Source organism: Thalassophryne amazonica, chromosome 9 (assembly GCF_902500255.1).
Source record: "Thalassophryne amazonica chromosome 9, fThaAma1.1, whole genome shotgun sequence".
NCBI classification, from domain to species: domain Eukaryota; kingdom Metazoa; phylum Chordata; class Actinopteri; order Batrachoidiformes; family Batrachoididae; genus Thalassophryne; species Thalassophryne amazonica.
The window spans coordinates 56853985-56980986 of NC_047111.1; the positions used below are offsets into that span (position 1 = coordinate 56853985).

Below are 127002 nucleotides of genomic sequence, written 5' to 3' on the forward strand. Positions count from 1 at the left end.
AGAGTTTTCCCTGCCATCACCCAAAGGCGCAGGGAGGCAACCCTCTCATCTACCGGGGTAAACTCCAACATAGTGGTGCTCAGCCAGGGACTTGTGAGTATCCCCACACACGCCCTGCGCCTCACACCCTGGGCAATTCGATAGAAGAATAAGGTCCAACCTCTATCAAGGAGAGTGGTTCCGGAACTGAGGCTGTACGTGAAGGCGAGGCCCACTAGATGTAACGGGTTGCATGCCATCTCCCTCCCCACAGCGAGGTGACGTTCCATGCCCTCAGAGCTAGCTTCTGCCGCCCAAGTCTGGTCTGTCAAGGCCCTTGACTTTCACTGCCAGCACGGGACAGAGCACCCGACCCCAGCAGTTCCCCCTGTGGGTGGTATGATTCATTTCTTATATTTGATGCATCATGGTCCTGCAGTAAAGAAAAAGTAAGTCTGATATCAGCTCTAAAGCCTGTTGGTGTCGGTGCTTATTTCCAGATTCCATAGTGTCAACCAGATGAGAGTCCACGACTCCCCCTAGATGGGACCCCAGTCCAATGCAGTTTTCTTCCCCAGCCAAGGCCAGTACCCATTTACAACTGTACTGAGACAATGTAGCTTAAGTGTCTTGTCCAAGGACACAGACAGGTAGCATGAGCAGGATTCAAACCCAGGTCTAAATATTGGCAGGCCAGCTCCTTATCCACTCTCTAAGATGCAAGTCACTCTAAGATGCAAGTTTGAAACTTGTGACTGATGCTAAAAGCAGCACTTGTGTCTTTGATTCACTGCCAACTAAAGTGCTCACTATACTGAGTATTATTAATCTGCTGCTTATGGCTAGTGCTGTTCCTGCTTTTTTATAAATCTGCAATGATTAAACCTCTTCTTTAGAAATTTAACCTTGTTCCTGGATTATTGTCGAATTATAGAGACCCATGTTGAATTTATGTTTCTTTTTGATAACACTTGAAAATGTAGTAGCAACTTGTGCACAATCTAGTTATTAATAATCTCTTCAAACCATTACATTTAAGAATGATCACTCCATGGAGACAGCATTTATGAAAGTGGCTAAAGCTCTTCTGATTGCTATGGACTAGGATGCTGATGAACCTTCATGCAGACTTTGATACTGTTGAGCACTACCTATTGTTACATATTTCTGTGCAGGTTCTCTCGTGGTTGATATAGTTATCCAACCAACTGCAATGTGTCTTGTAAGAACATTACCTCCAAATCCTTTGTAATGAAATATGGGGTACCCCATGGTTCTGTTTTAGGTTAGGTCTGTTGTTCTTACTTTACACAGCACCTAGTAGTTGGATGCTATGAAGCTATGGAATTACTTTTCACTGGATTTGGTCTTTACAGATACCTTCTTCCTCCATGACAACTGTTATTATTATTACGATTATTATTACTATTATTATTTTCTAACTTCTTAGTTTAAGACATTTTAAGTCATAAAGTTCTGTAAATTTGGTGTCCTAACATCCTAATGAATCATCTAAGATGTCTTTGTTGCAATATTTGAGCTGAGTGAAATTCTCCTCCGATTTAATGTTGTATGCTAACGGTGTTAGCACTCTTAGTAGCTATCAGTAGCTTCAACCATTAGGTCCACTTAATGTATGATTACTGAGAAAACAAAGGCAAACAAAGTTTAATGTCCATGACAAAGTGAAACGTTAGGAGAACCACTGTGCAGTCAGCAAAAATATGATTTAATAAACACCCAAACCCAGGTTAGGTGGCTTGGACCATAGACTGCTCGGACTCTAAGCGAGGGGTGTATTCAAGTGTTTTTTTTTTTTTTGTCACACACATAGAAACCCACGCTCCACATGAGCGTCATTCTAGCTGTTCCAGGTCTAAACCAGTGGTTGAAATCCAGCTCATGCCCCCTGTCACAAAAAGTGCCCAATTTTTGTGACATGGTTTTTTTTTTTATTTTGCTATTTAGAATCTTCCCCTTCTCCTAACTCTAACGATAACCATAGCGTTAGTGTCTACCCTTCCAGTGCTAACCACTAAGCCACAGTGCATTTTGTGCCTCCATCACAAAATTAATTTGTTCCTGACAGGGTTTTTCTCAATATTGTCAATATATGTATTATCAAATATTAATGTCTTCACTTTGATGTACTCTCTGTAATCATGTCTTTGATTCTGTTCTCTATTTTTCATATATACGTATATGCATGTGTGAAAGTTCATGTACCATTATTCCTTTAAATAATTACTTAGTGTCAAAAGCAATCATATACGCTGAATGGTTCAAATGATCATTAAGACTGTCAAACGAGACGTTGTGTCTTTCCATTGTTTTGTGATATTGTCACTCCTATATGCTGTATGTAACGATAGTCAATAAAAAGGAGAGGCAAATGGGCGGGACCTTTAGGACGGACGACAGTTCTTTCTGAAGGAGCTTCTCGTTGGTCCTCTCCTGTACAGGACAAAGAAATTCAGTGTCTCTTGCGTGATCATTTCTGTGTGAGTAGTTGTTCTTTTCAGGTCCAACTCTGAACAACTCTGACATCTTGGTCCTTCGAGCCGGATGCCAACAGACTGGAAACTCGTCAGCCCGTGACGGAGAACACCCGTGGAGTCTGCGGCCACAGAGCGGGAACCAGTTCCTGCAGACCCCTTTCTGGGGGACGGGTCTCCTCCCTAATGGGTCGACACTTACCGGGGTGAAGGCATACGGACTGCAGCAGTGGTGACAGAGTGTGATCACGGGTGAGACTGTTTTTCTTTATGTGCACGTGTGCGTGTGTGGCTGGGACCACCGCAGAGGAAAAAACCCCATAATATCTTTCTTGGTTCGTCTCTTGGTTTAAACACTGGTTTAAACAAATTTAACACTTTACAGCCAGGCTAAGGCCTGGCTGTAAAGCGTTAAATTTTACTCTCTGAGAAAAGTCAGGTGGCGCAGTGGTTAAAGACCATCTGTTACGGAGCCGCGTGCTCGCGCTGCATTCCCGCTGTGTCAGACACCTGATGTGGCTGTTGGCTCTAGATCCAGCAGCGGTAACAATTGGCAATTAATAAAGCAAGAGACAACCGAAGACCACTTTCATGTCCGGAACAGCGCGTAAAAAACTGTACAGTATTAGGTCGGTGAAACCTTTGGTGGGCGAACCGTAAAATTCTGATATATATTATATAAATATATTATATCAATTCTGATATAAAAACCGGTTGGAGCAGAAGCGTGATAACAGCGGAGCTAAAACATGATAACAGCTGAAGCGCAGCGGTGTGAATGTGTTTGTGTGAATGTGTGTGTTTTTATGACTGAGGACGTACGCAACTGAATCACGGGGGCCTGTCACCAGTTTTAACCCACTGGCAGAAACGAAGCCCTGTCTGTGAAGTAGGTTGTAAGCATTCTATATGCACCACACCTGTTTGTGAGCCTACGAGTCTGGAAAGAAGCCTTAAGCAAGGTCACCCACCTCTCAGAGGTCGAAGTGGTGACACTTTTCAGCCTGATCGGTGACCAAACAGTGAAAAATAAAAAAAAGAACAACAGCCTGTTCGTTTAGATCTCCCTATGAGATAACCCCACGAACAGCTAAAATGGGTAACCGCTGTTGTTCTCACAGCCAACATGACACACAGTCAAATGATGTTAGGTACATGGAGACAAAAGATCCAGCATCACCTGAACACTTAAAAATGTGGAGAGAGACAGTTAATTTCTCGGGAAAATTACAGTTAAATTCCACAACAAAGTCGTTTGACACCATAAAAGAGAACACCAGTGATTTTACAAAAAGGCAAGAGAGATGTGGAGTGAAAAATACACCAGACCATGCTTTTGTACCAAACACAGCAGTTCTTAAACCTGCTGGAGCAGTGATAATGATGTGTGAGAAACAAGTGTATTTTGTAGGAAAGGGCAAAGGTCAGCGCTGCAGAGCGGATAGAGGTAAAGCCTGTGAGTGTGAGATAAAGAGAAATTTGACATGTTGGAAGTGTGGAAAGAAGGGACACTTTGCGCGTGAATGTACACACTCGCAAAGATAAGGGGTTCTCTGTTTTCAACATGAATTTTGTTTATGTACATAAGGTTGCAGAACTTTTTTTTTTCTAGCAGATTATAGTTGTCACTTATTCCTTACTTTTGTTCTGTTGTCGCTATATATACAGATTGTGTGTAATTATTGTGAATTGTTTTAGATAAAACTGTCAAGGTCACAGTTGTTGGCGCTCCAACATTTTAAAGTGTGGAGTTAAGAAACTGAGAAATAAGTGCACATTAATCAATTTTGTACATGTATATGAGTGTGAGTTGGAGTCCAGGGTAAAAGATAGAGTTTTTTGAGGGAGAATTCTTAAATAGATGTGTTGATGAAATAAAACTTTTCAGCTTGGTTTGATGATAACTCAAAGACAATAAATACTATCATCTTCCTACTTTCCATATTGAATGATCATGTAACTGGGATGAAGTGGTTAAAATATGGTTGATTCTTGTACACTGGATAAGGTGTAAAAGTTGATTAGTTTCGTCTACTTAACAGATTTTAAGCAAAGCTGATCAAGATTATATTCCATTAATGATTGGTTTATTGTTGTGTGATATATTTTTTGTGTGTTGTTGGTTTGAAATTTGTGTGAGGTGATTCTTTTCTGTCTGGGAAAAAAAAAGAGAAGAAAATTCAGATTGACTGCTTCAATTGAACATTGCAGTATTTGGCTAATCTTGCCTCAGTAATCATGAATGAGCTACTGTGGAACTGACCACTTAAATCAATGAGTTCCAGCGGGTATTCATAAACTCGTCTGGAAACAGGCTCATCTAGGCAATAAGGATTTTGGGTTATAAAACATTTCTATGAATCAGTTCCACAGTATACATATTAAATACTGCTAAAAGACTGAAAAATTTTGATTGACTGATCCACTAATTTATGATGGCACATAACAGACAGAAGGGAGCAGTGGTTGTGGTAGATTCTCTGAGGATTATTAAAAACTGATTGTGAGACTGTGATTGCATACCCGGTTCTTGACCTCCGGGTCCCAAACAACCTGACAGAAGGTTGGTGAAAGAAAAAAAAAAGTCTCCTATCAGTTCAATGTACTTAATAATTCCGTTGAGGTCTACGGGTCTACATGTGTGTATAATATGTTGTGTGTAATGTAACACAGGTCTTCTTTGGACCTGTGGACGTTTTTTGGGGTTTTTATTTAAGAAGAATTGGGTTATTTTGCTTGTTTGTTGTAGCAGTTGTGGTATTCTGTTCTTGGTCTGGGGTGTTGGAAGAGGAGCGTGTACACACAGCTGCTGAGGGAAGCTCTAAATGCTCACTTCCCTCCTCCTCCTCCTGCTCCTCTCCCCACCGCTCCACACCCCCACAACTTGAGGGAGGATTTGAGAAACACTGCAGCAATGTTTTGTTGTGCTTTAACACATGAAATACAGGGGTTTTACATGTAATTGATACTAGTGTTTTAAAAGTGTTTGTTACTGTTACACTTAGAGAGATGTTTATTTGGTGTAATCAATTCCAGCTTTATTGTTGTTTTGTATTACATTGCATTGACGTTACCAAATACATTCAGTGTTCTATTTCTTGAAGCGTGATTTGTTTTGGGAACAAAGTGTAATTTATCACTCTGGCCGAAGAGCAGAGCAGAAGGTCGTACAGTGTGTGAACAGTAAAACTGGGCTGATTATTGTAACATGTAGAGCTCCTGTTAGACACATTAATGTTGGCGAGGATGAATTGACAGCAATGTAGAAGCAACAAATAATGAGAACGCAATATTTTGAACATCCTGTGTTTTGATTGAACTGATGTGAACTCTTAAGTAATGCAACTAACCCCTGCTGCAAATCAAACAAGAAGCCGCAGGCTTTCATAAAGCATTGATGACCAATGAAATGCTTATTAATTATTTTTTGATACATGCAGATTAAGTTAGGCTTTAAAGGATAGAGATTGTTGGACAACTTTTCACTTTATTATTGTCCATTCTGACCCATAGTTAATGCAAACCAAGTATTGTTTGTGTATCCGATTCTGTCATGATTTTTATTCTATTTATTGTTGGTGTTTAAGCATTGATTAATCCAACAGATCCACTCTGGGATTAATAGAATAGAATAATCTATTCTGGGATAAATTGCTAAAAGATACTTGAATTCACTTTCAATGATCCTGTATGTTTAATGTTCTGTGCAATTAAAACTGTTTTGACATGACACCTCTTAATGGGTGTTCCCCCACCCCTTGGAACCCCTGCCCAGTATGGAAGGCTGCGAGCCCATGACGGGTAAGATCCCATCTTAAACCCTGGGACAACCTAAGGCAGGCCCAGTCACAATTACTCCACCTTGTCTCTGTGACGCTCTGACTCACTAGGACATGGGGGGATGGCACTGGGGTACTATGCTGGGGTCAAATTTGCCCGTATGCCTACATGGTAAGGCGGTGTATTGATCCAATTGGAGTATTGGGTCATTGTCAGGAACTGAATTGTCATATTAAGATCGGCCTGCACGTATTAATCGATGTTAATCAATGCTTATCATTCATCCAGTCAATCAATTTTGAAATGGTTGGACTGGTTAATTATCATTTTGTGACATTTGGATTTCAGGCATATGCAAAGCATTACTGCGGAGCATGTTTAATCTGTGCGAAGCACAATTCACAGGGTAATGAGAGACCAAAACGAGGGAAATTTCCAACACCTCAATACCCGTTTCAAATGGATTTTATTGAATGAACCAATGTGAAGGGAAAAAAATATTGCCTAGTATTGATTGAAGCATATAGCAAATGGGTAGAGGTGTTCCCTGTTAGACATCCAGATGCTCTAACAGTGGCGAAGATACTTTGTAGAGACATAATTCCAAGATATGGACTACCCGAAACAATGTACAGTGATAATGGCACTCATTTTGTAAATAAGATCACCCAACATTTGACAGAACATTTGAAAATAAATGCAAAAACACATTGTGCTTACCATCCTCAAAGTGCAGGTTTAGTGGAAAGAACAAATGGGACAATTTAAAGTAAGCTCAGAAAATGTATGGAGGAAACAGGAAAAAACTGGGTTTATTGTTTAGATTTAGTGAAACTGTACATGCATATAACACCCAGCTCAGAGACTGGCCTTACGCCATTTGAAATTTTGTATGGCAGGCCCTACAGAATACCAGATTTACAGAAGATAGCTGGGCCTGATAGTGAGGAGGAGGAATTAGTTGATTACATGAGACGAGTATTGTCCCATAAGAATGTTATACATTCTAACACGATACCAGACGCTCCTGTTTCTGTGCAGGACCCTGAGGGTCAGATCCAGATTGGTGACTGGGTGCTGATAAAGACTATTAAGAGGAAGAACTGGTCATCTCCAAGGTGGGAAGGTCCATTCCAAGTGCTGCTAACCACCCCCACTGCCGTAAAAATTGCAGAAAGGTCATCTTGGGTGCATCTATCCCACTGTAAAAGACAAAGATACCTGAAAGATCCCGAACAAGACAAGGGGAGCGACGTGTAACAGTGACGGCTGATGACCTATAGGCCCAGTAACGGCTGGAAGCGCGTCACAACAGAGACAGAGAGTGACCAGGAGTGAACAAAGACAAAGACCAGAGGTTGAAGCAGGTGCCAGGGTCCCGAAGCAGATGAGTAACCAGTTGTGACCAAGGGAAGGCCTGTCAACTTGAACCAGGATAAGAAGCAGACGTACTACAAGCTTGAAATAAGAGCACTGACGTGACCAGACCAGGAGAAAAGAAGCAGACGAAACTGCATCTTTGAGAATGGGAGACAATCCTGTTCTATTCCTGTGCACCTGTGTTTAAAGAAAATGTCAAGAACAGGGCACAGGACAGAGTACATGACACATTATTTTAATTCCACTTGCAACATGCTTTACACATACTGATGACAGTACAGATTTATGCACTACAGCTGAAGGGAACTAACATAAAAAGAGTTCCAGATTCCCTCAGTCCCTTACTGAACAGAACTGAGACTGTGAACTGTCACCTTCAGCCCCTAAGCCCAGACAAATTGAACCTTTTGAACTGTCACCAAAGAAAGAAGACATCTTCAAGACCAGAACCGTTGTCTCTCTCTCTGTCCCTAGGGAAAAAAAAAGAGAAAACCTCATGACAGGGGGAGTGAGAGAGGCATAGCAACAGGTTGTTCAAAATACTGTTTTAGCTATGGAGAGCTTTGCTGCCAGAGCAGGCTGCAAATTACGCACCCTGATGATGATTTTGACAATTATTGCTGTGATTGTGGCATTTACTGTGTGGTGGTATGAAAAAATATATGAACCACGTTACAATTCAGACCAGAAAGAAGTGATACATTTATTCAAATTTGGTGACAAGCATCTTTACTAACTATTTGCATGTGCCTTCTCAAAAACAGCAGAAAAACTTTGCAATAACAGATTATTGTACAATGCAACCTGCTTAATGATGCTTAATGATTAATTATGATTAATAAACACATAGAGTTTGTGTCGTTTGTGGAGTTCCTCAGGGTTCTGTGTAGGCACCAAAGTTATAAGTTATGCATATTGTATATCAATGATTTATGTAAAGTCTCAGATCTGTTTAGAGCGAATTTGCAGATGATACAAACTTATTTTGTTCAGGAGATAATTAGTAACGATTATTTGATGATCTGGGATCGAAGATGATACAGTTGAAGAGTTGGTTCAATTCGATATGAACAAACTGTCACTAAGTTGGTCTAAAAAACTAAAATAATGTTATTTGGAAACTATAAAAAGGATGAACAAATACAGTTAAACATACAGGGAGTAAATGTAGAACCTGTCAGAGAGAACAAGTCGTTAGGAGTGGACATCGATGTCAGGATCAACTAGACAGCACATATCCAACATAGTCAAGAGAAAGCACTACATACTCTGTGTTGCACACTGATTGCGCCTTACTTGACTTATGGTGCTGAAGTATAGGGCAATAACTACAACACTGCAGTACAACCATTATTCAACCTTAGAGACAGAAAAAAAAAAAAAAACGAAAGAGGATTAAGAATAATTCATAATGCAGGTTATCGGGATCATACCAATCCACTGTTTATTAATCAAAGATTTTGAAACTCAATGACATGATTTAATTGAAGACTGTTTGATTGACAAAGAAATGGTGTTCTACGGGTATGTATCTGATGGAAAACAATGAATTGACTTACTACGTGTTATGATTGTTGTATGATTCCTCTTGCTTGATCAATGGCTCAGCGGATGATTTCCACCACAGTTGATGGCTTATTGCTGGACCATTACTATGTTGCGTTATTGCTATCGGAGACTGAATTATGTCACCCCGTCCCGACAGGGAAAACTGGTGGTTAAGTACACTGTTTGTAAGTTTTTGATATTTCTACAATGATAATGTTAGGCGTGTAGATATTAAATTCGATAAACAGGGGGGAAGAATGACAGGGTTTTTCTCTATATTGTCAATATATGTATTATCAAATATTAATGTCTTCACTTTGATGTACTCTCTGTAATCATGTCTTTGATTCTGTTCTCTATTTTTCATATATACATATGCATGTGTGAAAGTTCATGTACCATTATTCTTTTAAATAATTACTTAGTGTCAAAAGCAATCATATACGCTGAATGGTTCAAGTGATCATTAAGACTGTCAAACGAGAAAAGTGAGCAGATGATCTTTGACCATTCAATGTGCAGATTGTTTTGCCAGAATGTCAGACTGGTTGGCTAGGGTCATGTTTGGCTAATCGCAGATGTGTACTTTTGATTAATGGTTCAGCCTTGAAGAAGAGCATTGTAACTGGAACACAGTTCAAGGGCTGGACATTGTTATGGAAAGCTTAGGAGACTGAGGGCTCAAAAGCCATAACAGTTTTCATATCAATGTGAAACCAGACTTTGTGTCTTTCCATTGTTTTGTGATATTGTCACCCCTATATGCTGTATGTAACGATATTCAATAAAAAGGAGAGGCAAATGGGCGGGACTTTGTTCTTTCTGAAGGAGCTTCTCGTTGGTCCTCTCCTGTACAGGACAAAGCAATTCAGTGTCTCTTGCGTGATCATTTCTGTGTGAGTAGTTGTTCTTTTCAGGTCCAACTCTGAACAACTCTGACAGTTCCCTGTCTCGAAAAGTGCCCATTTTCTACCCCCGGTGTCGCCAACTGAAACGGTCACCCTAAAAATCTGTCCCCCCGATGACGCGGTTCACGGATTAACACCTTGTTTCTGCTTCAAACTGCACACCAGTCATCATCTATCTCAGCGACAGATATCTGAAGCTTTTGTACAACACCCATTTCCAGATAAATTCAGCATTATTTCATCATAAAAGGCGACGGAAGTGATCAGAGCACCGTGGCTAAACGAACTGCTAGCTGATGCATTCACTGCGCATCGGTCATTTCGAAACGTCACGGAATTTCATGGAGTTTCTGTGTAAAACGAACTCGTTTCTGCTTAAAACTGACTTTAGAATGATTTAAGAGGTGTTACCTTTATCATCTGATGGTTAATAATCCCATTAATCCATTTGATTGCTTTGGGTGAAGTGACTCCATTTCAGACGTGCTGCTGTGGTCTCAAATGATGCATGCACAAATGCAAAAGGCGGACCGATTTTTAGGGGGGACCGTTCAGTCTATTTTTCACTTTATACATCAATTGAACAGTCTAGAGTGAAATCATAAAGTTTTAATATCTTTGCTTTAATGAACAATGGATTGGCATGATCGCGATACCCTGCATTGTGAATTATTCTTAATGCTCTTTTTAGAAGGATGAATAATGGTTGCACTGTAGTTTTGTAGTTATTGCCCCAGACTTCAGCACAGTACATCAAGTAAGGTGCAATCAATGCACAATACAGAGTGTGTAGTGATTTGCCATCAAGAATGTGCTTTGCCTTATTTAATACTGCAATACGTTTGGATGTTTTCTTTTGAATATGTTGAATATGAGCTTTCCAGTTAATTCTACGAGTATCATCAATATCATCATCGTATCATCAATAATCACATAATCACATAATTTTTGGTGAACAGACCAAAAATAGGCCGATGGAAGGCACCTCTGGGTTACTCCCACAGAGACTAGAAACAAAAATCTTACTTTTTGATTTTTAGCTTTAAAAGACATTTTTGTTGCAGCTAAACCAAAGGGATTACCTGCAGGCTGCACAATTCTACAATTTCTGGATACAGAGACCATGCCCAGAGTACACAAACATAAAACACAACATCATTAAATAAAATTTTATAACTGTAATCATAAATGTCTTGTTCCTGTCAGTAACGACCTATTCCTCATTTTCAGTCTGTTCTTGTAGGGTTTTTTTGTGTGTGTGACATTCATTTTTAAGGTATTGCTATAAAAACAGAATGCAAAAAATGGTCAGCCAGTCTACAAAGTGTAAATAATAGTTAGAAAAAAAGACACATTTATTTGCAAGGAGTCACTTTATAATAATATAAACAAAAAAGTCAAGAGTGGAAAGAGATAAATATGAGTCTTAACTCAGTGCACCCACATTTATAACATATTGTCAGAGTTTAGTCCAGTTTCATTGTCAAGATTCAAATCAAGCGGAAAAGTACAGTGAATTTATGTGAACACGTCAGCAGTAAAGTCAAACAGTATAAGTACTGTATGAGTACTGTACATTATGTGTTTCTATTCTGTCTTTCAGGAAAACATGAATATTGAGGTGGCGGCACACACTTCCTAGTACACAGAACAGAGGACATCAAGTACCACTTAGGACTCAGACAATGTGTGTTTGATTCTTGTTGAAACCTTAATTTTTTTTATGTTTGGTTGTCTTTCAAACAGAAGACAATGTACATTTAGCCTATTTTGGACAACTGAGTTCTATATTTCTGATACAATACTACAGGACTTACTTTTTCATGGAACAGCTTGTACAGTGGGATACCGATAGGTAGACCTCGGTTTGATATATATAAAATGGGCTGTTTATAATATTATTTTATTAATTTTTTTCAAAGAAATATTGACTGATAACAGAGGTAATAAAAATTTGATCAATAAGACCAGATAAAGTATTTCTAGTTAGAATAATAATATTATTAACAATAGTAATAATAATTTCAATAATTAGGGTACTTTAATAATCTGTAGTATAATCATAAGTTACATTTTTTGAACAATTAAAATTATTAAAATGATTTATCAAAATGGTCTCAAGGATAACAAGAAAAAGTGTCAGTGCTTGTTTCCAGGAAGGTCCCAACAACACAAATAAAGCCAAAATAACCATTTACCAGGAAATATTCAAACATTGTTCAGTTATCAAGAGGGGGACTATAAGTTAAGAGGAAAATTCAATTTCAAAGCACGTGGTTCACACGACTCAGAGACATTTTGTTTCTTATTATGCGGAATGAAATTATGGAACAATATGAAGGTGGGAGTAAAGCAGTGTACAAACATAAACCAATTTAAAATGAAGTGGAAGGATATGATTCTCATGATGTACAGGCATAAGGTGAAGATTTGGTAATCATCAGGTGTTTACAGCAGTTATTGTTTATTTATACAATGGGTTAATTAATATTTATTCTGCACCATTATCTTTCTCTTTTTTGGTAAATAATATGTAATATGTAGAAATGTACACATCCTATTTTAGATAGTATTACATGTGCAAGGTCAGATATTGTACGTGGGATCATCACAAATCAACCGACAGTCGGTAAGTCCTCGAGTCTCTGCATTGATCCACAGCAGGCTGTGGCTCATAACCATCTACCTGTCAGTCCGATGAAGGCCAGTCATCACTTTCCTGTCCTTGGCCAGTTCCTAAAAGTCCTCCTGAGAAATCCAAAGGCATTCACAAGCCAGCAATCTGTAGGGAGACAACCAGGGGGCAGCATCGCCAGGTGCCCAAACCACCTCAGCTGGCTGCTTTCGGTGGGGAAAGAGCAGTGGCTCTACTCCGAGTTCCTCCTGGATATGTGAACTGTAAGCCCTGAACAACCTATGGAGGAACCTCATTTCTGTCACTTGGATCTACATAATAATAACGATAATAATAATAATATCAGGCAATAACAGCAGCATCAAATCAGACTGTGTGATCAGAGCGATGACCTGTATGCAGACGTGACAGTGTGTTCGTTCCTCTTCAGGTGTGTGCAGACATTTGTCTGGACAGAAGGTACTCAAGTCCAGTTTGCACATCCATCACTGGAAGTGATGCAGCAGCAGCAGCCTTCTGCTTTAAGACGCCCTCCCCGGACCCGAGAAGTGGCCCAATCGCCCTCCTTCACAGTCACCTGATTCATGTACTGCCATTTTACGCACAAATTTGACAGAAAAAAAAAAAAAAAAAAAGGAAGGGAATTAGCCTATCGGGAACCTCAACACAGACACCCACCCTTTTTGTGAGATTAGGAGTCGGATCGAATCCAGGCGGCGGAGGCTCCTCCTGTGGATGACAGAGGTGTCTGCGCTCGAAGCCCTGGAGGAGCAGAAGAGATCTCCAAAAGAGGACTATGTTATTTTTTTTAATCGTTTTCGACAAATGAGGCTTAAGTCACAGGGAATGCCGCATAGATTTGATTACGATCAGCGGTAGTGTTTGGATTTGCTCCTTATTTGCTCTTTCAGGGATTCGCACTTGTCTTATTCATCCGCTTTTATTATCTCCCGAAAACCCTTTTTTTTGGGTCTTTTTTTTCTTTTATATCGCCGCCTCTCATCATGAAACGCTTCTCCGGATGTGACCGTCTCATGTTTTATGTGGCCGCCGCATGAATTCTCCCACTGGATCCGCGCACGCCGCCGTCCTCCCGCGCCTCCCGCTGCTCCTCAGACGGCCGATCCTCGCAGAGGGCACACTACCCTCCCTGCCGCTGAAGACATTTCGATCGTCCTCCCCGGGTCCCACATCACCCCGCCTGCCTCCTCGTCCTCCTCCTGCTCCTGCGTAACATGTCGGGACAGACTCTGACGGACCGGATCGCCGCCGCTCAGCACAGCATGACCGGTTCTGCTATCAGCAAAGCCGTGTGCAAGGCCACGACGCACGAAGTCAGCGGACCCAAGAAGAAACACCTTGACTGTAGGTTCCTGCACCCTACAGCTGTCCTCACAAAGGCATGTGTTCCCCCCCCCCCCCCCCCCCCCCCCCCCCCCCCTCCATCCTGCAGCCACTGTAGTGTCACTGCATTCCATGAGATTTACGCACAAAGCGCACGGTGCACAATACGGCAAGCATTGCGTTCGAATGCGTGATAAACAGCGGTTTACTACCCGTGCACGCCATTCAGGAGAAACAGGCCACCCTGGTTTATGGGCTCATCATGTTGCTTTGCATTTTAGGCCTGTCCATTTATGGACACCACATTTCCTGATCATGTCTCCACTCACTGTAACATCCGGGGCTGTTATTGCCATTTATGACTGCAAATGTAAAACGAAGCATTCCTGCACATAGTGTCAGTGCACAAGCTCCATCCATCTCTACATTGTGCTAAAAACAGCTGCAGCAATTTGTCCATTCGTATTTGAGTGTTGTTATTCTGCGTGTCACAGCGTGTTAGAGCTGAGAGTAAATCACCAACTCACAGTCCAAACTGTCAGCTTCTATTTGAAGGTGACTACACCTGGATCACGTGCACAGTGACTTTCTGTGTCTGGCCCCCCAATTTTTAAAGGCTGACCAGTAATTGGACTGAAGGTTGCTGACAGCCAGGTGTACTATTCTCCCATTATTTCAATGACAAGTCAGCAGACTGTTTGATTTTATTTATTTATCAAAATGGTCTCAAGGATAACAAGCAAAAGTGTCAGCGCTTGTTTACAGGAAGGTCCCAAATATTATAGTGTACACACAAAACTAGCTTCTTATTTCTTTTAACTCTTTCTGTTTTTGTTCAGCATTGCCAAAGTGGATCTGATACAGAACCAAATGTTGATTCAGCAGATGTACAAGGAGAAACAGTGAGCCTTGAATCAGTGACCTTCTGATTTGGGGGCGTGGGTATTAACCACTATAAAACAAATCCTTAAACACCATTAGGGATGAATCTTCGGGATTTTATCTGTATCAGTGTTAATACCAGTATACCTGACTGTGTCTTTGGCTTTGAACAAGACACATCACCTGAATTATCAATTTCAGTTTCAATTTTATTTGTTAAGAGGGACAACATACATTAATGAACATTTTCTTTTTAAAAGAAATAAAAATAAAAATGTAAATGTACACAATTGCAGCCATAGGCTGATTTCCATTGTCAGTCCCCCTGCCAGATAGTACAGTCAAATTCCTAAAATAGTAAAACAAAAAACACATAATAAAATCATTAAAAAAAACACATAAAATCATATTAAACACAGTGTAATCAACAACGCTGCTACAACACAGATTGCATCACATTCCCAGCTGTTCACGCAATGTCCAAGTTTCTACTAACTGTCAACACAGCTGTAAATAGGTATGAGCCTCGCCTGGGGAAGTAACCTGCTTTTGACTGGGGTCCCATCCAGGGACACTCCTTAATCTCTCATCAGCCGTTAAAATTTTTACCGAAAACCGTCTGAATTTCTCGAATGGTGTCCACTTGGATGTGCCTTACAGTTTCTGAAAAAATTTTGATCAAGCAAAGCGCCAGTCTCTCAGGAAGTTCTCAGACAAAGGAATTCCGACGGGAGGGGTGGACCAGTGCTCACTCAAAGCCTGCCCACAGGCGAATGACGCAACCGACAGGCGTGAAAAAACTCACGCATGCGCACGAGGGTTCAAGCTTGTCTGATGTAATCGCACGTGATTCAAATCCATATAGTTTTTGAAAAAAATAAAAAGGTCGGTTTCTTTTCTAATAGACCTCGTACATTAATCTATTGATTCGTCATATTGTCACAAAAAGTGCAACATTTTCATCGTGGCAGCACGAATTCATTCTAATTCATTCCATGATGGCTGCACGTAATTAAAAGTGCAGTTGTTATGGTTAGGGTTGGGGGAAGGAGTAGGGTTAGTAATAATGAGATAAAAAAAAAATCACGAAAATTTAAATCATTTCATGACGGGAGGACGGGAAAAAAAAAAATGTGACACTGGGCTGTATACAACCCCTGGCAAAAATTATGGAATCACCAGCCTTGGAGGATGTTCATTCAGTTGTTTAATTTTGTAGAAAAACAGCAGATCACAGGCATGACACAAAACTAAAGTCATTTCAAATGGCAACTTTCTGGCTTTAAGAAACACTATAGGAAATCAAGAAAAAAAGATTGTGGCAGTCAGTAACGGTTACTTTTTTAGACCAAGCAGAGGAAAAAAATATGGAATCACTCAATTCTGAGGAAAAAATTATGGAATCACCCTGTAAATTTTCATCCCCCAAACTAACACCTGCATCATATCAGATCTGCTCGTTAGTCTGCATCTAAAAAGGAGTGATCACACCTTGGAGAGCTGTTGCACCAAGTGGACTGACATGAATCATGGCTCCAACACGAGAGATGTCAATTGAAACAAAGGAGAGGATTATCAAACTCTTAAAAGAGGGTAAATCATCATGCAATGTTGCAAAAGATGTTGGTTGTTCACAGTCAGCTGTGTCTAAACTCTGGACCAAATACAAACAACATGGGAAGGTTGTTAAAGGCAAACATACTGGTAGACCAAGGAAGACATCAAAGCGTCAAGACAGAAAACTTAAAGCAATATGTCTCAAAAATCGAAAAATGCACAACAAAACAAATGAGGAACGAATGGGAGGAAACTGGAGTCAACGTCTGTGACCGAACTGTAAGAAACCGCCTAAAGGAAATGGGATTTACATACAGAAAAGCTAAACAAAAGCCATCATTAACACCTAAACAGAAAAAAACAAGGTTACAATGGGCTAAGGAAAAGCAATCGTGGACTGTGGATGACTGGATGAAAGTCATATTCAGTGATGAATCTCGAATCTGCATTGGGCAAGATGATGATGCTGGAACTTTTGTTTGGTGCCGTTCCAATGACATTTATAAAGATGACTGCCTGAAGAGAACATGTAAATTTCCACAGTCATTGATGATATGGGGCTGCATGTCAGGTAAAGGCACTGGGGAGATGGCTGTCATTACATCATCAATAAATGCACAAGTTTACGTTGATATTTTGGACACTTTTCTTATCCCATCAATTGAAAGGATGTTTGGGGATGATGAAATCATTTTTCAAGATGATAATGCATCTTGCCATAGAGCAAAAACTGTGAAAACATTCCTTGCAAAAAGACACATAGGGTCAATGTCAATGAGCAGATCTGATTTGATGCAGGTGTTAGTTTGGGGGATGAAAATTTACAGGGTGATTCCATAATTTATTCCTCAGAATTGAGTGATTCCATATTTTTTCCTCTGCTTGGTCCAAAAAAGTAACTGTTACTGACTGCCACAATCTTTTTTTCTTGATTTCTTATAGTGTTTCTTAAAGCCAGAAAGTTGCCATTTGAAATGACTTTAGTTTTGTGTCATGTCTGTGATCTGCTTTTTTTTCTACAAAATTAAACAACTGAATGAACATCATCCGAGGCCAGTGATTCCATAATTTTTGCCAGGGGTTGTAGCATGTGAGACATGCCAGAAATGTCAAATACATTGCTAAAATGACTTACATTGAAAGCATGGAATATAATACAGAGCAAAGTATCAATAGAAGCCTTTGTCCTGCCGCTTACTTTTATATTGGTTCTGACCAATCAGGAACCAGTTGAAGCTCAATACCAGATCTCAGTATCAAAGCTCACTCAACCTAAAATAAAATAACAGAGCAGGTGATTCAGTGGCAAAGGACCTTCACAACTAAAGGTCCTTTTCCTCCCATTTACAGCAAAATGGACAAGGATGACATAGACAGATAGCCTCAGTCAGCTGACCCTGGAATTGAACCACTGCTCTGAAGATGTGGACGTCTTTCTCCCTGCTCTACCTGTATATAATGAGCTTCACCTTCACCACGTGTGTTCCATTGTTCAGCCAGCACTTGATTTGCTGAAAAAAACATGACGGAGCTGATCTGGTATGGGTAGATCTGGCACAAATAGAAAATGTGCAGTACGCTGGGCCGCAAGGACCAGTAACGGGAAGCACTGCTCTAGAGTATGCAGATCATTGGAATTAGGAGTTAGGATAACAACATGTTAACCTGCTTTCAATACCCGGTCATGCTACCTGTCTTTGAGTTCGAGAAAACACTTCATCTGTATTGTTCCAGTTCACCCAACTGTAAATGGGTACCAGCCTTACCTGGAGAGGTCCCACCCAGTCGGACTGGCCTTCCATCCAGGGGGAGTCATGCTACTGTAACTGGCGATATGCACAGACACCACTGGGCCTATGTAGGACATGTTCTTCCTCATGTTAAGAATGCTTTGTGAGCATGGAGACTGGAAGAGGCCATTATTTATTGGTCAAAAGTCTTTATTTTCCAGAGGTCCTGGCTTCAGTTAGTAAAAGTAAAAATTGTATAACATGTTTGGTCCATTTCCCCACTAAACTGGCTGATTCTAATTACTTCAACTCTTCAAGCAGGTAGCTGAGCTAATAAGTGAAAATGACCTGTTTTAGGTGCACATGTAGAAGCAATACATAACAGGACGTTTACTCACAGAAGCCAGGGTTACCCACCTCTGTTATTTTCTACCTCATTATCTGAAGAAACAACATTTCTTTTAGTTTTAACCTGTTATAAATGAGGGAGCACACACAGAAAATGTCATAGCGCCTACACTCTTCATGCAGTGTAAATTAAAGTCCATTATTTGTTTGACACAGTAATCAGCTGTGAAGCTTCTTCAATAGCCAAATATATGTGGATCAATGTGTGTAAAGCATTCCTGACATGGAGATTTAACTGGTGATTATTAGGTGAGGTGGCTTTCCTACTGCTGTATAATGGCTTGAGATGATCGATAAAGAGCACAGGTAATCAATGGTGCTGCCAGTCAGACACACAGGTAGCCAGTTCACTAAATCAAAAAGTCAGATGGATACACGGCCAGTCAGAGCTGGCTAATCAGAAAAGGCAGCCAGGCAGGTAGCCAGCCAGCCAGCCTGAGGCATTCAGCTTCCTCCACAGTCAGACAATAATGTTGGCAGCGGATTAGTGAAATATGTGGAAAATCATTGGTGGACTCGTACTACAAACAGATCCAAAGTAGACCCACGCCTTTAGCCCTGATGTCACACACACTATAATATTCAGTGGAGATATTCAATTATCTCAAGTTCTAGTTTCATACCGCCCATTAAATACATGCTAATTTAGGAATTTTTGTCATCATCCTGATCTTTGACTCTTTGATTCTTAGAATTTTATCCAAGATATTTAAATATAAAAATACCCCAATTACCGTCAGTTTGGCAGGTCTAGTGATGATAAATGAAGTATACCAGGATAAATGTAATCAAACTGACTCAATGAATGTACTGATGGTAGCACTTGAGAAGCTGAGTGAGGAATTGGAGTGTCTGGGTTTGTGGTAGTCCTGGATTAGGATTTAGATTCAAGATTTCAATGACATCCTGTACTTGGCCAGGAGAACTCTGTCTATGTGTGATGAAAGTGTTAAACTTGTACAGACATTCACTTATCTTGGCAGCAACATTCATATCTTTGTGTTCTTAGTTTTTGAGATCAAAGCTCACCCAGGAAGACCTTATGGAGCCATGAAGCTGCTGGACGGAGGTGTTTGGAGATGCTGATACATTTGCAGGAGAGTCAAGGGCCAATTCTTTAGGATGCTGGGGCTTCATGAATTACAGTATGGTTATGAGATTTGGACACATAGCTAGTGACCTAAGGTGATGACTGGATGTCTTTGGTACTAGGTCTCTTTGGGGCATCTTGGGAACTGCTGGAACGACTATGACTTATGAGAAGTATCACTTACATTGTTAGGGAATGTCAGCTATGGCATTTTGATCATGTAGTGAGTTTCTGTGGTCACAATCCAAAATGCAGTGTTGAGGACCCCAGCAACTTGAAAAGGTCAAATGGACTCCCACATTTCACCTGGCTATGGCAGATAGATGGTTACGTTCAAGAGTTGGGGATGGACTGTTTGTCTGCCTGGGTGGTTTCCATCCAGTACCAAGTGATTCCATAGTGTAGTGGATGCTACAGTGCATGGCACTAGCACATGCTCCCTGACCTGACCAGAACAAAGGCAGAGCCTTTTTATGTTAATGTTGGAGTAGCGATTTACTCTTTGGTCAGTAGCCTTTTAGGTTAATGCAATGGAGCACTCTCTTAAAGACAGATGATGTCACATTTCTATCTGATGCCTTCCTGTTCTTCATCAGTACCTTAGTTGTGATCCTTGGGTTCTGTTGATCCTTTCATACATCCCTGGGTGTTAATTTTGAGGTTCTCCTTCAAAGATGTAAAGTCTGTATGGTCCCAAAGGTCTTAAATATTTGTATAACTGGCTGCAGAGTTGCACTGATATCTTCTATACCTTGTACAGTTATATGTAAAAGTTTGGGCACCCCTCATGATTTCCTTGATTTTCCTTTAGAAATCATTGGATATTTGGATCAGCAATTTCAATTAAATATATCATATAGCAGACAAACACAGTGATATTTGAGAAGTGAAATGAAGTTTATAGGATTTATAGAAAGGCTGCAACAATTCTTTAAACAAAATTAGGCAGGTGCATAAATTTGGGCACCCCAACAGAAAAAATACATCAATATTTAGTAGAGCCTCCTTTTGCAGAAATAACAGCCTCTAAACGCTTCCTATAGGTTCCAATGAGAGTCTGGATTCTGATTGAAGGTACACTCAACAAAAATATAAATGCAACACTTTTGGTTTTGCTCCCATTTTGTATGAGATGAACTCAAAGATCTAAAACTTTTCCACATACACAATATCACCATTTCCCTCAAATATTGTTCAAAAACCAGTCTAAATCTGTGATAGTGAGCACTTCTCCTTTGCTGAGATAATCCATCCCACCTCACAGGTGTGCCATATCAAGATGCTGATTAGACACCATGATTAGTGCACAGGTGTGCCTTAGACTGCCCCAATAAAAGGCCACTCTGAAAGGTGCAGTTTTATCACACAGCACAATGCCACAGATGTCGCAAGATTTGAGGGAGCGTGCAATTGGCATGCTGACAGCAGGAATGTCAACCAGAGCTGTTGCTCGTGTATTGAATGTTCATTTCTCTACCATAAGCCGTCTCCAAAGGCGTTTCAGAGAATTTGGCAGTACATCCAACCAGCCTCACAACCGCAGACCACGTGTAACCACACCAGCCCAGGACCTCCACATCCAGCATGTTCACCTCCAAGATCGTCTGAGACCAGCCACTCGGACAGCTGCTGAAACAATTGGTTGCATAACCAAGAATGTCTGCACAAACTGTCAGAAACCGTCTCAGGGAAGCTCATCTGCATGCTCGTCATCCTCATCGGGGTCTCGACCTGACTCCAGTTCGTCGTCGTAACCGACTTGAGTGGGCAAATGCTCACATTCGCTGGCATTTGGCACGTTGGAGAGGTGTTCTCTTCACGGATGATGCGAAGGAGATGTGTTGCACTGCATGAGGCAAATGGTGGTCACACCAGATACTGACTGGTATCCCCCCCAATAAAACAAACTGCACCTTTCAGAGTGGCCTTTTATTGTGGGCAGTCTAAGGCACACCTGTGCACTAATCATGGTGTCTAATCAGCATCTTGATATGGCACACCTGTGAGGTGGGATGGATTATCTCAGCGAAGGAGAAGTGCTCACTATCACAGATTTCGACTGGTTTGTGAACAATATTTGAGGGAAATGGTGATATTGTGTATGTGGAAAAAGTTTTAGATCTTTGAGTTTGTCTCATACAAAATGGGAGCAAAACCAAAAGTGTTGCGTTTATATTTTTGTTGAGTATATTTTGGACCATTCTTCTTTACAAAACATCTCAGGTTTGTTGGTTTCTGAGCATGGACAGCCCACTTAAAATCACACCACAGATTTTCAAAAATACTCAGGTCTTGTACTTGTTCCTCTGCATGGATGCCTTAGTAGATTTTGAGCAGTGTTTAGGGTCGTTGTCTTGTTGAATGATCTAGCCCCGGTGCAACTTCAACTTTGTCACTGATTCATGAACATTGTTCTCAAGAATCTGCTGACATTGGCTGGAATCCATGTGACCCTCAACTTTAACAAGATTCCATGAACCTGCACTGGCCACACAGCCACACAGCATGATGGAATCACCTCCAAATATTACTGTAGGTAGCAAGTGTTTTTCTTGGAATGCTGTGTTCTTTTTCCACCATGCATACCGCCCCTTGTTATGTCCAAATAACTCAGTTTTAGCTTCATCAGTCCACAGCACCTTATTCCAAAATGACGGTGGCTTGTCCAAATGTGCTTTAGCATACCTCAAGTGACTCTGTTTGTGGCGTGTATGCAGAAAAGGCTTCCTCTGCATTGCAGGATCATACAGCATCTCTTTGTGCAAAGTGCATTGTATAGTTGAACGATGCACAGAGATGCTATCTGCAGCAAGATCATGTTGTAGGTCTTTGGAGCAGGTCTGTGGGTTGACTATGACTGTTCTCACCATCCTTCGCTTCATCTTATCTGAGACTTTTCTTGGCCTGCCACTTCGGGCCTTAACTAGTATTGTGCCTGCGGTCTTTCATTTCCTCTATGTTCCTCACAGTCAAAACTGACAGCTGAAATCTCTGAGATAGGTTGTTGTATCCTTCCCCTAAACCATGATGTTGAACCATCTTTGTTTTCTGGTCATTTGAGAGTTGTTTAGATGCTCCCATGTTGCCACCCATTAGAAGAAATGTAAAGAGGAGAAACATTTGCAAATGGCCACCTTAAATACCCTTTTCCATGATTGGGTTCACCTGTGTAAGGAGGTCAAGGGTCATTGAGCTTACCAAACCAATTTTGTGTTCCAGTAATTAGTGCTTAAATGTATTCAAATCAAAAAAATGACAAGGGTGCCCACATTTATGCACCTGCTTAATTTTGTTGAAATAATTCTTGCATACTTTCTGTAAATACTAGAAACGTCATTTCACTTCTCAAATATCAGTGTGTTCATCTGCTATATCGTCACCTTCCTAAAATAATGGCCTAAGTCATTTTTTCCAAAAGTAATTTTTTTTTTTTTTTGCCTAAATCATCTCTCTATGATGCTGGCCACCTGTGGTAAAATCGCTTAAATCTTCAGTTGAGGAGATCATGCAATTCCACCCCAGTTGTATAGTGGTCTATCTCAAGCGTGTGACTTAGGCTGTATTATTTTGCCTAAGTCAAAAGAGTATGTGACTTAGGCAATTTTAGAAGCTTTTCAAAATGGTGACTGCTTCAGGAAAAAGAAACTCTACTCAGCCACTGAAGCTCTTGTGTTTTCCTTTGTGTTTTCTCAAAAACATGAAAACATGACTTAGGCCACTATTTTAGGACGGTGATGATATGATACATATATTTAACTGAAATTTCTGATCCAGACAACCAATGATTTATAAAGGAAAATCATGAAAATTATCAGGGGTGCCAAAACGTTTGCATACAACTGTATCTTTTGGCTCCTGACTCGAGGAACCTGACTGATAGGGGATCTGATTTGATTCTTTTGTTTTTTCCTCCTCTCATGCTCTTAAATGTAAGAAGACAATGGCTCTTCAGCTTAGCCATTAAATGCAGCTAGATGTGCCCAAATTAACTCTGAATTACATCACTTATTCAAACAGATGCTTCTATTGGTTTCTAGAATACTCCATGCTGTTTAAACAGGCACTAAACTACTGTATGTAAACCTTCAACCCACTGAAAATCTGATATTGTGAAAGAAACTGAAATAAATATGTATTTTAATTTGTGGTGGTCTCTGAAAAGGTCCAGACTCAGGTTTGTAGAGCAGTGCACCTCCTGTGTTGAAGCACTTTTATGATTTTTGGATTGCAGCTATAATTGCCAAGATTTTATGCGTTATGTCGATCCGATGGGATTTCAGTCCAATATCAGTGTAAAGAGCTGTTTTAGACGTACTGTGTCTCCATTCTGAAGTCTGTAAAAATGGAAGGATGGTTTTACCATAACTGCCAAATAAAATATTCAGATAACAAGCTCTGTTAAAGAGTGCCAGAGTTAGTACATCAAGGGTACATTTCTAGTTTATTATTTTGCTTTGTACGGAAGCAATGATTTTATAAGGTTATGGTGCTTCTACGTGATTGAGAATTTCCAGACATGATTAAATGTCATCTCCAAGTGTTTCATCACACAGCAATGGACTAGACTAGTTACTCTAACCGTAGAACTGAATCTACGGTTAATGACAGTAATGTGATCTCACATGATTATTCAGTAGCAATACATGACAAACAAGGCAGATCTAGTACACCATAGGTTTCACCTCTTCCATGTTTTCAGTGCCTTCAAGGACTCAACCCTCACAAATATAGCGGTATTTCACAAAAGTGTCAAATGTGTAGACCTATTCACTTTTCTCAACAGTGACATTCATGTCTCTGGGTCCTTGGCCTTTGAGATTGAACAATTCCTGAGAAGAGATAATGGAGTCATGAGATATTTAAAGTCTTTAGGGTCATGGTGATTCCTGTCTTATTGTATAATTGTAAAATTTAAATGCTCGCCAGATGTCTTGGGAGCCAGGTCTCTTTAGGGCATAGGTGTCAAACTGATTCCAGAAAGGCCCAAGAGGGTGCAGGTTTTCTTTGTAACGACCAACTCCACCAGGTGATTTTGTTGATGAACTCATTCCATCTGCTTAAAGTGATGTTAATAGGTATTAAAGGCACTGCGCTGCGGTGGTTTGAATCATATTTGTCTAATAGATTACAATTTGTTCATGTAAATGGGGAATCTTCTTCACAGACTAAAGTTAATTATGGAGTTCCACAAGGTTCTGTGCTAGGACCAATTTTATTCACTTTATACATGCTTCCCTTAGGCAGTATTATTAGACGGTATTGCTTAAATTTTCATTGTTACACAGATGATACCCAGCTTTATCTATCCATGAAGCCAGAGGACACACACCAATTAGCTAAACTGCAGGATTGTCTTACAGACATAAAGACATGGATGACCTCTAATTTCCTGCTTTTAAACTCAGATAAAACTGAAGTTATTGTACTTGGCCCCACAAATCTTAGAAACATGGTGTCTAACCAGATCCTTACTCTGGATGGCATTACCCTGACCTCTAGTAATACTGTGAGAAATCTTGGAGTCATTTTTGATCAGGATATGTCATTCAAGCGCATATTAAACAAATATGTAGGACTGCTTTTTTGCATTTACGCAATATCTCTAAAATCAGAAAGGTCTTGTCTCAGAGTGATGCGAAAAACTAATTCATGCATTTATTTCCTCTAGGCTGGACTATTGTAATTCATTATTATCAGGTTGTCCTAAAAGTTCCCTAAAAAGCCTTCAGTTAATTCAAAATGCTGCAGCTAGAGTACTGACGGGGACTAGAAGGAGAGAGCATATCTCACCCATATTGGCCTCTATTCATTGGCTTCCTGTTAATTCTAGAATAGAATTTAAAATTCTTCTTCTTACTTATAAGGTTTTGAATAATCAGGTCCCATCTTATCTTAGGGACCTCGTAGTACCATATCACCCCAATAGAGCGCTTCGCTCTCAGACTGCAGGGTTTGGAGAGACGGCATCCATCCCACTTTAGATGGAGCAGCTCTCATTTCTAGAAATCTGGCCAATTTTCTTGGATCCTCCAAACTGTGACTGTCTAGCGTTGGGACCAGGAGGCAGAGCTGTGGTCTTATACACCTCTCTGCAGCTTCTCTCCCCCTGCCATCCCCTCATTTACCCCATCCCGTAGAGACGGTGCCTGCTTCCAGACCACCAATAACCAGCAAAAATCTATTTAAGCAAAAAAATTCAAAAGAAAAAAATAATATAGCACCTTCAACTGCACCACAGACTAAAACAGTTAAATGTGGTCTATTAAACATTAGGTCTCTCTCTTCTAAGTCCCTGTTGGTAAATGATATAATAATTGATCAACGTATTGATTATTCTGCCTAACAGAAACTGGTACAGCAGGATGAATATGTTAGTTTAAATGAGTCAACACCCCGAGTCACACTAACTGTCAGAATGCTCGTAGTACGGGCCGGGGCGGAGGATTAGCAGCAATCTTCCATTCCAGCTTATTAATTAATCAAAAACCTAGACAGAGCTTTAATTCATTTGAAAGCTTGTCTCTTAGTCTTTTCCATCCAAATTGGAAGTCCCAAAACCAGTTTTATTTGTTATTATCTATCGTCCACCTGGTCGTTACTGTGAGTTTCTCTGTGAATTTTCAGACCTTCTGTCTGACTTAGTGCTTAGCTCAGATAAGATACTTATAGTGGGCGATTTTAACATCCACACAGATGCTGAGAATGACAGCCTCACACTGCATTTAATCTATTATTAGACTCTATTGGCTTTGCTCAAAAAGTAAATGAGTCCACCCACCACTTTAATCATATCTTAGATCTTGTTTTGACTTATGGTATGGAAATAGAAGACTTAACAGTATTCCCTGAAAACTCCCTTCTGTCTGATCATTTTTTAATAACATTTACATTTACCCTGATGGACTACCCTGCAGTGGGGAATAAGTTTCATTACACTAGAAGTCTTTCAGAAAGCGCTGTAACTAGGTTTAAGGATATGATTCCTTCTTTATGTTCTCTATTGTCATATACCAACACAGAGCAGAGTAGCTACCTAAACTCTGTAAGGGAGTTAGAGTATCTCGTCAGTAGTTTTACATCCTCATTGAAGACAACTTTGGATGCTGTCGCTCCTCTGAAAAAGACAGCTTTAAATCAGAAGTGTCTGACTCCGTGGTATAACTCACAAACTCGTAGCTTAAGCAGATAACCCGTAAGTTGGAGAGGAAATGGCGTCTCACTAATTTAGAAGATCTTCACTTAGCCTGGAAAAAGAGTTTGTTGCTCTATAAAAAAGCCCTCCGTAAAGCTAGGACATCTTTCTACTCATCACTAATTGAAGAAAATAAGAACAACCCAGGTTTCTTTTCAGCACTGTAGCCAGGCTGACAAAGAGTCAGAGCTCTATTGAGCTGAGTATTCCATTAACTTTAACTAGTAATGACTTCCTGACTTCTTTGCTAACAAAATTTTGACTATTAGCGAAAAAATTACTCATACCCATCCCAAAGATGTATCGTTATCTTTGGCTGCTTTCAGTGATGCCGGTATTGGTTAGACTCTTTCTCTCCGATTGTTCTGTCTGAGTTATTTTCATTAGTTACTTCATCCAAACCATCAACATGTTTATTAGAACCCCATGCCTGCCAGGCTGCTCAAGGAAAGTCCTACCATTATTTAATGCTTCAATCTTAATATGATCACTATCTTTGTTAGTTGGCTATGTACCACAGGCTTTTAAGGTGGCAGTAATTAAACCTTACTTAAAAAGCCATCACTTGACCCAGCTATTTTAGCTATTATAGGCCAATCTCCAACCTTCCTTTTCTCTCAAAGATTCTTGAGGAGGGTAGTTGTAAAACAGCTAACTGATCACCTGCAGAGGAAATGGTCTATTTGAAGAGGTTCAGTCAGGTTTTAGAATTCATCATAGTACAGAAACAGCATTAGTGAAGGTTACAAATGATCTTCTTATGGCTTCGGACAGTGGACTTATCTCTGTGCTTGTTCTGTTGGACCTCAGTGCTGCTTTGATACTGTTGACCATAAAATTTATTACAGAGATTAGAGCATGTCATAGGTATTAAAGGCACTGCGCTGCGGTGGTTTGAATCATATTGTCTAATAGATTACAGTTTTGTTCATGTAAATGGGAATCTTCTTCACAGACTAAAGTTAATTATGGAGTTCCACAAGGTTCTGTGCTAGGACCAATTTATTCACTTTATACATGCTTCCTTAGGCAGTATTATTAGACGGTATTGCTTAAATTTTCATTGTTACGCAGATGATACCCAGCTTTATCTATCCATGAAGCCAGAGGACACACACCAATTAGCTAAACTGCAGGATTGTCTTACAGACATAAAGACATGGATGACCTCTAATTTCCTGCTTTTAAGCTCAGATAAAACTGAAGTTATTGTACTTGGCCCCACAAATCTTAGAAGCATGGTGTCTAACCAGATCTTTACTCTGGATGGCATTTCCCTGACCTCTAGTAATACTGTGAGAAATCTTGGAGTCATTTTTGATCAGGATATGTCATTCAAAGCGCATATTAAACAAATATGTAGGACTGCCTTTTTGCATTTACGCAATATCTCTAAAATCAGAAAGGTCTTGTCTAAGAGTGATGCTGAAAAACTAATTCATGCATTTATTTCCTCTAGGCTGGACTATTGTAATTCTTTATTATCAGGTTGTCCTAAAAGTTCCCTAAAAAGCCTTCAGTTAATTCAAAATGCTGCAGCTAGAGTACTGACGGGGACTAGCAGGAGAGAGCATATCTCACCCGTGTTGGCCTCTCTTCATTGGCTTCCTGTTAATTCTAGAATAGAATTTAAAATTCTTCTTCTTACTTATAAGGTTTTGAATAATCAGGTCCCATCTTATCTTAGGGACCTCGTAGTACCATATCACCCTAATAGAGCGCTTCGCTCTCAGACTGCAGGCTTACTTGTAGTTCCTAGGGTTTGTAAGAGTAGAATGGGAGGCAGAGCCTTCAGCTTTCAGGCTCCTCTCCTGTGGAACCAGCTCCCAATTCAGATCAGGGAGACAGATACCCTCTCTACTTTTAAGATTAGGCTTAAAACTTCCTTTTCGCTAAGGCTTATAGTTAGGGCTGGATCGGGTGACCCTGGACTATCCCTTGGTTATGCTGCTTTAGACGTAGACTGTGGGGGGGTCCCATGATGCACTGTTTCTTTCTCTTTTTGCTCTGTATGCATCACTCCGCATTTAATCATTGGTGATCGATCTCTGCCCCCCTCCACAGCATGTCTTTTTCCTGGTTCTTTCCCTCAGCCCCAACCAGTCTCAGCAGAAGACTGCCCCTCCCTGAGCCTGGTTCTGCTGGAGGTTTCTTCCTGTTAAGAGGGAGTTTTTCCTTCCCACTGTTGCCAAGTGCTTGCTCACAGGGGGTCGTTTTGACCGTTGGGGGTTTTCATAATTATTGTATGGCCTTGCCTTACAATATAAAGCGCCTTGGGGCAACTGTTTGTTGTGATTTGGCGCTATATAAAAAAAAAGTTGATTGATTGAAGTTGATTGATTACTTATAGTTCCTAGGGTTTGTAAGAGTAGAATGGGAGGCAGAGCCTTCAGCTTTCAGGCTCCTCTCCTGTGGAACCAGCTCCCAATTCAGATCAGGGAGACAGACACCCTCTCTACTTTTAAGATTAGGCTTAAAACTTTCCTTTTTGCTAAAGCTTATAGTTAGGGCTGGATCAGGTGACCCTGAACCATCCCTTAGTTATGCTGCTATAGACGTAGACTGCTGGGGGGTTCCCGTGATGCACTGTTTCTTTCTCTTTTTGCTCTGTATGCACCACTCTGCATTTAATCATTAGTGATTGATCTCTGCTCCCCTCCACAGCATGTCTTTTTCCTGGTTCTCTCCCTCAGCCCCAACCAGTCCCAGCAGAAGACTGCTCCTCCCTGAGCCTGGTTCTGCTGGAGGTTTCTTCCTGTTAAAAGGGAGTTTTTCCTTCCCACTGTAGCCAAGTGCTTGCTCACAGGGGGTCGTTTTGTCCGTTGGGTTTTACATAATTATTGTATGGCCTTGCCTTACAATATAAAGCGCCTTGGGGCAGCTGTTTGTTGTGATTTGGTGCTATATAAAAAAATTGATTGATTGATTGATTGATGTTAATCAGCTTCAATTTAAGGGGATTAACAAAAATATGGCATTGACTATTTTGGAATTATGGGCAATTGTATATATGGTGCCTCCATTTCAAAGAAGCCAGTTGGTTAAAGTTAATCAAACAAATAATGACTTTCATGACAGGCTACACTAGAGGAGTGTCTGCAGCTGTGGCTTCTCTTCTTTATCAAGAACACAGTATAACACAGTGTACATCCTCCTGGTATCTATTGATCCAGCCAGACTTTTAAGGATGGGGAAGAAAGTGGAAAGGAGGTGAGTTTGTGTTTAGAGGGTCAGTGATTAAAATATCCAGATGGTCCCAAATGACACTACTGGGACAAGTGGATTATCAATCAATCAATCAACTTTTTTCTTGTATAGCGCCAAATCACAACAAACAGTTGCCCCAAGGCGCCCCAAAGGGGATTCTCCTGAACCAGCTGTCCCGAGAATGTGATAGGTGACATCTGTGAGCACAGCAAGTCCAGAGTCCAGGTTTTATTTACCAGCCTGGTGAAACACCATAATCAAAAAGTGACGCATACCTGCGATGTGTGTTTTAAGGTAATGGAAGTGTGCATTTTCTCTCAGCAGGAGTGAGAAACAACACATCTGACAAAATCAACAGGCAGAGGTGGCTCCAGAGGTTTTTCCTTGGAGGGGTGATGAGGGAGGCATCTTTATTTAGTGGTGGGGTGACAGAATTTTTGTAAATGTACAAATGTGCATTAGTACTAAATACAAAGACTGTTTCATAACGATACCAGTCACCGCTCTGAAAGGACAAAAATGCAACTTTGGAAAAATTGAGAAACCACACAGGTAGGAGAGTACGACACGTAGATAAACTGCATAGCTAACGACAAGTGACAACCAGGAAAGATACTGCTCTCCTGCAGATGGTACGACTCTCATCTCTTTCTGAATGTTGGACTTTTGTCCTCCAGTTTCTCAGGTTTACTATGTTTTGGTTCTCAGACACAGTTGGTTGACAAGGAACTATCCATTTTTAAATACTCTACTCAAGACACAAAAACAGCTTCTTTCCGTCCACGGCTAGACTTAAATAAATAATGCCAGAGACCCCCATTTACCCTGCTCCCCCCCATTCCCACAAAGTACAGACTGATCATGCCTGTACTGTTCATCTGCCCCATTCCACGATATCTATTTGACAGTAAACTTAGCTTTGCCCATTTGTCTATTTGAGTCCTTTTAGGGCTGCAACTATCGATTATTTTAGTAATCGAGTATTCTATCGATGATTAATTGAGTAATCGGATAAAAAGTACTTTTGCGTTTTTAAACAACATCAATAGTTCAGGCCTCTCCCTAAGCAATGGCACAATGTCGCTGTGCCAAAGTCTTGACATTTTGCTGAAATGGTGATGGGATGTGGCTTTCTGTTCTGTTCCCCCCCCCCCCCCCCAACTTGTAAAATTTAACCATTTTGAGTTGTTTTTTTTTTTTTTTTTAATTCTTCTTATTATTTTTAAAGACTGGTGGACTGGGTCCCTACGTGATTTTTTTTTTCCGTTTCTCTGCGATTCAGCAGGTGCATTTCAGCTGGAGGTTGAACATGCAAGCCTCACAGTCACTGTTTTTTTTAAAATAGTGTGTTTGTGAAGCATTGTATGTTGCTCAAAAAAGCAAAAATTAAAAAGCGAAACACTCAGTGCGAATATGAACAAAACAGACAGCCGCCGGCTTTGACTGTGGGTACCCAGCCGTCGGGTCAATAGTCACTCACCACCGCGAGCAGACCGTGTGGTTTTTAAAAATAGACAAATACACTGCTTCACTTTAAATGCGCAGTAAGTTTATTTTAGATGATCAGTCTGGACCCTCTTTCCCTTAAAAGGCTTTATTTTACTCTGTGTCGCATTGGAAAGCAGTAGCTTTAAGGGCTGTTATTAGCTGTTACACAGCCTGAGCGCATGCTCTAGTCTCCTTCTGTTGTTTTTCTGGGGATGTAACAGCACCCCACACAGGCCTGGCATGTGTACTACAATGTTAAATGAAGCTTGGAGGCACAGAATTTGCCTTGATCATTTTTTGTAATTGAATTATTCGTGTTATTCAACTTATTTGAGTAATTGTTTCAGCCCTAACTCCTTTACTTCTTGCAGAAGTATTTTTTTCCTTTTTTTGGTTGGTTTATGGCACTTACTACGTCTTGCAGAAGTATTTTCTTTTATTGTTGTTTATGCACCAGTGGCACCAGATCAAATTCCTTGTATGTGAAAACTTACTTGGCAGTAAATTCAATTCTGATTCTGATTCCAAAGCAAAGCAAAAAATGAGAAAGTAAGCACATCTTGGGTTATATGAGCAGCACGAATTCACTCACTTGATCTCAGATCACTGTAGAAACAATATTTCATGAGTGTTATTGAAATCCGGGACATTATAAGACTGAATCCCTGAGAGAATCTGACGCTAATTGTGTTGGACTTTGAATGACAAATATCAATTTTGTGGAGGGGTTACTGAAATTCATGGGGGGCTTTAGCCTCAACAATCCCATACGTACAGTCAGCCATGAAAACATTATTAAGGAGCATAAATCAAATGGTGGTTTCAGATCAAGTAGGCCTTCAGCAAATTCTGTTTCGATCAGGACGAAAGAATGACAGATACACATGGCCAGTGATTCTGGATCATCTCACCTAATCTGAGAACTTTGAGAAGACATTTCTGTAACTTTTTAAATAAACTGTTATTGACCCATCTTTGCCAGTCACACTGAAAAGAGATTTGCTCTGCCAATGCACCAAAAGCTACGCATGATAACTCAAGTACAACGCCGTTTGTTCATCCCGAGCAGGTCCATGCAGGTCTCACCAGTGGCTCTATCCTTCTAGTTTTTGAGTGCAGTGTCATGACCATGGGCACAATTTGGTGGGGATAGGGGGGACATGCTCCCCCCACCTTTTCAACCGGGGGGGACAGAATATGGTATGTCCCCCCCACCTTCTGACATATATGTGTGTACTTGAAACATGCTATGTCAGTCTTATGTGTAAACCATGTCAGTCTTATATGCAAAACTATGTCAGAATAGTATCTTTGTTTCTGCAAATTTGTATTTTTAGCAGCAGCATTGACTTTATACAACACCTGTTTCTTGTTTGTCACATTTGGAATTTTCTGGGACTGCATTTGCCCAGTTCCCCCAGAGGAGCTGGGGGAGGTGTGTGTGGATCGGGAGGTCTGGGCGGCTTTCCTTGTGCTGCTGCCCCCGTGACCCGACTCCGGATAAAGCGGAAGAAAATGGATGGATGGATGGATGCATTTGCCCAGATTTGAAACCAAAAATAGTTGCCTCTAGGGACTAGTGGCTACACATAAGTATCAATGGACCATATGCTAATTTACTAAATTCTGAAAGTTAGAAAAGGAAATCAGAAAAGCTATCTGGGACCTCAGAAAGCCCATCTGCAATTATTGCTTGATCTCCAAAATCAGTCTGTGCAAGCGAAATTATGTTCAGTATGAGTGTTGTCATTAGCGCCACTTTGAAAATTAAATTCATGATAAGTAATTTATCCTAAACTTATGATCTGTTGTTTTTTCAAACTTATGCAAAAAGAAATCTTGAGGAAAAAAAATACAGTATGCAATAGTTAATAATTATTAAGAGCTTGTTCTTTCATATTTATGAATACATTTTACCACATTGCAGTTGTTTTTTTAATGAGAACTCAACCTATCATTCTTTTTTTAGTTCTACACATGTGGTGATACCTTATTTACACCAGGATGTTATTAAATCAATGCTGGCTATTCTTAGAATAAAGTACTTATATCCACAGATTCAAATTGTATAAGTCAAATGGTGTCCACTTTATGGTTTTCTGAAAACATTAAAATTACTGTTCTGGATGCTCAGAATGCATCTGAGCTTATCTAGAAACCGTTGGCTTCTGGGGGCCTAAAGCTGCCCCCAGACCCCCGGCCTATGGCCTTCGGCCCTGTGGGCCTCGCACTTTGTCCCCCCCAATTTCTACTTCTAAATTGCGCCTTTGGTCATGACCTTGATCGACTTGTTGACATAAATATCCAACGTTGATTATTTACCCCACATAGCACACGATATGCATGGCAGACACAGGCACAGGATTTCATTTGGCTGAGATAGCACGGAGTAGCTATCTACACCCAATGCATCAAACGTCAAATTTGAATCAGGACAAATGACCCTCTACCCTGGAAGCAGCACTAAATACTTTTATTCAGCATATGATTTCTTTGACTTTCTGTCATGGCTGTAATAGCAGCATACTATGTTTGCAGAAGGCACAGAATGTGCTGAGAATAATTACGGGCACTTTGGTCCTTGGAGGCTGTGATGCTGTGTGCTTCATTCAGATTAACTCAAAGAAGACATCACTGGAGAGATGATGTTCTACCAAACGAAAAAAGGGAAAAGACAACCGGAGGTGTTACTTAAACTCACAGAAGACCTGATGGGATAGAAATGAAAAAAAAAAAACACCCAGAACATCCAAATACAGCCCCACCTATATGATGCTTTATCTTGCAATACACTAATTCATTACATTATCAGCAATGAATTAAATATCATACGAGGGATGTCAATAAAGTATAGGTCCTTTTTATTTTTTTCAAAAACTATATGGATTTCATTCATATGTTTTTACGTCAGACATGCTTGAACCCTCGTGCGCATGCGTGAGTTTTTCCACGTCTGTCGGTGACGTCATTCGCCTGTGAGCACTCCTTGTGGGAGGAGTCGTCCAGCCCCTCGTCGGAATTCCTTTGTCTGAAAAGTTGCTGAGAGACTGGCGCTTTGTTTGATCAAAATTTTTTCTAAACCTGTGAGACACATCGAAGTGGACACGGTTCGAAAAATTAAGCTGGTTTTCAGTGAAAATTTTAACGGCTGATGAGAGATTTTGAGGTGATACTGTCGCTTTAAGGACTTCCCACGGTGCAAGACGTCGCGCTGCGCTCTCAGGCGGCGTCATCAGCCTGTTTCAAGCTGAAAACCTCCACATTTCAGGCTCTATTGATCCAGGACGTCGTGAGAGAACAGAGAAGTTTCAGAAGAAGTCGGTTTCAGCATTTTATCCGGATATTCGACTGTTAACGGAGATTTTTTTAATGAAAGACGTGCGGACGGGTCCACGCGTCGGGATGCAGCCGACGCGGTGCGGTGGCACAGGAAAAACACCTCCGTGTTGATAACCATTTGTAAAATCCAGGCGGCTTTTGATGGCTTTCAGTGGAGTGAGTATATGAGAAATTGTTTAACAGCTGGACATGTTCCAACTTGTCCTTAAGGCTTCCAACAGAGGTGTTTTTCCTGTGGCGGAGCATCGCGGCAGCTGCGAGCCGACGCTGCAATCCATCCGCACGTCTTTCATTAAAAAATCTCCTTTAACAGTGGACTATCCGGATAAATGCTGAAACCGACTTCTTCTGAAACTTCTCTGTTCTCTCACGACGTCCTGGATCAATAGAGCCTGAAATGTGGAGGTTTTCAGCTTGAAACAGGCCGACGATGGCGCCTGAGAGCGCTGCACGACGTCTCGCACCGTGGGAAGTCCTTAAAGCGACAGTATCACCTCAAAATCTCTCATCAGCCGTTAAAATTTTCACTGAAAACCAGCTTAATTTTTCGAACCGTGTCCACTTCGATGTGTCTCACAGGTTTAGAAAAAATTTTGATCAAACAAAGCGCCAGTCTCTCAGCAACTTCTCAGACAAAGGAATTCCGACGAGGGGCTGGATGACTCCTCCCACAAGGAGTGCTCACAGGCGAATGACGTCACCGACAGGCGTGGAAAAACTCATGCATGCGCACGAGGGTTCAAGCATGTCTGACGTAAAAACATATGAATGAAATCCATATAGTTTTTGAAAAAAATAAAAAGGACCTATACTTTATTGACAGACCTCGTATTGTGCATGTTGGTGCAAGCAGTTTGTTCTCTTACTTCCCAAACAGAATATCCCCAGTTCGATTCCCCCTGTGCCCCATTATCCTTGTACAGCTGGAGTTGCACTAGAAAAGTCAAATCTGCATGTGGATTCCACACCAGACCTCCTGTGGTGATCCAGAGCAAACTGGAAGAAGACTGATGAAATCTCCTTGAATGGGATTGTACAGTAAATGACATTTAGTTTAAAAACAGCACATTAAAGTTAATTAAACAGAAAAACACAAAGCCCAAGTCCATGGAGTCCTGGTGCTTCCAGTGTGGCTGTGAGACTTGGTTGGCAACTAACCAGTGCCTGAAGATAAAGTCTCTGGTACTAGGTACTAAGACTGGTACTAGGTCTCTTTGGAGGATCCTTGGGTACTGTTGGAATGTCTCCATATGAAACAGTTACTGAGGGCAGTGGATCCCAAACTTTATTCCTTGGAGCTCCCCTCTTCGTAACCAGGAAAGTCTGAGCCCCCCCAAGCCGGTATTAATTATCTCACACACACACACGCACACACACACACTGCAAAACAATAAAGTCATAAATTTCAGGTTGTTTGTTTGTTTTTGGCATCTTTTTGGTACATCCAAAGAAAAAATATGTTTTCACTTACCTTTGATTGGCCAGGAAGTGAATTATTGTGACATTATGTAATATATGCAGCTCTAATAGGGCAGCGCGATCTCGTTTGAACCCCTGCGTGATACTGCTGGATTTGACCACTTCCGGGGACAGCCTGCCATTGTGCAACATAAACACAGCATCACTTTACACTGTAAGATGGTGTACTGTTTTGTTTTTGGCTGCCATCACCGAAGCAGTCGCAAAAACTGCAGGTTTTTTCGGTTCTCAGCGGAGAAGGGAAGACGAGGCAAATGGGAGACATCGTTTCGGTAAGTTTTAGCTTAAACACTTTGACAGAGTAGTTGCGTTCTCTCACCTGCACAACCGCCTCGACATGTTCGAGCTCCGGGTCATAAACAAACACCAACACGTCGGCTTTCCACCACTTCATCACTTTTTCTTTGCATTTTCACTTTGTTTGCATGTAATTTGTCCAAAAACTCAAAGAAAGTGCCGTGTTTCTGATGGGGACATATGAGGGCTGTCCCCGGATGAAGGGTTATTGTGTCATATGCATCATGTTTTAGTGCCCGCCCTCAAATGAGACTGTGCTACCCAATTTTGACAACCTCAAACCCTCTGATCTTTGGGAACTTAGGGAGCCTAGGATGAAGAGTATCACTTGCACTGGGAGGGAACATTAGCTACCTTTTTCAATAATGTCTAGGTATAATCCAGCATGCAGGTGCCTCAGTGTTGAGGTCTCCAGCAGCTGGAGAAGACTACAGGGATCATCTGCCTGTGACAGACAGAAGGATGTTTTTAAGAGGAGGGGATGGACCAGTGGTCTGCCTGGGTGGTACCATCTCGGTTTGTGTTGTGGTGATGCAGCAATGTGTGAAACCAGTGCATGATGCCTGACCTGACCTTGGTGGCAATTGGTGATGGGACAAGGAAGGACACATTACATTTTAATGTAGATCCAGGCATTATTTCTTCCTTTCTGTCAACTACGAGTGATTTGGCTTTTTTTTCCCATTGAGTTTTGTGGCATTTCACTGGCTTCTTTCTTGGCCCATTCCCCACTCTTCAACCAAGTTTCACAAAACTCAGTTCTTGTGTTTTTGAGTCATCCCTGTGACAAACCAACAGATACAAGAGAAAACATAACCTACTTTTTGAGGTAAGAATGAATGGAACTCCATAAAAAATATGGCTGAGGACTGGAAATGATTTTGGGTTTAATATGGTTGAAGGGCCTGTTACAGCTTGGGAGATGTATGCGCTCTACTGAGTGGGCCTCCAGTATTCATCATTTGTCTTTTGTGTCACATTGCTATGAAAGACTTCTTTGTATGCCCAGATTCTGTCACACATTGTTTGTTATTTCGTCTAGACCTGATCCACTGCACCAATGAGATGAACGTCAGCATTCCCCACCTGGCAGACACGCTGCTGGAACGCACCTCCAGCAATAGCTGGATTGTGGTTTTCAAAGCGCTCATCACCACACACCACCTCATGATGTACGGCAACGAGGTGAGCCCAACACACCACCTTATCTGTGCAATGCCAGAGAGACAGCGGGCAGTGCTTTCTCATGATTTAAACAAACCAGTACCTCCACAAACTGACAGGGGAGGGCAGAGGTTGAGGTTGTTAATGCCCCTGTCAGACGATATACCGTGTATCCGGAAAGTATTCACAGCGCTTCACTTTTCCCACATTTTATGTTCCAGCCTTATTCCAAAATGGAGTAAATTCATTTTTTTCCCCTCAAGATTCTACTCACAACACCCCATAATGACAAGGTTTTTTTTTGTTTTTTTTTTGCAAATTTATTAAAAACAAAGAAAACTAGAAGGGTGGAAATGAGAGTGGGGACTTTGAATGTTGGTAGTATGACTGGTAAAGGGAGAGAGCTGGCTGATATGATGGAGAGGAGAAAGGTAGACATATTGTGTGTGCAAGAGACCAAGTGGAAGGGAAGTAAGAGCAGGAGCATTGGCGATGGGTACAAGTTGTTGTACCATGGTGAGGACAGAAAGAGAAATGGTGTTGGGGTCATTTTAAAGGAAGAGTATGTTAAAAGTGTGTTGGAGGTTAAGCGAGTGTCTGACAGGGTGATGAGTGTGAAGTTGGAAATTGAAGGGGTGATGATGAATATCATCAGTGCATATGCCCCACAGGTAGGTTGTGAGATGAAGGAGAAAGAAGATTTCTGGAGTGTGTTAGATGAGGTGGTGGAGAGTGTGCCCAAGCATGAAAGAGTGGTGATAGGAGCAGACTTCAATGGGCATGTTGGTGAAGGGAACAGAGGTGATGAGGAAGTAATGGGTAGATATGGTATCAAGGATAGGAATGGGGAAGGACAGATGGTAGTTGATTTTGCAAAAAGGATGGAAATGGCTGTGGTGAATACCTACTTTAAGAAAAAGGAGGAGCACAGGGTAACATATAAAAGTGGAGGAAGGTGCACACAGGTGGACTACATTCTTTATAGGCGATGCAAGCTAAAAGAAATCACAGACTGTAAGGTGGTAGCAGGAGAGAGTGTCACTAGACAGCATAGGATGGTTGTTTGTAGGATGACTTTAGAGGTAAAGAAGAAGAAGAGAGTGAGAGCTCAACAAAGGATCAGATGGTGGAAGCTGAAGGAGGAAGACTGTTGTGTGAAATTTAGCGAGCAGGTGAGAGAAGCACTAGTTGGAGGGGAAGCAATTTTGGACAATTGGAAGAGTACTGCAGATGTGGTGAGGGAGACAGCTAGGGCAGTACTGGGTATGACATCTGGACAGTGGAAGGAAGACAAGGAGACTTGGTGGTGGAATGAAGAGGTCCAGGAAAGCATAAGGAGAAAGAGGTTGGTGAAAAAGTTTTGGGATAGTTGGAGAGATGAAGAAAGTAGACAGGAGTACAAGGAGATGCGGCGTAAGGCGAGAAGAGAAGTGGCAAAAGCAAAGGAAAAGGCATATTGCGAGCTGTACAAGAAGTTGAATAGTAAGGAAGGAGAAAAGGACTTGTACCGATTGGCCAGACAAAGGGACAGAGCTGGAAAGGATGTGCAGCAGGTTAGGGTGGTAAAAGATGCACATGGTAATGTGCTGACAAGTGAGGAGTGTGTGCTGAGAAGGTGGAGGGAATATTTCGAAGAGTTGATGAATAAAGAAAATGAGCGAGAGAAAAGGCTGGATGATGTGATGAGAGTAAATCAGGAAGTAAAAGAGATTAGCAAGGAAGAAGTGAGGGCTGCTATGAAGAGGATGAAGAGTGGAAAGGCAGTTGGTCCAGATGACATTCCAATGGAGGCATGGAAATGTCTAGGAGAGATAGCAGTAGAGTTTCTAACCAGATTGTTTAATAAAATCTTGGAAAGTGAGAGGATGCCTGAGGAGTGGAGACGAAGTGTGCTGGTTCCTATTTTCAAGAACAAGGGTGATGTGCAGAGCTGCAGTAACTACAGAGGCATAAAGCTGATCAGCCACAGCATGAAGTTATGGGAAAGAGTAGTAGAAGCTAGGCTTAGAAAACAGGTGAAGATCTGTGAGCAGCAATATGGTTTCATGCCAAGAAAGAGCACTACAGATGCAATGTTTGCTCTAAGAATACTGTTGGAAAAGTACAGAGAAGGACAGAAATAGTTACATTGTGTGTTTGTGGACTTAGAAAAAGCTTATGATAGGGTGCCAAGAGAAGAGTTGTGGCATTGTATGAGGAAGTCTGGAGTGGCAGAGAAGTATGTTAGGGTAGTACAGGACATGTACAAGAATAGTGTGACAGCGGTGAGATGCGCAGTCGGAATGACAGACTCATTCAAGGTGGAGGTAGGATTACACCAAGGATCAGCTCTGAGTCCTTTCTTGTTTGCAGTGGTGATGGACAGGTTGACAGATGAGATCAGACAGGAGTCCCCATGGACTATAATATTTGCAGATGACATTGTGATCTGTAGTGAGAGTAGAGAGCAAGTTGAGTCTAGTCTGGAGAAGTGGAGATATGCTTTGGAGAGAAGGGGAATGAAAGTCAGTAGAAGCAAGACTGAGTACATGTGTGTGAATGAGAGGGAGCCCAGTGGAATAGTGCAGTCACAAGGAGTAGAAGTGGTGAAAGTAGATGAGTTTAAATATTTGGGGTCAACTGTTCAAAGTAATGGAGAGTGTGGTAGAGAGGTGAAGAAGAGAGTGCAGGCAGGGTGGAGTGGGTGGAGAAAGGTGGCAGGAGTGATTTGTGACCGAAGAATATCAGCAAGAATGAAGGGGAAAGTTTACAAAACAGTAGTGAGACCAGCTATGTTGTATGGTTTAGAGACAGTGGCACTAACAAAAAGACAGGAGGCAGAGCTGGAGGTGGCAGAGCTGAAGATGTTGAGATTCTCTTTGGGAGTGACAAGAATGGACAAGATTAGGAATGAACATTTCAGAGGGACAGCTCAGGTGGGACGGTTTGGAGACAAAGTCAGAGAGGCGAGATTGAGATGGTTTGGACATGTGCAGAGGAGGGACCCAGGGTATATAGGGAGAAGGATGCTGAGGATGGAGCCACCAGGCAGGAGGAGAAGAGGGAGACCAAAGAGGAGGTTCATGGATGTGCTGAGAGAGGACATGCAGGTGGTTGGTGTGACAGAGGAAGATACAGAGGACAGGGTGAGATGGAAACGATTGATCTGCTGTGGCGACCCCTAACGGGAACAGCCGAAAGACAAAGAAGAAGATTAAAATAAAAACAACTAAGAAATCACGTCGACGTAGGTATTCACACCCTTTTATCAATACTTTGTTGATGCACCTTTTGCAACAATTACAGCCTCAAGTCTCCTTGAATATGATGCTGCCAAGCTCGGTGCACCTATCTGGGGGCAGTTTTGCCCATTCCTCTTTGCAGCACCTCTCAAACAGGTGGATGCAAGAGAAAGGTTCTGGAAGGTTCTCATCTATCCACAGAGGAAAGCTGGAATTTTGACAGAGTGACCATCGGGTCGTTGGTCACCTACTGGACTAAGGCCCTTCTCCCCCGGGTGGAAGAGTCTTGGTGGATACAAACTTCTGCCATTTGCTACCTACAGTAAAATTTGGAGGTGATTCCATTATGCTTTGGGGCTGTGTGGCCAGTGCAGGTACTGGGAATATTGAAGCAAAGTTGAAGCAAAGTTGAAGTTACGCCGGGGCTGGATCTTTCAACAAGACAACAACCCTAAACACTGCTCAAAATCTACTAAAGCATCCATGCAGAGGAACAAGTACAACATCCTGGAATGGCCATCTCAGTCCCCAGACCTGAATATTATTGAAAAGCTGTCGTGTGATTTTAAGCGGGCTGTCCATGCTCGGAAACCAACAAACCTGAGATGTTTTGTAAAGAAGAATGGTCCAAAATACCTTCAACCAGAATTCAGACTCTCATTGGAAGCTATAGGAAGCGTTGTTTCTGCAAAATGAGGATCTACTAAATATTGATGTATTTTTTCTGTTGGGGTGCCCAATTTTATGCACCTGCCTAATTTTGTTTAAAGAATTGTTGCACACTTTCTGTAAATCCTGTAAATTTCATGCTCCTGTCATGAAAAATTAGTCAAATATTTGTGACGGGTTCTTTTTAACTAACTATTACTAACCCTACTCCTTCCCCCAACCCTAACCATAACCACCCCCGATCCCCCCGCTTCACTTTTAATTTTGTGCAGCCATCACGGAATGAATTAGAATGCATTTGTGCTGCCGTGATGAAAATGAGGCGCTTTTCGTCACAATATCACAAACCAATAAATTAATGTATATTTCGTGTTGCTGAATCATGACTTGCCGTGAGACCAGGTTGATAAACTTCATTTCACTTCTCAAATATCACTGTGTTTGTTTGTTATATAATATATTTAACTGACATTTCTGATCCAAACAACCAATGTTTTATAAAGGAAAATCATGGAAATCATCAGGGGTGCCCAACCTTTTACATACCACTGTGTGCCATTTGGTCAGAGCTTGTCTGGTTACCAGGGACTGATAAATGGTGATATCAACGTCCATTGTTCACTGTTGTTACCTTACTCACTCACTCATCTTCAACCGCTTACTCCAATTAAGGGTCGCGGGGGGCTGGAGTCTATCCCAGCAGTCACAAAACGCAAGGCGGGGTTCACTCTGGACAGAACGCCAGTCTGTCACAGGGCCACATATAGACAAACCCGCAGGCACACCTAAGGACAATTTTAAAGCATCCATTTCACCTAACCTGCATATCACTGGATGTGGGAGGAAGCCGGAGCACCCGTGCTGCCCCTGTTGTCACCCCATAGCCCTAATGTCTCCAAAAATTTTAGTCCTATCAACTGTTTCTTCTGTTTCGTTCATCCTTTACCCAAAATACATAAGCTGACCACATGGCAAATGTCAGCTCCCCCCAGTTTCTCCATGATTGGCGTTACACACGCACATACGTACACAGAGGCCACTTGGCTTTTAATATATAGATTACACAAATTCTACAATGTAGGTCTGGTTCTGGATCCTGTTGATCTTGTTGGAGGGCCTAGACATAGTGATACTCTTCCCGGTGTTAAAATATATAGATAAATTATGCTCAATGCATTTATTCCTGATCTGTGCTCATAATTCTATGGGTGCTTTAATCTTGTGTGACTCACAATCACTCAAGCTTCAAATGTCACATGTAAACTATGTTATTAAAGCTGAGGTTATGTTCGGTGAGTATTAAGATGAAACGTAACCAGATGCACACCACTACAGGATGCAATGAAGGATGACTACGTTTAATCCCTAAAAAACAGACATTTTTCATGTGCAGGTTCATCAGTATAAGGTCTGCCTGCATACACAACCATGAGAAAGAGAGGCAGATGTGTGCATTTGACAATCAGCGAGCCAGCGTTATTGATCTGTAAACAGACTGACATTTTCCTCTCGAGGTCATTACACAGCTACGGTAATTTCTCAGCGAGTGCTGCAGTGAATTTCTTTCAAGCTGCGTGTGCTTTCAATGGTGATGAAGCAACCTGTTGACATTCCACTGACCAGTGTCACAAGTCATATCATTGCAGTGTTCACACTGAGAGCAGCAGCCAAAACATCAAAAGTGCTCAGTGATGAAACGAACAAGCGATTACGGTCGTCACTCTGACCCTCCTAACGATGTTATCACCAGCTTGACAGCTACTTAATGACGTGATTTTTTCACTTATTAGAGTTTGGAAAATCTCAGTTTCCTCCAGTGGATGTGCACATAGCAAAACATTTTCTGTTTTGGAGCCCAGCAGCATAAGTTGTAGGCAGTAGGGGGAACCGTTCTGGTAATGCGCTAACTGCTAATTAGTGATGGTAACTTTTTAGCTAACTTTGAAAACCATTAGCAGACCAATTATCTTCTGCTAAATGTAGTTCCACTTACTGCAAGGCTGCTAAGATTTTTTTAAAGAATGTTTTAATGGGCAGTAATGTTTGCTAGCCCTAAAGTCATAGATTTGTTCCTGTTGGAGCTTATACACGGGACAAATTAGTGGACATTACCTGCCTATGCAAACTATGAAGATGCATGACATTAGGCCCAGTCAAGTGCCTCTTCTGCTCTCAGGATGTCTTGATAGTAGTGTAGACACATTGGGCCTCATGTATCAACGTGCATACGGCGATATTTGAGCATATATGGGGTGTACGCCAAAAGGGCTGCGCTACTTGGCATTTATCAATGTGGTCGTTGGCGTACGCTGTGCTGAAAATATACACCAGGTCGAGAGGTGGTGTAAATTATACGCCAAAATGAACCAGCTCTGGAATCCACATAAAAATGAAACTGATCAACATGATAAACAGTGCCATTATACAATCATCAATGCATATGTTACATAAATAACACTTTCCTGATTATACTACATAATAATCAATACAAATCCCGCTTTTGCGGGATTGCTGGTCTATCGAGCACGATCCGTGGCCACAGCGCTGACTGCAAAGAAAGCGCTGCTCGCCTTTTTCTCCACAACCTGGAGCCAGAGCAGCGCTGAGCTTAACTTTATGTGGTGTGATCGTTTTAGACTATGGAATTGATAATTACAACTGTAGTGTTGTCATTCCCTTCGCCCGTGCTGCAATCAGGTTTTGTCGTCTCCATTCGTTTGTTACAATAAAATAAATAAAGAAATACATTTTAAAAATAAAGAAATCTGACAAATTAGGCGTGTCTTATTAATTGAGCGAGCAAATATCCACATGTCAAGAATTATTGACATGTGAAAAGAGAATACAGTGGTCCCTCACGATAACGCGGTTCACCTTTCGTGGCCTCGTCGTTTCGCGGAGTTTTTAGTCCAATTTTGCATTCCGTTTTTTTTTTTTTTTTTTTACAGTGTTCTGTGTTCTGCATATCTGTTTATAAGAATCTTCTCGCCCAGAAGAAAAAAGACCGCCAACAACTACTCTTAACTGTGTTTGTCACTCGGAAACAGACACCTGCAGCCAGGTGTGACTCAGTGGAAAAAGGCGCGGCGTCAGGACGCGGAGGCGCGATCTGTGAAATACTGATCAGTCACTATTAATAATTTCTTATGTGTCCAACCTCGTACGTTGATCGTTAAAATTAAATTAGTTAGTTCTAAAAGCCATCATAATTATTTATAGGAAAACGTTCTATTTTTATTTCTCAAACAAATGTTTGGGCCTGAAAACAGTTTGGTCTTATTTCTCTACTAAGGTTTGAACTTTGAGAGTGTTTACACACGAGAGAAAAGTGAGAAAATGTTCATGCCTGATTGAGAAAGTGTATAAAGTGGTTTTACAGGGTTTTTACAGCTTTAAAACGTCTATAATAATTGTAAAAAAAATAACATTGACTACGTCGCAGTTTCGAGTATTACGGGCTATTTTTAGAACGTAACTCCCACTGTAACACTTTTTTGATTATACTACAAAACAATTGATACAACGGCCGCTTTTGACGCTCTATTGGCACGCGTCGTGATTGGTGGAGTTCTTTTTCTTTGCCATCTTCCTGGCTTCCATGTCGTAAAATGAGGGTGTGTCTGAAGCGGAGTCTGAATATTTATGGGCGTGTTTATTATAATTACGATTGTTTTCACCCGCCGCATTTATCAAGGTCACGTCAGGCGTACGCTGGAAATGGGCAGGTGCGCACTGCTTGATACATGTCACGGCAACTTTGGTGTACTTCAAATTTACACCATAAATTTACGCAACGTTGATACATGAGGCCCATTAAGCTTGTGGTGTGTATGGTAGCAGGCATATCTTTGTGGTCATATACCAGGAGTAGGCCTTTCCATAGTTTTCCAAATGGTTCTGTTAATTCTAGGTGATGATATGATGATGTTGGGCAAGTTGTTCCAGGTGTCTGAGGTTCTAACTGAAAGGTAAGCTAGTACAGATTGGTCCTCGCCCTGATTTTCATGACTTTCAAATGGTGTCCTCTTGTGTTTGGTCCAAGAGTTTGATGAAATCACACACTTCAGTCATATTTGGCAAACAGAATCTTGTACATTTCATTCATGTCTCCACGGAGCCTATGGACTGCTAACAAAGGATTTTTCTATTTCAATTTATATAGCACCAAATCACAACAAAGTTTCCTCAAGGTGCTTCACACAAGTAAGGTCGAACCTTACCAACCCCTAGAACAAGCACACAGGTGACAGTGGTAAGGAAAAACTCCCTCTGATAATACTGAGGAAGAAACCTCAAGCAGACCAGACTCAGAGGGGTGACCCACTGCTTAGGTCATTCTAACAGTTACAATGTTTTTACAAAGTTTCGCAGAGCTGAGAAACAGAAAACAGGAAATCAAAACATCTGCTTTATCAGCTTCAGGCATGGGATCTCATGTAAGTCCATGCAGCCTTGCTGAAGTAACTTTGTGGAACATTAAGTATACCCCTTTAGAAATCATATGTAAAAATACTATAATAGTGTATCAAAACATGGTGTGAATTAAAGTGTGTTTACTGGGAGCATTATCTGATGGGGTTGGTCTATTAAAATATGCTCCCTTAAAAATCACATGTAAATATATATGAGTACCAAAACAAGCTCCCCATGCACTGACAATAAGCACAGCCTTGTTTCAAATTGAAATAAATAAAACTTACATTTCAAATTAAAACTTTATGGCCTATGGGCTTTAAAACTGGAAAAGGTACCCATAAGTATTACTCACCTTTTTGGATAGGATAGCATGAATTGATGGACTCCACTGTCGATTATTTCTGCCGTAGCACTTTTCAACAAGCAGCACAAATCTTGAGAACACCAGCTAACAATGGCAAAGCAGACTGTTGACACCCACTCCATGAATATTCTACAGATCTAAATCAAACCTCTTTTTTTTGAAGGAACACTTTATTATACACCTGTAAAAGTGTGACTTTGCTCAATATGCACCAGTAAAACATACAGTGTAATACAGTAGTGTTCAGAATAATAGTAGTGCTATGTGACTAAAAACATTAATCCAGGTTTTGAGTATATTTCTTATTGTTACATGGGAAACAAGGTACCAGTAGATTCAGTAGATTCTCACAAATCCAACAAGACCAAGCATTCATGATATGCACACTCTTAAGGCTATGAAATTGGGCTATTAGTAAAAAATTGGAGAAAAGGGGGTGTTCACAATAATAGTAGTGTGGCATTCAGTCAATGAGTTTCTCAATTTTGTGGAACAAACAGGTGTGAATCAGGTGTCCCCTATTTAAGGATGAAGCCAGCACCCGTTGAACATGCTTTTCTCTTTGAAAGTCTGAGGTAAATGGGACGTTAAAGACATTGCTCAGAAGAACAGTGTAGTTTGATTAAAAAGTTGATTGGAGAGGGGAAAACTTATACGCAGGTGCAAAAAATTATAGGCTGTTCATCTACAATGATCTCCAATGCTTTAAAATGGACAAAAAACCAGATGCGTGGAAGAAAACAGAAAACAACCATCAAAATGGATAGAAGAATAACCAGAATGGCAAAGGCTCACCCATTGATCAGCTCCAGGATGATCAAAGACAGTCTGGAGTTACGTGTAAGTGCTGTGACAGTTAGAAGACACTTGTGTGAAGCTAATTTATTTGCAAGAATCCCCCGCAAAGTCACTCTGTTAAATAAAAGACATGTGCAGAAGAGGTTACAATTTGCCAAAGAACACATCAACTGGCCTAAAGAGAAATGGTGGAATATTTTGTGGACTGATGAGAGTAAAATTGTTCTTTTTGGCTCCAAGGGCCACAGACAGTTTGTGAGACGGCCCCCAAACTCTGAATTCAAGCCACAGTTCACAGTGAAGACAGTGAAGCATGGTGGTGCAAGCATCATGATATGGGCATGTTTCTCCTACTATGGTGTTGGGCCTATATATCGCATACCAAGTATCATGGATCAGTTTGGATATGTGAAAATACTTGAAGAGGTCATGTTGCCTTATGCTGAAGAGGACATGCCCTTGAAATGGGTGTTTCAACAAGACAATGACCCCAAGCACACTAGTAAATGAGCAAAATCTTGGTTCCAAACCAACAAAATTAATGCCTCGCAGATGTGAAGAAATCATGAAAAACTGTGGTTATACAACTAAATACTAGTTTAGTGATTCACAGGATTGCTAAAAAAGCAGTTTGAACATAATAGTTTTGAGTTTGTAGCGTCAACAGCAGATGCTACTATTATTGTGAACACCCCCTTTTCTACTTTTTTTTTTACTAATAGCCCAATTTCATAGCCTTAAGAGTGTGCATATCATGAATGCACACTCTACTGAATCTACCGGTACCTTGTTTCCCATGTAACAATAAGAAATATACTCAAAATTTGGATTAATCTTTTTAGTCACATAGCACTACTATTACTCTGAACACTACTGTATGTGACACAAACATACGTATTTGCTACAATAAAGCTGAAAAGGTAGCTGTTGTCACAGACTAGAAGAAAGCAGAAAATGATGTGGCTCAAATTGAGTATGCAGCTGCTGAACAACACTTATAAATGTCACAGTAACCGTCCACACCTGAGTGTCTGTATGTGGTGTAACAGCAACATTATGCAGGAAACCAACCGTGTCATATACCAAATGTAATCTGGATTTCTTCTTCATCATCAAGTTGGACGGGGTCAGTTGTAATTAAACTAGAGCATTTACAGCTATGCTGTTTTGAGTATATTTTTCCATGAAAAAGTTCCAGAATAAAATGTTCAGTAAAAAACGTTTTTGTAATTGGCACAAAACTAAATCTGCTATTAAATCAGCCAAATTAGCTAATGTTCATCCAAGCTAAAGTTGTTTTGTTTAGCAAGAACTCAACCTGAAATTTATCCATCCATCAATTTTTTATACCCGCTTACACCAATTAAGTGTCACAGGGGGCTAAAGCCTGTCCCAGCAGTCACAGAGCATAAGGCAGGGTACATCCTGGACAGGATGCCAGTCTATCGCAGGGCCTATGGAATTTATGTTATTGTATACAAATTTATTAATTTTAAACCAGTGCCCCTTCACACATAACACAAAGTTGGGTGACAGAGGCAGAAACTGTCTGAAAAAGCCCCCCCCAAAAAAACGATTTGGCGAACCGAAAAAAAATTTGCAGCCTCTGTCAGGAGGACCACACGGTCAGAGAGGCGTGAACGATCCCGCAGCAAGGTGATACCATATTGCTGTCACACAGCAGCGACAGCAATTGCATGATGGAAAAATGTACATAAATAAAAAAAAATGTGTTAAGGACAAAATAATGAGATAGCATTGAACATTATAAGAATGATGAATGTGCTGTTTAAAAGTAAGACAATCATGTTACTGGTATTGATGTGTAATTGATGCCTGATGACTTGATGGTCTGTGTTCGAAATTATGAAACAAATGGATTTTGTTTTGGCTGTTAAAATATTTAATTCCTGTTAGAGCAGAAAATACAAAAATTATTGTCCTGTTCCTTCATTTTCATGAACCATGGCCATGGATGTAAACAAGGAATTAATGAACTGACATGAATGACTTGATGCGCTCATATCATGAACACATCAGCCGGCTCCGCATGTCCAGCTGAAGGACACCGCATCATGTGGACAATCACTCACGTGGTGGATGTGACATTTGTCTTGCCAGCTGTTCACAAGATCAGATGTATATTTTCACATGTGGCAGCCTGGCTGATGGTGTCCATTGTGCACTGAGGCGCTGGTAAACACATTGCAAATGTGATATGTGTTTTTATCTATTACCATGTGAGGAGAGCATGCCAATACATGCGCATCGCATTGGCGTGTTGAGAAGTGGTGATGTTCATGGCACCATATGTGTTCACCAGCAGTGTATAGCGATTACACAGTAGTCAGGTGCAGCTCTGACTGCATGCTCTTCCCCTGTGCGTGCTGCAACATGGTTGGGAGCCGATCCAAAGGTGATCTAGTTTGTTTTTATTTTTCCCCATGTCATCAACATTAGCAGACACGTGTGCACCATCATGCCTTGCACATGGGTGATTGGAGACGTGTTATGTGGGCCGCTGAAGAGGAGGTACTGCTGGCCCACCACCACCAGAGGGCGCCCTGCTTGGAGTGCGGGCTCCAAGCACGAGAGGGCGCCAGACCCAGAAGAAGTGACAGCTGTCATTCATCCCCTGCACCAGCTGTCACTCGTTCATCATCATCATCACCATCATAAAAGCCGGACTGCAACTCCACCTCCTCGCCGAGAAATCGACTACTACTGAAGAGGTAATTTCTCTGCTGACTGACACTTTGTGTGTAATAACCTGAACTTCTGTTGCAGCCGTTTTCCTGGAGTGTTGCCTTGTCTGGGGGATTGGCGTTTGGTGTGACAGTGACGGCTTCGCCTCACACCCCAACCCAGATAAGTGGTTAACCAGGAGCTGCACGAGTGTGTGATTGGAGGTGGAGGTGCTCCCTCCTAACTGTGTATGGACTGTGGATTACTGAGTGTGCGGACTCACACTCATTCATCTTATCTCTGCTTTCTGCCAGCAGTACCAGGGTCGACAGCCGAAGACAGAGGCCACCTGGGGACTCGGGACTTGGCGGCTCCGGTGTTCTTCAGACCGTTGGTGGTGGAAGCCGTGTGGGACGCGGCTTCTCTCTCGTCGGGGGTCTTCTATCTTCGAGCCTGCCCACACGTCACCTGGTGTTAATTGACTGTGCAAATTTCTGTGAATTTAGTTGTGTATTATCACAACATTAAATTGTTACTTTTTGGCTTACTCATTGTCCGTTCATTTGCTCCCCCTGTTGTGGGTCCGTGCTACGACACCTTCCCAACAACATGTGACAATATGTGTTCCCTGCCACTGAAAAACATCCCCACAGCATGATGCTGCCACCACCATGCTTCACTGTAGGGATGGTGGCTGGTTTCCTCCAAACATGACGCCTGGTGTCCATGATTTGGCATGAATGCCAGGCGTTAAAGATCTCTCTGGAGACATCTGAAAATGGCTGTGCACTGACACTCCCCATCCAACCTGATGGAGCTTGAGAGCAGAGCTTTCAAGTTGAGATACGCTCAAGGAGTTATTTTCCCCCGAAACTTGTCTTGCAGGTCATGTGGGAGAATGTCATGCATTAGCATGAGAGGAAGACAGCATGTTGAGTCTCACACCAAATGCATGAGACCTGACAGGACCTCTTTAAATGCATGAGTTGACAAGTCTGTGAGAGGTGCTGCAAAGAGGAAAGAACAAAACTGCCCAAAAATACGTGCACCAAGCTTGTGGCATCATATTCAAGAAGACTTGAGGCTGTAATTGCTTCCAAAGGTGCATCAACAAAGTGCTGCACAAAGGGTGTGAATACTTATGTACGTTTGATTTCTTAGTGTTTTTATTTTTAATAAATTTGCAACAACAAAAAATCATGTTGTCGTTATGGGGTGTTGTGAGTAGAATTTTGAGAGAAAAAATGAATTTCATCCATTTTGGAATAAGGCTGTAACATAAGAAAATGTGGAAACAGTGAAGCACTGTGGATACTTTCTGGGCGTATCGTACATGACTCTAAGACCAATCACGATTTACTAGGCCTTTTTTGGTTGTGTGGTTAAGTGACTGACAGAGATGTTCTCTCTGGCTGTAAGATAAATAAATACATTCTACAAGTGTGTACAAGTGAACTGCCTGTGATATACACACAGAGGTGTCAAATCCAGCTTCGGAAAGTAAAAGTCCAGCGACATATTTGTTCCATCTTCCCAGTAAACCAGTTGATTGTAATTAGTTCAGCTCTTCAGGCAGGTGGATGAGCTAATTATTGAGATCACCTGTTTTAGGTGCACAGGTAGAAGCAACACATGGGAGGGTTTTTACTTTCTGAAGCCAGATTTGACACCTCTGTATACACATTGCCAAAGTGTTTGTGTTGATGTCACTTGATATTGTCAGGCAGCTGAATCAGAAGCCACTAACTCTTTCCTTTGCTCTTTTTTCCCCATCAGAGATTGATGCAGTACCTTGCCTCCAGAAACACACTCTTCAACCTCAACAACTTTCTAGATAAGGCTGCACTACAAGGTGATTTACTACCATTTGCCTGTCTGTAAACTCAGCAGTGCAGTATATCCCACAAAACGACTCTATGTCTGTGTTTGCCTGGATTTGTAACACTATCATTAAAGCTTATATTAGATTTAGAGGAAAGCAGTCCGGAAAGCAGTCGGATCAGGTCTGGAAAAAGGCACTGATGCCATGAGTCTTTGCATCCACCAAACCATAAAACTGCCCCCAGGTCCTGGATAGCAACCACCCAACATGGCTATCCACTTGGTGAATTCCAGTCACTTGGGTCCTTAACACTGAGTCACCTGCTTGCTGGATCATGTGCAGAGAAATGCAACACATGGCCAAAATGTTGGCGTTCCCTCTAAATGCACGTGATATTCTTTATCTGAGTCTCACTAAGTAACTCCTCATGTCACATGATGTTGTTCCAGCACATCCCAGGGATCCCCTAAAGAGACCTTATACCAAAGGCACTCACTCATCACATTAAGCCTGGTTCACACGGCAAGATAATTAGGGCGATATCGGACGCGATCTTCCCTTTCCAACAATCTTAAGGACGCCCTGACAATCATGATGACGCTAAAGATAATCTTATCAGATATTTCTGCTGTGTGTGGTGTGTTAAGAGTGCTCTGATCTGCTTGGAAGGACGTCAGGAGCGCTCCGATCGCAAATCAAGGATATTCAACATGTTGGATTTTTTTGGTCCGATATCGCAGTGTGTGTGGTGTCCTCCGACCACAAACGAGCACGCAACCTGCTGAATGTGATGTGTAGCCAGTCAGAAAGTGAGGTGACGGACGTACGGAGCGGAAAATAAAATCAAAACAGCTGTTCTGACTTACCAGAAAGTCTGGTGATCGCACTGTCTCCACTCTTTAAAGAACGCCTTTTCTTTTGTATTGTTTCTTTCCCTCTGTTTTAAATAGTCCACAAAGTATCTTCATTTGTTTGCTCTGAAGTCACATTTAATCTCGAGAGATTTTGCAAGATTTCCTGTCTGACCTGGGAATGTTCGTGTGTGAAATCTGTTTGTGTGTGGTGTTGTTTTCCTTACCGTGTGGCTGAACACCACACACTGTACGACCAACACTGTTAGATCTATGATTTTTTTATCTCCAGGTGTGTGGTCTCTCAGATTTTGGAAACCTACAGACAATTTTAAAATCCTGTCATGTGAACCAGGCTTTAGATCAGTGGTTAGTGTCCAAGTCTCATCATTCTCCTGCAAACCTATCTGCATCGCCAAACAGTACTTCTCCGCCCATGGATCCTATGACTCCATAAACTCTTCCCAGGTGTCTCTTGACCTCAAAGACCAATGACTCAGAGACACTCCTGTCACTGCAGAGGTCAGTAAATGGCAGAGGTCAGTAAATGTGTCTACAAGTTCAACATCTTTACCACAGACAGATATATTCCTGATGGCTGTGTCCAGGAAATCATAGAAAACCTGGATATTAGTGTTGCAATTCTCAAGTGTTGCAGTCGGGGCATTCGGTGATACTGCAAAGATCACCGCATCGTCTGCAAACCTTTCCTTTTCGACAGCAGCACTGAAGCCATTTAACATGCTTAAAGCAACATTGTCCAAGAGCCAGTAAACACATTGTTGAACCTTAAATGCCAAATCTGGGTAAATTTCACTTAGTTAAATGGTCTCCTGATGTTAGGGTAAGTGTGTGCAATGCTGCTACCTTCTGTTCCACTCACGTGTTCTCGAGGTAATGTTCATGATTCTTCCACGATAAACACATTGTTGAACCTTAAATGCCAAATCTGGGTAAATTTCACTTAGTTAAATGGTCTCCTGATGTTAGGGTAAGTGTGTGCAATGCTGCTACCTTCTGTTCCACTCACGTGTTCTCGAGGTAATGTTCATGATTCTTCCACGACCTTATGTTGTTTTTTTTTGTTGTTGTTGTTTTTGTTTTTGTTGGTTTGTTTGTGGTGATGCATATTTTGGCAAAATTTTACTCAGGTTTACTCTAGTGGTCTTCACGGAAGGTCCTTGGTTCTGATGAGTGGTTCTCATTGGTTTCTCCTGTCTCTCCCGCACTTCTCTGCTCTGGGTGTGAAATGTTTAGTTATTCCTCGGCCTCCTTTAGCAGTAATGGTACTTGTAATAAGTGTAGCTTATTTGTAGCTTTGGAGGCCAGGCTGGGTGAATTGGAGACTCGGCTCCGCACCTTGGAAAATCCTACAGCTAGCCAGGCCCCTGTAGTCGGTGTGGACCAAGGTAGCTTAGCCGCCGTTAGCTGCTCCCCAGTGGATCCCGAGCAACCGGGAAAGCAGGCCAGCTGGGTGACTGTGAGGAGGAAGCGTAGCCCTAAACAGAAGCCCCGTGTACACCACGAACCCGTTCACATTTCTAACCGTTTTTCCCCACTCGGCAACACACCTGCCGAGGAACAAACTCTGGTTATTAGCAACTCTGTTTTGAGAAATGTGAAGTTAGCGACACCAGCAACCATAGTCAATTGTCTTCTGGGGGCCAGAGCAGGCGACATTGAAGGAAATTTGAAACTGCTGGCTAAGGCTAAGCGTAAATTTGGTAAGATTGTAATTCACGTCGGCAGTAATGACACCCGGTTAAGCCAATCGGAGGTCACTAAAATTAACATTGAATCGGTGTGTAACTTTGCAAAAACAATGTCGGACTCTGTAGTTTTCTCTGGGACCCTCCCCAATCGGACCGGGAGTGACATATTTAGCCACATGTTCTCCTTGAATTGCTGGCTGTCTGAGTGGTGTCCAAAAAATGAGGTGGGCTTCATAGATAATTGGCAAAGCTTCTGGGGAAAACCTGGTCTTGTTAGGAGAGACGGCATCCATCCCACTTTGGATGGAGCAGCTCTCATTTCTAGAAATCTGGCCAATTATATTAAACCCTCCAAACTGTGACTACCCAGGGTTGGGACCAGGAAGTAGAGTTGTAGTCTTACACACCTCTCTGCAGCTTCTCTCCCCCTGCCATCCCCCCAATACCCCATCCCCGTAGAGACGGTGCCTGCTCCCAGACCACCAACAAGCAGTAAAAATCTATTTAAGCATAAAAATTCAAAAAGAAAAAATAATATAGCACCTTCAACTGCACCACAGACTAAAACAGTTAAATGTGGTCTATTAAACATTAGGTCTCTCTCTTCTAAGTCCCTGTTAGTAAATGATATAATAATTGATCAACATATTGATTTATTCTGCCTTACAGAAACCTGGTTACAGCAGGATGAATATGTTAGTTCAGTGATTTTCAACCTTTTTTGAGCCGCGGCACCCTTTTTATATTTACAAAATCCTGCGGCACACCACCAACCAAAATAATATTATAATTCTGTTACCTCTGGTTTTGCGCAAAACCCAATTATCGCAATAGAAAATCGATACAGAAAACACCGCATTTCAAAAATCCTCAAGCATTTTGCGCTCTGATCTCAAGTTGGGCTGTCACGATTAGGAATTTCTGGAGACGATTAATTGTCAGACAGATAATTGCGATTGACGAATATATTGTCTATTTTTTTCCCCCCTTCTTTATATTCTACTATTGTAGTATAATTACACAACTCTGGAAGAACGTTTGGCTTCTGTGAGTGGAGAAACTGGGAATAGTGCAACATTTTTATTTTTATCTTCATTTTACATACAGTCCCAACTTTTTCTGAATTGTGGTTGTTTCTGTCGCATTTCTGAAATTGTTTCTCCTCATCAGTCACGTTTTGTGCTTAAACACTGCATTAAGCCCATATTGAACAAATAAATACCTTTGGAAAGTAACAGCTGTTAAAGTTCAGAGTTCTCACCTGCTTTTTGTGATCTGTGCATCTGAACATCACCACAGCTTCTCCATGTCAGGGTTTTTTTTTTTTTTTTGTGGCTCAGTTCATTCATATATTCTCATTTTTTAAATATGTTTTTAAAGATATTTGACCGTTTATTTCATCTCATGATCTCATAAATTCAGCATACGACGTGCACATGGTGTGAACAGGACGGTAACGGCAGAATTACACCTTTAGAGAAAGTTCAGAGAGAAGTAAAAGCAGCTTCATGTTTTGGTTTTGTTAACATGTTTACTCGGGTTAAAATCCTCTCTCTGGTCCGCGCTCGCTGCGCACTGATGGTTCTCAGACTGTAAAGTGTCACTCCTGCATTCAGGAATCTCCCTCATGCACCCCCTCCCTCGCAGTCTGCAGCCTGTTGACTCCGTGCACGCGCACACACACACAGACACACACCGACAGCTCCGCATTTTAGACGGCTTTTGAAGAAGACGGCCACTGTTTTAATCGGCCGTCTTATCCAAACGGCAGGACGGATCGCTCTTCAGCCTCCATGTTATTGTCCCGCCTTAAGACGAGAGCGAGGCTGCAGCACAATGACGTCAGATTCTGAGTTGTTTTATGCTTTGTGGATAAAATATTTAATTCACGGTAATCGCGAATATGAAAAATAATCGCGATTGACGAATATTGTAAGAATTGTGACAGCCCTAATCTCAAGTGTTTTTTTTAGACGTGTCGACACTTTTATTCACAATAATCTGCCACTCTAATATTCACGGAGCGCAGAGGCTGCCTTCAGCGAACCCAGTTGTGAGCGAGAAGGCCCAAGTCTGACCACGGTGACATCAACGGAGGTCAGGCCGCCTTCCCCGCACACCTCCACAACCAACGCGGTTTTTCCTTCCACAGAGGAGCCATGCTCCGTGAGCAGCTGAGATTCACGCTGTAGTCAACAACCCATAACCATGGAGACGCACAACGCTATGTGCACAAGTATGTCTATTATACTATAGTACAGCACTTTGCTGCCATCTACTGGAATAAAAGAGCATTACATAATCTGCCACACTATTACAGCACATACACCCGATAATGGTGATATTTGATAATTGCCCACGGCACCCCTGACGATCGATCACGGCACCCCGGTTGAGAATCACTGTGTTAGTTTAAATGAGTCAACACCCCCGAGTCACACTAACTGTCAGAATGCTCGTAGCACAGGCCGAGGGGGAGGATTAGCAGCAATCTTCCACTCCAGCTTATTAATTAATCAAAAACCCAGACAGAGCTTGAATTCATTTGAAAGCTTGACTCTTAGTCTTGTCCATCCAAATTGGAAGTCCCAAAAACCAGTTTTATTTGTTGTTATCTGTCGTCCACCTGGTCGTTACTATGAGTTTCTCTGTGAATTTTCAGACCTTTTGTCTGACTTAGTGCTTAGCTCAGATAAGATAATTATAGTGGGCGATTTTAACATCCACATAGATGCTGAGAATGACAGCCTCAGCACTGCATTTAATCTATTATTAGACTCAATTGGCTTTGCTCAAAATGTAAATGAGTCCACCCACCACTTTAATCATACTTTAGATCTTGTTTTGACTTATGGTATGGAAATTGAAGACTTAACAGTATTCCCTGAAAACCCCCTTCTGCCTGATCATTTCTTAATAACATTTACATTTACTTTAATGGACTACCCAGCAGTGGGGAATAAGTTTCATTACAGTAGAACTCTTTCGGAAAGCGCTGTAACTAGGTTTAAGGATATGATTCCTTCTTTGTTATGTTCTCCAATGCCATATACCAACACAGTGCAGAGTAGCTACCTAAACTCTGTGAGTGAGATAGATTATCTCGTCAATACATCGTTTTACATCCTCATTGAGCACAACCTTGGATGCTGTAGCTCCTCTGAAAAAGAGAGCCTTAAATCAGTGCCTGACTCCATGGTATAACTCACAAACTCGCAGCTTAAAGCAGATAACCCGTAAGTTAGAGAGGAAATGGCGTCTCACTAATTTAGAAGATCTTCACTTAGCCTGGAAAAAGAGTCTGTTGCTCTATAAAAAAGCCCTCCGTAAAGCTAGGACATCTTACTACTCATCACTAATTGAAGAAAGTAAGAACAACCCCAGGTTTCTTTTCAGCACTGTAGCCAAGCTGACAAAGAGTCAGAGCTCTATTGAGCCGAGTATTCCTTTAACTTTAACTAGTAATGACTTCATGACTTTCTTTGTTAATAAAATTTTAACTATTAGAGAAAAAATTACTCATAACCATCCCAAAGACATATCGTTATCTTTGGCTGCTTTCAGTAATGCTGGTATTTGGTTAGACTCTTTCTCTCCGATTGTTCTGTCTGAGTTATTTTCATTAGTCACTTCCTCCAAACCATCAACATGTCTATTAGACCCCATTCCTACCAGGCTGCTCAAGGAAGCCGTACCATTAATTAATGCTTCGATCTTAAATATGATCAATCTATCTTTATTAGTTGGCTATGTACCACAGGCTTTTAAGGTGGCAGTAATTAAACCATTACTTAAAAAGCCATCACTTGACCCAGGCCAATCTCCAACCTTCCTTTTCTCTCAAAAATTCTTGAAAGGGTAGTTGTAAAACAGCTAACTGATCATCTGCAGAGGAATGGTCTATTTGAAGAGTTTCAGTCAGGTTTCAGAATTCATCATAGTACAGAAATAGCATTAGTGAAGGTTACAAATGATCTTCTTATGGCCTCAGACAGTGGACTCATCTATGTGCTTGTCCTGTTAGACCTCAGTGCTGCTTTTGATACTGTTGACCATAAAATTTTATTACAGAGATTAGAGCATGCCATAGGTATTAAAGGCACTGCGCTGTGATGGTTTGAATCATATTTATCTAATAGATTACAATTTGTTCATGTAAATGGGGAGTCTTCTTCACAGACTAAGGTTAATTATGGAGTTACACAAGGTTCTGTGCTAGGACCAATTTTATTCACTTTATACATGCTTCCCTTAGGCAGTATTATTAGAAAGCATTGCTTAAATTTTCATTGTTACGCAGATGATACCCAGTTTTATCTATCCATGAAGCCAGAGGACACACACCAATTAGTTAAACTGCAGGAATGTCTTACAGACATAAAGACATGGATGACTTCTAATTTCCTGCTTTCAAATTCAGATAAAACTGACGTTATTGTACTTGGCCCTTAGAAACATGGTGTCTAACCAGATCCTTACTCTGGATGGCATTACCCTGACCTCTAGTAATACTGTGAGAAATCTTGGAGTCATTTTTGATCAGGATATGTCCTTCAATGCGCATATTAAGCAAATATGTAGGACTGCTTTTTTACATTTGCGCAATATCTCTAAAATTAGAAAGGTCTTGTCTCAGAGTGATGCTGAAAAACTAACTCATGCATTTATTTCCTCTAGGCTGGACTATTGTAATTCATTATTATCAGGTTGTCCTAAAAGTTCCCTGAAAAGCCTTCAGTTAATTCAAAATGCTGCAGCTAGAGTACTGACGGGGACTAGAAGGAGAGAGCATATTTCACCCATATTGGCCTCTCTTCATTGGCTTCCTGTTAATTATAGAATAGAATTTAAAATTATTCTTCTTACTTATAAGGTTTTGAATAATCAGGTCCCATCTTATCTTAGGGACCTCATAGTACCATATCACCCCAATAGAGCGCTTCGCTCTCAGACTGCAGGCTTACTTGTAGTTCCTAGGGTTTTTAAGTGTAGAATGGGAGGCAGAGCCTTCAGCTTTCAGGCTCCTCTCCTGTGGAACTAGCTCCCAATTCGGATCAGGGAGACAGACACCCTCTCTACTTTTAAGATTAGGCTGAAAACTTTCCTTTTTGCTAAAGCTTATAGTTATGGCTGGATCAGGTGACCCTGAACCATCCCTTAGTTATGCTGCTATAGACTTAGACTGCTGGGGGGTTCCCATGATGCACTGAGTGTTTCTTTCTCTTTTTGCTCTGTATGCACCACTCTGCATTTAATCATTAGTGATCGATCTCTGCTGTCTTCCACAGCATGTCTTTTTCCTGATTCTCTCCCCTCAGCCCCAACCAGTCCCAGCAGAAGACTGCCACTCCCTGAGCCTGGTTCTGCTGGAGGTTTCTTCCTGTTAAAAGGGAGTTTTTCCTTCCCACTGTCGCCAAGTGCTTGCTCACAGGGGGTCGTTTTGACCGTTGGGGTTTTTCTGTGATTATTGTATGGCTTTTGCCTTGCAATATAAAGCGCCTTGGGGCAACTGTTGTTGTGATTTGGCGCTATATAAATAAAATTGATTTGATTTGATGACCAGAAATTCAGTTAGTCTACTCTGGACGGGTTCAGAGATCATTCTGTTGCTGTGGGTTGTAGATGAAACAATCACACATGAAGAAGACATTAATTTTCTGTAGATGTTACGCTCTTTTTTTCCCATCCCTCCACCATGTCTCAGGTGCATAAAGTGCATAAAGTGGTCACTGTGGAGGACTCAGGCAGGTCGATAGTTTTATTATCGGTATCTGGTAGTTCCTGTGTATCTGTCAAGATGTTGCAGGGTTCTAAGTGCTTCCATGTGTGATGTGCTCTTTCTCTATATTTGATCAAGCTGACAGAGTCATTCGTACTTATAATTACAGTAACCTCGGACCTGTTGCTGCTCCTATTATCTTCAGCTCATTAATGGGTGGATCTTATGCAGGTTTCGGTCACTATGCTTCTCTTCCACTGTCATGTTCTCGTCCACCACATTTAAAAGGAACCCCGACTATAAATACATGTTTATTCTATATGACTTGTGATATTAGTAACATAACTATGGGACAAAATTTGCAAAAATAATGTCAAGTTTTATGATATTTTAATAAACTTTATTTCTACATAGGTCGCCATTGTTGTTTGTAACACAATGCATTCTGGGTAGTGACGTCAAACGGGGGCAGAGCTTCCCGTGTTTACATTACAACTAGCGGCAATTAGCAATGATGAGCTCCTCTGTTCACCCTTTTCAGTTCGAACCAGAGCGTGATCTGCAGTGTGAGGAAGAGAACTTTGAAAATACTGTCAGAAATGAAGATCAGCGCTCTGATCAAGCAAGAGTTGGCCATTGTAAGTGGTGTCTGTGTGGGGGCTGCTTGCCGATGCCGACAGAGAAAGAGAGCGTCTGCTGCTCTTTCATGTGTTTTAGTCCTATTTTCACTAGTTACTCGTGGACGAGTTTTCTTCTTGTGGGGAAATATGACGGGCACTGCATCTGGTTTAAGACGTCGTTTGTATCCAGAAACACCAACAAGCTCCCTCATTAGCTGAGGTTGATGAAAAGCCTCCAATGCATCCGCGTTGAAGTGACGTGAGCACAGCCGCGGGTCTTTCGGCAACTGCACTCGTCCACTGAAGGCTTACCTCGCTTTCTTTGTTGTCCTTAGACTGAAAATTGCATCCAAAAGCCACGCAATATGGCATTTTATCTCGGTAGAAGAACTAGCTTTAACACTGTTTTCGCTTGCATGAAAGATTTCAGAAACCTTTCCACATCATCACCCCCAGAATGCATTGCGCAGGCAAAAACATGGCGGCCGCGTTGTATTTAAATACGTGATAAATAAACGCTATTTTATATCATTCAAGACTTGTTTATGCACTTCTAACTATATATTATAATAGCAGATGTCAGTGTTTCATTTTTTTTGACAAATTTGATGTTATAGTTGGGGGTTCCTTTTAAAAACAGGTGTAGTTAGACTCAAGTCATTTTGGACCCAATCCCATTAACTTCAGGTTACTTTCAAACGAGCCCTTTATTTTTAAAAATGTATGCACAACCGGATTTGGATAGGAGGTGTGGTGAACATACTGTGTGAACACCTCTCGTGTGTATATTTTGCACCATACTGTCTGAATCACTCAGTTGTGATGCATCACTTCTTATATGCACGATCTCTTTACTTCTGAGATAAATATGGGATGAATTAACCTTTAATACTTATTTCCAAGCAGAACCCAAATGTTAGCAAAGTATACACCCTTTTTTCTGAATGATCTGTGCATTTTTGTAGTGTATTTTTATTGCTGGTGTTTTGCTGGTGCTACTCTTTTATTACTGGAATTTATTTTGTTTAGTGCTTTAATTCCTGGGGAAGCCCTACATAAATAGTCATTATTAGTAGCAAATGCAAAGTATAAATGTATATATAAGGTAAACCAGCGTATAAGCTGCTATACCTCCCAAACTAGTAAAAAAAAAAAAAAACCCAGAACTTATACTCTGGAAAATATGGTATACATCTTTGCAGTGGTATCTAAAATACTGCAAATATGCTGCTGAAAGACACCCATAGCGATTGTGATGATCTCCAACAAGTTGTTGAACACCACAGCCAGCCTGCATGCAGACGATGCTATGATCTTCACAGAATCAATGGATTTTCTGATTGCAGCGCTACAGAAGTTCAGAGAGGAGTTGGGAGTGTCATTGTTTGCAACTGATCTTCATCAGGACTGGAATAGAAAGCTTCATGACACCTTTGCAGGAGACCAACGGTCCAAGTCTCCCAGTCTTACTGTGTGGTGGTGAGCCCTGGATACTAATCAGTGACCTAAAGCAATGACTTGATGTCTTTTTGTTCAACAGAGAATTCTTGAGTACCACTGGGAAGACTGTCTCAAATGAATGGCTATTTAGGGAGACTCAGATGAGGAGTACTGCTTTCTTTATGAAGGAATGTCAACTATGACATTTTGGCCTTGTGACATACTTTGTTGTGCATTAGCTAGCACGCAAGTACCTAATTGCTGAAGATCCCAGCAATTGAAAAAAAGCCCAAAATGATGCCCGTGTTTCACCTGTGGGGGTGGCGATGCGGTTCTGCAGTGCAGCGGAAAGGGCGACGTGCAGTACCAACGTATGCTCCCAAAGTTGACTTGACCTGAGTGTGATTGAATGTGTGGGATTGCAAACTTGTGCACTCTATGTATAATAAGCGATTATGGTTTCTTAATGCTGCTTTGAAAATAAGCCAACAAGATCTGCATTTAACTCTAGTGCCCACCTCTGACCTCCAGGGTATAACATGTCAACCTTCATCAGACGCTACAGTCGCTACCTGAATGAAAAAGCCATGTCTTACAGAATAGCAGCTGTTGACCTTACCAAGATGAAGAGAGGGTAACTCATGCACACAAACACCTGTTATACTGCTCAAATCTGTAACACAAAAGAAGTAACGTTTCCTAAAACCCCTTTTCTAATCATAACAGCTGCATTTTTCCTTTGCACATGATTGTGTCCATTTATTATTTTGTCTTTCTAGGGCTGATGGTGTAATGCGCACCATGAACACAGAGAAGCTCATTAAAACGCTGCCAATCATTCAGACCCAGCTCGATGCACTGCTGGATTTCCAGGTAAACATCTGAAATCAGAACAGTGGATGTTTGGAAGCCATATTTATTGATTCCTTCTTTCTTTCTTCCAGCCAAATTCAAACGAGCTGACCAATGGTGTGATCAACACAGCTTTCATGCTGCTCTTTAAAGACTCCATACGGTTGTTTGCTGCTTATAATGAAGGGGTCATCAACATGCTGGGTAAACCACACTAACACATTTGGTATTTACTGATGTCACATGCCTGCTGCTCCACCCAGGCTCACGTTTAGGGTAAATATTTTAGGGTTCCAGCTGGTGCAAAGCAATGCATGGTGCAACAGAAGTGTCACTGGTAGTGTCCACTTGTATGCAGCTGTGCTTTTCACACCTAGCACCCATGTTTTAGACCAAGTGCCCTTTTCTGTGCAACTGTCAGTGTGTTGTTCTGTTGTTATGGTATCGCTGTGTGGAAGCACAAAGCGATTGTGTCATAGAGCACCAAAACCTGGTCTAAAGTAGAGCACATTCCATGTGTGGTATTTACACAGTACAATATTCTATATTTTGATGTGACTTATGTAAGTGGTTTCAAGAGAACTGAATTGAAAACAATTAGGGCCCCTTCACACAAGTTTGGACGAAGTGCACACTTAGTGTGCATGTCACAAGAATCGTTTGCAAGCCGTGTAATGTCGTCCCTGTCACCAATGCCTCGTACACCCGTTGCTACAACTATTTGCGCACACAAGCGCCTTAAAGACAGTGTGTGCACTGCGTGAACCCATCACACCCTCTCGCAGCAGGTGCCGGCCAAATTCCAGGTGACACGCACAAACATCTAACACCGCTTGCATGGCACTTAGAAAATGTGTGGGCAGTGGCACTCTTGGCACAACAAGAGACTGCAGACAATCACCATAGTACTGCTGTGAAATTTGCCTAAGTTCCCCACGAGTGTAACTTTGCAAACACACACACTGACACGTGGGTGTGTGTGCTCCATGCACGTGAGGTGTGGCTTCCGACAGAAGCTGCTGTGGTGATCTGTCATTCTGGACATTCCAGCTACACAACACCTACTGTGTTTGGACAGTCATGGACTAACAACTGTCTACTGTGAGGTGCGTCAATCAATCAATCAATCAATTTTTTTATATAGCGCCAAATCACAACAAACAGTTGCCCCAAGGCGCTTTATATTGTAAGGCAAGGCCATACAATAATTATGTAAAACCCCAACGGTCAAAACGACCCCCTGTGAGCAAGCACTTGGCTACAGTGGGAAGGAAAAACTCCCTTTTAACAGGAATAAACCTCCAGCAGAACCAGGCTCAGGGAGGGGCAGTCTTCTGCTGGGACTGGTTGGGGCTGAGGGAGAGAACCAGGAAAAAGACATGCTGTGGAGGGGAGCAGAGATCGATCACTAATGATTAAATGCAGAGTGGTGCATACAGAGCAAAAAGAGAAAGAAACAGTGCATCATGGGAACCCCCCAGCAGTCTACGTCTATAGCAGCATAACTAAGGGATGGTTTAGGGTCACCTGATCCAGCCCTAACTATAAGCTTTAGCAAAAAGGAAAGTTTTAAGCCTAATCTTAAAAGTAGAGAGGGTGTCTGTCTCCCTGATCTGAATTGGGAGCTGGTTCCACAGGAGAGGAGCCTGAAAGCTGAAGGCTCTGCCTCCCATTCTACTCTTACAAACCCTAGGAACTACAAGTAAGCCTGCAGTCTGAGAGCGAAGCGCTCTATTGGGGTGATATGGTACTACGAGGTCCCTAAGATAAGATGGGACCTGATTATTCAAAACCTTATAAGTAAGAAGAAGAATTTTAAATTCTATTCTAGAATTAACAGGAAGCCAATGAAGAGAGGCCAATATGGGTGAGATATGCTCTCTCCTTCTAGTCCCCGTCAGTACTCTAGCTGCAGCATTTTGAATTAACTGAAGGCTTTTTAGGGAACTTTGAGGACAACCTGATAATAATGAATTACAATAGTCCAGCCTAGAGGAAATAAATGCATGAATTAGTTTTTCAGCATCACTCTGAGACAAGACCTTTCTGATTTTAGAGATATTGCGTAAATGCAAAAAAGCAGTCCTACATATTTGTTTAATATGCGCTTTGAATGACATATCCTGATCAAAAATGACTCCAAGATTTCTCACAGTATTACTAGAGGTCAGGGTAATGCCATCCAGAGTAAGGATCTGGTTAGACACCATGTTTCTAAGATTTGTGGGGCCAAGTACAATAACTTCAGATTTATCTGAGTTTAAAAGCAGGAAATTAGAGGTCATCCATGTCTTTATGTCTGTAAGACAATCCTGCAGTTTAGCTAATTGGTGTGTGTCCTCTGGCTTCATGGATAGATAAAGCTGGGTATCATCTGTGTAACAATGAAAATTTAAGCAATACTGTCTAATAATACTGCCTAAGGGAAGCATGTATAAAGTGAATAAAATTGGTCCTAGCACAGAACCTTGTGGAACTCCATAATTAACTTTAGTCTGTGAAGAAGATTCCCCATTTACATGAACAAATTGTAATCTATTAGACAAATATGATTCAAACCACCGCAGCGCAGTGCCTTTAATACCTATGGCATGCTCTAATCTCTGTAATAAAATTTTATGGTCAACAGTATCAAAAGCAGCACTGAGGTCTAACAGAACAAGCACAGAGATGAGTCCACTGTCCGAGGCCATAAGAAGATAATTTGTAACCTTCACTAATGCTGTTTCTGTACTATGATGAATTCTAAAACCTGACTGAAACTCTTCAAATAGACCATTCCTCTGCAGATGATCAGTTAGCTGTTTTACAACTACCCTTTCAAGAATTTTTGAGAGAAAAGGAAGGTTGGAGATTGGCCTATAATTAGCTAAGATAGCTGGGTCAAGTGATGGCTTTTTAAGTAATGGTTTAATTACTGCCACCTTAAAAGCCTGTGGTACATAGCAAACTAACAAAGATAGATTGATCATATTTAAGATCGAAGCATTAAATAATGGTAGGGCTTCCTTGAGCAGCCTGGTAGGAATGGGGTCTAATAAACATGTTGATGGTTTGGATGAAGTAACTAATGAAAATAACTCAGACAGAACAATCGGAGAGAAAGAGTCTAACCAAATACCGGCATCACTGAAAGCAGCCAAAGATAACGATACGTCTTTGGGATGGTTATGAGTAATTTTTTCTCTAATAGTTAAAATTTTGTTAGCAAAGAAAGTCATGAAGTCATTACTAGTTAAAGTTAATGGAATATTCAGCTCAATAGAGCTCTGACTCTTTGTCAGCCTGGCTACAGTGCTGAAAAGAAACCTGGGGTTGTTCTTATTTTCTTCAATTAGTGATGAGTAGAAAGATGTCCTAGCTTTACGGAGGGCTTTTTTATAGCGCAACAGACTCTTTTTCCAGGCTAAGTGAAGATCTTCTAAATTAGTGAGACGCCATTTCCTCTCCAACTTACGGGTTATCTGCTTTAAGCTACGAGTTTGTGAGTTATACCACGGAGTCAGACACTTCTGATTTAAAGCTCTCTTTTTCAGAGGAGCTACAGCATCCAAAGTTGTCTTCAATGAGGATGTAAAACTATTGACGAGATACTCTATCTCCCTTACAGAGTTTAGGTAGCTACTCTGCACTGTGTTGGTATATGGCATTAGAGAACATAAAGAAGGAATCATATCCTTAGACCTAGTTACAGCGCTTTCTGAAAGACTTCTAGTGTAATGAAACTTATTCCCCACTGCTGGGTAGTCCATCAGAGTAAATGTAAATGTTATTAAGAAATGATCAGACAGAAGGGAGTTTTCAGGGAATACTGTTAAGTCTTCTATTTCCATACCATAAGTCAGAACAAGATCTAAGATATGATTAAAGTGGTGGGTGGACTCATTTACTTTTTGAGCAAAGCCAATAGAGTCTAATAATAGATTAAATGCAGTGTTGAGGCTGTCATTCTCAGCATCTGTGTGGATGTTAAAATCGCCCACTATAATTATCTTATCTGAGCTAAGCACTAAGTCAGACAAAAGGTCTGAAAATTCACAGAGAAACTCACAGTAACGACCAGGTGGACGATAGATAATAACAAATAAAACTGGTTTTTGGGACTTCCAATTTGGATGGACAAGACTAAGAGACAAGCTTTCAAATGAATTAAAGCTCTGTCTGGGTTTTTGATTAATTAATAAGCTGGAATGGAAGATTGCTGCTAATCCTCCGCCCCGGCCCGTGCTACGAGCATTCTGACAGTTAGTGTGACTCAGGGGTGTTGACTCATTTAAACTAACATATTCATCCTGCTGTAACCAGGTTTCTGTTAGGCAGAATAAATCAATATGTTGATCAATTATTATATCATTTACCAACAGGGACTTAGAAGAGAGAGACCTAATGTTTAAAAGACCACATTTAACTGTTTTAGTCTGTGGTGCAGTTGAAGGTGCTATATTATTTTTTCTTTTTGAATTTTTATGCTTAAATAGATTTTTGCTGGTTATTGGTAGTCTGGGAGCAGGCACCGTCTCTACGGGGATGGGGTAATGAGGGGATGGCAGGGGGAGAGAAGCTGCAGAGAGGTGTGTAAGACTACAACTCTGCTTCCTGGTCCCAACCCTGGATAGTCACAGTTTGGAGGATTTAAGAAAATTGGCCAGATTTCTAGAAATGAGAGCTGCTCCATCCAAAGTGGGATGGATGCCGTCTCTCCTAACAAGACCAGGTTTTCCCCAGAAGCTTTGCCAATTATCTATGAAGCCCACCTCATTTTTTGGACACCACTCAGACAGACAGCAATTCAAGGAGAACATGTGGCTAAACATGTCACTCCCGGTCCGATTGGGGAGGGGCCCAGAGAAAACTACAGAGTCCGACATTGTTTTTGCAAAGTTACACACCGATTTAATGTTAATTTTAGTGACCTCCGATTGGCGTAACCGAGTGTCATTACTGCCGACGTGAATTACAATCTTACCAAATTTACGCTTAGCCTTAGCCAGCAGTTTCAAATTTCCTTCAATGTCACCTGCTCTGGCCCCCGGAAGACAATTGACTATGGTTGCTGGTGTCGCTAACTTCACATTTCTCAAAACAGAGTCGCCAATAACCAGAGTTTGATCCTCGGCGGGTGTGTTGTCGAGTGGGGAAAAACGGTTAGAGATGTGAACGGGTTGGCGGTGTACACGGGGCTTCTGTTTAGGGCTACGCTTCCTCCTCACAGTCACCCAGTCAGCCTGCTTTCCCGACTGCTCGGGATCTGCCAGGGGGTAACTAACGGCGGCTAAGCTACCTTGGTCCGCACCGACTACAGGGGCCTGGCTAGCTGTAGAATTTTCCACGGTGCGGAGCCGAGTCTCCAATTCGCCCAGCCTGGCCTCCAAAGCTACGAATAAGCTACACTTATTACAAGTACCGTTACTGCTAAAGGAGGCCGAGGAATAACTAAACATTTCACACCCAGAGCAGAAAAGTGCGGGAGAGACAGGAGAAGCCGCCATGCTAAATCGGCTAAGAGCTAGTAGCTACGCTAAGCTAGCGGATTCCTAAAAACACGCAAAGTGAATAATGTGTAAATAATTTAGAGGTGATTCAGCAGAAGGAGTGCTTTAGTTAAGGCACGTAAAGATTACACTGGGAAACAAATCGTAATCTAGATAACTAGATCAATCTAACTGCGCAGATTAAACAGCTAACAGATACAGAAAAACACCGCTGTGCTCCGGAACAGGAAGTGATACAATACCGCAGTGAGAGCCAACCACCAGTAGAGGCTGTGTGTGTGATTGCTGTATTTACGTGGACATGAATAAAAACACATGTCACCGTGGTGGCGACAAGCTGCAGCAAGTGACTGCGCGCACAGGTGACAGACCCCCAGGTTGAAACGGACCGTCAGATCAGAACACGCAGCGGGCAATCTGACCATCACGTCACCCACGTGAGCTCTGTTCCACATGATGTGGTGTCTGTGCTGCGGCGCGCCGTCCACAAGACACGCGTGTCGGGCAGAACACGCACGCGGCCAACTGGACGCACCTGACCAGTAGATGTGGATGGATGAGATTTATTGTCATTGTCATTACAAGATCATGTGGACGTAATCTTGACATGTGCTTTGATAATATTTGTATTGCTCGCTTGATAAATGCCGTGTTTTTATATGGTGTGGGATTTAATTTTTTTTTTGTAATGCTTCCATGTCCTTCCTGATATGAGGCAGATTCCCGCAGCTTTCAAAGAATAGCTCTGTAGCTCAGTGGTAAAGTCTCTGACTGGGAATCAGAGGTTTTGAGGCATGAGTTCACGTCCCAGGTGGTGTTTTTTTTTTATTATTCCACATAAGCGGCGCGATGTGGTCCCACACGTACAAGCTGGTTTTTATTTCTTCTACATAAGTGGCAGCATATGGTGCGCTGCTCCTGTTCCTGTTCAATGGACACCGGCACATGCACGAAATTTCGCATCGGGTTCATGCACCCCTGCCTGTTGGCAAGATGTTTCGTGCGCTAATTTTGTACTGTTTCACACTGTTTTGCCATTTTCGTCCAAACTTTGCACTATGTGTGAAGGGGCCATTAAACAAAATAAAAGTAAACACTCATTTCAGTTTCAATTTAATTTCAATGCATTTCATTTATATAGCACCAAATCACAACAAAGCTGCCTCAAGGCGCTTCACACAAGTAAGGTCTAACCGTACCAACCACTAGAGCAAGCACACAGGTGACGGAAAAACTCCCTCTGACGATTTGAGGTAGAAACCTCAAGCAGACCAAACTGAAAGGGGTGACCGTCTGCTTGGGCCATGCTACCGACACAATTGACAATACAAATATACAGGGAATTCTGGGAGTCCATGCTGGTGTCCAGGACGGGACACCGGCTTGGGTAGACACGCAGGGGTGTTGTGTCCACAGATCTCATCTATTTCATAATTGCAGCTCATGGAAAAGTTCAAGAATTGACGTGACTGCTTCCCTGCTGTTTCTCCTCAACTTTGGTGGCTGCTGTCCGCTGGTGCTACCTGGTACACTGAGCCACTTTTTAAAATAGAAATGTGCGTGGCATGTCAGGTTCCTGGGGACGACAGATGACATTCTGATGGGTTTATTTCAAATTATGCCTAAAACTCCCCATTACAACTTAAGATGATAAATCCATCCCATTTGCTTCCTGTATGCACTTAATTCAATTCAGTTCAATTCATATACATCCCCAAATCAGGCTACGTTGAGACAAGAAATGGCCTAAGCAGAGGGTCACCCCTTTGATTCTGGTCTGCTTGAAGTTTCTTCCTCAACATCATCAGAGGGAGTTTTTCCTTACCACTGTCACCTGTGTGCTTGCTCTAGGGGTTGGTAAGGTTAGACCTTACTTGTGTGAAGCACCTTGAAGCAGCTTTGTTGTGATTTGGCGCTATACAAATTAAATAAATTGAAAATGAAATTGAATCCAAATGATTTACATCTGCCTAGGAAAACTGTGGACCTCATGTGTCACATGTAGTCCAAAATGAGTTGAAAATAAAGTTCCATGGTCAAAATTAAGTTTTTAAACAGTTTTGTGATTAAGACGTGTGAGAGCACTGTGATGCCACACTTTGCTGCATCCGTGGCACCGCAGAATCACCTGAAGTCCTGGATGGCAATCACCCACTCCATTCCCACATCTCTAAAATAATCATCTATCTGCCACAGGCAGGTGAAGGGTGGGCACCCCTAACACTCACACCCCATGTCAAATATATCAAGTTTGGTGGAAATTGGCCCAAGCACCGGAGAGGAGTAGCGGAATATGTTTGTCAAATTATAGTATGATGCCAGATAGAGCTGAAGCCAGTGACACCTGTGGAAGGCATGAAAAATGTTTATAACTTCACTTTTCCTCTGATGTTTTGGAAAATGGTTGTCAGGAACATAGCGCGTATGCAAACTGTATATACGAGGTCTGTTAGAAAAGTATCCGACCTTTTTATTTTTTTCAAGAACCTGATGGATTTGAATCACGTGTGCTTGCATGAGCCAACCTTGAACCTTCGTGCGCATGCGTGAATTTTTTCACGCCTGTCGATTGCGTCATTTGCTTGTAAGCAGCCTTTGTGTGAGGATGGGTGGAGTCTCTCGTCGTTTTTTCTTTGCAAGGAAATGGCAGAACGACTGGAGCAGCGCGACTGCATCAAATTTTGCCAGAAACTGGGCGATAGCCAGGTGGAAACCATTCGGATTATTCAGACGGCTTTCGGTGACGATGCTATGGGCATCACACAGATTAAGGAGCGGTACAACCGGTTTAAAGATGGTGATTAAAGATGATTTACAAAGTGAACGCTGTGGTGATGTGGGACCGTCGTGTGACTATCCGAGAAATTGCGGAAGAGGTGGACATCAGCACTTTTTCGGCACATTCCACTGTGACAGAAGATTTTGCCATGAAAACAGTTGCAGCGAAATTCATGCCGATGGCACGAAGCTGATGGCGGAACAAAAGCGCCACCGTGTTGAAGTCTCACAGGACATTTTGTGACATGCCCACCTCTTCCACAATTTCTCGGATAGTCACACGACTGAAAAGCCACCGAAAGCTGTCTGAATCTTCTGAATGGTGGAAGAGCTGGGCATGTCCCAACATGTTCTGTGAGACTTCAACACGGTGGCGCTTTTGTTCCGCCATCAGCTTCGTGCCCAAGCCATCGGCATGAATTTCGATGCAGCTGTTTTCATGGCAAAATCTTCTGTCACAGTGGAATGTGACGAAAAAGTGCTGATGTCCACCTCTTCTGCAATTTCTCGGACAGTCACACGACGGTCCTGCATCACCACAGCGTTCACTGTTATGTGCAGACGCGAGTTGAGGAGCGCGACCAGCGTCTGACTGAACCCATCGCTAAAATAACCAGAAAGCGGTTCCAAAAACAAAACATTTATTTCCCTTCTGTGCAATAATTGTGTACAACATAAATGTGCGGTTTGTCTGGCGAGGTGAAGGACGGCGCGCTCTCCAGCGCCCAAATGGGTCGAAGCCCGATGCTTCTGGACCCAAACTCACCGCCGAACACCCCCAGGTGGACACGACAAACTGACTCTGTGAAGGATGGAAAAGGTGAGGTAAGTCAACAGCTACAACAAATATCCTTCAAAGGCACACACTATCAGCAACACATTCAGGTCTGAATTTAAGCTTTATGTAAATGAGCAGCTTCTCACAACAGGTGGAGGATCATCATTCCGTACGCCACGGCAATGAGAAGCGAGCTGCACAATTCTCATCAATGTTCAAATATACTGCGTAACAAAATATCAAATTACTGTTAACACTTATTCAGACAATCATCACCTCTGCTGTGTGCTGACAGCATGTGTCCCTCACCCGTCCTCCTTCACAGGCACGATGTGTCAAACCCAGGTGCGGTCCTCAGCATCTCACAACCGAACGTCACAAGGTTGAGTTCCCGGCAATTCTGCTTGAACCACTCATGGCTTAAATGCAGAACGCCATCTCATTATCTGCTTCAGCTGAAAGTCTTTAAGTTTACACGTGAGCATCCTCCACAGGTGCAGCTAATAATGCTGATGAGGGTGAAGGACTCTTCTGCCAGCACCTTCTCCACAGACAAAAAAACAGTTTGCATACCACCTGGAGAGCAAAGAAAAGAAAACAACACAAAAACATACAGCCAAACCCCCAACACACAACAGTTCACTTTGGAAATGATCTGGTCATTTCAGCATGTTGATGGCCGACCGGAGCGCGGCGCGCTCTCCACCGTTGTGTGGCCGTCTTTAAACCGGTTGTACCGCTCCTTAATCTGTGTGATGCCCATAGCATCGTCACCGAAAGCTGTCTGAATAATCCGAATGGTTTCCACCTGGCTGTCGCCCAGTTTCTGGCAAAATTTGATGCAGTCGCGCTGCTCCAGCCGTTCCGCCATTTTCTTGCAAAGAAAAACGACGAGAGACTAGACCCATCCTCACACAAAGGATGCTTACAAGCAAATGACGCAATCGACAGGCGTGAAAAAAATCACGCATGCGCACAAAGGTTCAAGGTTGGCTCATGCAAACACACGTGCTTCAAATCATCAGGTTTTTGAAAGAAATAAAAAGGTCGAATACATTTCTAACAGACCTCGTATTACACAATGACATCATTATAGTCGGTAATTAAACAATGACACTTCAATAAGCGAGGTCACCATAGTTCTTTTACAACTCCAATTCCAATGAAGTTGGGACATTTTGTAAAATGTAAATAAAAACAGAATACAATGATTTGCAAATCCTCTTCAACCTATATTCAATTGAATACACCACAAAGACAAGATATTTAATGTTCAAACTTATAAACTTTGTTGTTTTTGTGCAAATCTTTGTTCATTTTTAAATGGATGCCAGCAACACGTTTCAAAAAAGCTGGGACAGTGGTATGTTTACCACTGTTACATCACCTTTCCTTCTAACAACACTCAATAAGCGTTTGGGAACTGAGGACACTAATTGTTGAAGCTTTGTAGGTGGAATTCTTTCCCATTCTTGCTTGATGTATGACTTCAGTTGTTCAACAATCCGGGGTCTCCATTCTCGTATTTTGCGCTTTATAATGCGCCACCCATTTTCAATGGGCGACAGGTCTGGACTGCAGGCAGGCCAGTCTAGTACCCGCACTCTTTTACTATGAAGCCACGCTGTTGTAACACGTGCAGAATGTGGCTTGGCATTGTCTTGCTGAAATAAGCAGGGACGTCCCTGAAAAAGATGTTGCTTGGATGGCAGCATGTGTTGCTCCAAAACCTGGATGTCCCTTTCAGCATTGTTGGTGCCATCACAGATGTGTAAGTTGTCCATGCCATGGACACTAACACACCCCCATACCATCACAGATGGTGGCTTTTGAACTTCGCGCTGGTAACAATCTGGATGGTCTTTTGCCTCTTTTGTCTGGAGGACACAACGTCCATGATTTCCAAAAACAATTTGAAATGTGGACTCATCAGACCACAGCAGACTTTTCCACTTTGCGGTGGTGTTTCTGGATGTTGTTGATGTATGGCTTTCGCTTTGCATGGTAGAGTTTTAACTTGCACTTGTAGATGTAGCGACGAACTGTGTTAACTGACAATGGTTTTCTGAAGTGTTCCTGAGCCCACGCGGTAAGATCCTTTACACATTGATGTTGGTTTTTAATGCAGTGCCAACTGAGGGATCGAAGGTCACGGGCATTCAGTGTTGGTTTTCTGCCTTGCTGCTTACGTGTAGAAAGTTCTCCAGATTCTCTGAATTTTCTGATTATATTATGGACTGTAGATGATGGAATCCCTAAATTCCTTGCAATTGAATGTTGAGCAACACTGTTGGACTATTTTTTCATGCAGTTGTTCACAAAGTGGTGATCCTCACTCCATCTTTGCTTGTGAACGGCTGATCATTTTGGAGATGCTCCTTTTATACTCGGTCATGACACTCACAATTAGTGTCCTCAGTTCCTAAACGCTTATTGAGTGTTGTTAGAAGGAAAGGTGATGTAACACAGTGGTAAACATACCACTGTCCCAGCTTCTTTGAAATGTGTTGCAGGCTTCCATTTCAAAATGAGCAAATATTTTCACAAAAACAATAAAGTTTATCAGTTTCAATATTAAATATCTTGTCTTTGTGGTGTATTCAGTTGAATATAGGTTGAAGAGGATTTGCAAATCATTGTATTCTGTTTTATTTACATTTCACACAACATCCCAACTTCATTGGAATTGGGGTTGTACTATATCAAGACATGAGTCTTCCACATTGGTTTACATCTAGTTTTCTGTGTTGTCTCGAACCTCTGTGAGGTGCTTAAAAACCTTTCCATCTTTTTGGGAGTGAAATGAAACTTTTGTGCTAAATCTGGTTTTCTGAATCACAGAGAAATACTTTGACATGAAGAAGAACCAGTGCAAAGAAGCTTTAGAGATCTACAAGACCTTCCTCAACAGGATGACAAAACTGTCCGAGTTCCTCAAAGTGGCCGAGGTAACGTCTGTTCGTCCTGCTGGTGCTCTGCAGGGGAAACGGAGTCAAACACCACTGGACAGGACAGGGATGTCTGTCTGGAGCATACCTCAACCGTGTCCACATTCCTTTGCCCCAATAGTAGGGGAGCTCAGATCATCCCCCTTTGCTCCTCCACCACCGCCCCATCCCCCAGAACAAAACCAAACCAGATTTTTTTAGTTACGTCAAACAACTCTAAAACACAGTGATAACGTTCACAGTAATCAATAAACGCTGGTTTCACACCAGATGTTCAAAATGACCTCCAAAGTGTTCTGTTATTATTAATTACATTTTTTGCTGCTGTGATACATTTTAGGTGCACTTTAATTGAAAACACTAGTTGGGCAGACATTTTGTACACCATTTTGAATTTAAAACTTGTATTTTATATTATGAAACATATTTATCTCAAACATATTTACTGTGACTAAAACGTTCTTCTCATGTAATATTTCAATGTGTTTTCCTAACAAAAAACAAAAAATGACATTCTAATAAGTTGATTACCGAACTAAACACCAACACAGTTGTCTTTCATACATCAGGCGAGGCATTCCATCATTTTCAAACAATTGTATGCATTTCAATATTTGTAACTGAATTTGACATATTAGATCAACACTGGAGTTGTAGCATTTCATCAGCAGGAGCGTTTCATACCTGTGTACCTTCAGGCAGGGATTCCCATCTGGCATTTTGTTCAATCTCACACTAAAATCTGAACTGACCTTCTGTTTCCGGCATTTATCTTTCTTCTAGCATTCTAACATTCTGAGGGTCACCACGGTAATCAACCTGTTTAGGTGGCCATTTTGGATGTCATCTTGAATATCGGCCCATGTCTGCGATTGTCCATGTCCACTGCCCATGAAAACATTGCACCAGACCCTTTAGACTCTCCTTGCTTTGGGGATCTCATCAACCCTACTGACATGCCCTCCGTTGAGGAGGCAGGGATGGAAGACTCAGATGAATCTGGTGCCATCACCCAAGCAGAAATCACAGAGGTCATCAAAAAACTCTTTGGTGGCAAGTCGCCAGGGGTGGACAAGATTCACCCTGAAATGTTGAAGCCTCTGGATGTTGTTGGGCTGTTATGGCTGACACTCTTATACAATGCTGCATGAACGTCAGGGACAGTACCTCTGGATTGTCAAACTGCGTAGTGGTCCCCATCTTTTAAAAAGGCGACTGGAGAGTAGGTCCAAGGAGTCATACTTCTCAGCTTCCCTGGGAAAGCCTATGCGAGAATACTAGAAAGGAGACTTAGACCGTTCGCCGAGCCCCAGATTCAGTAGGAGCAATGTGGGTACCATCCTGGTCGTGGAATGGTGGACCAGCTCTTTACTCTTGCAAGGATATTAGAAGGGTTTTGGGAGTATGACCAACCAGTCTACATGTGTTTTGTGGACTTGGAAAAGGTGTATGACCAGGTCCCTTGAGGTGTCCTCAAGGGACCTGTCCTTTGGAGGGTGCTGCAGGAGTATGTGGTACTGGAACCACTGCAATGAGTGATCCAGTCCTAAATGGAGGAGTTTAAGTATATCGGCATCTTGTTCATGAGTGGAGGCAAATTGAAGTGTGAGATCGATAGGCGGATTGGGGCTGCTTCTGATGGTTTATGGATGTTGTACTGGACTGTCGTGGTGAAGAAAGCGCTAAGCGAGAAGGCAAGACTCAATTTACCAGTTAATTTATGCTCCTATCCTCACCTATGGTCATGAACTTTGGGGTAATAAGTGAAAGAATAAGGTTGTGGATACAAGCGGTGGATGTGAGATCCCTCTGACGGGTTTCTGGGCTTACAGTCCTGGACAGGGTGAGGTGGTGTACTCTCCGGAAGAGACTCTGAGTAGAGCTGCTGCTTCTTCACATCGAAAACAGCCAGCCGAGGTGGTTCAGGCATCTGCTGAGGATGCCCTCTGGCTGTCTCCCTAGGGAGGTCTTACAGGCACGTCCAGTTGGGAGGAGGCCCCAGGGAAGACCCAGGACACGCTAGAGGGATTATATTTCCCAGCTTTCTTGGGAACACCTCTGGATGGAGGACTTGGCTGAAGATAGGGAAGTGTGGGGGGCCCTGCTTGGGAAACTGCCACCGTGACCCCCACTCAGATAAGCGCTGGAAAATGAATGAATGAAGCTTCAATATGTCTTGAAGCCAATTTTTTTTAATTTAGGAACATCCTGATTGTGTTTTGTGATCATCTAAGGAACCTAAAACAATTGCTTTGGTTTAGTTCTGGGGGTTGCAAAGGGGGTAGCCCCAGCTCCAAGACTACATCTCTATATTACTTTGAAATTTTCTGCTGTTTCTCAGAGGAAAGCACTTCTATCGGATTGAGAGCTGCTCTAGACTTTCACTGTCCTTGCAATCTGGTCGATGGTCCATATGAGCTTAAAACTGACCGTAGACCAGTGTCCAGGGGTTTTGGTCTTTAAACTTTCAAGTCTTTTTAAAAATTTTTTTTTTTGCCTCTAGACTTTCTCCTGTTTCTGTCCTTCTCTTACCCTGACCTGGGCGGGGGTTACTCCAAGACAATGATTAATGGCTGAGTCTTTAGCTTCCTCGTGTAGCGCTTCCAGTTGAGGGAGCCCTCGCGTGCTGCCTGTTCACATGCCTGCACTGCATGCCCAAGCAAGCTCTGTCTCTATCTCTGTCTCCTTTTACTTATTTTAGTTCCTCCCTTTCTTTAAATACCTTAACGACGGCTGTTAGTTCCTAGTTTCAATACTTCTCAGGCTTCATGGCAAATGTAAAGAGTTTGAGCCTCTGTAGACTGGTAGTTTTTATCTCGCGCGTCATCTTCAAAGGCTTTTTTGTTCCTGCTTGGAAGAAGGTTTGGGGTGCAGCTTTTCTATCCAAAGACAAAAAAAAAGAAGAAAAAAAAAAGACTAACGTTGACTTTACAAACCCATTCATTTTTACCTGTCTAACAAAACGTGTGTTTGTCTGTTTGTGTGTCATCTGTGTCCCTTCCTTCTCTTTCCGTTCAAAGTCAACATTAGTTGAGTGTCTTCGTTTTGGATGTTTCTGACCTCGCAGTCACGTGACCTGCTGTCTGCCTTCTCCGCCCTGCTTGTCCAATCAGTCGGTGTGCTCAACATTCATTTCAAACCAGTCTCCAGATATCAGCGTGTGTGCGTGTGTATGTGCACTTCTATGTGTGTACATGCACTGTAACTATAGCTGTTTGTATGTGTGTGCATGCACCCTCCTGCCCTCTTCCTCTGTTGTCTTCTGTTTGTTTTTCCTTTTCAGCCACTGCATGGAGTAATGAATGCTTAGGTTTGATTCTTCTCTCTCCCTCCTCTTCCTCCTTCACGTGCCTCCCTTCCTCCCCCCCCCCCCCCTTTTTTTTTAAATCTTGTGGTCTCTTGAGTTTTTTTTTTTTTTTCTTTTTTGCTTCGTCTTCATTTTATTACATTTGGTTTGTTTTGATTTTGCCTCCCTCCTCCTCCCTCCCTTACCCCCTCCCTCCTTTTTTGTGACACAGCGAGTTGGGATAGATCAGGGCGACAGCCCCGATCTCACACAGGTCAGTCCACATCTCATCTCAATCAACCAGTCAGTCAACCAGTCTATAAATCCGTCAAGCCAATCCCATGATGCTTCATTCTAAACGCTCCCGTTCCCTACTCACCCTACAGACCTGCCCACACTGCAGCTGCCCCGCCCACCTCCCCTCTCCTCCACCCTCCTGAATACCTTCTCACGTCCGCATTTGTCTGAACACTCTACAACAGAGAGGAACCAATAAATACAGGCCTAACAATAAACCCCCAATTATTTAAAAATTACTTAGGTAAGTTTTTCTTATCGCAGTGAATGCATATTAAAATCATTCCTATCCATCATGTCCATCAGCTGAATTACAAAAGTCTTTATTTTTATTACAGCTTGGTGAAGCTAGCTGCCAGTTTGCAGTTCACAATTCAAAAAATGAACTTCGTTGCCAATTTGCTCCATTCTGAGCCAGGAATCTAGAATTGAAATATCATATGAGCGACCTTGAGTCAGGGATCCGTGATACAAATCGGCCTTCATCCACCTTGAGCCAGGTCTTGCTTGAAGGTGGCTTTTCCATCCTAGATCCTTGGCTCAAGGTAGCTCAGGTGATATTTCCCAACTTGATCACTGGGGAGAAGGTGACTCACACAGTGTTTCCATCCTATATCCTTGGCTCAAGGTGGTTCAAGTGATATTTTTTGTTGTAGGCTATTGGGTGAAGGTGGCTGAAGCACTTTTTGAATTGTGAATTAGGAACTGGCAGCTACCTTCACCAACCTGGCTTAGGGTCTGTCTGAATATTAACTTTTATCTTTCTGGCACCAACAGCCAAGTCCGTAAGTGTTTGGACAGTGACTGTTTTTTAAATTTTTTTATTTTGTCTCCGTACTCCACTAAAATGTAGTTGAAATAAAACAATCCCAAAGCACTTGTGCTGTGGTGAGGAATTGTAGCTTCAATTCAAGGGGTTTTTACAATAATATTGCATGGACATTTAGCTATTATAACCATTTTTTACCCACAGACCCTCAGGGTTAGAGACCATAAGTTATTGGACAAAATAAATACATATCATCACTTTTACAGTATGGTACTGTGTGATAAACATGTCTGAAGTAGACAGTTTTCAAAATGTGGGTGACTGTGTAAGAGATGAAGGAAACCACCAAAACATGCATGACAACTCTGAAGACATTATAGGTTTCTGTGAATGTGATTGTTGAAACTGAGGATTGTGCAACTTTTTCCTGTTGCATCACCAGTCACAGCTTCATATTGAAAAGGATTTTCATTAAAAAAAAAAAAAAAAAAAAAGCCTCACCAAATCTAGGCTTGCCGAAATTTCAGGATTTCTGTTAAGAAAATTTTTCTCTGTTATATTTCACCATGAAGCTGTGTAAGTGGAGATGCAGTGGCAAAAAGTCATACTAAGCACAGTTTATCCAATCACAGGGGCCTTCAGATTTGCCTGAGTGTGTTGGTGGCTTCCCTCACTGGTCGTGGCAATCCTTCAGTGTTGAGGAAGATCATCCCTTGGTTGATTCCTGGACTGGATGGTGGAATTCCACATTCATGGTTGATCTAGAGACGCCTGTGCGTGGGTTTGTTTCACATGAGAATGTTGTTGCATGCTGACAAACACACAGTCCTAGACAGATCCTTAGCCTGGTCCGATGGCTGGAAATTCCAGATGATCGGGGTCTGAGGACCATTGGGTGACAAACCATCACCTCCTTGGCCTGGTCCACTGTTGAGGATTTCTTGTTTCACCAGAGGCCCATTAGCATCCTTTGTGTTCAGGATTCTTGTTGAGATGGTTACTGTAGCAGCCACAGGGCACACAAGGGCCCAACCGTATTTCACCCCAAAAGGTGGTCCCCGACTTTATCCATTATCCACAAGTCACGACATGGACGAGGGCTTGATTTTGCCTTCCCTCACTAGTCTCCTTCTTGAAAGGTTAGTTTTTAAAAACAGTTTACTCCAGACATATTAAATGCTCAGTAACATGCTGTTATTATTTCTTAATAATTGAGGTAAATGAAGTTCAAGACACACTACAATGTCTTAGAAATGTTCATGTATCTATCACCTGACTTGCCTTAAGAAAGGTGGCTGCAAAAGTGATGATTTCTGTTGACAATAATGCTCTTATTTTGTCTTTTTCCTTATTGGCTCTGAAAATAGAGTGACTGTGTGCAACCATGTCTGTAGTTCCTAAGGGATATTTTTCATAAACCCCTTCGAGCATTTCTGGATTGCTTCATTTCAACTATATTGTGGTGGTGTACAAATTTGGGGGGGGGGGGGGGGTCATTGTCCAAATACTTATGGACCTGACTGTACTTCCACAGTCTAAGTATCAACCCCGGCCTGCAGATTCAAATGCTAATCCATACAAATAAGATAATAGAGATTTAAGAGTAAGGTTTCATTCATGTAAGAAGTGTTCAAATCATTTATCTTAAACCAGTCCCTTTGCCTTAGCTGTGGGGAGAGCAGCGAATGGTTTCTTTTTTTTAAATTAAGTAGGTTTCTGCAAATATGACTTGGATAGGTGTACATAACGCCATCATAAGTACTGCGGCTCATGCTCAAAGTGTGATGCATAACCTACCCTCTTCAGCTGACGCACAATTGGACGTTCACATCAGAAATCGGCTGAGTTTTGATTGTCATGTTCGTGGTGCTTATGAAGACCCTATCTGCCCCTATTCAACAACATAATGACCCATGCCTATACTCAGCTCCAGATATGTGTCTGTTTTACTTTTTAACTTTTAGCATATTCTACATTTCTTTGGACAAGGATTTCCAGAATTGGCATTTTACTCTTTCCCCCTTAAAATAAGTATATGAGAGCTCTTTTCTTTGCTTGTTGTGTTTGCACTGCATTCTCTGAAGGCTGAAATGTGGCGGCTGTGGGTGAAAGCTGCGGTGTCACATGCGGTCAAAACGAAGCCATCCGCTGCAGACAGCAAATGAGGCCGGCCAGCTGCTGATGTGTATACTCCGCTTTTCACCCGACAACCACATTTCACTGAGTTAACTGTGCTGGTTTCCAGTGTCTGCTTCATCTGCTTGATTACTGATCGATTATTTTCCAAATGACATCAAAAGCAGAAACTGTTCATTTGACTTTTAAAGTGGAATCCACAGGTTAACTCTTAGTTTTAAGATGGTGATTCTGTTTGTGGGTGTAGTACTCGTATGTGCGTGTGCGTGTGTGAATGCAGGAGAGCATTTGTGCAATGCTGGTCTGTGCATGTGCTCGTCTTTCTGTTCGGGAGCCCTGCAGAAAAGACGTCCCGCTTAATCTTGACCTGTCAGTCCTCCGGTGGACCTGCTTGCATGACTGAGGGCTGATGTGTGCATGCTGGTCAACCAAACCTGATGAAACCAAATACAGTAATAATAATAAAAAAAAGGCTTTAGAATAGATAAGTGGACATGAGTTTGAGGAAAGGCTGCCGCTTTCTGTGTGTATGCATATGTGATAGTCGGATGAAATGACGAACGGAGGAGAAAGGAGTGAGCCCTGTGCACACTTTACCCACTTGACCATGGCCCTAATGTTGACCTCTCATCTTACCAACCTTTTCCTCCCCCTCAGACTCCCAGCACTCTCCTGGAGGCTCTGGAGCAGCATCTAGCCTCTCTAGAGGGCAGGAAGCTCAAAGACCTCTCTGCTGCCAGCAGGTAATCATCTCCCAAGGGAAAAGGGGGAAAAGTGGGAAAAGTGGGTTACCCAGCTCTCCGGCGTTTCTGCTACTTTCAACACAAGTGCTTGGTCATTGGCTAAAAACATTCAAGCATAGTTTTCCCCAACTCCACAGATTTCATGTTACCAAATATCTTTACTTCATTTCCATATCAAGTTCTTTAAAAATATTAGTTAAGCAACAGGTGTATGTATTTCAGTTTTTTATTTACCATGTCAGATCAGGGTGTGCATCTCTCCCTTATAAAATCGTGTGATACGTATTTAAATTAGGGGTGTCACAATGCATCAATTTGTAATGAAAGGTACCGTACACAAGCGATGGTGCGCTGCACGGAACTGTACACAGAATAAGCGGTATGATGCTGCACAGTATGATTATACACAAGTCACCGACATTTCAGTGAGTTGCATTACTCATGTCCATAGACTGCATCCCTCTCATATCTTGCTCTATGTAGGAGGTGGGGTCAGCCTGCTCTATGTAGGAGGTTAGGAGGTGGGGTCAGCCTGCTCTATGTTGGAGGCGGGGTCACCCTGCTCTCTTCAGGAGGCGGGATCAGTCTGCTGTATGTTGGAGGTGGGGTCAGCCTGCTCTATGTAGGAGGTGGGGTCAGCCTGCTCTATGTAGGAGGTGGGATCAGCCTGCTCTATGTAGGAGGTGGGATCAGCCTGCTCTATGTAGGAGGTGGGATCAGCCTGCTCTATGTAGGAGGTGTGGTCAGCACCTTCAGCCTGCTCTATGTAGTAGGTGGGGTCAGCCTGCTGTCTGTGTGTGAGGTGATCAGAGAGAACAGTGAACCAGCCAGTTGCAGCCAAGCAATAAACTTTGATAGCCTCAGATGAAGCACGATGGCCATATTTTCACCTTTGGTAAATATGTTAAATTACACTGTGTGGGCTCTGTGTGGAGAGGGCGAGGCCATGCAACAGTGTACGCGCTCTTGATGATGTGCATATCAAAGTCTGCATGCTCCGCCTACCAAACAAAAGAACACTGGCAGTGGTGGAAACGCATCTGAACATCTGAACTGAGGTTAGCTTGTTAGCTTGGGTGGTCGGACCCAAAGAGGTGGGGGGGGGCATGGTCAGGCTTCTTGCTCACACACTGCTCACATATATGAATAGTTACAAACATCTATGAAATCTGAAATCAGTTAAGCACCTACCTGTTAAATGTTTTGTAATGTTTTATCCTCCGTAAACAGAGTTTCTTCTGGTTCTAGAAGAAACCGCTCTATCCTCTACAGGCAAAGGAGAACTGGTCAAAAAAAGAAAAAAGGCTCATTTCTTTTGACCCCATACTGATACGCTGGCAATATTACCCAAGTCATCTAGAGGCATACAGTTTTAACTTATGGTTAAAATTTTAACCAAACTAATTTCGGACAAGTTATTTAAATTAATGTCACGTCTGACGTTTTATAAAGTGAAAATATCAGATATATGTTATAGTTTTAAAGTAATGCACTAATTTTGAAGGTTTTAGTGTGGACATGCTGTGCCCAGGTCCATTATGGGTACCTCAGTACATTCACGATAGAAGAAATGCATTTGAGATGCTCTGATCACGGACAACAGCATTAAACTCTTTGTATATTGTGCCTAAAACTCTCGTGAATATATTCTCTGGGTTTAGAGACGTTGTTATTGTGTTTGTTTTATGCAAAAATGCCAGAAGAAGCTCAGGTTGCTCCTCCATTATTTTTTCAATTGGAATCATTGCAATCGATTCCTGTTTGCTGTTAGAGTCCTGCTTATGTAAACACTGTCTGTTATCTTTGTTCCAGAGTAATATATAAGATGTCTGAAATTCAGTTTGCGTTTATTAAATTCCACGCATCTTAAACGTAGCAGACACAGATTATCTGGAATTTTGTTTTGGCAAGTTTTCACGGTCTCTACTGCCATCTACTGGCCAGTAGTGTTCATGGCAGTATTCACCCTAGTACTGAGCGTCCAGTAGTTGGCAGTGTTCTATTTATTTTGACACCGGTTATATCAGACTGTTATCTAATTACAACTTGGCTTTTTTTTTTTTTTTTTTTGAAAAAGCCTTTTTTTTTTTTACAAATAAAAAAATGGCATATTTTACAAAAGCACATTTATCTGAAAACACCAACACATGACACACCTCACATTAACGTGTTGGTTTACATAGAATGAATGAGTCAACCAGTGTTAGTGAAGGCACATTTTACCCAGAATCCTTTGCCATCTGTCTGTGTTTGTTACAAAACCTCAGAATTAGTGCATTATTCAACATTAACTTACTCGATGCCATTGACTCTAAAACGCGTCTTTTCCGATAGTAACGCCCCGCGCCAAAGACGCGTCATCGAGCCAATTTCTTTTCTTCTCTTTTCTTTTCTTGTGGTATGTTTGTTGTTGACATGGACATAGAACTCAATTTTCTATGGGTCTTGAAAAAACACTCAAATGCTGAAAAAATCCTGGCACTGGGATGTTCTGAACTTTGAAAATGGCTGGCACTCAATGAGTTAAAAGATATATATTTTAACTTTGTACAAATGACAGAATTGACATTAATGGAGTTATTCTATCAGTATTAATTTTATTTATAAACCAAACCATAAGTCAGCACTGCTTTATTTTCCAAGACCTCCACCTCACGACAATGCTGCTATTAAGTAGAGAGTTGAGCTTGGCTGTGCCTCTCAGCTGCTTTGCTGCTGGAAGCGATGTAATAAACAGAAGTGCTGACTCCTTGTTTGGGCCTGTGGTCGCCTTTGATGCTGCCAGAAGTGATTGTGGTGTTAAAACTCAAAATCAGCTTGTTCATAGTTGCAAATGTACCGGAGACAATACTGGAAGTTATCAGTTATCTGTAGCTTCCGATAAATTTTTGGGTGGTTTATCGGTTTAGCTTTATAAAAGATAACTTTTCAGTTAGCTGATTATCTGTTATCGAAGCTAATTTTTTGGTTATATATATATATATATATATATATATACACGAGGTCTATTAGAAAAGTATCCGACCTTATTATTTTTTTCAAAAACCATATGGATTTGAATCACGTGTGATTACATCAGACATGCTTGAACCCTCGTGGGCATGCGAGAGTTTTTTCACGCCTGTCGGTTACGTCATTCGCCTGTGGGCAGTCTTTGAGTGAGGAGTCGCCCACCCTCTCGTCGATTTTTTTCATTGTTTAGGAATGGCTCAGAGACTGCTGCTTTGTTTGATCAAAATTTTTCAAAACTGTAAGGCACAACTGAGTGGACACCATTTGATAAATTCAGCTGGTTTTCGGTAAAAATTTTAACGGCTGATGAGAGATTTTGGTCTAGTAGTGTTGCTTTAAGGACGGCCCATGGCGCCTGACGGCGATCTGCGCTTCGAGGCGGCAGCGTCTCGCCGTTTCAAGTTGAAAACTTCCACATTTCAGGCTCTGTTGACCCAGTAAGTTGTCAGAGAACAGAGAACTTTCAGAAGAAGTCGGCATGAGGAGTTTATTCGGACATTCCATTGTTAACGGACATTTTGTAATGAAAGAACGTGCGGGCAGAGTTGCATGTCGGGCCGGACCCGACCGCGGGGGGTCGCGACAGGAAAAACACCTCCGTTGGAAACCTTAACGGGCAAGTTGGAACATGCCCAACTGTTAAACAATTTCTCAGTTACTCACTTGTTGAAAGCCATCAAAAGCCGCCTGAATTTTACAAATGGTTTTCAACACGGAGGTGTTTTTCCTGTCGCGGCGCACACAGATTCGCCGAGTCATCACGGAAACGACTCGGCGAATTTGCGCGCACGTCTTTCATTAACAAATGTCCTTAAACAGTGGAATGTCTGCATAAAGTCCTCATGCTGGCCTCTTCTGAATCTTCTCTGTTCTCTCACGACGTCCTGGGTGAATTAAGCCTTAAATTAGGATGTTTTCAGGTCGAAACAGGCCGACGACGGCGCCTGGAAGCGCTGCACGGTGTCCTGCTCTGTGGTTAGTCCTTACACCGACAGAAACACCCCATAATCTCTCATCAGCCGTTAAACTTTTCACCGAAAACCAGCTTAATTTCTCGAATAGTGTCCACTCGGATATTCCTCACAGGTCCAGCAAAAATGTTGATAAAACAACGCGCGCGTCTCGAGCAGTGTGTGAAACAAAGGAATTCAGCCAAGAGGGCGGGACCATATCTCACTCAAGGCCTGCCCACAGGGAAATGACGTCACCGACACGCGTGAAAAAACTCACGCATGTGCACGAGGGTTCAAGCATGATTGGTGGAATCGAACGTCATTCAAATCCATATAGTTAAAAAAAAAAATAAAAGGGTCGGGTTATTATCTAATAGACCTTGTATATATGTGTGTGTGTGTGTGTGTGTATATATAGTCTATGGTTGCAGAAAGCGTCGGCATTATTCCACTCAGAAACTTTGGAAGCATAAATGGAATGGGTTAATTTATCTTTTTTTTCTTATATATTAACCCAAAAGCGAAAAAGTACCATTCCCATTTTTGCTTTTTGTGTGTATGTATGCCTTCAGTATGAATCCTGTGCAGTGTTTTATAGCTGAGGACTCTGCATCCTTCTTCAGGTTTTAACTATTGTGCTGCAGCATGTTGCCGCTGCTTCTGCTTGCTTTTTGTTTACCACTGGGGGCAGCACCACATCCAGTAGAAGAAAGTACAGCATAGAAGAAGCCAGCCTTTTTGAGCCTGTTAGTATTACAAAAATTTCCATGTGCATCTATATTCATTCATCTATATTCTTTGATGTTTGAGCTCCTCAATTTCTTCTTCATTTTGTTATGATTTAAGTCCGTTCTGAGACAGGGACATGGCAGTGTTGCACTGTCAGCTATGCTATGATGGACTGAGGAAACAGATGAGTGACAAGTAACAGCTGTCACTCCAACACAAGTAAAATGTTGGAGTGACCAGCACAGAGCCAGGACCTGAATACCAGAGACAATTTGCAGACTGAGCTGAAAAACACATATGAGCAACGAAGTCCTGCTTCAAGTTATCGAACGTGAACTTTGACAGTTTTTAGCTGAGGTGGGTGTAAATTTATGGCCTTGCCTGTACCAACTCTGCAAAAAGGGCAAAAAATGAGCTGAAGGAGGCTTTGGAAAACTAATGTGTACATTTGCACTGTACGTGTCTGACCCTAAGGTCCAACACCCTGTCGAGTGCAGTGTCCTCTCTGTCCAGCACTGGAATCTCTCTCACCCGTATGGATGACAAGACAGAGGACAACAGACTGCAACAACACAAGGTGAAACGATCCTCAAACTCTATCTATCTATCTATCTATCTATCTATCTATCTATCTATCTATCTATCTATCTATCTATCTATCTATCTATCTATCTATCTATCAACAGGAATTAAAAAAAATTCAAAATATTTTGAAGCATTTTGGCACCATCTCTAGCCACACGTTCTATCTACAGTACATCTGCAAAGTATTCACAGCACTTTACTTTTTTCACATTTTATGTTACAGCCTTAAATAAATTTTATGTTACAGCAGTAAATTTATTTTTTTGTACTCACAACACCTCATAATGACAACATAAAGAAGGTTCAGGGATTCAAGGAACTTTATTTGTCGTGCCAACTCACATTTACATGTTAATGGTACAAAATTAGTACTCAGGTCCTGGTTATTTTTTAAAAAGCCTTCTAAAAACTATAGATATAAATATAAGCTATTAAAATAAAATAAAAGCCAAAATTAGCTATGTTTAATACCAAATATAAGTGCGAACAGCAAGTAGACTATAATATTGCACTGGGAATTAAGTGAAAACCAACACTGCACGTATATTGCACATGGGACATTATTGCACATGTGCAATTAAAGTATTTTAGTGCAGTCAGTATGTGATGGTGTAAGTTCTATGGAGCACGGCTCAAGTTCAACAGTCTGACAGCCTCAGGGAAGAAGCTGTTTCTGAGCCTGGTAGTTCTACTCTGAATGCTCCTGAGCCGCCTGTCTGAGGGGAGGAGCTGAAACAGACTGTGTGCAAGATGGGAGGAGTCCCTCAGAATGCGGAGAGCCCTCCCCCTGCACCGTGATGAGTAGAGATCCGAGGTGATGGGAATTCTGCTCCCCACAGTCTTCTGTGCAGCTTTTACCACCCTCTGCAGAGCCCCCTCTCAGCAGCCGTCCAGTTGCCATGCCACACAGTGATGCAGGTGCAGAGGATGCTCTCCACTGCACAATGATAGAAACACCTTAGAACGGAATGTTTTTGTGTAGGCTCTCAGTTGTCCAGGTGGTTTCCATAGTAGAGAAGCTTGAATCTTCGACTGGACTGGGTTGCTTGACGCGAGGACGTTTCGCTTCAAATCGCAGAAGCTTCCTCAGCTAAAATTCTTGCTCTGGTGGTCTGACTTCTGTCTTGACTCTTGTAGAGAAGAATAATCAAGAAGTCACAAAAGCTGGAGTTTTAAACCTAACCAGACCCCTCCTACCGAGAGGCAGACTGCTATAGGCTAGTGACTAAACAATAGCTCTAATTAGCATCTATTGTGCTCTAGTTAGCACCCTCCTAATGACAGGGCCGCTGTCCCTCCTAATGATGGGACGGACCCTCTCATGATGGCTCCCTTGACGACTCTGCTGATGACGTGAATGACTCATTACCATGAACAAAAGACTGAAACCGCTTTGACCTGAGTACCCCATTGTAAACAGGGGATAAAACTCCAGCTTTTGTGACTTCTTGATTATTCTTCTCTACAAGAGTCAAGACAGAAGTCAGACCACCAGAGCAAGAATTTTAGCTGAGGAAGCTTCTGCGATTTGAAGCGAAACGTCCTCGCGTCAAGCAACACAGTCCAGTCGAAGATTCAAGCTTCTCTACCTTAGAACAGAGCTCCCAAGTCCAGCTCTCTGCAGCTTCCTGAGGAAGTAGAGGTGCTGGTGGGCCTTCCTAACGAAATGGGAGGTGTTGGCACCCCAGGTGAGGTCACTGGATATGTGCACACCCAGGTACCTGAAGCTGGAGACCACTTCCACAGCTGCTCCTCCGGTGTGCAGGGGAGGGGGAGGGCACTTGTTCCTCCTAAAATCCACCACCATTTCCTTGGTTTTCTTCACATTAATGCAGAGATTGTTATCTCTGCACCACTGCACCAGATGTTTCACCTCCACTCTGTATATGGACTCATCATTCTTGCATCCTTGATGCGTCCTCACTACTGCTGTGTCATCTGCAAACTTCACAGCTGGGATGTCTCGCTGAGCAGCCATATGTTTGGAAATTTTTGCAAATTTATTAAAAGTAAAAAAACTAAGAAATCACGCGTATATAAGTATTCACACCCTTTGCTCAATACTTTGTTGATGCACCTTTGGCAGCAATTACAGCCTCAAGTCCTCTTGAATATGATGTCACAAGCTTGGTGCACCTATCTTTGGGCAGTTTTGTCCATTCCTCTTTGTAGCACCTCTCAAGCTCCATCAGGTTGGATGGGGAGCGTTGGTTCACAGCCATTTTCAGATCTGTCCAGAGATGTTCAATCAGATTCAGGTCTGGGCTCTGGCTGGGCCACGCAAGAACATTTACAGAGTTGTCCTGAAGCCACTCCTTTGATATCTTGGCTGTATGCTTAGGGCTGTTGTCCTGCTAAAAGATGAACCATCCCCCAGTCTGAGGTCAAGAGCGCCCTGAAGCAGGTTTTCATCCAGGATGTCTCTGTACATTGCTGCATTCATCTTTCCCTCAATCCTGACTAGTCTCCCAGTTCCTGCTGCTGAAAAACATCCCCACAGTTGATGCTGCCACCACCATGCTTCACTGTAGGGATAGTGCCTGGTTTCCTCCAGATATGACGCCTGGCATTCAGGCCAAAGAGTTCAATTTTTGTCACACCAGAGAATTTTGTTTCCCATGTTCTGACAGTCCTTCAGGTGCCGTCTGACAAACTCCAGGTGGGCTGCCATGTCCTTTTACTAAGGTGTGGCTTCCGTCTGGCCACTCTGCCATACAGGTCTGATTGGTGGATTGCTGCAGAGATGGTTGTCCTTCTGGAAGGTTCTCCTTTCTCCATAGAGGAATGCTGGAGCTCTGACAGAGTGACCATTGGGTTCTTGTTCACCTCCCTGACTAAGGCCCTTATCCCCCGATTGCTCGATTTAGACGGGTGGCCAGCTGTAGCAAGAGTCCTGGTGGATCTGAACCTCTTCCATTTACGAATGATGGAGGCCACTGTGCTCATTGGGACCTTCAAAGCAGAAGAAATGTTTCAGTACCCTTCCCCAGATTTGTGCCTCAAGACAATCCTGTCTCAGAGGTCAAGAGACAATTCCTCTGACTTCATGCTTGGTTTGTGCTCTGACATGCACTGTCAACTGAGAGACCTTATATGTAGACAGGTGTGTGTCTTTCCAACTCATGTCCAATCAACTGAATTTACCCCACATGGACTCCAATTAAGCTGTCAAAAGATCTCAAGGATGATCTGTGGAAACAGGATGCACTTGAGCTCAATTTTGAACTTCATGGCAAAGACTGTGAATACTTATGTATGTGTGATTTCTTAGATTTTTATTTTTAATAAATTTTCAAAAATCTAAAAAAAATTTCACATTGTCATTATGGGGTATTATGTGTAGAAATTTGAGGGGAAAAATGAATTTCATTCATTTTGGAATAAGGCGAAAATGTGGAAAAAGTGAAGTGCTGTGAATACTTTTCAGATGCACTGTATTGTTTAACTGAGGTTTTACTTTCCCATTTAGTTCTACACTTTGTCCCGTATTTGCCTATGCTGCAGGCATCATGTTTCTCCCCACAACTGTTAGCTTCCTAACTGAGCAGAGCACATCACATTTCTCTCTGTGGTTACTAGCTGTTAGCTAGTCAGAGCTCAGCAACAAGCACAAGCACACAGCATCCACAAACTCTGTGAGTTCAACTCCAGCTGTTCATAATTTTTCATAATTTATCCAACATTCACTAATTATCCAGCAAGTGGTACTCTGTGGAATATTACATAGGAAAAACATAGTTGCTCCTTTGATCAATGTGGTGCACCAAAGTTCACCAAATGCAATTATACTGTTTGTCCTTTTAATTTGACTCACAAGATGACAGAATTTATTGTTTCATCATGAATATTTTGCTGTCCATGCCCTACACTGTTAATAATGTTGGGAATTACACAGTTAAATCTGCCAAAATTGCAATCAGAAGATGAAATGACAACATGCCTGTTGCCAATGCAAATGTTATTTCACAAATGAAATGTTACGTTGCTCTAACTGTGAACATATTTGTGCCTCGGGTCATGTTTGTATTTGTCATGGCAAGCTTAGTGAAATGATTATTCCTACAGTTCAGTGAAATCCACAGCTCCTCTCTGACCGTCGGAGATGCACACAGAATGGAAATGATTCAGCTCCAACCAAATGTCTTCTTGGAGGTTTTTATTAAAATAAATTAAAGAGAAAAAAAAAATTACAGGCCATAAATATTTATACTTATGGCCTATCCAAGGCAAATCGTTTTGTGGCTTTATTTTTCTTCAGGTGATATGGGCGCTGCCGCTTTCTGTATTCATATGTACTACAGGCCTATTCACCAGCCAATAAAAATGCCACGTTATATAAATTATCAGTCCTATTTATGCATATCTTCATTCTTATTCTTATACTATAACTGACTGCAGGAGGACGGCCCTAAGGTGATTGACATCCAGACACCCAATGTATCACCCAGCACCCAGTCAGTGGGCAGTGCCAACAGCAGCGGAGGACACGCTGATCTTTTCTCCAGCTCACCCATTGTACCAGTCAACAACCAGTAAGTATAGTAAGTCCTACATGGGCTCTGAAGCCCATCTGCTTCACCATCCAGTATCCGCTTCACCAGATACTGGATGGTGAAGTGGATCCTGAACAAAGGATACAGACAGGTAGCATGACTGGAAATCAAACCCAGAACTCCATATTGGTGGCCCAAAAGAAGGGTGGTACGGTGGATTAGTGGTTAGCACTGATGCCTCACAGGAAGAAGTTGTGGCATATTTCTTGTCCTTTCTGTGTTGAGTTTGCATGTTCTCCCGTGTCTTTGTGGAATGGTTTCATACAAAAAAAATAAGTTTTTTTTTTAGGGTCTGTTCCTTTCTCTGTCGCTGACCAAGACAGAGTCTCTACATCTGGAGTTGGTTCCCGGGCGTTGGACTGTGGCTGCCCACTGCTCCTAGTGGTTGGATTGTGTGTAACTGTAATTAGGATGGGTTAAATGCAGAGGACAAATTTCATTTTATGTAAGTACAATGACAATGAAGGCTATATTATTATTCTTATTACTTTGCATTCATTCATTTTCTGCCGCTTATCCGGGTCACGTCACAGTGGCAGCAGACTAAGCAGTTGTTCTGGATCTTCCCCGTTGCCTCCTCCCAGTTGGAAATTCCTGGAAAACCTCCTTAGGGAGACAACCCTAAGGAGGTCAATAATTAATTAATAAGCTAGAATCTTCCATTCTAGCTTATTAATTAATCAAAAACCCAGACAGAGCTTTAATTCATTTGAAAGCTTGACTCTTAGTCTTGTCCATCCAAATTGGAAGTCCCAAAAACCAGTTTTATTTGTTATTATCTATCGTCCACCTGGTCGTTACTGTGAGTTTCTCTGTGAATTTTCAGACCTTTTGTCTGACTTAGTGCTTAGCTCAGATAAGATAATTATAGTGGGCGATTTTAACATCCACACAGATGCTGAGAATGACAGCCTCAACACTGCATTTAATCTATTATTAGACTCTATTGGCTTTGCTCAAAAAGTAAATGAGTCCACCCACCACTTTAATCATATCTTAGATCTTGTTCTGACTTATGGTATGGAAATAGAAGACTTAACAGTATTTCCTGAAAACTCCCTTCTGTCTGATCATTTCTTAATAACATTTACATTTACTCTGATGGACTACCCAGCAGTGGGGAATAAGTTTCATTACACTAGAAGTCTTTCAGAAAGTGCTGTAACTAGGTTTAAGGATATGATTCCTCCTTTATGTTCTCTAATGCCATATACCAACACAGTGCAGAGTAGCTACCTAAACTCTGTAAGTGAGATAGAGTATCTCGTCAATAGTTTTACATCCTCATTGAAGACAACTTCGGATGCTGTAGCTCCTCTGAAAAAGAGAGCTTTAAATCAGAAGTGCCTGACTCCATGGTATAACTCACAAACTCGTAGCTTAAAGCAGATAACCCGTAAGTTGGAGAGGAAATGGCGTCTCACTAATTTAGAAGATCTTCACTTAGCCTGGAAAAAGAGTCTGTTGCTCTATAAAAAAAGCCCTCCGTAAAGCTAGGACATCTTTCTACTCATCACTAATTGAAGAAAATAAGAACAACCCCAGGTTTCTTTTCAGCACTGTAGCCAGGCTGACAAAGAGTCAGAGCTCTATTGAGCTGAGTATTCCTTTAACTTTAACTAGTAATGACTTCATGACTTTCTTTGCTAACAAAATTTTAACTATTAGAGAAAAAATTACTCATAACCATCCCAAAGACGTATCGTTATCTTTGGCTGCTTTCAGTGATGCCGGTATTTGGTTAGACTCTTTCTCTCCGATTGTTCTGTCTGAGTTATTTTCATTAGTTACTTCATCCAAACCATCAACATGTTTATTAGACCCCATTCCTACCAGGCTGCTCAAGGAAGCCCTACCATTATTTAATGCTTCGATCTTAAATATGATCAATCTATCTTTGTTAGTTGGCTATGTACCACAGGCTTTTAAGGTGGCAGTAATTAAACCATTACTTAAAAAGCCATCACTTGACCCAGCTATCTTAGCTAATTATAGGCCAATCTCCAACCTTCCTTTTCTCTCAAAAATTCTTGAAAGGGTAGTTGTAAAACAGCTAACTGATCATCTGCAGAGGAATGGTCTATTTGAAGAGTTTCAGTCAGGTTTTAGAATTCATCATAGTACAGAAACAGCATTAGTGAAGGTTACAAATGATCTTCTTATGGCCTCGGACAGTGGACTCATCTCTGTGCTTGTTCTGTTAGACCTCAGTGCTGCTTTTGATACTGTTGACCATAAAATTTTATTACAGAGATTAGAGTATGCCATAGGTATTAAAGGCACTGCGCTGCGGTGGTTTGAATCATATTTGTCTAATAGATTACAATTTGTTCATGTAAATGGGGAATCTTCTTCACAGACTAAAGTTAATTATGGAGTTCCACAAGGTTCTGTGCTAGGACCAATTTTATTCACTTTATACATGCTTCCCTTAGGTAGTATTATTAGACGGTATTGCTTAAATTTTCATTGTTACGCAGATGATACCCAGCTTATCTATCCATGAAGCCAGAGGACACACACCAATTAGCTAAACTGCAGGATTGTCTTACAGACATAAAGACATGGATGACCTCTAATTTCCTGCTTTTAAACTCAGATAAAACTGAAGTTATTGTACTTGGCCCCACAAATCTTAGAAACATGGTGTCTAACCAGATCCTTACTCTGGATGGCATTACCCTGACCTCTAGTAATACTGTGAGAAATCTTGGAGTCATTTTTGATCAGGATTTTTGCTCTGTATGCACCACTCTGCATTTAATCATTAGTGATCGATCTCTGCTCCCCTCCACAGCATGTCTTTTTCCTGGTTCTCTCCCTCAGCCCCAACCAGTCCCAGCAGAAGACTGCCCCTCCCTGAGCCTGGTTCTGCTGGAGGTTTCTTCCTGTTAAAAGGGAGTTTTCCTTCCCACTGTAGCCAAGTGCTTGCTCACAGGGGGTCGTTTTGACCGTTGGGGTTTTAGATAATTATTGTATGGCCTTGCCTTACAATATAAAGCGCCTTGGGGCAACTGTTTGTTGTGATTTGGCGCTATATAAAAAAAATTGATTGATTGATTGATTGATTGATCCTCACTAGACGCCCAAAGCACCTCAACTGACTCCTTTTGATGTGAAGAAGCAGTGGCTTGACTCCAAGTCCCTCGCTGATCTATGTATCAAGGCGTGGTTATTGTTTATCATTAGAAAGCAAATAAAGAATGCTCACATTATGAACCATAATTAGTGTAATTTGTTGTGTGGGCCGCTGAAGAGGAGGTACTGCTGGCCCGCCACCACTAGAGGGCGCCCTGCCTGGAGTGCGGGCTCCAGGCACCGGAGGGCGCTGCCGCCTTACAGGAGCAGCCAGGATGACAGCTGTCACCCATCACTGGAGACAGCTGATCCCAATCAATAAGGAGGTATATCAGCAGGACGGCATCTCCACCTCATTTGCCGAGATATCGCCTTACCAAAGAGGTAACAATCTCAGCCTACACATACGTGTGACTTTAAGCGTATTCTTGTTGATTATCTGTAGGACAGCTGACTACCAGACAGCATTTGGATAAGTACTCACCTTCCTACATTTCTTGATTGTTGTTGACGAGAGGTGGAGGTGGACTCTCCACCCTCCGTGTTGCTGGGTGCAGCCGCATCCACACCTGACTGTTTCTGTTTCCTGCCAGCAGTACCGGATCCGACGAGCGGAGGCAGTGGCCACCTGGGAATTCGGGACTTGGCGGCTCCAGTATTCCCGGGGTTCGGTGGCAGAGGAAATCGGGTTGGTTCCGGTTCGACTTGGACAGACGTCTCCTATCGTCGAGCCTGCCCACACGACACCGTTGTAATTAAGCTCAATCTCCATATTGTAATCGGTTGTATTTGTTGTGCCTGTTTCACAACAGTAAAAACAGTGTTATTTGACTCCTCCATTGTCCGTTCATTTGCGCCCCCTGTTGTGGGTCCGTGTTCCTACACTTTCACAACAGGATATCTCGGCCAACGACCCCCCCCACCTTCCACTGAAGCTTACATAAGCCCCCCAGAGCCGTACGGAGGCTGTGTGGAGACGTGCGCAGATTTTCTTATGCAGTGCTCGCTCGTCTTCGCACAGCGTCCAGTCATGTACGCGACCGATGCTAGCAAGGTAGCTTATATAATAAACCTGCTTCGCGGTGAGGCACGCGCTTGGGCTACAGCGCTCTGGGAACAGAATTCACGGCTCCTTCTGACATATGATGGGTTTGTGAGGGAGCTCAGAACCGTGTTCGATCACCCTAATAGAGGCGAAACCGCTTCAACCGTGCTACTGTCAATGAGACAGGGGCGTCGGAGCGCAGCTGCCTATGCAGTCGACTTCCGCATCGCGGCTGCGAGGTCCGGCTGGAATAGCACTGCGCTCCGCGCCGCCTTCGTAAACGGACTGTCATTTGTTCTTAAGGAGCATCTGGTGGCTAAGGACGAACCGCGGGATTTAGATGGGCTCATCGATCTCGTCATACGGTTAGACAACCGGTTAGAAGAACGTCGGCGGGAACGAGACGAAGGGCGTGGCCGGGCACGCGCCGTCCCTCTCCCTTCCGGTTCCGACCGCACTCCGCCCTCCCCACGCTCCACGGCCCCTGCGCTCCGTGGGACCACAGCTCCCCCTACTGACGAAGCTATGGACACGAGTAGGGCAACATTTAGGGCACCGGATGCACAGAGGAGACGGGCCCACGGAGCTTGTTTTGTTTGTGGTGCCATAGAGCACCATGTGAGAGACTGCCCCGAGCGGTTAAAACTCCAACGCCCGCCCCTAGAGACTGGGCTAGGGGTGGGCCGAGATATTCACGTGGGACACACCCACATTGCCACACGACTCCCAGTCACGATCCTTTATGAGGACTCAACCCTGAAGGCCCCAGCACTGGTGGACACGGGCTCTGAAGGGAATCTGTTGGACAGCAGATGGGCCAGGGAGATAGGGCTCCCTCTGGTGGCGCTTACCTCGCCTGTTCAGGTTCGGGCGCTAGATGGCTCCCTACTCCCTCCGATCACGCATAAGACACCTCCTGTAACTCTGGTGGTGTCAGGAAATCACCGGGAGGTGATCGAGTTTTTTGTGACCCAGGCCACCTCCCGTGTGGTTTTAGGATTTCCCTGGATGTTGAAGCACAATCCCCGGATTGATTGGCCGTCCGGGGTACTGGTGCAGTGGAGCGAGACCTGCCATCGGGTGTGTCTAGGTTCCTCGGTTCCTCCCGGCTCCCAAGCTAAGGAGGAGGTCAGAGTCCCGCCCAGTCTGGGGACGGTGCCGGTGGAGTACCACGACCTTGTTGACGTGTTCAGCAAGGATCTGGCTCTCACTCTTCCCCCCCACCGTCCGTATGATTGTGCCATTGATTTGGTTCCGGGCAGTGAGTTCCCGTCCAGTAGGCTGTACAACCTCTCATGGCCTGAGCGCGAATCAATGGAGACCTACATCCGGGACTCGTTAGCTGCCGGGTTGATCCGGAATTCCACCTCCCCAATGGGTGCAGGTTTCTTTTTTGTGGGTAAAAAAGACGGCGGACTTCGTCCATGCATTGATTATAGGGGGTTGAACGAGATCACGGTTCGCAACCGATACCCTTTGCCCCTGTTGGATTCAGTGTTCACACCCCTGCATGGAGCCCAGATTTTCACCAAGCTCGATCTTAGAAATGCGTACCACCTGGTTCGGATCCGGAAGGGAGACGAGTGGAAGACGGCATTTAACACCCCCTTAGGTCACTTTGAGTACCTGGTCATGCCGTTCGGTCTCACAAACGCTCCCGTGACTTTCCAAGCGTTGGTTAACGATGTCTTGCGGGATTTCCTGCACCGGTTCGTCTTCGTATATCTAGACCACATACTCATCTTTTCTCCGGACCCTGAGACCCATGTCCAGCATGTACGTCAGGTCCTGCAGCGGTTGTTGGAGAACCGGCTGTTTGTGAAGGGCGAGAAGTGTGAGTTCCACCGCACGTCTTTGTCCTTCTTGGGGTTCATTATCTCCTCCAACTCCGTCGCTCCTGATCCGGCCAAGGTTGCGGCGGTGAGAGACTGGCCCCAACCCACAAGCCGTAGGAAGTTGCAACAGTTCCTCGGCTTTGCTAATTTCTACAGGAGGTTCATTAAGGGCTACAGTCAGGTAGTTAGCCCCCTGACAGCCCTGACCTCACCAAAAGTCCCCTTCACCTGGTCGGATCGGTGCGATGCCGCGTTCAAGGAGTTGAAACGGCGCTTCTTGTCTGCACCTGTTCTGGTGCAGCCCGATCCTAGTCGCCAGTTAGTGGTTGAAGTGGACGCCTCGGACTCAGGGATAGGAGCCGTGCTGTCCCAGAGCGGGAAGACCGATAAGGTCCTTCACCCGTGTGCCTATTTTTCCCGCAGGTTGACCCCAGCCGAACGGAACTATGACGTCGGCAATCGAGAGCTCCTTGCGGTGAAAAAGGCTCTTGAGGAGTGGAGACATCTGTTGGAGGGAACGTCCGTGCCATTCATGGGTTTCACTGACCACCGGAACCTGGAGTATATCAGGACCGCCAAGCGGCTGAATCCCAGGCAAGCCCGCTGGTCACTGTTCTTCGGCCGTTTTGACTTCCGGATCACCTACCGTCCCGGGACCAAAAATCAAAGATCGGATGCTTTGTCCCGGGTACATGAAGATGAGGTCAAAACGGAGTCGTCGGATCCCCCGGATCCCATCATCCCGGAGTCCGCTATCGTGGCCGCCCTCACCTGGGACGTGGAGAAGACCGTCCGGGAGGCCCTGACACGAGACCCGGACCCCGGAACCGGACCGAAGAACAAACTCTACGTCCCACCAGAAGCCAGGGCTGCAGTTCTGGACTTCTGTCACGGTTCTAAGCTCTCCTGTCATCCTGGGGTGCGAAGAACCGTGGCAGTCGTCCGGCAGCGCTTCTGGTGGGCGTCCCTGGAGGCCGACGTCCGGGGTTACATCCAGGCCTGTACCACCTGCGCCAGGGGCAAGGCCGACCACCGCAAGACATCGGGATTGCTACAGCCGCTGCCCGTGCCTCATCGCCCCTGGTCTCACATCGGCCTGGATTTTGTCACGGGTCTCCCGCCGTCCCAGGGAAACACCGTCATCCTCACGATAGTGGACCGATTCTCCAAGGCGGCCCACTTCGTGGCCCTCCCGAAGCTACCAACGGCCCAGGAGACAGCGGACCTCCTAGTCCATCACGTCGTCCATCTGCATGGGATACCATCAGACATCGTCTCCGATCGCGGTCCCCAGTTCTCCTCGCATGTTTGGAGGAGCTTTTGCCGGGAACTGGGGGCCACGGTCAGTCTCTCGTCCGGGTATCACCCCCAGACCAACGGACAAGCAGAACGGGCCAACCAGGAGATGGAGCAGACCCTACGCTGTGTGACAGCCGCGCACCCGACGGCCTGGAGTACCCACCTGGCCTGGATCGAGTACGCCCACAACAGTCAAGTGTCATCAGCCACCGGCCTCTCCCCTTTCGAGGTGTGCTTGGGGTATCAACCCCCGTTGTTTCCGGTGGTTGAGGGGGAGGTCGGTGTGCCCTCGGTCCAGGCCCACCTACGGAAGTGCCGTCGGGTGTGGCGTGCCGCCCGTTCTGCTTTGTTAAGGGCCCGGACGAGGGCGAAGAACCATGCAGACCGGCGGCGGGCCCCGGCTCCCACGTATCGTCCTGGGCAGAAAGTGTGGTTGTCCACCAAGGACATTCCCCTTCAAGTGGACTCCCCAAAACTGCAAGAACGATACATCGGTCCGTACAAGATACTCAAGGTCACCAATCCCGCCGCAGTGAGGCTCCAGCTTCCGGCCTCACTGCGGATTCATCCAGTATTCCACGTCTCTAGGATTAAACCTCATCACACCTCACCCCTCTGCACTCCGGGTCCGGCGCCACCTCCTGCCCGGATCATCGACGGTGAGCCGGCTTGGACCGTGCGCCGGCTCCTCGACGTCCGACGGATGGGCCGGGTTTTCAGCATCTGGTGGACTGGGAGGGGTACGGTCCCGAAGAACGCTCCTGGGTGAAGAAGAGCTTCATCCTGGACCCGGCCCTCCTGGCCGACTTCTACCGTCGCCACCCTGACAAACCCGGTCGTGCGCCAGGGGGCGCCCGTTGAGGGGGGGGTCCTGTTGTGTGGGCCGCTGAAGAGGAGGTACTGCTGGCCCACCACCACTAGAGGGCGCCCTGCCTGGAGTGCGGGCTCCAGGCACCGGAGGGCGCTGCCGCCTTACAGGAGCAGCCAGGATGACAGCTGTCACCCATCACTGGAGACAGCTGATCCCAATCAATAAGGAGGTATATCAGCAGGACGGCATCTCCACCTCATTTGCCGAGATATCGCCTTACCAAAGAGGTAACAATCTCAGCCTACACATACGTGTGACTTTAAGTGTATTCTTATTGATTATCTGTAGGACAGCTGACTACCAGACAGCATTTGGATAAGTACTCACCTTCCTACATTTCTTGATTGTTGTTGACAAGAGGTGGAGGTGGACTCTCCACCCTCCGTGTTGCTGGGTGCAGCCGCATCCACACCTGACTGTTTTTGTTTCCTGCCAGCAGTACCGGATCCGACGAGCGGAGGCAGTGGCCACCTGGGAATTCGGGACTTGGCGGCTCCAGTATTCCCGGGGTTCGGTGGCAGAGGAAATCGGGTTGGTTCCGGTTCGACTTGGACAGACGTCTCCTATCGTCGAGCCTGCCCACACGACACCGTTGTAATTAAGCTCAATCTCCATATTGTAATTGGTTGTATTTGTTGTGCCTGTTTCACAACAGTAAAAACAGTGTTATTTGACTCCTCCATTGTCCGTTCATTTGCGCCCCCTGTTGTGGGTCCGTGTTCCTACACTTTCACAACAGTAATTTATAGCATAGGTCAGTGATTCCCAAAGTCTGGGCCACAGCCCCCTGGAACAGTTGTTTGCACACTTCCGATCATCTGCTGCTTCGTGATTATTTTGTGTGTGGAGTTTGCGTGGGTTCCCTACGGGTGCTCTGGCTTCCAGACACACAGGTTAGATGGATTGGAAACTTTAAATTGTTCGTAGGTGTGCGTGTGTGTGTGAATTTGTTTGTTTGTCTGTATGTGGCCCTGTGACAGACTGGCATCCTGTCCAGGGTGAACCCCCCTCATGCTCTATGACTGCTAGGACAGGCTCCAGCCCCCGCAACCCTTAATCAGACTAAACGGTTGAAGATGAGTGAGTGAGGAAGTTAGCTTTGAGTTAGCGAAAGTTAGCATGCAAGCTAATGTCCGCCAAATGTCTTGTAAATGACTTCAAAAGCATTATCAAGTTACAAAAACAGTGTTTTCAGTTTTAGAAGTGTTTGTCTCTCGCTAGCTTTTACATAATATACCAGAAACAAAGTAGCTACACCAGGAGCTGACGTCACCATGCTAACCTCGGCGAAATGTCTTGTAAATAAGTTCAGAGGTGTTATTCGGTTCCACAAGCAACGTTTTCAGGTTTAGAAGTGTTTATTTCTGCTAGCTTTTACATAATATATGAGAAACATGTATATAAACACACAAAACAAAGCGGTTTTGAAGAGACCAGTGACTGATGTCACAGTGCAGCTCCATTCTGATTGGCTGTCACCCGTATCAGTCAAAAACAAAACGGATCACCTGACATTTTAACCTCTTAAAATACATCGTTAGCCATCTTTGAGCTTGTACAAGTTCTCTGTCACAAGAATGTTCCCTGTGAATTTCAAGAGTCTGGCAGCAATAGGACCTGATTATGATGAGCAAAGACAGGCGGGCAGACAGACGGGCAGATGGACAAAAAGCCTTCGCAATACCTGATGGCCATATTTGATGGCCTCAGGTAAAAACAGAATCCAACTGATGTTTTCCTTCCCCCTCCTTCTCCACAGTTTCCCAAACCTGACCAGCGAGCTGTTCACCCTGCAGCCCACGTTCACCCCCATCCAGACCACACACACTGTGCCCAACAACAACGCCTGGGGAGGTATAACTACACACCTTTACACACAACACACCAACAAAGAAGGATATCAACAGAATGAGACAGAATACACCATGGCCACCAAAGACGATTTCCATGTTTTCATATTTGATGTAACCATAGCAACCCTTCCACACCAGGTGACCTGCTGAAGCCAGCGCCGCCTTCTCAGATTCACAGCCCAGGAGCTCTGTTGCACTCTGGGAAAATGCTGCCCAGTGATTTGGACTCGTCACTAGCCAACCTTGTTGGCAGTGAGTATACGTCTGTCAGTATACTGTCTGTTGTGTCGTGTTCTTTCCGGTGATGTTAAATGTCTCTCTCTCTGTCTCTTCTGTCAGACCTGCAGTTTGGGGGGATGCCAGCTAAAAAGTGAGTGGTTTGCCCTAACATCTAAAACTGAAAAAATGACTTAGCTGTCTGTAATTCATTATTTTTCCTTTTTTTTTTTTTTTTTTGTCTTTTCTTTTTTGCACGGGTAAATGAACCCTGTGTGTCAGACCGGAGCTCCAATGGAGCCAGCTGGTGGAGAAGAAGCCAACAGGAGGAAGCGGCTGGCAGTCAAAGGCGATGTGCACCAGCACCAACTGGACTCACACCACCCACCCCATGGCACCCACACCCATGCCTGTCCCACAAATGGTAAAGTGAAAGCAAAATTCACATTTCAGCAACACTTTGGGCCCTGTCTTGTTGGTAAATGGTGCATAGTCTAAAGTGCATAGTGCAAGTGCGTTTGTGGTGTGCCCAACTCCTCTTTGGCATTTATATATGGAGCAAAACTACAGTGGTATGTAAAAGTTTGGGCACCCTTGATGATTTCCATGATTTTCCTTTATAAATCATTGATTGTTTAGATCAGCAATTGCAGTTAAATATATCATATAGCAGACAAACAGTGATATTTGAAAAGTGAAATGAAGTTTATAGGATTTACAGAAAGTGTGCAATAAATTTGGGCACCCCAACAGAAAAAATACATCAATATTTTGTAGATCCTCCTTTTGCAGAAACAAGAGCCTCTAAATGCTTCCTATAGCTTCCAATGAGAGTCTGGATTCTGGTTGAAGGTACAACCCCAATTCCATTGAATTTGGGACATTGTGTAAAATATAAGCAAAACAGAATACAATGATTTGCAAATCCTCTTCAACCTATGTTCAACTGAATACACCACAAACACAAGATATTTAATGAGCAACAAACAAACAAGATATTTTATGTTCAAACTGATAAACTTTATTGTTTTTGTGCAAATATTTGCTCATTTTGAAATGGATGACTGAAATCTCTGAGATAGCTTTTTGTATTCTTCCCCTAAGCCATGATGTTTGAGAGTTGTTTAGAGGCTCCCATGTTGCCACTTATTAGAAGAGATGCAAAGAGGGGAAACATTTGCAAATGGCCATCTTCAATACCCTTTCTCATGACTGGAGTCACCTGTGTAAGGAGGTTAAGGGTCAGTGAGCTTACCAAACCAATTTTGTGTTCCAATAATTAGTGCTAAATGTATTCAAATCAATACAATACAATGACAAGGGTGCCCAAATTTATGTGCCTGCCTAATTTTTTTTAAATAATTAAAAATAATTGCACACTTTCTGTAAATACCATAAACTTCATTTCACTTCTCAAATATCAGTGTGTTTGTCTGCTATATGATATATTTAACTGAAATTTCTGATCCAGACAACCAATGATTTATAAAGGAAAATCATGAAAATTATCAGGGGTGCCCAAACTCTTGCATACAAATGGTGTGAGTTGAAAAAATACTTTTATTTAAATACGAGGGCTGTCCATAAAGTATAGGTCCTTTTTATTTTTTTCAAAACTATATGGATTTCATTCATATGTTTTTACGTCAGACATGCTTGAACCCTCGTGCGCATGCGTGAGTTTTTCCACGCCTGTCGGTGATGTCATTCGCCTGTGAGCACTCCTTGTGGGAGGAGTCGTCCAGCCCCTCGTCGGAATTCCTTTGTCTGAGAAGTTGCTGAGAGACTGGCGCTTTGTTTGATCAAAATTTTTTCTAAACCTGTGAGACACATCGAAGTGGACACGGTTCGAAAAATTAAGCTGGTTTTCGGTGAAAATTTTAACGGCTGATGAGAGATTTTGAGGTGATACTGTCGCTTTAAGGACTTCCCACGGTGCGAGACATCGCGCAGCGCTCCCAGGCGCCGTCGTCAGCCTGTTTCAAGCTGAAAACCTCCACATTTCAGGCTCTATTGATCCAGGACGTCGTGAGAGAACAGAGAAGTTTCAGAAGAAGTCGGTTTCAGCATTTTATCCGGATATTCCACTGTTAAAGGAGATTTTTTTAATGAAAGACGCAGCCGGCGCGGTGCGGCGGCACAGGAAAAACACCTCCGTGTTGATAACCATTTGTAAAATCCAGGTGGCTTTTGATGGCTTTCAGTGGAGTGAGTATATGAGAAATTGTTTAACAGCTGGACATGTTCCAACTTGTCCTTAAGGCTTCCAGCAGAGGTGTTTTTCCTGTGGCAGAGCATCGCGGCGGCTGCGAGCCGACGCTGCAATCCGCCCGCACGTCTTTCATTAAAAAAATCTCCTTTAACAGTGGAATATCCGGATAAACTGCTGAAACCGACTTCTTCTGAAACTTCTCTGTTCTCTCACGACGTCCTGGATCAATAGAGCCTGAAATGTGGAGGTTTTCAGCTTGAAACAGGCTGACGACGGCGCCTGAGAGTGCTGCGCGACGTCTCGCACCGTGGGAAGTCCTTAAAGCGACAGTATCACCTCAAAATCTCTCATCAGCTGTTAAAATTTTCACCGAAAACCAGCTTAATTTTTCGAACCGTGTCCACTTCGATGTCTCACAGGTTTAGAAAAAATTTTGATCAAACAAAGCGCCAGTCTCTCAGCAACTTCTCAGACAAAGGAATTCCGACGAGGGGCTGGACGACTCCTCCCACACAGAGTGCTCACAGGCGAATGACGTCACCGACAGGCGTGGAAAAACTCACACATGCGCACGAGGGTTCAAGCATGTCTGATGTAAAAACATATGAATGAAATCCATATAGTTTTTGAAAAAAAATAAAAAGGACCTATACTTTATGGACAGCCCTTGTAAATGGTAAACAGACTGCATTTCTGTAGCACTTTTACATCTGAATCTGATGCTCAAAGCACTTTATGATGATGCTTCACATTCACCCAGTCCACACACATACACACAATGATGTCAGTGTGCTGCCATGCACACCGGGAGAAAGTTAGGGTTTAAGAACCTTGCTCAAGGGCCCACAGTGATTTTCTAGATGAATGAATGTGTCCATATAAGTTTTTTCTATATCCTAATTAGATATAGTTGGACGCACTATGTTCAAGTGGAACATGCACACATTATTTAGTATATAAATAACAGGAAACTTCTGTGCTTGACTTTAGACCAGGCTTTTGTGCAGCCACAGCACAGTCGCTTTCTGCTGCCTCACAGTTACAGTGCACGGACCTAACCATGCCTTGTTGTAAGACCAACACACCATGGGTGCACAAATCAGTGCACATTAGGGCTGTCAATAGATTAAAATATTGAAACATGATAAACTGCATGATTGCCCATAGTTTGTAATTATTCAAGTGAACAGATTTTTTTTTTTTTTTGCCTTATCAGCTTCACTTAAACAGAATTGAAGTAGTAAAACTCAGTAGTAGTGACTGAATGATGTAGATTTTAAAAAGTTATTTATTCTTATTATAATTACTACTATTATTATTATTGTTGTATGTAAAAATGTCATTAAAATGTCTCCAAAAGTGATGAATATATTCAGTGATGAATCTCGAATCTGCATTGGGCAAGGTGATGATGCTGGAACTTTTGTTTGGTGCCTTTCCAATGAGATTTATAAAGATGACTGCCTGAAGAGAACATGTAAATTTCCACAGTCATTGATGATATGGGGCTGCATGTCAGGTAAAGGCACTGGGGAGATGGCTGTCATTACATCATCAATAAATGCACAAGTTTATGTTGATATTTTGGACAATATAAAGGATGTTTGGGGATGATGAAATCATTTTTCAAGATGATAATGCATCTTGCCATAGAGCAAAAACTGCAAAAACATTCCTTGCAAAAAGAGCAGATCTGATTTGATGCAGGTGTTAATTTGGGGGATGAAAATTTACAGGGTGATTCCATAATTTTTTCCTCAGAATTGAGTGAGTCCATATTTTTTTTCCTCTGCTTGGTCTAAAAAAGTAACCGTTACTGACTGCCACAATCTTTTTTTCTTGATTTCTTATAGTGTTTCTTAAAGCCAGAAAGTTGCCATTTGAAATGACTTTAGTTTTGTGTCATGTCTGTGATCTGCTTTTTTTCTACAAAATTAAACAACTGAATGAACATCCTCCGAGGCTGGTGATTCCATAATTTTTGCCAGGGGTTGTATTTGGTAATTAAAGAACCTGCATACTGAGTGTGCAGCAACAACTGTGTGGTTTTGAAGCTAGCAATATTGTGCACTGCTTTGTGCCTGGTGGAAGATAGGGCCCTTTCTGTTAAATATGATAACCCAATTAAGAACAGATTTTTCTTTTTTCATCACTTGTCATACTTATGAAATGGTCTTAAATCTTATTAGGATTTTTAATCCTACAGTGATAATTGAGGCTCATCCTAGACACCTGTCATGTTTGTAGCATTGTCATAAACTCAAAAAGAACATTTTAAAAAACATTGAATTTTGTCTCAACTTGTGGCTGTTTCTCATTTTGGAACAAAACATCAATTTAATTTTTTGGCAAAAACCTTGTTTTCTGCTGCAGTTGGAGCTTTTGAAGGGCCTACTAAATGTGTCTCTGTCATTTGTGTTGAGTTCTAATTATCTCTGTGTCTCTTTGTCAACTGTTTCATCTTTTAATTTTCCACTGACGACCTCTCAACTCAAGCCATTTGTTTAGTCAGTAAATGACTTAGAAACTCAGCAGCATGGCTTGAATAGGAAATAGAAATGATTGGAACATAAGGAATGGGAAAAAGTCGGATTTATCTTTATGACTCATTTACAGAAGACATTTATTTATAACCATGCTTAAATACATTTTCCTCTTTTCCCCCAAAACCTTGAAACGATACAGAATGGGATGATTTATACTGGATATGTAAGTACACAGTTTTTCACTTTTGTTTTTCCCTTTTTGCTGCCATTTTCATTGCCATATTATCCAAATTCATCTTTACCCTTTAAACCTGCCATGGTTTTTATTTTTTAGGCTGTTTTTATTGCTGATGACATGGGTGCATTATATTTCTCCCTGTGCTGTGTTAGCAGTCGTGCTCGGCCCCGTGTGCTTATTATAGGCTTCCAATATGCAAACTAATTTTAACCTATTCTCATCTTGGACTTTTGTGTGTGTGTGTGTGTGTGTGTGTGCGCGTGTGTGTGTTTTGCCTGATCGAAAAAAAAAAATGCAAATGACCAAGGAAGCAATATCATGACTTTAGGTTTTGTTTTTTTCCCCTCCTTATATTCCTCTGCAGGCTCCAGCACCAGTGGCTTTTCCTATGACAACACCCCAAGTGCCTGTGTATGGAATGGTAAAAATAAACAAATAAATTCAGAAAGCCTGCATATACTTATCGGCCACTTTATTTGGTAGACCTACATACACTGAGTTGCTGCCATGTGATTGGCTGATTAACTATTTGTGTTAACAAGCTATTGAACAGGTGTACCTAATAAAATGACCAGTGAGTGTACTACACACCCTTGGGCTTTTGCACGTTTTAATTTCTTTACACTATTTTGAAACTAAGGGCCCTGTCCCACTGGGGAGAGGATTAATTGCGCATGAATTGCGTACACAAATTACGGGCATTCGTTGTCACCCACAACTAAAATGGCTAAAAATGACAAATGCCCCAGTATGAATTACGGATATATTAATAATGTACAGCGAAGATATGATGAACAATCACAGTTGTATAACTCATGTAGTGAGGAAACGGATCCGACGCATTGCGATTATCATGGCGGTATTATGGGTGTATTATGAAAGCATCGCACACATGTTTGCACGTGCACTGCATCTGCATTGTGGTCACAAAAGAAGCGCACTCACTCCTTTCAGCATCACTATTCACACCAACAATACAGGCTCTGGAGCATTTGCTGGACTTGGACAAGTTGATTGGAGTAAACAAGCAGTGAACAGGGCGAGTGGTGACATCAGCAGAACGCATCAGAGCGCAGCTCGTCTGAAAGATTATAGCAAGAAGTTAAATCTGTTATAAACACAGGAATAAATACTGTAACAGCTGCAGACAAGAAGGAAAAAACATGCAACTGTTTTATCAAGCCTTGACAATGTAAACAGGTCAAATAATTACCTTTTTAGATGGCTCAAAATGCTTTCTGCAGCTTGTTAGACTCTTAGACTATAAGCATGCATTATTGGCTACAAAGCGGACCTACTACTCTAATTTGATCAACAAAAACAAGCATAACTCAAAGTTCTTGTTCGACACGGTGGCAACACTTATGCATGGACAACTACCTGTAGTTCGTAATTTTTTATCCTTCGTTGTCCTTTGGCCTCCACATTAGAAATATTACTAGGACTGCTTTCTTCCACCTGCGAAATATAGCGAAGATTCGTCCCATCCTGTCTATGGCTGATGCTGAGACCTTGATCCATGCATTTGTGTCTTCTAGATTCGACTACTGCAATGTTCTTTTTCTGGTTTACTGCAGTCTAGCATTAGGGGTCTCCAATTGGTTCAAAATGCTGCAGCCAGACTTTTGACATGAAGCAGAAAGTACAACCACATTACACCCATTTTGGCATCCCTTCACTGGCTTCCTATCCCAGTGAGATCAGATTTTAAGGTTCTGCTACTAACCTATAAAATTATTCATGGACTGGCACCTCCCTACCAAACTGACCTAATTAAACCTTACGTACCGGCCCGGACTTTACGTTCTCAGGGTGCAGGACTACTTTGTGTCCCTAAGGTGAATAAGAAGTCTGTGGGTCACAGAGCTTTCTCTTATCATGCCCCTGTTCTGTGGAATGATCTCCCTGCATCAAAAAACCAGTCAGATTCTGTGGAGATTTTCAAGTCCAGACTTAAGACGCACTTATTTTCCCTTTCATATGGCTAGCATACTGGTACAGTTTTGTTTTAAGCTTTTTACTCTTTTAATTCATTTATTAGTAATTGGAGCAGGCCGCGGCCTCAACTTTACCTAAATTCTGGGTCTTTTAGTGAAGTTTAGGGCTAGCAGCCGGCGATCACCTTAGTATTTCTTCTGTTTTTTTTGTTGATTAATGCTGGCAAATTATACAGTATTTTTTGTCTTTCTGATGCCTGATTCAGTTTTTTCTCTCTGTTTAAGGTGCAGCTCCATCCAGAGATGGGTGTTGTATTTGTGTTGGCGACCCTCCTGTCCTGTGCACCAATAGCAATTCTTGTATAGTTGTCCGTGAATTGTTCTGTGAATTGTTCTGTAATTTATGTTTGTAACATGGCCCAAGCAGATGGTCACCCCTTTGAGTCTGGTCTGCTTGAGGTTTCTTCCTCAGAGGGAGTTTTTCCTTACCATTGTTGCTCTGGGGGTTGGTAAGGTTAGACCTTACCTGAGTGAAGCGCTTTGAGTCAACTCTGTTGTGATTTGGCACTATATAAATAAATGAAAAAATAAATTGAAATTGTTAGCCGTGCACGCACGCGAACGGCTAATGGCGCAGCTGATGGGCACGCAAAATATCCATTTTACACACTGTGCCAGTCTGCTGCCAAGCCGCAAATCCCTGTCAGTTGCGGATATCAGCAGATGACAGCGAATATACAGCGCATAGATTGAGTATGTATATGTATGTATTGTGTATGTATGGAGTATGTAAGGCGGATGTCATCCGCAACCAAAATTTTGTGCAGCTCAAAAATCCTGGTAATGGAAAAACGTGCCTCTGCAGATAATTGCGGACGTTGCGGGTGTCAGCTGACTCATACAAGCATGTTTCACGCATATTGCGGATGTTAAGCAAATATGAGCCAATTCTGTGCGCAATCCATACACAAATCCTCCTAAACACCAGTGGGACAGGGCCCTAACTAACTTACTACATAAATCAATACATTTTAAAAATCAGGCTTCTCTACATTAAAATTTCTAAATTAAGCTCAAATGAAAAATAAATCTCTGCAACATGATATAAACTAAATAAAATATCAAAACAAAAAAAGCGGGTTGTATAAGTAATGGCACCCTGTCGCATCAAACATTTCCAACCAGTTGTTTTTATACAATTCAGGGGATGGATACATGCACATTTCTGAGTCACTGTATATGTCTTGGACTTCATTCACATCAGTCATTAACAAATACAAACAGTATGACTGAATGGTTAATCTGTATACAGCAGGCAGTTCTCAACAACTGAGTGACTATGCCAGAAAGAAACTAGTGAGGAAAGCCAACAAGGCAATTCTGACGGTGAAGGAGTGGGAACTGTGAATAGTGCAACTTTTATATTGCATCATCAGTGACTCATCATCATGATGAAGTGGAACATGGGACAGTGTGGTGGCTGAAAGGTTTGTGTGTTCGTTTCCAAAGCCCATTCTCTATATAATATAGAGTTGCCATAGGTAGGGCATGTGGTGTAAAACTTGTGCCAAATCCACATGCATCCTTCTTTGCGCCACTCCACCATGATACAGAGTGGTGGTGCAACAGACAAAATTTGCCCTGTGCATGTATTTCCACTCACAGCCACAGAAGCCAGTAACTCTTTCAGTCATCATAGGTGTGTTGGTGGTTTCCCTCACTGGTCTACTTTTTGCATGGACCTTCAGTTTTTGAAAACTTCTTACTGTATAGATATACCCTATTTGTACAATTGATGTAAATGAGTGCCAAAACAATTTTTTTTTCATGTTTTCCTGACTTTGAAATGTTCAGGTATCCATCTCCTGACTTGTCAAAAGAAAACTTGGCTATACAAGTGATGATTTAGTGTTATGCTTAAAGGTGTCCATACTTATTTATACATGCCAGTAATTTGTATCATGTTGCAGACAGTTAGCCTACACTGTCTTTAAAGGGTGTAATTTCAGAGATTTTAAAAGGCTTTTATAATTGTTGTAAAAAATTTGAATGCTTAAAGGTCAAGGGGTGCTTTTCACATGACAGATTGTTATACTAAGTTTGAAAACGCTTTTCTAAGTCTGTCGTTCTTTTTCTTACCACCTCTTGGTGATCGTTCTTCCTGCTCTCTCGTACCCCGCCATCCTGGACCAGCTCCCTCCTCAGATGGGTCACCAGATGGGAGGCATTCCCATGATGCCCCCTCAGCCTGTCATGTACAACCAGCCCATCCTGAGACCGACTAATCCCTTTGGAGCTATCCCAGGGACACAGGTAACACAGACATCAGTGCCTCTGTCACACACACAAGGCACTAGAGCACCTCGTTCATAGAGCGCAAACCTCTGCTAACACTTGTTTCCAGTTCCACAAATTTTTACCTTGGCAATGGTTTTCAAGATCGAAGTCCTGTTAGAAGTGGCTTTTCATAAGCTAAAACATAATACAAAATATACACTGAACAAAAATATAAACACAACTCTTTTTTTGCTCCCATTTTGCATGAGCTGAACTCAAAGATCTAAAACATTTTCTGTATACACAAAATGCCTATTTCTTTCAAATATTGTTCACAAATCTGTGTTAGTGAGCACTTCTCCTTTACCGAGATAATCCATCCCACCTCAGGGGTGTGGCATATCAGGATGCTGATTAGACAGCAAGATTATTGCACAGGTGTGCCTTAGGCTGGACACAATAAAAGGCCACTCTGACCTATTTGGTGAACATTGTGCATTATATCTCAATCAAATGTGCCTCAATCACTCATTTGTGACATTGAGGTGCAAACTGGCACTTTCAATAAGTCGACTGCATCTGATCCGTATTGTGGATCTAAAAAGCCCTTTTGATCTATATTTTGTAGTATATTTTAGCTTATGAAAATCCATTTCTAACTGGACTTTGACCACAAAAAATTTTTCCTATGTAAAAATTTGTGGAATTATAAACTAGTGTTGGCAGAGGTTTGCTCTCTACGAGTGTAGTGCTCTAGCCAATAACAATTTTTAAAGTTTGGTTTAAGCTCTGATAAAAGCAGGATCACTTGGCAGTCTGGCCATTAGCTGTCCTGAATTATTCTGAGGGTTACAGCGTCCAGCGTGGGTGTTTTTCACACACATAACATTGAACACATAACATTCAAGCATATTTTGTCCAATTTCTCAAAACATGAGTCATATCATTGCTAACTAAGCACTCAGGCTGCAGAGAAGCTGTTTTTCCATGCACTGCGGCAGGTAATATGCTCGTTAATAGATGCCTGAACACTTGATGAGCTATTTTGTCGCACTAAATTACTCTCCATTCTCCTGTTCTCTGCAGATGCACTTCATGTAGAGATGATGTTGTAACCATGGCAGCAAAGCTGGGTGAGAGAAAAGGCACAGAAAGATGCACGAAGAAGAGTGCAGAGAGGGAGTGAAAGATAAAGGGAGGGGAGAGGAACAGAGATGAGATGCCGATGTCGATTGACTCATCTCCTCTCCTCTCTCTATGTGACTACGACCTCTCTGTCTCCTAATCGACAATGCTGTGAAAGCAGAGGTTCTGCATCTGTCCCACTCATCCTCAGTTTGATTTGTCGTTAACGAATGGGTAAAGTGCTGTCCGATTAAATTGATTATTGGGGCCTGTGATGATGTTACGATGACTGACGCCTCAGGCGAAGTGCAGATGCTTCATCACCACTTCCTGATATAATTTGCAGTTAAACGAAAACAAAAAAAAAAAAAGAACTGGCTAGCTAACTCGCCCAGCTTTCCCCTCCACCCTGCAAAGAATCAAACTGTGAGGACGTGCGTCTCCTCTTCTGATTAGATTGTTTGCTGGCACTTTACTCAATGTGAACTTTGTCAAGCGTGTATGTCTGTGTAGGTGAATTTAGCATCTTGTTCAGGTCGGGTTGATGTCAAACGTTATAGATCCGTATGCGTGTGTTCCTTTTTCTACATTTCAGCATCTTTTATGAGCTCCGTTTGTTCTGAATTGCCAACTTTACATCTTGAATATGGATCGACTGTGGGCACATTTGTGTGGGTGTGGATGGACGTAGCCGTGTAGGGTATGTACTGTACATCTTTCTCTTTTGGTACCTGCTGTCTAACGTTACTGTGTTGCCAGGTGCCAAAGTGCAAAAGCACTGGAACTACTAATGAAAGCACTGGGCCAGACCCAGGCGTTGCATTTGGATATGAACAGACCTCCAACACTAACTTTGCTACTTGGGGACGTGCTGTGCACGCTGTGTATTTTGCATTTTGTCCCCCCCTGCAGGTGTGCAATATCATGCAATCTTGTCACTCTTTCCCACTCATCTGTAGACTGTTTCGAAGCTGTTCCTGCTGTAGTGTTGTACCTGTTATGTGTTTGCATCGGGATTCTGTACAAAAAGCTGTTGGTTAATTAATTAATTTATTTTTTGTTTGGGTTTCTTTCTTTCTTTTTTTGTATTTTTTAGATATGTCTTATTCTAACTATACTGCTCTAAAAAGTAGTGATCAATGCACTGAGGCCCAGACAGGTGGGACTGGGTGTTTGTAAGTTGATTGTCAGTCATGCTAATCAGATATGGTCCAGTAATCCTGAGCACTACTCCTGTCCAAAATTAGTCTGTGCAGCAGATGTCTCAACTCCAGTGACAGGAATTAAGACATTGCTAGAAAAGCGAGGACTTTCTTTACGTTGTGTTGGATGGGACAGCTGAAGGTCATCTGGAGAACTCAAACGAGGAGGAGAGACATTTTAAAGCAATTGAAGGTTATGTCAATCATGACTCGAGTAATGCCTGCAGTAAAGTACAGATGAAGTCAGACAGCCAGAGACGACGAGGCGCTAATGGGATGTTAAATGTTAATGTGGCTTTTCTGGTAGATCCAAGGTCAAGTCAGAACCACAAACAGACGATATATATATATATATATATATATATATATATATATATATATATATATATATATATATATATATATATATATATATATATATATATATATATATATATATATATATATATATATATATAGCACAAACCTTCGAAGAGGGGAAACCGCTCTGCTGCACAAAAACCTAAAATCATTGCTGGGATGTACAGTTGAAAGGGGCAATAATCGATTGGGTGAAGCTGTTTTCTATTGATTGTGTCTATGTACATGTACTGTATATGTCTGTGTGCACCACCCTTCCATAGAGATAAACAGGGTTATGTTCTTCGGTGAGGCTGCAGCCTTTGGAACGGTTAGAGATGAATAATATCGAGCAAGCTGGTAGCGTAACACGAGCGAGTGCTTTTGTTATTTTGACTCAGTCTGTGCTACATCACTTGAAGGTGGCTCAAGGATCACTCATCTGCTGATGAAAGTAAGTCCCCGCATTAATGCAACATGGAATCTCAGAAGGGAATCAAACCTCTCCAGACTACTGGAGCTGCACATGGTGCAGATTCCTTAAAAAAGTCCCCCAGAGAATGGTGACTGTAAAGTGCCACTGTAGGAAAGCAATGTCCACAGCTAACTGTAACTACAACTCCACTACCAGCAGAGGGATTATAGTGCTAGAAACTACCATCGAGCAAGAGGCTAGCTGATGTTTGGGATCTCTTTTGAAATATTGTCGATCACTCATTGTTCCAGTGGGTTGTTGTTTTCCCCTCAACCTTAATGCTTTTCCCATTGTGCACTTCATACATGCAGCGTAGTTCAATTCATCCTGGGCTAACCCCTGACTGTTACTGTGTCCTCTGTATATAGGTAATGCAGTTCATGTGTGTTTTTTTTTAGACGTGCTATCTTTGTAAAGTGATCGAAGCCCCTTTGGATGACGTACTGTATGTGGGACAATTTATAGCTGTATCTGTGAATGCTTGTATCTTGAAGGTGTCATCATCCGGGGAACATGTGGGTGGGAGGGGTTGATGTTTGTATGTCTAGTTTGAGGTGGATGTGGGTGGGATAGGGATGAGCGGGGTGGGTAGGTCCAACTGTCGCAACTGGTCTACACCATGAGTGTCTTCATCGAGGAAGTAGACAGGACAGAGTCTGTCCTCTTCGGAACAGGAACCTTTTTTCTTTTTTGCACCGAAGTCATCATCAAAGCGCAGCTTCTTCTTATTCAAGGTCACAATGGATTGATGAAATCACAACTGAAAAGATTTTTTTTTTCCCCTTTTGTTTTTATAGACAAAATCTTTTTGTTTGTTTTGCATGATTGTTGTGTTTTTACTAGCTCGTGTACGCGTTAAAAGCATGACCATTTTTTGAACTCTCACTGTGTTTGGAAGACATGGAATTTTTTTTTCCCCCACCCCCATAAGATTTTTCTTTGACTTTTTGACATGAACATTCATTGACATTCATAATCAACCGTTTTACAATGTACGGTCTGTAACTGTTTGAAGGCTGTCTCGCATGCAGAAATGCAACTTGCAAATTCTCCACCAAACTTCAAATCGAGTTACCGTATGTGCATCTTTGTAAAACACAATGGATGTCAATACCAGTTTTCACCTAGCTAGCCAGACACTGCAGTCTTGTAAAAATCACTCTTTATTAAAGCATTGCTATTTTCAAATGTGTATTTGAATGCTTGCTCTTTTTTCCACACTAACAGCAGCATCTTGGGAGGTTGTGATTGAAAGACAAAGTACTGTGATACAGTAGTGTTCAGAATAATAGTAGTGCTATGTGACTAAAAAGATTAATCCAGGTTTTGAGTATATTTCTTATTGTTACATGGGAAACAAGGTATCAGTAGAATCAGTAGATTCTCACAAATCCAACAAGACCAAGCATTCATGATATGCACACAGAAAACAGAAAAGGGGGTGTTCACAATAATAGTAGCATCTGTCTGCTGTTGACGCTACAAACTCAAAACTATTATGTTCAAACTGCTTTTTTTTTTTTTTTAGCAATCCTGTGAATCACTAGTATTTAGTTGTATAACCACAGTTTTTCATGATTTCTTCACATCTGTGAGGCATTTTGTTGGTTTGGAACCAAGATTTTACTCGTTTACTAGTGTGCTTGAGGTCATTGTCTTGTTAAAACATCCATTTCAAGGGCATGACCTCTTCAAGTATTCTGACATATCCAAACTGATCCATGATACTTGGTATGCGATATATAGGCCCAACACCATAGTAGGAGAAACATGCCCATATCATGATGCTTGCACCACCATGCTTCACTGTCTTCACTGTGAACTGTGGCTTGAATTCAGAGTTTGGGGGTCGTCTCACAAACTGTCTGCGGCCCTTGGACCCAAAAAGAAGTGTTTTACTCTCATCAGTCCACAAAAATATTCCTCCATTTCTCTTTAGGCCAGTTGATATGTTCTTTGACAAATTGTAACCTCTTCTGCACGTCTTTTATTTAACAGAGGGACTTTGCGGGGGATTCTTGCAAATAAATTAGCTTCACACAGGCATCTTCTGTCACAGCACTTACAGGTAACTCCAGACTGTCTTTGATCATCCTGGAGCTGATCAATGGGTGAGCCTTTGCCATTCTGGTTATTCTTCTGTCCATTTTGATGGTTGTTTTCCGTTTTCTTCCACGTGTCTGATTTTTTTTTTTTTTGGTCCATTTTAAAGCATTGACGATCATTGTAGATGAACAGCCTATAATTTTTTGCACCTGCATATAAGTTTTCCCTCTCCAATCAACTTTTTAATCAAACTACGCTGTTCTTCTGAACAATGTCTTGAACGTCCCATTTTCTTCAGGCTTTCAAAGAGAAACTTATGTTCAACAGGTGCTGGCTTCATCCTTAAATAGGGGACACCTGATTCACACCTGTTTGTTCCACAAAATTGATGAACTCACTGACTGAATGCCACACTATTATTGTGAACACCCCCTTTTCTATTTTTTTTTACTAATAGCCCAATTTCATAACCTTAAGAGTGTGCATATCAGTTTTCCACATTATGCTTTATTTCTTCACTCTCAGCAAACAACGCTCATTAATCCAGAAAAGGAAAACAGACATTATATACAGTGCATCTGGAAAGTATTTACAACACCCCACTTTTACCATATTTTGTTGTTACAGGTTGATTTTCCCTCAAAATTCTCTCACAACACCCCATAATGACGAGTTTTTTTTTTCTGCAATTAAAAATAAAAACTAAGAAATCACATGTACGTAAGTATTCACAGCCTTTGCTCAATACAGTTTTACCCATTCCTCTTTGCAGCATCTCTCAAGCTCCATCAGGTTGGATGGAGAACATCAGTGCACAGCCATTTTCAGATCTCTCCATGAATGCTCTGTTGGATTCAGGTCTGGGCTCTGGCTGGACCACTCAAGGATGTTCAGAGTTGTCCTGAAGCCACTCCTTTGATATCTTGGCTGTGTGCTTAGGGTCATTGTCCTGCTGAAAGATGAACAGTTGCCCCAGTCTGAGGTCAAAAGTGCTCTGTGTCGGGATGATGCCTGGCATTCACGCCAAAGAGTTCACTTGTCTTCTCATCAGACCAGAGAATTTTGTTTCTTATGGTCTAAAAGTCCTTCTGGTGCCTTTTGGCAAACTGCAGGTTGGCTGCCATATACCTTTTACTAAGGAGTGGCTTCTGTCTGGCCACTAACATACAGGCCTGATTGGTGGATTGCTGCAGAGATGGTTTTCCGTCTGGAAGGTTCTCCTTTCTCCACAGAGGAATGAGCTCTGACAGAGTGACCACCTGGTTCTTCTGCAGCGATAGCTCAGTTTAGATGGGCGGCCAGGAAGAGTCCTCGTGGATCTGACGTACTTCCACTTATGGATGATGAAGGCCACACACACATACCAGCCACTTTTATTAGTACCAGGTTGGACCCCCTTTCACATTCAGAACTGCCTTAATTCTTTGTGGCATAGATTCTACAAGGTGTTGGAAAGTCTTCAAGTGATGTTTGTCCATACTGAAATGACAGCATCACACAGTAACCCATTCAACAAGTTTACCCATTATCCTCTGACCTCAACAAGTCATTTTCTTCCACACAACTGCCACTCTCTTGTCTTTTTTTGGACCATTCTCTGTAAAGCTAGAGATGGTTGTGCAAGTCCCAGTTGATCAGCAGTTTCTAAAATACTCAGACCAGATCGTGTGGCACAAACAACCATGTTCAAAGTCACTTGAATCCCCTTTCCTCTCCATTCTGATGTTTAGTTTGAATTTCAGCGAGTTGTCTTTTAGATCCCTAAATGCTTGGCATTGCTGCCATGAGATCACCTAGCTATTTGTGTTAAAAAGCAATTAAACAAGCGTACCTAATAAATTGGCCAGAGGGGAAAGGGAGAGAGAAACATGACCCTGACAAGTGTATCACATTCTATTTAGTCCTTATTTAGAGTCTGTGGTAAATTAATTTGATTGTACACCTGCCATGAGCATCAAGTTATGGCCTCACGTTTACCATTCTTACGTTGTTTTAAAAAATAAATAAAAAATTGGAGTCCCCATGTAATTTGATGGATTTCCTATTCACTCAATGAATATTGAAGTTTAAATGCAATGTACAGTTGAATACAAGCCTTTTGCACAGCTTATTAATATATATTAAAGTAATTTATATTAGTCATGTTACTTCTCAAGTACACTTTAGTACACTGAGCATATGATTTCAAAGCTTCTTGGGATTAAATTGGCTCACTTAGCAGTTAAGTATGAGTACTCAACTAGTTTTGTTTTCACAGTGCAAGTGAGCTTGTCAGCATACGCAAAGTATAGATTTTTCTTGATTTTTTTTTTCTTGCAAGAAAAAAAGTATACTTTAAGTATAATCTTACTTAAAGATACAACCCCTGGCAAAAATTATGGAATCACTGGCCTCGGAAGATGTTCATTCAGTTGTTTAATTTTGTAGAAAAAAAAGCAGATCACAGACATGACACAAAACTAAAGTCATTTCAAATGGCAACTTTCTGGCTTTAAGAAACACTATAAGAAATCAAGAAAAAAGATTGTGGCAGTCAGTAATGGTTACTTTTTTTTAGACCAAGCAGACTCAATTCTGAGGAAAAAATTATGGAATCACCCTGTAAATTTTCATCCCCAAAACTAACACCTGCATCATATCAGATCTGCTCGTTAGTCTGCATCTAAAAAGGAGTGAACACCTTGGAGAGCTGTTGCACCAAGTGGACTGACATGAATCATGGCTCCAACATGAGATATGTCAATTGAAACAAAGGAGAGGATTATCAAACTCTTAAAAGAGAGTAAATCATCATGCAATGCTGCAAAAGATGTTGGTTGTTCACAGTCAGCTGTGTCTAAACTCTGGACCAAATACAAACAACATGAGAAGGTTGTTAAAGGCAAACATACTGGTAGACCAAGGAAGACATCAAAGCGTCAAGACAGAAAACTTAAAGCAATATGTCTCAAAAATCGAAAAATGCACAACAAAACAAATGAGGAACAAATGGGAGGAAACTGGAGTCAACGTCTGTGACCGAACTGTAAGAAACCGCCTAATGGAAATGGGATTTACATACAGAAAAGCTAAACGAAAGCCATCATTAGCACCTAAACAGAAAAAAAAACAAGGTTACAATGGGCTAAGGAAAAGCAATCGTGGACTGTGGATGAAAGTCATATTCAGTGATGAATCTCGAATCTGCATTGGGCAAGGTGATGATGCTGGAACGTTTGTTTGGTGCCGTTCCAATGAGATTTATAAAGATGACTGCCTGAAGAGAACATGTAAATTTCCACAGTCATTGATGATATGGGGCTGCATGTCAGGTAAAGGCACTGGGGAGATGGCTGTCATTACATCATCAATAAATGCACAAGTTTATGTTGATATTTTGGACAATTCAAAGGATGTTTGGGGATGATGAAATCATTTTTCAAGATGATAATGCATCTTGCCATAGAGCAAAAACTGCAAAAACATTCCTTGCAAGAAGACACGTAGGGTCAATGTCATGGCACAGGGTCAATGTCAACGAGCAGATCTGATTTGATGCAGGTGTTAGTTTTGAGGATGAAAATTTACAGGGTGATTCCATAATTGTTTCCTCAGAACTGAGTGATTCCATATTTTTTTCCTCTGCTTGTTCTAAAAAAAGTAACCGTTACTGACTGCCATAATATTTTGTTCTTGATTTCTTATAGTGTTTCTTAAAGCCAGAAAGATGCCATTTGAAATGACTTTAGTTTTGTGTCATGTCTGTGATCTGCTTTTTTTCTACAAAATTAAACAACTGAATGAACACCCTCCGAGGCCGGTGATTCCATAATTTTTGCCAGGGGTTGTATACTTACAGTAGTGTTCAGAATAATAGTAATGCTATGTGACTAAAAAGATTAATCCAGGTTTTGAGTATATTTCTTATTGTTACATGGGAAACAAGGTACCAGTAGATTCAGTAGATTCTCACAAATCCAACAAGACCAAGCATTCATGATATGCACACTCTTAAGGCTATGAAATTGGGCTATTAGTAAAAAAAAAAAGTAGAAAAGGGGGTGTTCACAATAATAGTAGCATCTGCTCTTGATGCTACAAACTCAAAACTATTATGTTCAAACTGCTTTTTTAGCAATCCTGTGAATCACTAAACTAGTATTTAGTTGTATAAAGGGGAGGTGATGGTCTAGTGGTTAAGGTGTTGGGCTTGAGTCCAGAAGATCATGGGTCCAAATCCCCGCCAGACTGGAAAATCACTAAGGGCCCTTGGGCAAGGCCTTTAATCCCCTATTGCTCCCGGTGTGTAGTGAGTGCCTTGTATGGCAGCACCCTGACATCGGGGTGAATGTGAGGCATAATTGTATAGCACTTTGAGCGTCTGATGCAGATGGAAAAGCGCTATATAAATGCAGTCCATTTACCATTTATTTGTATAACCAGTTTTTCATGATTTCTTCACATATGGGAGGCATTAATTTTGTTAGTTTGGAATCAAGATTTTGCTCGTTTACTAGTGTGCTTGGGGTCACTGTCTTGTTGAAACACCCATTTCAAGGGCATGTCCTCTTCAGCATAAGGCAACATGACCTCTTCAAGTATTTTGACATATCCAAACTGATCCATGATACCTGGTATGCGATATATTGTCCCAACACCATAGTAGGAGAAACATGCCCATATCATGATGCTTGCACCACCGTGCTTCACTGTCTTCACTGTGAACTGTGGCTTGAATTCAGAGTTTGGGGGTCATCTCACAAATTGTCTGCGGCCCTTGGACCCAAAAAGAACAGTTTTACTCTCATCAGTCCACAAAAATATTCCTCCATTTCTCTTTAGGCCAGTTGATATGTTCTTTGACAAATTGTAACCTCTTCTGCACGTCTTTTATTTAACAGAGGAACTTTGCGGGGGATTCTTGCAAATAAATTAGCTTCACACAGGCGTCTTCAGTCACAGCACTTACAGGTAACTCGACTGTCTTTGATCATCCTGGAGCTGATCAATGGGTGTCTTTGCCATTCTGGTTATTCTTCTATCCATTTTAATGGTTGTTTTCTGTTTTATTCCACACATCTGTTTTTTTTGTCCATTTTAAAGCATTGGAGATAATTGTAAGTAGTAAGTAAGTAAGTAAATTTTATTTATATAGCACCTTTCACAGACAAGAGCCACAAGGTGCTTCACAACATAAAAGCAGAGTACACCACACAAAACATCAGACAATGGCCGAGACATAAAAACATAAAACATAACATAGGATCACAGAGCAGCCTAAAAGCTAAGCAAACGCTTGAGTAAAAAAGAAAGTCTTAAGTTGGCTTTTAAAAGTATCGACAGAGTCCAGTGAGCGCAGAGAGAGCGGGAGACCATTCCAAAGCCTGGGAGCAACAGCCTGGAAGGATCGCTCTCCTCTGGTTGCAAAATGGGTGCGAGGAACCATCAACAGATTTTGGTCCACAGACCTCAAAGCCCTGGCAGGGGCATAAGGCTGGATGAGGTCACAGATATAGGGAGGCGCCTGGCCATGTAGAGCTCTAAAAGTTAAAATCAAAATTTTAAAATTGATCCTGAAGGACACTGGCAGCCAATGAAGCTCCTTTAAAATTGGGGAAATATGAGTCCTTCTGTTAGCTTGTGTCAGAATTCTTGCTGCAGAGTTCTGTACCAACTGCAGTCGACGCAACTCCTTCTTGTTTAGACATGAAAACAAACTGTTACAATAGTCTAAACGTGTTGACACAAAAGCATGAATAATAAGCTCTAAATCATTTTGAGACACCATTTTCCTGAGCTTAGAGATATTTCTTAATTGAAAGAAGCAATTCCTCGTCAGCTGTTTACAATGCTGTACCAACGACATGTCTTTGTCAAAAATGACACCCAGGTTTCGAAGACATGATTTAGCAGACTGGCCCAGGTCTCCCAAGTACTGCTGAATACCTGGAATATGGGCATCAGGGGCAATAACCAATGTCTCTGTTTTGTCTGCGTTAAGCTGAAGAAAGTTATTCGTTAGTCATTGTTTAATTTCCGCCAAACAATGGAGGGAATCAAGCCTCTTAATCTCAGATGGATTAAAGGAGCAGTAAAGCTGGATGTCATCTGCAAATAACTGGTAAGAGACATCAGTAAATCTTTGAATGATCCTACCTAAAGGGATCAAGTACAATAAAAACAAAATGGGGCCCAATACAGAACCCTGAGGGACTCCACATAACAGGTCCGCAGACTCTGACCTTATCTGGTTAGCAAAAACGCTAAAGCTGCGCCCAGACAGATATGAAAAAAACCATAGAAGAACTGACCCCGACAGTCCGACATTATCCCTCAGTCTATTCAGCAGGACCTGGTGGTCAACAGTATCAAAGGCAGAGGACAAATCCAAAAGAACCAACACGGTGGATTTCCCAGCATCAGCAGACATCATAATGTCGCTGGACACTTTCAAAAGAGCCGTTTCCGTAGAGTGTTGTCTACGAAAACCGGACTGAAACCTGTCATGAATGTTATTCTGATCCAGGAAGAGTCTCAGTTGGTCTAAAACAACCCTCTCGAGGATCTTAGACAGGAATGGGAGCTTAGAAATAGGTCTAAAACTACTTAGCTCCATTTGATTTAAACCTGTTTTTTTCAGTAGAGGCAACACTATGGCATGCTTAAAAGCACTGGGAAACACACCGGTGGACAAAGAAAGATTTACCATTCTAGTAATGCACGGACCAATTACCTCAAATACTTTAATAAAGAGCCTGTAGGGAAGGATGTCCAATGAGCAAGAGGAAGGTTTCATCTTGCTCACCAATGCCGAAATATCAGCAAGTGTCACAGCCCTAAATGAAGACCAAATGCTGGGAGCAGGCTCAATAACAATAGAAGTACCACACAGGGAGGGTGGAATTTTATCCTTAATCAACTTGATTTTGTCAGTGAAAAAACTCAAAAAAGCATTGCTGTCAGCCTCAGAAAACACAGGAGTAACTGAAGCAGCAGGGCATACAAGAGAGTTGATTGTATCAAACAACACTCTGGGATTCTTCTTATTCACAGACACCAACTGACATATGTAGACAGAACGGGCACTCTCAGCCATTTTGTTATATGATAGAACCAGCTCCCTGAGATGAAGCCTGTGAACCTCAAGTTTAGAGGATTTCCACAGGCGTTCATTCCTTCGACACAGTCTCTTAAGACTTAAGAGCTCTTCATTAATCCAAGGGCACTCATTTTTCTGTAAAGACACGTATTTGACAGGAGCCAACTGATCAAGAATAGTATCACAGTGTTGGTTAAAACACTGGATAAAATTGTCCATATCAAGAAAATCAGTGAACAAACATGGATTAAACATAGAAGAAAATCTTTCTGCAGTTTCAGCAGTGATGATACGCCTCCGAGACTTAACTTCTAAGGGCTTCTGATCAGAGCTGGAATGCAGGTCAAACGAAACAAGACTATGGTCGCTCAAGTGGACATCTTTTATAGACATATTTAAAATGTCTAGGCCAAGTGTAAAAACTAAATCTAAAATGTGACCCTTTTGGTGAGTGGGCTCAGAAACATGTTGCACAAAATTAAAAGCTTCAGTCAACGATAAAAGCTCCATAGCAGAGCAAGATAACTTGTCATCAACATGAAGGTTAAAATCTCCAAGAGTTAAAACAGATTCCAACATTATAATAGAGGATAAAAAGTCACTAAAATCCTTAAAGGCAGTAGCAGGGCCTGGGGGGCGGTAAACCAACACACAGAAAAATGGGTTTGAGAAACCCACCTTGACCAACTGTGATTCAAAGGAGGGAAAATCCTGTGACTGTACCCCTTTACACACACAATCCTCTTTATAAACGATGGCAAGGCCCCCACCACGGCGACAGGGGCAGGGCTTCCCAAGGACACAGAACCCAGCAGGGCAGAGCTCATTTAAATGAAGAATTCCTCTTCTCTCTGCCATGTCTCCAAAAGGCACATTAAGTCCAACATTTCCGTTGATATAAGATCATTCAGGGAAAATGATTTATTGGCGATTGAACGCACATTCAATAAACCAAGGTGCAAGGTGGACAACGTCACGTAGGCGCTGTCTGAGGCTCGCAATGGGATAGGACGAAGACAGTGGTCACGTGGACTCCAGCTGATCTGTGCAGGCAGAGGCGTAAATACGGAAGTGCACAGTAGCGATGGAACTACGCCACCAGGATACCAGCGCTGAGAAAAGTCTAGAACACCCGTACCTAACCAAACAGGTGTTGATGCAGATGTGCCATCGCACACATCAAAGAGAGGAATGTGGTAGAGGAAGCGAGCCCGTCCTCGGCCACCGGTGCTGGCGCCCAAACGCGCCGCTGCACGCCTTCTCTTCACCTGGACACCAGCCCGTGAGCCTCTTCTCCTCTTATCCAAAAAGCCTTTTTTCCTCAGTCTCCTGCAGATCTTACACGGCGCCCTCAACGGCAGCGGATAATCAGGTGAGTCGGACCCCATAGTTAGGGGCGGAGGAAACACCTGGTTGAACCTGTCTCGTGAAGCAAATAGGCTCTCCATTGTCTCCTTGATATGAAACAAAGAGTCCCGATCGTAAGTCCGTAAAGCCAAGACACCTCCATCTGCTAGTCGGGCTGCTAAAATAACAAATGTCGTAAAGGTGGCCATTAGTAACCAACACAACAGGAGCCGAGCGACAGACGCCTGTAGATGAACAGCCTATAATTTTTTGCACCTGCGTATGTTTCCCCTCTCCAATCAACTTTTTAATCAAACTACGCTGTTCTTCTGAACAATGTCTTGAACGTCCCATTTTCCTCAGGCTTTCAAAGAGAAAAGCATGTTCAACAGGTGCTGGCTTCATCCTTAAATAGGGGAAACCTGATTCACACCTGTTTGTTCCACAAAATTGACGAACTCACTGACTGAATGCCACACTACTATTATTGTGAACACCCCCTTTTCTACTTTTTTTTTTTTTTACTAATAGCCCAATTTCATAGCCTTAAGAGTGTGCATATCATGAATGCTTGGTCTTGTTGGATTTGTGAGAATCTACTGAATCTACTGGTACCTTGTTTCCCATGTAACAATAAGAAATATACTCAAAACCTGGATTAATCTTTTTAGTCACATAGCACTACTATTATTCTGAACACTACTGTAAGTAAACTGAAGGTACAGCTTGTACATTCTGTGCCAACTTACTCACTGGACTGAGGCACAACAGAAAAATCCAAGGAGCGCAAGTGTAGATCTCAGTAAGGATCGTAGATTTATACAAATCTCAGTGCCATTTCTAAACTGTAAATTTCAAGATAATCACATACATAAATTAAGGTGAACTGTTGCCCTCAACTGAGAGGCCAGTGGCTCAGGTTGTTAGAAAAATCCCAAGAACCGCAAGCCTGCCATAATCTGGAAGGTGCTAGAACACCAGTGTCAGTATATCAGTCTAGTCAAGGAAGTTTTACATCAACAAAGACTGAGAGGCCACAGTCCAAAAACCAAACCAAGCCCCTGCTCTTAATCAGTAACTTTAAGCTTTGGCTACAATGACCAGATACATTTGGAGGAGTGTTGACTGTGTGAATTCAGACCAAAAAGTCAAACTTGTACACCAAATTCTTTATTTTTCTATTACAGATGGGTGTTGTCTATTCTGCCCCAGAAAAAAAAAGTAGTTCAACAATATCAGCTAAATATTGTCATGACAATAATGCCCATGTTAAGTGTATGAAAACATCTTCCCACAACTGAGGTTTGGTTAATTTGCTACACAGCAAAAATCATTGAAGGAAAAGGAATTAGGTGCAGAGTACACATCTAGTAAAGTCAATTTTTTTTTTTTACATTTATATCTTTCTCCACATCTATGCAGCTATTAGCTGCATTCAAAGATCCATGGGGTGCCGCGGTAGGTCACTTGTGCGCACATGCAGCTTTTGCGATACCCAGGTGTAAAAGTTGAGACCCAGATAGTTTTTGGCTATCCAGAGATCGGAGGTCTGTGTCAATGCTGTGGGACCTTTCTGCCCCTAAAATTACAGATTAGGCTTAAATTTGATCAATCTTTCAAAAGAATTAGATTGTAGACTTGCCTGGGTAGAACTGTTGGGCATCTGAATGCAAATCGTACACAAGGAAACAAAATAACAAACGACAAGAAAACAAGCCTCCCGAAACATGGATGGCATCAAGGCTTAACATTTCACTATCAGTGGGTGAAGATGTGTCATAGGGCCGACAAAAAAAAAAAAAAAAAAAGTACAAATGACTCACCATTGTGGACAACAGCTGTACGCCATCGATAATCGTTGTCTTCTCTCGCTGGCAGGCCAATCTTGTCAGCTCTCTGCTAAAGCCCCTTTC

General features: G+C 42.3%; 1 protein-coding gene and 1 long non-coding RNA gene across 5 annotated transcripts; both read left to right on the forward strand.

The window, feature by feature from the left end:
- The first annotated feature begins 2428 nt into the window (after window positions 1–2428).
- Window positions 2429–7560, forward strand: LOC117517163. Its single transcript, XR_004562670.1, has 2 exons — window positions 2429–2726; window positions 7296–7560. It is a non-coding gene; the product is annotated as an uncharacterized LOC117517163 (long non-coding RNA).
- Window positions 7561–13331: 5771 nt separating this feature from the next.
- Window positions 13332–114039, forward strand: LOC117517161 (phosphatidylinositol-binding clathrin assembly protein-like). 4 transcript variants are annotated; one of them, XM_034178082.1, is made up of 19 exons: window positions 13332–14090; window positions 37781–37923; window positions 51832–51907; window positions 62751–62853; window positions 62999–63092; window positions 63164–63275; window positions 74961–75067; window positions 78586–78627; window positions 82213–82298; window positions 87467–87569; window positions 91976–92109; window positions 102018–102112; window positions 102250–102363; window positions 102451–102481; window positions 102610–102751; window positions 107225–107248; window positions 107628–107684; window positions 111394–111513; window positions 112564–114039. In XM_034178082.1, exons 1-19 carry the CDS (start codon window positions 13961–13963, stop codon window positions 112576–112578), a joined length of 1728 nt encoding a protein of 575 aa, XP_034033973.1. In that variant the 5' UTR covers window positions 13332–13960; the 3' UTR covers window positions 112579–114039. The 4 variants fall into 4 exon arrangements, with proteins under 4 accessions (XP_034033973.1, XP_034033974.1, XP_034033975.1 ...); XM_034178083.1 differs by having other exon boundaries at window positions 13961–14090; window positions 87479–87569; XM_034178084.1 differs by lacking the exon at window positions 78586–78627 and having other exon boundaries at window positions 13961–14090.
- The last annotated feature ends 12963 nt before the right edge of the window (window positions 114040–127002 follow it).

Coding starts and splice junctions, on each gene's coding strand:
- LOC117517161 (XM_034178082.1), top strand. CDS start 13,961: ATGTCGGGACAGACTCTGACGGACCGGATCGCCGCCGCTCAGCACAGC. Junction 14,091..37,780: donor CAAGAAGAAACACCTTGACT/GTAGGTTCCTGC, acceptor TATTTCGTCTAG/ACCTGATCCACTGCACCAAT. Junction 78,628..82,212: donor ACAGCCCCGATCTCACACAG/GTCAGTCCACAT, acceptor CCTCCCCCTCAG/ACTCCCAGCACTCTCCTGGA.